The 144,179-nt window shown below is 35.9% G+C and overlaps 2 protein-coding genes and 1 pseudogene across 3 annotated transcripts; 1 reads left to right on the top strand and 2 right to left on the bottom strand.

Annotated features, from left to right (window-relative positions):
- Positions 1–5,870: 5,870 nt before the first annotated feature.
- Positions 5,871–27,965, bottom strand: KBTBD3 (kelch repeat and BTB domain containing 3). Of its 2 annotated transcripts, none has more exons than XM_027849575.1 (3): positions 27,741–27,965; positions 10,910–11,154; positions 5,871–7,627 (listed from the first exon to the last, which is right to left on the bottom strand). In XM_027849575.1, the coding sequence occupies exons 2-3, from the start codon at positions 11,128–11,130 to the stop codon at positions 6,022–6,024; spliced, it is 1,827 nt and encodes a 608-aa protein (XP_027705376.1). In that variant the 5' UTR covers positions 11,131–11,154; positions 27,741–27,965; the 3' UTR covers positions 5,871–6,021. The 2 variants fall into 2 exon arrangements, with proteins under 2 accessions (XP_027705376.1, XP_027705377.1); XM_027849576.1 differs by lacking the exon at positions 27,741–27,965 and adding an exon at positions 11,866–11,894.
- Positions 27,966–28,178: 213 nt separating this feature from the next.
- AASDHPPT (aminoadipate-semialdehyde dehydrogenase-phosphopantetheinyl transferase) lies at positions 28,179–64,739 on the top strand. Its single transcript, XM_027849574.1, has 6 exons — positions 28,179–28,346; positions 31,965–32,190; positions 55,531–55,652; positions 56,148–56,309; positions 62,864–62,941; positions 64,178–64,739. The coding sequence occupies exons 1-6, from the start codon at positions 28,203–28,205 to the stop codon at positions 64,340–64,342; spliced, it is 897 nt and encodes a 298-aa protein (XP_027705375.1). The 5' UTR covers positions 28,179–28,202; the 3' UTR covers positions 64,343–64,739.
- A 68,669-nt stretch (positions 64,740–133,408) lies between these two features.
- Positions 133,409–133,807, bottom strand: LOC114033929 (annotated as a pseudogene).
- Between the last annotated feature and the right edge of the window lie 10,372 nt (positions 133,808–144,179).

A 144,179-nucleotide genomic window follows, 5' to 3' on the forward strand; every position in this document is an offset into this window, starting at 1 on the left:
ATACTTTGAGTTATTTTTCTTATTTGTGTGAAAGTCAGCAGTTTATACATTCTAGCCTAGTCCCTCTAGCAATCAATGACATGCAGACAATAGGTCCCTCAGGGTTAGAGGTTCTGTCTGTATCTGTGAAACAGAACAAAGCTAAGTGACCCATAAACTGAGATTGAATTGCAATCGTGCTTAATTCATAGTCTCCTGCTTCAATTCACTTACATGGTTTATGTATACCTACAAACTTCTCAGTAATAATTTGTAAAAAATAACTCAATTGTTAAAAAATATTGACACACATTTGAAAAATGGAAACATAAAAGTATTATCTTTCTCATTTGACCTAATAATCTAATATTCAAAGAAACTAGACTATGTCAAAATAAGATTTGTTACAAAAATGTCACAAAGAATCTTTGGTATTGAATTTTTTAGGACATTAATCCTTGCTTACTGAGATCCTTAATCTGAATTTAAAATCAGAGATTTCCTTTCCATAAGAACTTCCCGTAGGTTTCAAGTGATAATATAAACCATGGAATTGATTTGCAGGTTTTTAAAACTATTTTTGCCATTAACATTTCTTTTTTCTCCCTCTGACCGCACCCCTCCTCCAGTTGGGGGAAAAAAAAAAGTAAAATCCTTGTAACAACCATGTGTAATCAGACATAATTGATTGGAAGTTAAGGGCTCAGGTACAGGATCTTGACTCTACTACTGTCAACTCCTTATTTCCCACAGATTATTCAGAATGCAGAGCCCTAGGCCCTTTGTTTCTCTTCTTTCTAACTTAGTCTTGCCTATCTTTTCTCCATTTCATTATTCACGAACAATTTTATCTAGGGGAAGAGAAAGAAGGTGAAACTCAAATCATTCAATTCCTCAACTTTGTGGAACAAGGGCTAAAATGAGATGTAAAAATTTTCTGTGCATCTAATTATCTATCCTATTCCAGGTCTTTAATAAATCGAGCATAGGTTGTATGCATTGTCAGTAGAACTATTATAATTATTTGGTCTATCATGCAAGTTCTGATTGTTTCTAACAGAGATAGCCACTCCTGTATTCTTCTAAACTTTGGATGAGGTCAGAAAGCAAAGTACCTCATCTTATATTTGATGGCATAAGGCAATGTCTTGCCACCTCTACTGAATGCAGCTGCAACAAAGCATCAGTAATTATGTCCAGAGGGAAGGTGCATAATTTGTGTTCCATATATTTGCTGTTGACAAGGTAGTTAGTTTCTTATGAAGAAACAAAAAAAATTGCGAATACTGAAGATATATTTGTAAAAATGCATATCCTTTTAAAGGAAGAGCTGGCATGTTGCCTCAGATCACAGCCAAATTAGAATTTACATAACTACATGATTAAAACTCAGAGGACCATGGCAGCACAGGCGCTTTGTAAATGGAAAGGCTGAATTAAAGTAAAACCAAAAGTTTCAATATCCATTCTTTGTAAAACAGATTATATGAAAAAGTTGATATTGTTTAATTGTGGGTACTGCATTCGAACAAAGTCATAGACAAATTGGAGTAGATGAAGAGGAGGACAACCATGGAAGGCAATGGTATGATGAAGAATAACAGAAGGAACTCTACATGTTTAGCCTAGAAAGGAAAGGCTTAGTGGGGATATAATTGTTGTTTATGGATCTGATTTTATTGAAAAAGAGAAATCCCAGTATGGAAACCAATACCAATGTAGATCAGCAATCCCTGTATAAATTAGTGTTAGAGAGGTGCCTGGAACACTGAAAGGTTAAATGACATAGCTGGAATGCGTCAAAAGAAAGACCTGCAGAAAGAATGTGAAGAAAGACTCCAAGGCCAGTCCTCTATCTGATTTGGCTGTTTTGAAATGAAGGGCTTAACTAGATACAGAATGAAGAATTGGGATCAAGGAATGAGAGTTACAGTGAGTTCAACTCCATATAAGGAAAAACTTTAAGGAGTGGCTAGATAACCACCTGTCAGAGATTTTGTAAAGGATATTCTTGTATTAGGAATGAGATTGGACTAGATGACCTCAATGACCCATGTACCTTCCAGATCCTGCTGTTTTATCATTGAGTAGGGTTCTTTGGGAATAAGCATTTCAGATGTATGTCAAATGTTATCATGTGGTTAAAATTAAATTTTAGACTGTATAATAACCTGCATTTGATTTGTAGTAGTTCAATTGACTAATTTTATCTGAAGAAATGTATTTAATTAAATTAGCTTACTCATTCTAGAGTATTTAAATGTGATATTGCTGCTTACTTTACAAATATGCTCAAAGGGAAGCTAGGGAAAAAAATCTATATTCAAATTCAACTCTACAGTTTCTGACTTTTCAAAAAAAAATTCAATCCATAATGTAAGTAGATTGCCATCAACAGTAGTCAAAAGAGTGTGATCCCATCAAATTTCTTAGCCATTGTCATCAGGAGGAAGAAAATGGTTTGGTATTTTTCTCACCTTCGGGAGTAAAAGTTTCTAGGCAACCTTCCTCCAAGCTGTTTTTGCCTCAGGTGAAAAATTTCGAGTTATAGCTGTGGACACTATGCCATAATCTTTTCTTATGTCAGATCATTTAACTACGGTTGGAAGGCATCTGCCAGAGAAATATGCCATCAACTAAGGAATCTAATATAAGCATTACAGCTGATTTGCCTTTAAATGCCATAAAAAAATAGAATACAATAAATCCTATATTCTAACTCAGAAAACTCCAAGTATCAGATTTTTCATTACTAAGAGTTTTGTTTAGATTTGGCACATATAAAAAAGAACACATCACATGGGAATCAAATGCTTTGTGTAAGTTTATGTGGTATAGTAAAAATACCAGTTTTAATCAATAATTCCATTATGAGGCACACTTCTAAAGCATGTATATATACTATAAATACAAAAACAGCCAGTTCTTTTTCTAATTCAGAAAGCAATATTATATAGTTTTGACTAGTGCCAAATTAACATGCTTTGTATTTAGCATAATTACATTCACAAGATCATAAGGAGCATAGTTACACTTCAAGACATGAAACTTCTTACTAAAGTTCAAATTTGGGTATTTATAATTTTAAGGAATGCAAATTCATTAATGTCTTACTTATCCAGAAAGCAGACCTCATTCATATAGGGCATAGCTAGGAAATTTACCTTAAAGGAAAATAACTGTTATAAAACCATGCACTTTTCTCCACAGGAGAGTTTTAGAACTATCCTTAGGTCAGAGGTAGCAGCTTAGAATTGTATGCAAAATTAAACCAACCTTTGATAAGCCAGAGGCAGCAGACTAGAAACTGCAAGGGGATGGTGCTGCTGGAACCTGAAGCATTGAAAAAAGCTGAGCTAAGAGCAAGGAAGGAGCCAGCACCATTACACATGTCACTAACCCATCCAGGTATCACTTCACTACAGCATAATTCAGAATGATGACACTGAGTCAAGAATTTAAAAAAAAAAATTGGATCTATAATTTCATTGCATAGGAAATTTCCCAGGGAGTAAACTTCCTCTGCCAACGCAAATCAACAACTGCTCTACAACTTTCAGTCTATCTTAAGAGAGTTGTCTAGGGTACTCAGAGGTTAAGTGTTTTGCCCAGTGTTACAATAAACTAGCATGTCAGGAGACTGAACCCAGCTCATCTTGACTCCAATGCTGGTCCTTTATGCCCTATGTTGTGCTGTCCCTCGGTGCATCAATAAAAGATTAAATTATATTCAGTATATTCAGAGCATAAGACAACATATATGAAGGCAGGGAAGTATGTAATACACTTCAGGAAGATTTCCATTAAGAAGGCCAACATAAAAATAATCTGGTGCTTAAAGGAATAAACTTCATTTGTCCAGAAAACTTACTTATGAGAGACACCTCAAATGCTATCAGATAAATGAGGTATACAGTATTGTATTTCATTTTAAAAGATATCTCCCCTTGATAAAGGTGGGGGCAGTGAGAGATTTCAGTTATTTTCTAGGCTACATTTGATATTTACTTTCCAGCCAATGTCAAACGTAGGTAAATTTTCAGTTTTCCTCAACTGAGTGATAATTAAGTAAGCTCACCTAAGCTTTTGAGAGAAACTGGGTAAACTAAATATCAAGGGGCAATGTGCCTTAGTGAGTGAGGTACTGGATCTAGAAAAGGATCACACTCAAAAAAGACCTGAGTTTGAAGCCTGTCTCTGACATTACTAGTTGCATGATGATGGACAAGTCATTTACTCTTTCTGAGTCTGTTTCCAAATTTGTCAAAAAATATCTACACTACCTACCTTACACAGTTCCTGTGAGGCTCAGGTGAGATAAAATATGTAAAGCCTTTGCAAACTTTAAAGCACTATGTAAAATCAATTATTATTAGCAAACTAGAGCAACAAGCTAGCATATTCTTGCTATTCAGCTTTGCTCTGGTTCTTATAAGCAAAGGATAAGGGTTTACAGTGTGGGAGAAGGAGCCACATGCATCATATTTGGACACATTTTAACAACCCATTGCAAAATCGTGCATTGTCAAATACTGGGTCCACAAATAGACCTTGCCCAGGAGGCTTTAGCTAATTATGATTAGGAAAGGAGATTATTGCAAAAATAGATAAAACCTCAAAATAACTCAGGGTTCTACAAGGTAGTGAAGTACTTTACACCAAGTAATTTTTTAACTAAAAAATGTGATGGGTTTTTATAGAAGGTTAAATAATGTTAGTCCTGTATTATAAAATGAACTCTTGATCAAAAAAAAAAAGTTCAGTTTCATATATGATCTGCTTTTGTTTTTCTTTGTATACTGAAATGCTCATCCATGTTTAAGCTCATAGTAAAAAAAAAAAAGGTTTCACAAGTCAATGGCAAAATAATTAATGAAATAAATTCCAATTAATCACATATATGTGCCCTTGGGCAAGTACCTTCTATAAAATGAGGGTGCTGGACTAGATGGCCTCTTAAGGTTCTGCCAGCTCTAGATCTCTGATCCTATGTACATATCAAATATGTAACAACCGTAGATTCGTGCGGATGTTAAAAAAAATCTTGCTTCCAAACCGGTATTTGTTAAATATATGTGTGTGTATGTATAAAATCATAATCTCTGCAAATTAAAATGCTTACATAGTAAACATTCTGTTATCTGGTATTCTCACTCACTAACCAGATCTCTTTCTTGACTATCTCTGTTTATGACCAGAGCTGGGGAAAAAGCATGATAGTTCAAATAGTTTCCCCATGGCAATGGCATAGGAGTCAAAAGAAAGAATAAAGAATGGTTTCCTTACAAACATCCAAAATAACTGTTCTTTACTCCCCCCACCTACCTGGGACTTTTCAGAGCCTTCTCGCTTTTTCCTAAGGAAAACATAGGAATTTAAGAAATCCCAACCATTTCTTATTTCTTTTTTTTTACACTTTACATAACAGATTATGATAAATTTTGCCTATTTTAAAAAATATCTAGACAGTCTATTTTTTTCTAATAGCCAAGGTCAATAAGCTTTGGTAGTATTATACTTTGAACAAAGTTCCATGGACTAGGTATTTAAATCATTAAATCATCCAAGCTGAAGACTTTGGTATATATAAAAGACTTTCCAGCAGACTTATGAATCTTCAGAGTAAGATTAAGTTTTCCTCAGCATTGTTTTAGTGTTATTTCAATACCTCAAGGATTTTTAATTTCCCTGAGTTGATCCTTCTTCTACCAATACAGTTTGCAATACCTTTGTAACAAAGTAGATTGTCTGTGGCCACACCTGATGTTTTGGTATTAAATGTTTTTCTTTTTATTTTCCATATTCTTAAAGAACTGGTAACTACATGTGCATATGCATGTATGAATTACACACATATACACATGTATGTATGCATTTGCATATAAATAACACATCTTTACGAATTTATGTGGTAGTTCTCAGTTAACCATAGTTTTTGATTAGCAAGTACAAGCCTTTCCCCAATCATGCCAGATAGCAGAGTTTACTATAAATATCTTTTGGAACTGAAATACTTTTAGAAAGAGATTCTACTACATGCTGTTAATACAAATAGGTAGAAAACCAGGGGTCCCTGTATTTGTTGAATTGAATCACTTGGCAGTAAAATTCAGTTAACGCCTTTGGCATTGGTGACACTTCTTCCCACTCAGATCTGTTGCTGTGGTAGACCTGCACTTCATCTGTAATTTCATCTGGAGCATAATCACCACCTAATATGTAAATTTTATCTTCAATTCCAACTGCACCTGCATTAAATCCTGCACATTCAAAAGATCCTTCTCCTTTCCAAACACAAGTGTCTGGACAAAAACTATAAACCTTATAGGTGGAAAGGTCACATATGTACAGAGTGGAATTTACTGGCACTGCCTTGATTAATGTTGCATGAAAAAACTGGCCAAATTCTGCTACTAGTTCAGACCACTGATCAATTGTGGCATTATATTTAAAAAAACAATCAAGAGATGGATTAAAAGCATCGGTAATCTCTACTTCAGATCCAAGAACATAAATCACATTTTGGCATGCACTTGCTTCTGGATAGTATATGCCTCTAGGCAATTGGCTTACGGATAACCACTCTTTGGAAAGAGGATTGTAAGAGTCAACATCCAACAGACTTTTAATGTCCCGAGCTCCTCTAGTCTTTCCACCTATAACAAACAATTTATTGAGAGCCACAACTGATGTGTGCATGGTTCTTGGTTTTTTCATTACTGATACTAAGAAGAAATCATTCTTGACTGGGCAGTAGCACCAAGTCTGATCAGTTGCATCATGATATGATTCAGCAATGTGGAGTCGAACAGTTCTGCAACATTTCCCTTTGCAACCACCTGTCATGAATATTTTCTCTCCATAACTAGATAGACTAGACCCAGGCAAATCAATCATGTGAGTCTGTGGCAGCACTTTCCATTTATCTGTTTTAATATTATAGCAAAATGTGTGCTGGTTTTCTCCTGCTTCTTCAGTTTTGTGAACAAATATATATTTTTCAGTTGTGGATGGACGTGCATCTGGAAAGAGTCCACTGGAACGCTGCACACATTTAATTGCATCCCTGATTATGTCAAAGCACTTAGTGCTTTTGAGTAAATGATCTTCAGAGAGCAGGCAGTCCTGGAGAGTCTCCTCAGATAACTGATGTAAGCGTACCTTTTTCATCAAATGAGGCAGATGCTTTTGCCTTGATTCCAGGTTATGTTTGGTCCAATTAAGAACTGCTTTCAACACAGATTCTTCTTCAGGAACATTTAATTCATCTGCTTCCAAACATTTTTGCAATACTCCAAAATTAATCTCTAAAAAGTCTGTGGATTTGAGTAGCAGAGAAAAGTGATGCTGTACAAATTTGAGTGCATGGTCAAACAAATGGGAAGCACCGTAGCTATCTGATATTGATAACAATTGTAAACAATTGACAAGATCAATACTTTTTATTAAAAAATCACTGCAAGCTTTGGAAAGGAGTGAGACTTGAAGAAATGATGACAACTGGAAGAACATTTCCACATTGTCATGTGTTATTTCTGTTTTTCCAGTATAGGCATAATCAAGAAAAGCTTTCACTGCTTTGGGGGACAAATTATTAATGGTAACACTCCCATCATCTCGTTCTCTCATGTTTACTTCAAACATAGCCCTGCAAAAACAAAAGCAAATAATATATGAATGGTAAATAATATTTCCTCCTCTTTGCCTTCATACTGATCTAAAATTAAAGAGTTTTAGGATCTTAAGGAATATATTTTTAAACATACTGGTTACACATTACACATACACACATATGTAATATGAATGCACGTAGTGCCTGGCACATAGTAGGTGATTAATACATGTTTACTGGCTGATTAAATTATTTGTCCAATTATATATATATAGTATGTATGCATGTATGTATATGTGTGTACAGATATGTATGGATACATGTGGGGTGTGTGTGTATGTGTGTAAGCCTGGCCATCTGTTGATGAATTTTTCAACTGCATCAACTCAAGACTATTTAGTAGGATGGTATGTTGAGAGGCAGTGTAGTATAGGGGGAAAATTAGATTTGGAATTAGGAGATCTGAATTTGACTTTTTGCTCTAATACTTATTAATCTCCTCAGGTTTTCTCTTCAGTTTTTAGTTTCCCCAAGGAAAATTCACTGAACAATGGGAGTAGGATTTGTCCATAGTACTTGAATATATGTCCTAATGGATTGATGGCACTGATATTTTAGATTTTATACCATTCTATACCCATACCAGATGTAAAATTCTTTCCATTAGGATTTTTCAGGGAGAAGATGGCTTTCTCTAAATACTCTAAGGGCAACAATGGGAAACAGGAATCAGATTTGAAATGGTTACATGTGTTCATGGGATCATAAAGTTAGAGTAGATGGTAACCTTAGATATCATTTAGTCCAACTCCCTCATTTTACAAATGAGAAAATTGAGGCCCAGAGAGATGAAGGGGCTTTTTCAGTGTCACACAGCTTAAAAGTGGAAGGTCCAGGATTTCAATCCAGATCCACCTGATTCTAAACCCAGGGCTCTTTCCACTGTAACATCCTGCTTCCTCGACGGCAGTCCTATTTTTGTTTTTTAAAAATGCTTTCAGATGCACTAAGATTGCTCTAATGCCAACTTCAATTTCTAGTTTTAACTCATATTGTCATGATGTTCATATAACTCATCAATGATGTCAAGCAATAGCATTATCACATAATATAGTATACATTACTTTTTAAATTTACATTTATAAATATCTTCACATTGAATCTGTATATATATTTACTGAAACCCTCTGGATGATTTATTAATAGTGAGAATTGTTTTAATAACTTTCTTTTTGTTTTATGTCAGAATTGATTTGGTTTTGTTTCTAATTATTAATATGTATATCTCTGAAAAAAAAAATCTGTGAATTTTCATTCTCTCTGAAGATCAAATATGGGGCCTGGCATGGCAGCACATGCCAGTAATCCTTTAAATACAGAGTACAAGTATCCTTCATAGTGCATATTTATCATATTTATTTTTCACAGGTCTGATTCCTTTGAAAATTAATGGAACATTTATGAAGAAAACACTATGTAAATTTGTTTTAAGAGCTACCTTTTTGTTTTGCTTAAGGCAAAGTCCTTCTGTGATTAAAAATAGGTGGGCTTCCTTTTTCTCCCCCCAAATTTAATTATTTTAAATATATCTATTTTTATTGATTTCTTCTGTTTTTATATCATATTCATTTCTGAATATGACTCCCTTACTCAGTGATTGTAACAAAAATTTTAAAAAGAAAGAAAAAAAGTAGTTTAGAAAAACTAACCAATACATCGACTGGATTTGCCAGTATACATGTTCATATCCCTCACCCTACCACCATACCCGTCCCCCCAACTTCTGCAATGAACGTAGAAAGGTAAATTTTTCAAGGCTCATTGATTGTTATAATTGCATCACCTTCAGTTTCTTTTTTATGTTATTTTCTCTCCATTTACATCATAATCATTGCTTTGCTCCTTCTGCTAACAGGTCTGTTTTCAAAGGTGGGGAAAAACACAACTGAGCACCTATTACAGAATAACACCTAATACATATGGATATAAGTAATTAATAAGTAACGTCAAGCCCAGGCCAGTAGAATGAATACGATGAGGATGCTCCGGGAATCTCTTCCTGAAATGGGGTCACTAGAGAGAACTCCTGCTGTATGAGGGTCATGTGCATGCTCCATAACTACCGTTTCCAAATTCTTCTAGACTGCCTTTATCAACGTCCTGTCTCATTCTTATAATCCTCTCAACACTGTTACAGAGTAACCTAGTACCCTGCTTACTTAATAAAATAAACATCATCCAATGAGAGATCCCCCAGACCTCTTCTTCCATTACTCATCTAACTCTTTGGCCTTTTGCAGTTAATACCTTTGTACTTGGGAGTGGGGAATGGGAGAGGTGTCTTTTCCCAAGGCTGGGAATGATCAAAGTACTCAATATGTAAAGTGGCTAAACAATAAGGATAAAGACTTTTATAAATTAAAGACTTTTATAAATTAGATGTTTGTTTCAATCTAATTTGGGAGAATCTGTTGGTTCTTTGATTTTCTTTTAAAAAAACATACTTGCATATTATCTGAGAGAATGAGAAGGCAAAGAGAACATCAGTGCACTAAAGAATTTAATAAGTAATAAGTACAGCAGGAAAAAAAACCAGAAACATAGTAGGTGGAGGATATGAATTACCAATTCAGGGGGAAAATTTATTTATTATCGGAGGAAGATTTATTAATAAATCCCTATCTTTACTGGTGGGAAAATATAGAGGAACTACTCTCCAATGGTTAGAGAAGAGTGTGAGTATGAGTGGAGTGTGTGTGTGTGTGTGTGTGTGTGTGTGCGCGCGCGCGCGTGCACACAATGACAGGACATTGAGAGGAAAGGTGGATGAGAAGCAGATTAAATAAGTGAGAATTTAGGGTTACTTCCATATTCTGAGATATGTAAATGACACAATATAATTTCAGTAGAATTCTATTTTGATAAAAAAAAAGGATAAGCAACTGGATTGTATATTAAGTTTTATTCAGTTCATTTACCAATGCCTGAGGAGAGCCTATTTGTTAGATTTACATGCCCTCTAATAGCATCTGTTGGCAGCTGGCAGAATTTCAGATTTAGGAATTAGGAAGACATAATCACCTTTAATGAAGATGGTCCTGCATTTCCAACCTATTAAAGAAGGCAAATGTCACAATATTTAACCTTGATTCTACCTGTGGACATCTTTTTTTTTTCAAGGAACACAAATTATCAAGGAACACATCATCCTATGATGAACAGAGGACATATTTAAAACATTATGAAATGTCAACTTCATAATATGAATTATTTACATTCTCCAGAATTTGAAATTTGAATCAGAAAGAAACTGTTTACCTGAAAAAGTCACTGCATGCTGCTAATACACAACGATGGCATGGGATTATTTCATCTTTTACAATTATCTTAAAATCATAAAAGACATTATTCTCTCTAAAATTCTGCAGTACATTTAAAATTTGTTGCCCATGTTCTTCAGCCACAAGAGAGTTGTTTTTCTTATCAGGTGGAATTCCATTACACATGGCCCATCTAAGAGAATCTTGTGAGCAGTCCATGGTGAATGTAAGCTGTTCTTAGAACTAAAAAGGAAAAAAAAAGCTGATTAATTTTCATGATAAAATACCTCAGTTTTAAAAGTTGCTGCTTTATTTTTAATTGTATGAAAAGTATTCCTGACTACAACTGAAAGCTAATGAGTATATCTAGTTAAAACATTTAATTGTAAAACTCTAGAATTTTTACTTTATTTTTTCTAAAATATTAACACATCAATGAAAATTATTGTTCACATCCAATGTTATGTCAAAGCACTAGTTTGCATTATAATTATAATAGTAATGAAAATTGAATGTGCAGAGATGGCAGAGCTTCCTCTTCTGAAAAGTTAGGGATATATGTATATTCATTTTATTTTTTTTTATTTTTAATTTTTTAATTTTTTTAGGCAATTGGGGTTAAGTGACTTGCCCAGGGTCATACAGCTAGTAAGTGTCAAGTGTTTGGTCTGAGGCTGGATTTGAACTCAGGTCCTCCTGACTTCAGGGCTGGTGCTCTATCCACTGCGCCACTTAGCTGCCCCATATATTCATTTTAAAGAAGTAGTTTCGATATGTATGTACATAGGAAACTAGGTGACACAGTGGATAGAGTGCTGTACATGGAGTCAGGAAGACTATCTGAATTCAAATCTCGTTTGTGATACTTTCTAGCTGTATAATTAATAAGGTTAAGTCATTTAACCTCTATGTCAGTTTCCTCATCTGTAAATTGGGAATAATAATAGCACCTACCTTCCAGGATTATTGTAAAGGTAAAATGAGATGTTTGGAAATCACTTCATATGGGGGCAGCTAGGCGATACCGTGGATAGTGGATCAGCCCTGGAGTCAGGAGGACCTGAGTTCAAATCCGGCCTCAGACACATAATACTTCCTAGCTGTGTGACTCTGGGCAAGTCACTTAACCCCAATTGCCCCACTAAAAATTAAAAACAAACAAACAAACAAAAAAAGAAATCACTTTATAAACACAAAAGCACTATAAACATGGTAACTTTTATTATTTTATTTATTCTATATTTCTTTCCCCCCCCTTAAAACATGCCTTGATAACATCTTCCATTCATTCTCTACTCATTTACTAGTTTCCAATCAAAAGGTGGCCCTCCTTTTCTCAAAGGTCAACCTTTCTACTTGTACCCTTGATTCCATTCCCTCTTGTGGATGGCTCCAACAAGCAATCATCTTTGTTCTCTCTAATTTTCAGTCTCTGTCTGTTGCCTCATTCACTACAGACTACAAACACTCTTAGGTCTTTCCATCCTTAAAAACCCTCACTTCATGTTACCATTTCCAAAGTCTATCATCCTATATCTCTCCTCTCTTTCACAGCCAAACTTCTAGAAGGAGCTGTCTGGATTTGTCCCCATTTCCTCTTCTTCATTTACTCTTTACCCCTTTACAATTGGGTCCTGACTTCATCACTCAACTGAAATATCTCTCTCCAAATTCACCAACGATAACTTAATCGCCAAATCTGATTACTTTTTATTCAATTCTTTTTTTTTAATCTCTGCATTTGACACTGTTGATCATTCTCTCTTCCTGGATGTTCACTGTTTTCTGAGATTTTGTGACCCTGCACATTCTTGGTTAGCCATCTACCTGTCTGACTGCTTCTTACTCATCATTCTATTATTCATTTCCAACTGGATCTCTTGTAACTATCTCAAACTCCAAGTGTCTAAAACAGAACTTTTGATATTTCCCTGATAATTCATATTCCTTATAAATTTCTCTATTTCTAGTGAGGGCGCTACTATTTTTCCAATAACCAAGGAGTCATTTTTGGGTCCTTACTCTTACTCAATCAATATATACAATGTTGTCAAGAACTGTCAATTCTCCCTCTATTATATTTGTTCCTTTCTCTCTATTCATGCATACACTGACCTAGTTCAGGTCCTCAGCACCCCTTGACTGGACAATTGTAATAGCCTCCTAAATAATCTCCCTATCTCATCTTTATCCACTACAACTGGTCTTCTACACAGGCCTCAAAATAGTTTTCCAAAGACATAGGTTTGACCATATCATTCTCTTGCTCAAAAAAAAAAAGTTATAGTGGTTCTTAATTATCTCTAGGCTTAAATACAGACTACTCTGGTTAGCATTTAAAATTCTTCACAAACTGGCTCCAACCAAACCTTCCAATCTGTCCCTTCACACACTCTATGGTCCATCTAAACCAATCTTCTGGTTGTTCCTTATACATGATATTTTATCTACCATATCCATACATTTATACAGACTGTACCTACCTACAAGGATACACTCTCTCCTCTCCAACCCTCAGAATCTTGAAATTCCTTCAAATATCAGCTCAAATGGCATTTCCTATATAAAGTCTTTTCTGAAAGTTAGTGTCTACACACTACTCCCCAACAAACTTTGCATCAAAGTAAAAATACAAAGAATTTACTGATCATCTCCTGAAATAAAACCATTGAGACCAAGATGAAGCCACAGGATAGCTCAAGAGGTAAGGTAGATTTTGTCAGCATGTGTGGAACTGGATGCAGATGAAACATCTCAGTTGGGGTGAGACCAATGGGTTCTGAATCCCAGGGCTTCCCTCTTTTTCCTCTGAGTGACTGAGATAATCTTGGTGAGTTCTGAACCCAAGATCCTTTCCTTTCTCTTCGTCATTCTTCATACCCACCATTGTTGAGGCGGTGTGGGGAGAAAGGAATCAATGAGACAAAGCAAGCTTCCCCACCCCTCAGTTTTGCTAGTAAATTTTTTCCTTGTAATTCCTGCTATGATCCCTGTTATGACCTGTTATCTTATTGCACAGCCATAACACACGTGAACATGAAAAAGAAAATCATCTAAATCTTATGAATGAGGTGGGTTGGTCATGCAGAAATAGCAAATTTCCCAAATACAAGGTGGGGACTCAAAGCTGAAATGAGGTATTTTCTTCCTTTTACTAATTCTAGAATATATTCCAGGTCTAATACTTAGATTTATATGACTACAAGATCACCAACACTAACTTGGGAGTCCTGGAGAGCTCATACCTGGGAGTAGTTATAAGGGAGGGCCTTCTGCTAAGCAGTTGGGATACAGTAGTCTGGAAAAGCAGGCAAATGTAGACTCTACAATCTCTGATAAAGATCACTTGGCTGGTGGCCTGATAGTAGTGCCACTTTGTGGCCAAAAAAATATATACTGCACTTCCTAGCTGGTTACTTAATAAATTAATTGGTAGCCTGCTTCTCTGTAAGTGGCAGAAAGCAGGGATATTAAACCCAGTGTATATGGGTATAGCTTCTGTAATACCATCAAATGTATACCTAGCCCACTTCATCTATCATGGCAAATTAGATTAAATTATATTTTTTTTCTTGAAAAGTCAACTAGATAGTGAATTTGTATATATATTATATAGCTATGCACATATATGTATGTATGTACATATGTATGTACGTATGTATAATCTATATACTTTGGGTTTTTTTGTTTATTCTCTCTGCCTTCAAACTCCAAAGGATAGCACATTTAAATTGGAAGTATGATTGCTCCATACAGTACTTTTTCAGGATCAATTTCAACACTTTAAATTTTGAAGACCAAGAAATACAATTTAAATGAAGTCTAATTATCTTGAAATTTAAAAGTCCTTTACACTTTGCTGCCTTAAGTTTGAACACTGGATTCATGGGTGCTAAAATATCAACCATTATTTTCCGATTTACTTCATTCAGTGAAATAGAAATAGAAATGTGAGCAGCGTAAAATAAACAGCAGTCTAGGGAAAATAAGGTATATAAAGGCAGTTCATAATGGCAAACATTCCAGGTAGCTGGCATCAGAAAGACAAATTAGACAGAAAAGGGTATCTTATAGGCATGTCATAAAAACTGAGCAAGTACCTCAAATGCTTACTCAAAGTAGTAAGTAATACAATGAAAGGCATGTTTTAGAGTGAGAAAATAAGACCTCAGTTTAAGACACAGATAGAAATATCAAGTTTAGTACAACAGATATACCACAAAGGTACTTAACTTAGGGTTTATGATTTGTGTAAAAAATATTTTGATAGCTGTATTTCAATATAATTTGATAGTAATACTCCAAATAATGCAAATCTAGCAAGAAATTATAAATCATCTTTAAAATACTGTATTATTACTTTAACAGTTATTGCTACTGTGAATGGTTTTCTCTAGTGACAGGTAAGCCAGGGGATACTGCAGGTAGGAAAGTGAGAAGCACTGTTTCCTATAAGCTATCAATCATACAGGGCCACTTGTGTTTTAAATATCTCAAACAGTTTTTATTTTTCTACACACAATTCAAAGAAACCTAGGCAGGGACCAGGAACAATTAGGAAGTGAGCAAATAAAGCTTTCAGTACCTCTTTTTCTTTTTCTGTCTTTTCAAGGGGGTACTATGAAACTCAAAGAAGAGAATGGATGTAAAGCATTTTGCAAACCATAAAACTCTATGTAAATTCCAGTTATTATGATTATGATTAATCACAAGACCTACATCTGGTGATGACTTCATTCCCTGAGCTTTCTATTGCACTCCCATGGAACTTAAGCAATGCTTATATAGCGAGATAGAGGTGGGCTGTTAAATTTTTACCAACTTGGCTCCAAGAAAAAAATGCATGCACACATACTTTTAAGTTTAATCTGCATTATTAATATTTTCTTAAGTCTAGACAATGATAAAAATCAAACCCTGATTTGTAATGATTGCTCATTTCTGAGTTATAAATACTAATACTGAAAAGTTAACAATGGGCTTGACTCTCTCAAGTCTGTTACAGCGGCTCCAGCCAAGCCTGGCCTGTATCCCACTGGGGGACATGGCCTTCCTACCAGAATCGAAAGGAAGACAAAAAATATTGAGGCTTCCCCAAATAAAAACACCTCCACATTGGGTAGTGGTGGTATAATGGTGGTGGAGGGGAGATAAATGTAGAAGAGGAGAGAATTTCAGAGAATGATAAAGAGGCTAGAAAAGCAGGAATAATGATAATAGTGATAATAATAATAGCTATTATTATTATTATTATAGAACATCTACTATGTACTTGGAACTGTGCTAAATGATTTACAAATATCTCATTTCAGCCTCACAATAAGGGAGGGAGGTGCTATTGTTATCTTCATTTTGCAGTTGAGGAAATTGAATTAAACAGAATTTAAGTCTTTAAAGTCTTGCTCAAGGTCACACAGCTAGTAAGTATCTTGAGGCCCAATTTGAACTCTGGTCTTCCTGACTCCAGGCACACTATCCACTCTGACACCTAGCTGCCCCAGGAAGTCCTACAAAGAAGCAAGCAGGGTAGGACACAAATATGTATGTAGTTATTTGTATAAGCTGAGACAGAAGACCAAGAACAGGAGAATCAATGTCATAATAGAAAGAATGATGGGTTGATAGTGAGGAAATTTGGGTTCTAGTCCTGGTTCTGTCACTAACTAGTTTAGTGACTGGATAAGAATCTTAACTTCTCTAAAGCATGTCAATCTCTTTGCCTATGGTTCCACTTACTATCTAAAACAAACTTTCCAAATAAAAATACTGCTCCCTGGCTACTCCCCTCCTATGTATTGTCAACTTCTACTAGAATTTAAGATCCCTTCATGGGAAGCAAAATGGATAATTTTGATTACATGACATTAAAAAGTTTTTGCACAAACAAAACCAATATAGCCAAAATTAGAAGCAAATCAGGAGACTGGGGGAAAAAGTTTTTTTACAATAACTTTTTCTGATAAAGGCCTCATTTCTCAAATATATAGAGGAGTGAGTCAAATTTATAGAAATAAGAGCCATTCTCCAATTGATAAGTGGTCAAGGAATATGAACAAGCAATTTGCAGATGAAGAAATTAAAGCTATCAATAGTCACATGACAAGTGCTTTAAATCACTATTGACTAGAGAAATGCAAATTGAAACATCTCTGGGGTACTACCTCACACCTTTCAGATTAGCTAACATGACAGAAATGGAAAATGACAAATGCTAGAGAGAATGTGGAAAAAATAGGTAAACTATTATATGTATTATATTAAGTATAATATTATATTATTATAATATATTATATTATCAAATTATATATTATAATTAATATTAACTAATACATCAATTAATATAATATTATAATTATTATATATTATAATATATAAGTATAGTATTATATTATGTATAATATATATGTATGTATAATATATTATACATATATTATATGTATTGTGAACTGGTTCACATATTCTGGGGAACAATTTGGAACTGTGTCCAAAAGGTTACAAAACTGTGCATATCCTTTGACTCAGTAATACCACTACTATGTATCCCAAAAAAATTTAAAAAAAAAAAGGAAAAGGACTTATGTGTACAAAAATATTTATAGTAGTTCTTTCTGTGGTGGCAAAGAATTGGAAATTGAGGGGATGCCCATCAACTGGGGAATGGCTGAACAAATTGTGGTATGTAATTGTGATAGAATACTATTGTGCTATAAGAAATGATGAGCAGGATGGTTTCAGAAAAGTCTGAGACAACTAATATTAACTAATACAACACGAAGTGAGCAGAACCAGGAAAATATTGTACATAGTATCAGCAATATTGTAACAAGGATTGACCATGAAAGACTTAGCTTCTCTGATTATCCAAAACAATTCTAAAGCACCCATAATGAGAAATGCTATCTACATCCAGAGAAAGAAATGATGAACTCTGAATGCAGACTGAAGCATATTTTTCTTGCTTTGTTTGTTTTTTTTTTTTGGAGTGTGGCTGGTGTGTGGATATGTTTTCCTGACTTCACATGAATAATCCATATCATATTTCTTGCCTTGGTAGGGGAGGGGTGAAAGGGATGTAGAGAATTTGTAACTTAAAATTTTTAAAAATGAATACTGAAAATATAATTAATTGGGGAAAAAAAGAATGCAAATCCTTGAGGGCAGGAAAAAAATTTCCCTTTTTGTATTTGTATTCCCAGTGATTATCACAAAACCTGAAACATAGTAAGCACTTACTAATGTGTTTTTATTCATTCTTTCATTCATTTATTCTTTTTTGGGTTTGTTTGAACCTCTGTGTTCATCAGTATAGGGAATTTCCCTCCACTAAAGCATATCAGTTACTCCTCTGTTAAGTTATAACCTTAGAGAGATGTAAGTTAGTGCCACTATTGCTTCCCACAGTCCAGCCAAACATTCCAGTGCTCTTGTGTTCTTTTTCTCCACAATCTGATCAAAGACCTATATGATATCAATTATTCATATTTTCTTATGAAAAATTGTTAAAGCTGAGAATGGCTAAACTGAAACTTCTGAAAGCCTCTAGTACTAGGAGCTGTAGGGACTGGAAGAATGTGTATGATTAAAATACTACACTGTACAACTGTAATAGGATACTTTTCCTCTATTTTTAGTTGTAAATGCATATGTAAGGTACAAAGGAATTAAATTAGATTTTGTATGCTGGCCTGTGAACCCAGTTACCATTTATAATTTTGTTTTGGGAATATATCTTGTTCATAATTAGGGACTCTGTGTGTGTGTGTGTGTGTGCGTGTGTGTGTATGTGTGCTACTTAATTAAATTTAACTTCATTAATAAATCCCAGAATTTCAGAGCTGAAGAGATTCCATAGACTTTTTTAGGCTTATGCTCATTTGTAAAAATCATATAACATTAGTTGACACTAAAAGAAAAAGAGAGAAGAGCCATTTCATCTTCTGAGCAAAGGAGCAGAGAGGGTAGGATGATATTAAAGTGATTTAAAGAGTGGAATTGTAGAAAAGGGAGTACACAACATAAGGCCTCAATTTATTCAGTGAGTTTTAAAGCAAGGTCTTCTACTGAAGGGGAAAGGCAAAATGGTAGGGGTAGAGACCTGATGAAAGAAAAGAAGGTATGGAATAGCAGTTGTGAAGAAAATGATAGAGGTGAATAGAGAAGAGTCTAGGAACTGGTGTGCAGTAGTGAGGGCCCAGTTGAGATTATATAATTAATATAAATGTGTAGTAGACCTAGTCAGTAGGATTGTATGACTTTCTCCAGTGGTGTTCATCAACATATAAGTAGGAAGGGGACAAGGCAGATGGTGAAAATAATCCAGGGTTGGGATTTGGAAAGGAATTAGTGGTGACAGGACAAGGGGCAAGGAACTAAATGGTAGAAAATAGCATAAAGATGAATTGATTAACTAAAGGGTTGAAAGTTTGAAGAGTGAAAAACAGGGAGTGGTGGAACATCAGGAAGTAAGTGAGCGCAGGTTTAGAAGGCGCTAGGCATAAAGAGAGATGAAGGATAGTTAAGTTATGGTCAGATGAAGTACTGTGTATTTGGGAGATGGAACACTTCTGAACGAGGAGAAATCAAGGGTATGACCTTTATGTTGCTGAGGTACAAAGAGGATGCAAATCACAAGAACTAGGGAGGTTGATAAACTGTAGATATTTGAGGGTACATTAACATATAAAGTGAAGTACCCAAGCATAAGTGGGGATTGAGGTGAAAATGAAGGCTGAGATCTGGAAACTAAACTGTTTGAGAAAGGAGTGAGAATGATTGCCTACCAGCAGAAATTAACCACCAGGATCTGGATAGGGTGATATACTTGGAGATTGATGGGTGATATTTCTGTGATAACCAATATAGGCCAGACAACAATTTCCACCCTTGGGTGGGTTGCTCTGTATTTCCACGAATGAAGTCTGTAATACTAGCTGACATTCACATAGTGTTTTAAGAATTACAAAGTACTTTATATACATTATCTGATTTGGTCCTCACAACTGTGAGGTATATATTGATTTGGCCCTCACAACTGTGAGGTATATTGTGTGGTATATACTACTGTTCTTACCCCAACTGCCCAGTGCCTGGCACATAGTAGGTGCTTAATAAGTATCTATTGAATTGAATTCATTGAATTAACAGAAGATGCTCAGAAAAGTTAAGTGACTAGGCCATGATCTCACAGCTAGTAAATGTCAGAAGCAGGATCTGAACCTAAGTCTCTGGACTTCATAAAGTATTATTCACAACATCATGCTACTGCCTTTTCCTCTAAAGCTTAAACCAAGAACGTGGTCAATCAACCAATCGGGTGTTCATAGAAATTGCTGGAATGAAAGGGACTGCATAGTTTACAGAGTCCAGCATGACCAGGGTCACTCAGCCAGTTAGGAGACACAGAGAAGAGGAGGAGCAAGGCACGGTGTGAGAACACACAGGCTCTGTCCCAGCCAACGGAGTGGTTCTGTTTGACAAGAATACAGAGCAGAAGTCTTAAACTTTTTAGCTCCAACTCCCCATTAACATTCTGATAAAGCTTATAGACCCCTTCTCAGAATGTTTTAAATGCATAAAATACAAAAGTTTACAAAGTACACCAATTATATTGAAGTGTACACGTCAAAAAAAAAAAGTTTATGGACCCCAAGGTTAAGAACCTGTGGTACAGAGTATATCTGGACTCACACATTTACTAGCCCTGTGTCCTTTATCCAGTGGCTAAGCTCTGAGCCACAGCTTCCTCATCTGCAAGAAGTGACACAACCATTTGTACCACCTACCTCACAAGGTCATTATGAGGATCAGTGAAATAATGTATAGGGTTGTGAAACAAGATCAAGTACTTTTAAAAGGATAAACTGTTGCTACTGAGTCTCGATTTCCTACCTTGTCTCTACCCCATTTTTTCCTCACTTTTCTCCTTTCTCTTCTACACTCTCATTTCTCTCCCCCTCACCTCAATTAACTATAATATATAACTAATGTTTAATGTGCTGTCTTTCCCGAATAAAGTGTTGAGGTGAATTAATTATATTTCTTCAACAAATGAAATTGAATAGCTTTTTATACAAGGCTCTAGATTGATGGTTTCTGTGCCTCTGTAGCATTTGATAGAGAAATGGTTCCTGACCTGTCTACCTAAGCAATGAGATCTCAACAGTTTTCAGTTTTAAAAGTGTACCTGCTGTGTTCAAAGCACTAAAGGGACTAGCAGAAAAGTTCAAGATATAATTCTTGATCTGATGGAGCTTATAGGAATTATATTGCTCAAAGTCTGTTTACTCATGGTAATTTTTATATTGAACTATTGCTGCCCAGACAGAACTGGTAGGCCTATTTTTCTCTTTGTTCCCTCTATTCTTCTAGGGGATCAAAGACCAAGATTTAAAAGATTATCTCTACCTAGAATACAGAACAATCCTAAAGACAACAAATAAGGGAATATAAGGCAAAGATAGTTAGTTATATCCTTATTGATTAATTTCTACTTTTATAAATATTAAAAATATTTGATTTATGCCATGTGATTATTTTAAAATTAATTTAGGTTGGTAGAGAATTCTAACTTCTGAGTCATGGTCATTAAAGACAAAATTATTTTTGCCAAGTTTGTGCTTAGTGTAAGAGAGTAAGGGACACTATGCCATGCATTGGGTAGATATGAGTTACTTTCAATAGATACAGAGAAAACATGATACTAGGGGTCCAAGTTTTTTCCTAAGAAAGGTAACCTTTTTTAGGAACGTCATTCAATACAGTAATAATCAATGATTTTATCTATATGGGCACTCCCTCCTCTGATACCCATTTATACCTTAGTAGGTGGCTTCATCAGTTGTTACAGCTATAAAATTTTCATTACCTTGTGGTGTACCTTCTGGTGATAAGATTTTCTGAACTTCATTAGGCTGCTCCTTGAATCGAAAACATTGAGTTCTTTGAAAGAACCGTGATTTAAGCCTTGCCGGCTTGCTAGAATCTGCCAGTTTTTGCTTCCTTACTATAATTTTTGAGAACTCAGTGTCACATGTTTACAAGACATAAGAAATATAAGCTCTACAAAAGCCAAATGGGGTTCATCTAGTTGAATAATCATAATTATCTATAACCATCTTATTTTTCTTTTCTTGCCTTTAGTTCTGGAACATGCAAGTAAAATTTCTGCTTCCATACAGTGGTAATCATTCTTACTTGAAGTACTTTCATTTTAGACAGATCAGGTTTCTATAATCTTTAAGAGACTCACATTAAGTCATCTGTAAAATGACAGAATTAGACTAGCTAATCTCTAATGTCTTTTTTAGCACCAACATTTTATGTTTCTGTAGTATCCAAATTAAATGAAAAATTTTATTTACTGAATACTTAGTATGTGAACAATCCAGTGGGAAATATAACAACAATAGGGAAATAAAAGAAACACAATTGAAAAGATCATTTCCCTTCTCTCAACAAGCTTATGTCATGGCTTGGAGCCCCCATTAAAGAAATGATCAACTTGTCAGGAGATTTGAAATAAAAATTATTCCTTATGAAATAAAATTCAACATACTATTTTAGTAAAGAAACTGGAAAGGAAAAGGAAGAAGGAAGAGTAATAAATTTCTATATTAAAACTTGAATAAGAGAGTAGGGAAAACACTATTATAAAACCATAGATGAATCAGCAAATATTATCTACATTCTTCTAAGGGGGATGAAAAACAATATAAGATGTGGTCCTTGTACTTGAGGAGCTTACAATTTAGATAGAGAAACAAGACATCAATTAACTGATTGTTAAGTATTTTTTAAGCACCTAGTATATGCCAGGCATTGTGTCAGGCATTGGGGATACAATTACAAAGAAGAAAATAATCTTCTAAAGAAAATGTTAGAAGAAGATCACTTTAGGCAAGGGTGATTATAAAGACTTCATGAAGAGGCAGGATGTTCAGAGAAGAGAAGACATGATAGTTTCAGTTTTATCTTGTACAATTTAAATTCTACTTTTCCTTTAAGATCTAAATGAAAATTTTCTGTTACCATGAAGAGTTTCCAGTTGAACTAAATCTCATAGTGAGCTTTTCCTCTGGATTATTTAATAGGTTGGATATCCAGTGTTATATAGTGTAAAGAGCACTGCCTTTGGAATCAGAGGACTGGGGTTTGAATCCCAGCTTTGGTCCTTATAACTTATGTGACTTTAGATAAAATCAAACTTCCCAGGGCTTCATTTTCCTCATTTGTAAAATAAAAGAATTGGGCTAAATTATCTTTAAGGTCAATTACTGATCTAAATCCTATGATTCTGCAGTTATCATAGTTGGGCTTCAATCTAGGTCTGAACTTCCAATCAAGCACTCTTTCCACTATATACCAGTGTCTTTCACCAATAAGGTTATGATCTAGGGCAAGTAATAACCTTTTGGGGCCTTAATTTAATTTGTAAAATAAGAAGGTTGAATTAGATGGTCACTGTGATGCCTTTTAACCACCAATCACCAATGAATTGTTTGTTAAGTTCTGGAGATACAAATCTAAAAGTGGATCCGTCCCTGCCATCAAGGAACAAGGAGCATTCTGAACCTTGGTTTCCTTATCTGTAAAATCAGGGGGTTGGACTTAAGAGCTTTCAGATATCCTTCCAGCTCCAAATGTATGATTTATTATATTAGAAGAGAAGAAGCAACATTTTCATAGATAGCTAAATACAGGATATATATAAATAAATATACAGAGTTAGTAAATATTCTAACAACTAAAGGAATCAGGAAAGACATCTAAAAGAAGGTGGCATGTGAGTTAGGCCTTCAAAAGAGCTAGGAATTACAAACCAATGTGAGGAGCTTGGAGAGCATTTCAGCCATGGAGGTTAGAGATGGAATAACAAGTAGGTCAGCTTTTCTAGAGCCTAGAGTTTGTGAACTGAAATAACGTATGATCAGCCAAAACAGACAGTCTGGGGACATATGGAAAAGGGTTTTTAAAATGCCAAACACAGTAGTTTTTATTTTATCCTAAAGGCAATGGAGAGCCACTGAAGTTTCCTGAGCAGGGAAATGACATGGTCAGACCTGTATTATAGGAATATCACTTTGGCAGCTGCGTGGAGAAAGGAAGAAAGATTGGTGGTAGATTAGAGATGAAAAATTTAGGGGAATGTAGGGGAAAAGTGATGGGGATCTGGATTGGGGTGATTGTATAGATATAGAAAAGGGGATGGATGTGAAAGGTGCTAAGGAGGTGGAATCTATAAAAATTTGGCCACTGATAGGATAAGAGTGGTATGAGAGAGTGAAGACTCAAAGATGACTTCTAGTCAAACTGACTCAAACTTGGGTGACTGGAAGAATGCCATTAATAGAAACAGAGAAGTATGAGGGAGGATAGGTTTTGGGTAAAGATAAGCTCTCTTTTGGAAATCATTAGTGCAGGCAGCTGGAGACATGATTTGAGCTCAGAAGAAAAATGGGGTCTTGATATGCTAGAGATGATAATAGAGATGACAGAAAATTATAGAGATGATAAAGATTTGTGGAAGCTGATGAGATTGCTGAAAGAACATATAGAATGAGAAGACAAGAAGGTACAGGACAAATCCCTGGGGTTTGCTATAGTGTGATATGGATAATGTATCTGAAAAGATGACAAAGAAGAAATTGTCCCACAGATAAGAAGAGAGCTATGATAGAGGAGTGTCATGAAAACCCACGGAGGAAAGTGTCTAGAAAGAAGTATTCAGTGTTGAACTCTGTAGAGGTCTAGAAGACAAATTTTTAAAAAGGAGAGGACTGATAAAAAGCAATTGAATTTAGCAATGAAGAGAACACTGGTGACCTTTAAGAAAGTAATTTTAGTCAGGGAGTGGGGAAATAGGCAAGCCAGATTGCAAAAGGTTGATAAATGAGTGGGAAGGGAGAAAGTGTAGGCAAACAGCTTTCCCCCCACCCTAGGAATTTATTTGTGAAAGGAAGGAGATAGGACAATAGCTTGAGGGGAAGGCAGAATAAAGCTAAAGGTTTCTTAAGGATAGGGAAAATTGGATTTGTTTGTAAGCAAGGGGGAAAGAGCCAATATGTAAGGAGAAGCTGAAAATTGGGGAGAAAGAGAATGAAAGAGGCAAGTCCTTGGAGGAGATGGGAACCAGGATCCCAGGAGAGGGGTTTGAACTGTCAAGAAGAAGGGCAAATTCATCCTCTCAGAATAAAGAAGAGAATGGGGATGATGCTGAAGTGATTCAAAGTATAAAATTGGGAAGGAAAGCCTCTCCAAATGATGACCTGATATTTTCAATGAAGTAGAAGGCAAGGCTCTCTGCTGAGAAGAACGGCAGAATTGGTGCTGTGGGCAGCTTAAGGGGAAAAAAAATGTTTGCAACAGCTACTGTGAAGAGTATGATAAAGAGCTGATTAGAGAAGCATTAAAGAAATGCTATGTGGCTGTGAGGGCCAGTTGAGATTACATAACATAAATATATAGTGGATCTAGTCAGCAGCATATGACTTTCTCCAGTGGTGTTCATCAGCATATGAACACGAAGAGAGAAGGTGGTCTTAGGAGTAAATCCGAGTTAAGGTATAGAAAGTGATAAGTATAAGGGTACAAGGAACTCAAGTATACCAGTGTTGAGGCACACATGTGATCAAGGCAACTAGCACCTTTGGCACTGTAGGGTCCTAATGTACTTTCCTTCTTAAGGTGCTCTCATGATGCTCCTCCAAAGGTGTAGTGACTTGGTTGGGTCAGTCACCCAACTGGGCTCCCTGGTCCTGCACTTCTTGGAAGCTCAAATATTAAATGCCAGCATTAACTGTATTCTTGAATCCTTGACTGGCTCACTTCTCGGCTGGCCCAGGGCAAACTCTTTGTATGCTCCTCCATTGACTTTCTCTACTGGATGTGGTATCTTCTACTTGAAGAGTAACTTCTCTACTGAACTATGCCACTGAGGGGTGAGGTTAGGGGAAAGTAGTAAAAATTCCCTTCTCAACCTAATACCTTTTGGTAGAGGCCTAGGGGGGCATAATCCACAAAGAAACTCTCCGACTAGAATCCTTTTTCATTATTAGACCTTTCTTTCAGGTTAGTTTAGCTTATCAATAGGGAACCTGTGACCTTCTAGGTCCTTGGGTGTGGCCTTTTGACTGGAGTTAAATTTTCACCAAACAAATCCTTTTATTAAGAGGATTTGTTCTGTGAAGTTTGAATTCAGTCAAAGGGCAGCACTTGAGGACCTAGAGGGTCACAAGTGGCCTGGAGGCCTAAGGTTCCGGTCCCAGGCTTAGCCAGTGCTAAGCTCCTCTTCTCATTTAGAGAACCATTTTTTTCTGCTTTTTTGGGGGGGGTGGGGTTTAAGTGACTTGCCCAGGGTCACACGGCTTGTGTTTGAGGCTGGATTTGAATTCAGGTCCTCCTGAATCCAGAGCCTGTGCTTTACCCACCGCCACCTGGCTGCCCCTTCTTATTTCTTAAGGGAAAAACAGGATATGGACTGTCTTTGCACATTAGCATATTATCAAATTAACTTAATATAAGTTGATATTAACACATTAAATTTTTTAACATATTCTTAGCTCTGTTACTTACTGTGATTACAGGAAATCCTCTCTTTTTACTTGAGGATTATATCATATATCTCTATAGCCCTCTTTGTGCCTATAAAAGTGCTTTGTACATAACAAAGGTTTTATCTGATATATGTGTATATGTATATATATATATATGTGCATATACACATATAAGTAATGAATCAGTGGTGATGTAATGAGGTCAAAAGACCTGAGTTTTAGCTCTAATCTGCCATTAACTACCAGAGTGATTGAAAGGAGAGGCAGGAGTAAGAGACAAGCTTCAGAGTTCTTTACATAAAAAAATCTGCATATATATATGACAAAAATATATATGTGTCTACATCATTTGAGCAATCCATTTCAGAGCCTTTTAATTTACAAAAGACAAAACAAAACAAAAAAACCCATCTGCTTTCAAAAGAATTTTAGGAAGTTTAGATCAATTATGTAAATTATGTACAATTAAATAGGAAAACAAAAATTAAGTAGAAAAACAAAATAAAGAACACTTGTAAGGAAATGGATGAACTTGAGATGAACACTGAACTATAGAGACAAAAAGAAAAAAAAGGAAAATGACACATAGCAATCATTGCCTGACAAAAGAAATTACACATAATTCCTAGAAGAGAGAGTTTTTCCTGGAAGTTTATGAACTCAAGGAGGAATTTATCTCACGCAAAGGGATTCTATAAAGAATACTGGAAAAGGACTCATTCTGGGAGACACCGTTACAATGTTCAAAGGGACGATTCTTGCATGGCCCCTTATAAAAAGGTCGCAGGCATAATGTAATTCGAAACTGCTGCCTCTGTTGCAAGCAAGGCCCCCTCAAGTTCCCTTTGACAGCTCCTAGGTCAGGCCGGAAACCTCCGTGAAATTCACGTTGCCCTTAGAGACGGATTTGCCCAGCCAGGCAGGGGATGCTCACGGGGAAACAGTTCCTTCTCTCGAGGAAAAGGGAGCCTTGGAGAGGACTATCAGCAGCTCACAGGGAGGGACCAAGACCACCCCCACCCCAGCATCTTTCCAGAGTTCTCTTGCAGCCCAGGAGTTGCAGGGGAGCCTAAGGGGCCCCGAGTGGGTGGAGGCGTACACAGCCCCCGCAGAATGGAGGCGTAGCCCGAGGCAGTGGCGAGGCCCTTCGGCAGAGGCTGAAAAGCTCCCCTTCCCAAGGAAGCCCCGGGTCAAGGTCCGCCTCCCCTTCCCCTGGGGGCACCGGGGACCACAGGGGACCCTCCAGCCCCCTCTCAGGCACCACCGAGCATCACCCACCTGCATCTGCAGTCTCCGATCTCCAACTCGGCCCGCCCTAACTCCCAGCGGCTCCACTGCTATTGGCGTGGCCGGCTGTCAAGCTTGCCTGTCCTAGCTGAGGAGTGGTGCGATTTACCTGTGACTCGGCTTCGTCCCTCCTCCATAGCTTAATAGCGGTCCCTGAAGTACCACCCTTCTCCGGACCCTAGGAAGTTACTGCAGAGCAGCAACTGTTTCCTCCTGGCTCCGCCCCCTGCTCCCAGCTGTTTCCTCTAGAGGAGGGCAAGCATAGGCGAATGAGTTGACGTCACGCCCCCGCAGGCCACGCTCCTCCGCGGAGGGGCTCAGGCCGGGCATAATAAACAGTCTTTACGCTAACATTCGGAGCGGAGGCTTGGAGTCGCTGTGCGTGCGTGATGGCGTGAGCATGCGTGTCCCGTGAATGGTTTCTGCGCTCAGACTTCGTGGTTGCTTCCCACCATGGAGGGCGTGCGCTGGGCTTTTCCGTGCGCCGCCTGGCGCCCCAGCCGGGCCGAGTGGCTCCTGGCGGCGCGTGCCGTGCAGCCCGAGGAGAAGGATCGCATTGGCCAGTTCGTTTTTGCCCGGGACGCCAAGGCAGCCATGGTACCGACGAATCTTTGTTCTTTAGACACGGAGACGGTGTCGGGCGCGGTGGGCCCCCAAACTAGAGGGTATCCCCCGCCCCTCCCCACCTCCCCATTATCCAAAGCGTAGGGACCAGCCGGAGGACGCCAAACCGCAGGCTGTCCATCCAGTTACTGGAGCAGCTGGCTCAAGAGGCCACCTGGCATCACCCAAAAGCCATTGGTTCAGCACCTACAGCCCTCGGATTTAATGCTGGAAGAGAACTTAAAGAGCACCTAATGCAACCCCATTTCACAGATGAGGAAACTGAGGCCAGGACACTTGCCTAGGGTAGCATTATATCCAGAGCTCTTTCCCTTATGCCCAATGCTTTTCCTGACGTCTTTTTGCTGTTGCCTCTGACTTGATTCCAGTTCGCCCCAGGTTGTTTCAGAGTCCATTGGCTCGGACAGTTCCTCCTCCCTGCGCCCCCTGAAGGCAGCATACATCCTGTTATCGCTGCCGCTCAGTTCTTAAGCTTTTAGCCCTCGTTGGCTAATGTTGTCAAAAGAAAAAAAATCGTCACCCGGTGGCCAGGTCTTCAGGGATAAGCCTCTGAAACTTAGCTAAGCAGGTCATTGGAGAAAACTCATTCTGTCGAGGGCTGTAATTGAAGCCTTTCTACCCTGGTGGAACTGACAGAACTTCAGTTCAATTAGACACATGTTCATTAACCATTGTTGCTACCTAAACCGAAAGGAAATTGTCCTCCTGAAACTTACATTATGGGGGAGGAGGGAGGAGGATACATATAAGGTAGAAAAGTAAATGCAAGATAATTTAAGAAGAAAGGTTACTCAAGAAATTAAAAGAATACAACTTATAAGAATATTTAAAAATGGTATCTTCTCTGCCTTGCATAGCAACTAGTCATACTAAGTCTAGAACTCTGGAAGACTTTCCCTACAGGTAGTAGGAGCTTAGTTATAACCGCTAGCACTAATTCTCACATGGTTGTGTCTTTTTGTGTCTTTGGCAGCGAGGTTGCTAAACACCCCCCTTGTGTGCTTAAAAGACCTGCCCAGCACATGCTGCTGGCGCTGTTTGCAGAGTCCAAAGAGGAGGAGGGAATGATTTAGGAACTTAGGGGTAAAAGTTGAGGTTATTTTTCTTTTAGTTTTTCAAATTAAAATAGAGACCTAGCAAAAATGTGGATGAAACTATTCCTTTCCTATATGGAGTAAGTATCCTGTGCAAAGAACAGCAGGGAGGCCAGTTAGATTGGACTATAGAGTGTGGAAGTTGTGGAGGGAAGGAATGTCTGTTAAGGCTGGAAAGGTTAGGATGGGGCCAGGTTGTAAAGAGCATTAACCGCCAAACAGGAGTTTATTTTTGATCCTGGAGGATATAGGGAGCTACTGGGGTTTATTGAGTAGAGGGAATGTTGTGGTCACATCTGCATTTTAGGAAATTAGTTTGGTGGCTTTGTGGAGGATTGCATGGAAACAATCAATAAACATTTATTAAGTGCCTATTGTGCTCCTGGCACTGAGCTAAGTACTGGACCTATAGTAAGAGGCAAAAGACAGTCCCAGTCCTCCAGGGGTTTATTATCAAATGGGGGAGATTCCAAGGAGTGAGATCAATTTGGAGGCTATTGAAATAGTCCCAGTGAGAAGTGATGGGGTAGTGAAGTAGGATGTTGACTGAGATAAAAGAAGAGAACATGGGGAAGAGATGTAGAAGTTTAAAAAAAAAAAAATACCAAATTTGGCAAGTGATTGGATATGTGTGAGAATGAGGAATTTTAGGCGGTGCATTTTAGTCAAGTAAAAGTAATAATGAACTTTTGAAAGATAGTACTTTTCACACTGTACATGGTGCTGTCCTAAGTGTGCTGTATTTGGACTCAGAGGACTTTGGTTTGAATCTTGGCTCTTTCCCTTAATACCTGTGTGACCTTGAACAAATCACTTAAACTCTCTGGGACTCAGTTCCTCTGTCTGTAAAATGAACATTTGAACCAAAAAACCTCACTTTCATTTTCTAAATCCCTAATCATGTGTAAACATTGGATACATTTTTTTATCCTGTCCTGTTACTATTTCTATTAATTTTCATAAGAAACTCAGTGTTCTTTCATTGTATTGAATCATTATGTGGTTAACACTTATTGCTAGTCAAATGTTGTTTCAGGACTTTTTTCTTCCTTGTATAGCTAACCCTTGAAGTATTAGCCCTGGTTGAATGATTGAAACCCTTTGATTTAAAATCTGTAAAATTTATTTTGCCGTTTGTGTGTCATTTTAAAAATATTCATTGCATTAAAAAGATTCTAACTGGTTTTATGGCACCTATAATATGGTTACCACATTCTGCTTTCATAGATGAATAATTTTCCATTGTTTAATGACTTTTTTGTCCTAGCTCTTGGCAGGAAGTATGTTGTAATAAAATTAATGTGTAAAAGCCACAGAAATTTTTCAATTTAGAAAGAGATCTATCCAGAAAACTTGATTTAGTATTGAAAATGATCAATGAAAATTGTTATTGAGCAGTGCAGTTTATCATAAAGAAAAAATCAGCCTGTTCTGTTGATGCAGTCTAACCAAGTTAATACTGATACGGTAATTGTTATATTTTCCTGACTGGCATATTTCAGTTCTTTAAATATTTTTCTCTCTTTAGCTTTGATAATCTAAAGTGTAATTATAATATCATTTTGCATAATGATATTGAAGGGAGATGACATTTCTAGTGGCATCATTTATTTTTAAATTGAATATTTTAAAATCATAAATAGAACATTTTAATACAAAGTAAAAAATAAGGTATCTTAATACAATAATGTGTCTTCAAAATAATTCTTTGTTACTTTTAATTACCTGGTTACTTATGTTTCAGATATATGAATAAATATTTTTAGTCATTTAAAAACAAGTAAAATGAAAACAAAGGATACTAAGAGCATGTTACTTATTCAGAACAGTTAAGTGATAGCAAGTAGGAAGAATATTATGGAAGTTATCTCACAAAATTCATTATTATGCTTAGCTTTAAATTTATTCTAGCTTTAAGTCTTTAAGCTTTGTCAGTAATGTGAAATGTTTATTAATGATAATAATAGCATTTGTTTGGAGTGTTAAAGTTAGCAACATGCTATACAAATATTATCTCATTTTATCCTCATAACAAACTTGCGAAACAGGTGCTGTTATTAACCTTATTTTACATATAAGGAAACTGAGGCAGGCAGAGGTTAAGTGATTTGCCCAGGATCACAATAAGTGTCTGAAGATGAATTTGAACTCAGATCTTCCTGATTCCAGGCCCAGTGCTCTGTCTACTGTGCCACCTATGCTAGCAGATAGCATTTTATTTATTTTATTTTTTTTTTTAGGCAATTGGAATTAAGTGATTTGCCCAGGGTCACACAACTAAATGTCAAATGTTTGGTCTGAGGCCTGATTTGAACTCAGGTCCTCCTGACTTAAGAGCCGGTGCTGTATCCACTGCGCCACTTAGCTGCCCCCCTTGTCATTTCTTATAACACAATAGCATTCCATCATGATCATATACCACAACAGGGAGGCATTTGATATAATTGTTCAGTAGACATTATTATGTACTTTTTTTACAATATCATTAAATTCACAGGTAGGTCGACTTATGATGAGGAAATTAATTGCAGAAAAATTGAACATCCCTTGGAATAATATACTCTTGCAGAGAACTTCGAAAGGGAAACCAGTCCTTGTGAATGACTCATTCAGTACACATCCAAATTTCAACTTTAATATCTCACATCAAGGAGACTATGCAGTTCTTGCTGCTGAGCCTAAACTACAGGTTGGAATTGATATCATGAAGACAACTTTGCCAGGTAACATTCCATTCTTGTAGTACAAATTTACTTATCCAATGCTTTCAGATTCCTTCATCGTAACAGTTGAGTGATCTTGGAGAAAGAAGTTCAGTATAGTTATTTTAAATTTGTAAAAATGTTTCTTTGCTTCCTAGTCTGTATAAAAATTTTGATAGCGCAGAAAATAAATTCTACAAGAACAGTTTCTCAAAAAGTGATTATTATTCCTCTGGGGAGGAAAAAAAAAGAGTATATTTGTATTTATATACATTTCCTCCTTAGCTGATCAAATATTAGATGACCATTGACTGCAGCATTTATTTTTTGCCCCTTACTCAGTTTAAACAAGAAGTTATTTCAATTCTTTGGTCTGTGATCTTATTGATGTCAGTTACCAGCACCATCTGTGCATGCCTTATTACCTGGTGCCTCTCTTGTGCATGTCCTTCTGTACATCTCCAAAGCAGAAGCGTCTACCCTCTGGATTTTTTGTTGGAGCTTTTCCTCTAATTCTTTTAACATTTTTTGAGTACCAGTGAACATGGCTGAGCGTCTTTAACTTTCAACCTTCACCCAGCTTACCTTCTTTTCCATTCATGTATATGTTTGATAATGTTTGTTATGTTGCTTCTGACTGCAGTTCTTTGTTTGGGTATGGATTGTTTCATTCCTTGAATTTGTATCCTCAGCACCTAGCACAATGTGTGGCATGTAGGTACTTAAGAAATACATGTTGATTCATTGTTTTGTAACATGCATATTTAGGCCCATTATACCTTTTGGTATTGCCCTGTGGGTGACCTGTGTGAATTTTAATGTGTTACTCCATGATTTTCAGCCATTTAACTGGAAGAATGTTATGTTGAAAAAAGGACATTTGTTTCAGGGAGAAACTTAGAGTCACTGAAAGCACTGTACAATTTTCCTAATCAATGCTTGTTGACTAATCAATCTAGCCTACTCTTTTCTTCCATTAAATTCAGGGCCCATTCTAGAATTAAATTCCGTTGTCCATCTTGATGTGTATATCTGAGAAATAGTTACTGATCGTGACTTTTAACTTTCCGAGGTTGCATAACTTCATCTAGAGGTGTATTTTTTGTAAGGCCCTAAAATATCGTCTAGATTCTGGGTAGTGCTTTGATTAGAGATAAAGTAAAAACTTTAGTTGCACTGTTACCCAGCAGTGTACTTGTGAAAATAGATTGGTTTTGCATAGTACCGTAGCCTATCAATTCAATTCAAAAGTTGCATCAAATTAACTTTCTAAAGAACTTCAGATTTTGTAAAGGAACAGTTTTTGTTAACAGCATACTTTGTCAGAGTTAAGAAATAGATACATTAAATTTAATTTACCCTGGCAGTTTGCTATTTTTCTAATTCTTTTTCTGTCACATTTGTTCTGTCTTCGATGAATAATAAATTTCTTAAAAATAAAATATTTAAATTGTAAGAATTTTGTCCCAGTCCTTGTTAATCTTATTAACAATTTGCCAAGATTGCTCTGTAGGTTATACATACCTTTACTAAGAAGATACCCTTTTTGTTAAGCATATAACTGCATGATTTTGGTGTCTTTATATGTATGGGAAGAAGTACCATCTTCCGAAAACAGTTACAGTTGCTTAAATTTCATTCGATCTTCTACGCTTGAGTCCGATACAAACAAACTAACATGTTTTTGACTCTTCACCCAGAATGAAAAGGGCATTGTTGTCAGTCTTCCCAGGTTGGTATATTTGCACATATTTGCCTTCCTCTTTACTTTTAATGTGCCTCTACTTACTTCCTCCTTTTTTATCAGAATAAGAATTTGGTAAGGTGAATGAGAGGATGAATTATGAGGAGGAAATCTAAGAGGATAATGAGAAGAGCAGTTTTATTTTCTAATTTATTTTATGTCTAGCTAAGAATTAAATATAATAGAGGTAGTAGATAAATAGAGATAAATTTAATAGAGATAGTAGTTCATTAGAAAGAAGCCCAGACTTACAGCATCTGAGGATCTGGATTCAAATCCTAGTTGCCAGCATCTGAGGTGGTGATCACTCTCTCAAGGGTATCTTTGGATGAAAAATTCTGGCATAATTATCTTGGGTTCTAGTTTACTTCTTTCCTGGGATTGCAGTCAGCTTTGGATTGGTTAGGATTCAAGGCGAGGTATTTCATAGGATGGTGATTGTTGAGTAAACTGAATAGTTTTATTAGACCATTATAGAACTGAAATTTTTTCAATTATTTTGGAGGTCATGGCAATACCCATTTGGCTCTTCCATGCATATGCTTGTAGATTTAGAGCTGGAAGAGCCCTTAGAATCCAACCCCCTAATTGTACATTTGAGGAAAATGATGCATAAAGAGGTTCAGTGATTTGCTCAGTTTTGCATGGTAAGTATCTGAGACAGGGCTTGGACTAAGATCTTTCTGATTCCAAGTCTATTGCTCTACCCACTTTGCTGACTCTGTTTCCATCGTACCTCACTTGTAGATTTTTTTTTTTCTACAAGGCCATGCCTGTCATTTAACTGAGAAAAAGCCTGGTCTTATGGGGAAACCCTGACCAGTTAATCTGGTTATATATGATGGTGTGGGATGGAGGGGATTCAGTAACAGGAAATATCTGGATTGAATTTCTGCACTGGCCAGACAGAATAGTTGAATGTTTCAAGCTTTATAGCAATGAATATATTGCAAGCCTGTAATTTTACCTACTCATTACATTATTGGAGGACATGTTGTATGACATGTTGACTTTTCAAAGAGCTTGATTTTGTTAAATTTTTGTCACATTCTTATGAAGTAAGTAAGGATGACATTATTATCCTCACTTTAGATAAGCAAACAAAGTTTTCCTAACACAGCTAAGGAACTAGAACTTAGGTCTCACTGAGGAGCTGGTTGTTTTTCCCATTGTACCACAAAGTCTACAGAATGAATGAGATAGATAGTTTTTGAAAGCAAACACCTTCCTGAGTCAGTGCCAGTAGTCAGATTATTGAATCAGGGAGTATGAATAATTTATTCACTTTTCTAGAATTGTTCCTATAATTGTTTTCCAGAAGAATTGGGCAATTTTACAGTTCCAATCTCAGTGTATCAGTGTTTTTATCTTAGCGTATCCCCTCCATCCTTGACTTTTTCTGCCTTTTATGACTTTGGCTAAATTGGTGAGTATGAAATCTCAGTATTGTTTTAATTTGTGTTTCTCTTATGATTAGTGAATTCACAGGATTGTTCAATTGTATTTATTCTTTTGAAAGTTTCTCTTCTGTCTGCTTATCTGTTGGGGAATTGTTCTTGGTCTTATGTAGCAGCCAGATGGCTTTTATTGGATAGAATGATAGACGTGGAGTCAAGAAGACCTGAATTTGAATCCTTCCTCAGAAACTTCCTTGATGTGGGACTTTATGTAATAGTTACTTATTTGCCCAGCCTCAGTTCCCTCATCTGTAAAATGAGGATAATAATAGTATCTCTTTGGTTATTTTGAGGATCAAGTGAAATAATATATGATAATGCTTTGTAGACCATAAAACACAATATAAATGCTAGCCATTATTATCTATCAGTTTTCTATAAAACTTGGCTGGCAAGCCTTTGTCATAATTTTAACACGAGAAAGGCTGAATTTTAAAAAAATCTTACAGGACCAAACTTTGTCAACTGATACAGTGCTTTTTTTTTTAATCCTTAAGGCAAAGAATATAGATAATAGGATGCAATTTTTTACTTTTTAGTTGATTCTCTAGGATTCTCTAAGTATACCACGTCATCTGTAAAGAGTGATAGTTTTGTTTACCTATTGCCTATTCTAATTCCTTCATTTTCTTTTTCTTCTCTCACTGCTAAAACTAGCATTTCCAGTACAATATTGAATAACAGTGGTATAATGGACATCCTTGCTTCACCTCTGATTTTATTGGAAGGGCTTAGATAATGCTTGCTGATGGTTTTAGATGCTACTAATCAATTTAAGGAAAACTCTATTCCTGTGCTCTCTAGTGTTTTTAATAGGAATGGGTGTTGTATTTTGTCAGAGGCTTTTTCTGCATCTATTGAGATAATCCTATTATTTCTGTTGGTTTTGTTATTGATATGGTCAATTTTGTTGATAGTTTTCTTAATATTGAAGCAGCCCAGCATTCCTTGTATAAATCCCACATTATCATAGTATATGATCCTTGTAATATATTGCTGTAATCTCCTTGCTGGTATTTTATTTAGAAATGTTGCATCAATATTGATTAGGGAAATTGGTCTGTAGTTTTCTTTTTCTGTTTTATCTCTTTGTGGTTTAGGTGTCAGCACCATATTTGTGTCGTAGAAGGAAGGAACAATCCTTCTCTTATCCTTTGTCTATTTTTCCAAATAGTTTGTATAGTACTGGGATTAATTGTTATTTAAATGTTTAGTAGAATTCACTTTGTGAATCCATCTGTCCATGATGCTTTTTCTTAGGAAGTTCATTGATGGCTTGTTCAGTTTCTTTTTCTAAGATGGAGTCATTTAAGTATTCTATTTCCTCTTCTGTTAATCTGGGCAATTTATGTTTTTGTAAATATGCATTTTGTTTAGATTGCTAAGTTTATTGGAACATAATTGGGCAAAATAGCTACTAACAATCTTTAAAAAATTCCTTTTTATTGGTAGTGAATTCACTCCTTTCATTTTTGATATTGGTAATTTGGTTTCCTTCTTTTTTAAATCAAATTAACCAATGGTTCATCCATTTTTTTGTTCTTTTTTCCCCCCATAAAACCAGCTTCTAGTTTTATTAGTTCATTGGTTTTCTTTCAGTTTTCTTAATTTCTTCTTTGATTTTCAAGATTTCCAATTTGGTGTTTAATTGGGGATTTTAAAATTTTATTGTTTTTCTAGTTGCATGCCCAGTTCATTGATCTGCTCTTTATCTATTTTATTGATTTAGATGGTTAGAGTTTTAAATTTTTCCCTAAGTACTGCTTTGGTGGCATCCCGTAAATTTTGATATGTTGTCTCCTTTTTGTCATTCTCTTTAATGAAATGATTGTTTCTATGATTTTTTCTTTGACCCACTCATTTTTTAGGATTAATTTTTAAATTTCCAGATTTTGTTAATTTATTTATTTTTAGTTTTCAACATTCCCTTCCACAAAATTTTGAGTTCCAAATTTTCTCCCCATCTAGTCTCTCCCCCCAGCCCAAGATGGCATGCATTCTGAATACCCCTTCCCCTAATCTGCCCTCGCTTCTATCTCCCCCCTTCTCTTATCCCCTTCCCCTTCTATTTTCCTGTAGGGCAGGACAGATTTCTAAATATTTAAATTTCCAATTTTTAATCTATTTTTCCACAGCCCTTTATTGAATGTAATTTTCATTGCATTATTATCTGAAAAGGATGCATTTAATATTTCTGTCTTTCTGCATTTGATTGTGAGGTTTTTATGACCTATTACATTGTCAATTTTTTGCATAGGTGCCATGTACTACTGTGTAAAAAAAAGTATATTCTCTATTCTCATTCCGTTTTCTTCAGAGGTCTGTCATATCTAATTTTTCTAAAATTCTGTTTACCTCCTTAGTTTCTCTCTTCTTTATTTGTTGGTTAGTTTTATCTAGTTCTGAAGGGAAAAGTTGAGGTCCTCCAGTAATATTATTTTACCATCTATTTCCTCCTAGAACTCATTTAACTTCTTTAAAAATTTAGATGCTATACCATTTGGTACATATATGTATTGTATTAATTTTACTTGATTATCTATAGTACCTTTTAGCAAAATGTAGTTTCCTTCCTTGTCTCTTTTAATTAGATCTATTTTTGCTTTTGTTTTGTCTGAGGTCATGATTGCTACCCCTGCCTTTTTTTATTTCAGCTGAAATATAATAGATTCTCCTCTAGCCCCTTACCTTTACTCTCTCTGCTTTAGATATGTTCTTATAAACAACGTATTGTTGGATTCTGGTTTTTAATCCAGTTTATAATCCATTTCTGTTTAATGAGTGAGTTAAATCCATTCACATTTACAGTTATGATTACAAAATCCTATTTTCCCCATCTTTATCCTTCTCCTTCTCTTTCCTTTTACCTTGTCCCTACTTACCTGTGTTTTGCTTATGACTGCCGCCTCCCCCAAACTTCCCTACCTTCTCTCAGTCCCCTCCTCCTCTCCTATTTCCCTCTAGGGACAGATAGATTTCCATACCAAGCTGTGTGTGTATGTTATTCCTTCTTTAAGCCAATTCTGATGAGAGTAAGTAAATGTTGCCCACCACCTCCCCTGCTCCATCTTTCCCTCCCGTGGGCAGTAGCTCTTTCATGCCTCCTCATGTGAGATAATTTACCCCATCCTACCTCTTCCTTCCCTCCTCTCCCAGTTCAGTCCTTTTCTTCATTCCTTAATTTTGTTTTTTTGCATATCATCCCATTGTGGTCAACTTATACCCATGCATTCTCTCTCTATGTATATACTCCTTCGAAGTGACCTGGTAGTGATAAAGTTCTTAAGAGTTACATGTATCATCTTCAGGTGTAAGAATATAAACAGTTTAACCTTATTGAATCTCTTAAGGTTTTTCTTTTCTGTTTACCTTTTTATGCTTCTCTTGAGTCTTGTATTTTCTGTTCAGCTCTGGTCTTTTCATCTGGAATACTTAAAAGTTCTCTATTTCATTCAATATCTTTTTCGCCCCTGAGGGATCATACCCAATTTTGCTGATTTTAATTGTGATTGTCATTATTTACTGGTGATTCTTGGTTATAATCCTAGCTCCTTTGCCTTCCAGAATGTCATATTCCAAGACCGCTCATCCTTTAGTGTAGAAACTGTTAAATCCTGTGTAATCGTGAATGTGGTTCAATGATATTTGAGCTCTTTTTTTTTTTTTCCTGACCACTTGCAGTATTTTCTCTTTGATCTGGGATCTCTGGAATTTGGCTTTATTGTTCCTGGGAATTTTCTTTTTGAGATCTCTTTCATGAGGTGATTAAGGGATTCCTACAATTTCTATTTTACACTTTGGTTCTCAACTATCAGGGCAGTTTTCCTTGATAATTTTTTGCAATATGATGTCCAGGTTCTTTTTTTGATTTCGTCTTTCAGGTGGCCCAATAATTCTTATGTTTTCTCTCCTCAGTCTATTTTCTAGGTCAGTTGTTTTTCGAATGATCTATTTCACATTTTATTCTATTTTTTCATTCTTTTCATTTTGCTTTATTGATTCTCAGTGTCTCATGGAGTTATTGGCTTTCATTTGTCCAATTCTAATTTTTAAGGAATTATTTTCTTCAGTGAGCTTTTGTACCACCTTTTCCATTTGGCCAATTCTACTTTTTAAGGAGTTGCTTTACTCGGTGAATCTTTGTACATCTTTTCTCATTTTTTTGTGCTTCTTTTATCGAGCTGTTGATTCCTTTTTCATGATTCTCTTGACTCTCATTTATTCTCCCTTATTTGATTTTAAAAATCCTTTTTGAGATCTTTTAGGAGTTCTTTTTGGTCCTGAGACCATTTCACATTTTTTTTCTTGAGGTTTCTCATGGAGCCATTTTGACATTGTTGTCCTCTTCTGAGTTTGTGTTTTGATCTTCCCTGTCACCGTAATAACTTGCTAGGTTTTCCCGCTTTCATTTTCCCCACCTATTTCCTGACTTTTAACTTTGTTAAAGTTGGGCTCTGGTCCTGGGGTGGAGGGGGCACCATCCCAAGCTTCTTGTGCTGGGGGCTTGGTGCCTTGTTGCTGGCCTGCTTCAGGGTTCTGGATACTTGAAGCTCACCTGCACAAAGGCCATGGGGTCTTGCTGCTTATCTGCTGTTGATTTGCCTGTATGTAGCTTGTGCTTTACTGTGCTCCCTTTTTGCCCTAGTGAGATAGACCTTTCCTGCTGACTGTCTGAGTAGCCTTGGCCTGGAAAATTGTTTCACCATCTCCCTTTGTTGATTCTGTCACTCCGGAATTCATTTTGAGGCTTTATTTTGTAGTTGTTTGGTGGTGAATTTGTGAGAGTTCAGGCAAATTCCTGCTTTATTCCCCTATCTTATCTCTGTCCCCTCCTTGTAATTATTTAAATGGATATTCTGTTTTCTTCTTGCTGGATTTTTTTTTTTGAGGAATATACAGAATTTTATGATGATATATATAGATTTATTTTGTAGCTTGCTAGGGGAAAGTAAATGAATCAGTGGATAGAATGCTATTAGATGTGTGACCCTGGGCCAGTAACTTAACTCTGTTCGCCTCAGTTTCCTCATCTTTAAAATTAGCTGGAGAAGGAAATGGTAAACCTCTCCAATATCTTTACCAAGAAAACCCCAAATAGGATCACAAATTTCCGGTCATGACTGAAATAACTGAACAACAACAACAGCAGCAACATCTATACTGAATCTATTTTTTGATTCATTATCTAAATTTTAAAAATAAACTATCACATCATCCATAAATAGAGATAGTAGAGACCCTGAGCATCCCTGCTTTAACACAGATATTTCTGGAAAAGCATTTAGTGTTTCTTTGTTAAAAAATAATGGTTGATTATTGATTTTAGAATGATACTGTTTTATCATATTCAGGAAAATATCTTTTTGTTCCTAGTCTTTTTAATATTTTAATATTTAGCTATCTTGTTGAAGTCTTTTTCTATGTTGATAAAATCATGAGACTAATAAATATTTATTATTAATATGATTTATTACCTTTATTCTTTACCAATTTTTAAACTATATTTGCATAATCTTAATGTAACTCCAATCTGAATGATTTTTAACATAATATAGAGTCTTTGGTAGTATTTCTTGAATATTCTTACATTAATATTCCTTAGTGATTTTGACCTATAGTTTTATTTTTCCTGACTTTTTCTCCTTCTTTGGGGATCAAGATCATATTTTCCTCATAGAAAGGAAGCTCAGCTTCTAGAAAGCAATTGTGAGGAAAGCATTAAATACATTCTAGGCTTGAGAAAAAAATGGTGCTGAGCCACAGGGCAAAATGGTGAATTTGGGCAACAGCAGGCAGGCCAGTGTGTTTGGAAGAAAGTTGCATGAGAGAGAAGTCTTTTGTGAAATAAGTCTGGAAAGGTAGGCTGGACCCAAACTGAGAAAGGTTTTAAATGCCAGAGGTTATATTCTAGAGGCCGTAGGAAGCCAGTAGTGCTTTTTGAGAAGAGTCATGGTATGGTCAGATCCATACCTTAGGAAGATTATTTTGGTAGCTATGCGCAGGTTGCATTGGAAATAGCAGGGAATGGAAGCAGTTAGCCTGTTACCTGTTAGCCAACTACTAATAATCTTGGGAAGAGTCAGCAGCAGCAGTATTTTTAAAATGCCGACTGTGTCTCAAAGTACTCTGGAGATACAGAAACACAAGTGCAACAGTTCCTTGCTCGCAAGAAGTTTGTATTCTAACACTTTTTAAAGCTCTAATAGAGTAAAACAGCCCTGAGACTTTTTACTCCAAAAGTCTCTGTATATGTGCATAGAGAGAGAGAAGGGGAGTTGTATTTAGTGAACCATCCTGGAAGTCTGAAAAACCTAGACTCAAATTCTACCTCTTATACATACTGTCTGTGTAATGTTGGGCAAGTCATGTAACATCTGAGTCATGCAGTCTCTTAGGACAAGTTGCTGAGAAGGTGCTGTCTTACATTAATAGAAGTAGTTTTCTTGTTCAGGAAATCGCTGTACTAATGAACTCACAAGTTTAGTTCTTATCCCAGTCCCCTGTTAGAGGGAAATGATGAGAGCCTGAACTATGATTGTGAATCTTCTAACTAGGTTAAAGTGTCCATTATGCAATGGGTGATGTGGGCCTGGAACTCAAGAGAGAAATTAGGAGACTGATGAGATCATTAGAAGAAGAGAAGAGGTGCTAAAAGATTATAAGATAGAAATTTCATCTGTAAATAGATATGGCAGTTTTTTTGTTTGCCTGAATTCTAGGACAATCATTAAGATAGTAGTGAATGGTACAATATTTAAGGAACAAATTGAAAAAGGCAATAAATAGAAATCTAGAGATACAGAATCCCTATATTTTAGGGATTTTTTTTTTGTGAAGGAAAGAAGTGGTAGAATGAAGTAGGAGGAAAGTTGTGTTTGCTGTTCCTCCTGATGTCTTAGTTCCTGTGTTTCAGTGTTAAAATTATACCATTGCTATTGCTCATATAATGTTTTTTTCATCCCCGCAATAAGGATTTTGTTCACTGAATCTTCCACAGTGTGGTGCTGTTGCTCTTTGAGTTTACCTGCAGAGCCGGTCCTTTTTTTGAAAAAAACAAAACAAACAAAAAACTTGTTGGTTTTATTTTTATTCTATTATTGCAAATGGATGCTTAATCTTTTACATTATTGAGTAAATAAGATGCCCTTTATAAAGTATGTGAAGATGCTGTTATAATTTAAGTTGTGTGTAATTATTTGATTGCTTTCCGATGATTCAGATAAATTATGTTGTCAGTTTTTATTAGTAGTGTGCATATATTTTAAAAAATTTTCCTTGACTTCCCCATTGTTTTTAGAACAAATCAAATGGTTTCTTGAAAGTTATGAAATAATAACTTGAAGATTCTAAAAAAGAAAAATGAACCTATAATGACACTATAGCTAACAACATTCTTGACTTTTGTTTGATCCTCTTTATGCCTCTTGTGCAAATCCTAGCTTTGTATTTCTAGCTTATGAAATTCAGCATGCCTGAGACTGAGTTTGTCATTACTAGCTACTGAAATCAGAAGTAAGGTTCTCTTGTCTTTCCATTTGTGCTAATGATATCACTAATTCTTTCAGACATTCAGGCTAAAAACTTTAGCTTCATAGGATTTAGGAAGGGACTTTAGAAGGCTGACTAGTCCAATGTATTCACTTTATAGATGAGACCTGGAGAAGCTAAGTCCAGAGTCACCCAGATAGTGAATGGCAGACCCAGCTTCTCTGATTTTAAATCTTCTACTTAGTGTCAATGTAATTTTTTTCTTTTCCCTTTTTTTGATTTTCAGTTGTTTAAATAATTCAAGATTAAATTGCTTTAATAGCACATTCTATTATTTTCTGATTTTTATTCATTTTTTACTAACCCTAATATTAGTTATGTTAGAGGATTAGTTGATGGTCTGACTATATGTAGACAGACAATTAAGGAGTAACTTGCACGTTAATAACAAGTTAAAACTGAATATATTTCTTTCTATATATTGTTACTCCTCTCCAAGTCCAGAACCTAACAAATCTTTTTTCAAAGAATATATTCATGATATATAGGTGTGAGACGTCAGTGTAATCTACAAATCTTTAAGTCTTTTTTTCTCCCTTCCTCTCTCATTCTCTTTCCCTTCTTCCCTCCTGTATTTATTCTCTCCTCTCTCCTTCTCCCTACCCCCTCCTTTTTTCTCTTCCTTCTATCCTTCCTTCTTTACTACAGTATTAATTATAGGACATAGAATGTAGATAAAAAAGAAATGACATGGTACCTGTTCTTAGAGTTTAAAAGGTATAGTCAATTTTTAAAAAGGAAGTCTTTTTTGATATCTTTTTAAAAAAAATCAGCTTAGTTTTCGCCAGTATCCCTCTGCTTCACTTTCCCAGACATTCATCCCAAAACACAATTTTTATAAAGACAAAAGAAAAGAAAAGAAAAGGAAAAAAATCAGTATTAACTGATCAACACATCAAAAAAATCTGAAAAATAAATACAGGGTACATCACTTGTGGACTTCTCAACTTTGCAAAAGGGTGGGGTGGGAGTGTATTTTCATATCTTCTCTTTTGAATAATGTTTGTTCTATATAGTTTTGCTGTATTGACTTTTGAGTGTGTGTGTGTGTAGTTCTTTCCATTTACATTGTTTTATTCAGTGTATATAACATTATTTTCCTGACTATGTTTACTTCACTCTGCATCAACTCATGTAGCTTCTTTCCATGCTTCTTTTTATTCATCACATTCATTTCTTAGGGCACAATGACATTTCATTATGTTCATGTACCATAGTTTGTTTAGCTATTTTCCTATCATTGCGCATCTACTTTGTTTCAGGTTCTTTGCTGTCACAAAAAAATGCTGCTAAAAATATTTTGGTGTATAAGGATACTTTCTAATTATCATTGGCTTCTCTAGGGTATAAGCCTCATAATGGATTCTCTGCATCAAAGAATATGGACATTTTAGTAATTTTATTTGCATAATTCTAAATTTCTTTTTCAAGCGATTGTTCTGCTTTATCAGGGAATTCTTTCCTAGGTAATTTATGTTTTCTATTTTATTGAACATTGTGTTATTGAGTTTCATTGCTTCTGATTCTTCTTTGTCTAAGCTAGTCCATTGATCTACCTTTCTTGCTCTTTCTTTAACCAGTAACAGATAGTTATGATGACTGGTACTTTATAATATAATTTGAGATTTGGAAATACTGTTCCCCAATTGTCCCTATGTCTTTTCATCATTGCCCTTGGCATTCTAGATCTTTTATTATTCCAAATGAATTTTGTTGTTATTTTATCAGTTTCTCTTGTATAATTTGATTGATAGAGCATTAAAAGCATTAATTAACTTTGATAGCTTTATCATTTTTATTGTATTGGTGTGGCCCAGCAATGAATACTAAATATTTCCCCAGCTATTTAAGTTGCTCTGTGTTTCTTAAGGAGCACTTTGCAATTGAATTTATGCAAGTCTTTTGTGTGCTTTACTAGATTGGTTCCCAGATAGTTTATGCATTATGTAATTATTTGGAATGGGATTTCCCTTTCTGTTATTGGCTCTTAGATTTCGTTATTATTATAATACGAACATTTAGTTGATTTTTGAAGGTTTATTTTTTAAAAGCCTGAAACTTTGCTGAAGCTATTAATTGGTTCAATCAGTATCTTTTCAGATTCCCTAGGATTTTCTTAGTACACCATTATACCATTAGCAGATAGTGATACTTTTATCTTTTCTGTATCTGTCTTTATAGCTTTAATTTCTCTTATTGCTATTAAAAACATTTCCAGTATTAGATCAACTAATATTTGGGAGATCAGACATCCTTGCTTTATTCTCATGTTGTTTTTTTTTTGTTTTTTTTTTAAGTATATGCTCTTGGCATAAAATGCTTGCTTTTGGTTTTAGAAAGATACAATTATATGCGTATATGTTGTAAGTTTTTTTTAGCATAAATGAATTTTGTACTTTGTCAGCTTTTTAAAAATGTATTCATAAAATGTAGTTTTAGATCTTTAAAAATATGATTAATTATACCATTTTCTACCAATATTGAATGATTTTTGCATCTCTGATATAAATCCAACTTAGTTATGTATAGTTTTCTGTGTATGTGTGTATGTGTTTAGATATCTACATGCATGTGTGCATATATAGTATGCATGTGCATATATATTTGTACATATATTATTCATGTATGGATGTGCTGGAGATATACATGTATATAAGGCATATGTCTATGTGTATACATGTATATGTATGCATATACATATAGGCACGAATAGATGTATATGTTTATATTTGTGTGTGCAGATATCTAAATATACATATGTATATATAAATATTTTATAAACTAAATAGCAATATTAAGAAATACAAAGTTATAAGAAACTAATAGTCGCAAAGTGCCAATATTTTACACATTACACATAATATGGATATTGAAAAATAATTTAATTATAGTGTTTTCTTATAGTCTTTCTTTCTGTTCTTCTGGTGTTTTTATATAACTATAATCAGTGAATATGTTACAATGTAGCATCTTGTGTAGCATCCCTTTTCATAAGAATTACCATATTTCTTTGCATTTCTTATTTTTAATACTGCAATATAATTTCATTACATTGATATACCAAGTAAAACAGGGGAAGGAGTCCTGTCTGTGGAAACAGAGGATCTGTGTTCCAATTGTGCCACGGATGCATACTACCTGTGTGACTTTAAATGAGTTGCTTAATGATTTGACCTCAGATTCCTCATCTGTAACATGATGGGATTGGACTGTATGACTTTTAGGTCCCTTCCAGCTTTAGAGCTATGATTATTTGATTTGTTGGGCCATGTTGGAATATAAGTTTTTTCCCACTTTAATTATCATATAGCTACAGATTTTTAGATCTATTGGTCACAAAATCATTAACTAAAAGGGATTTATCATGGAAAGAACATTGGCTTTGGAATTAGAGGACTTGAGTTCAATAATCATTTAACCTCTCTGGACCTCAGTAAAATGAAATGATTTTATTAGATGTCAGGTCTTTTTAAAGGGCTAGATCTATAAAGTTATGATTTAGTATTTAATGCCTTCACCTCCTTTCCTTTTTCATTTCATTTCATTTGTGATTGTATTTTCAAATTTTCATTTTTTAGAATTTCCCAAGGACTTTTAAGCCACAGTAATAGTATGAGATCAATAATGGACCTGAGATGATAATCTTATTCCAACTCTTTAATTTTAGAGATTGGGAGAATATGACCTGGGGAAGTTTTGTGACTTACCCAAGATTGTATAGCTAGTTAGTAACGGAGCTAGGACTAGAATCTACTTTTCTTGAATCCTCCCCATGCTTTTTTTCCCCTTTTACCTTTTACCATTATGGAACTCCAGGGGGTAGTTTTGTTTTATGATTCATGCCCACAAAGTACATTCTTTTGAACTATACTGGACTCACATATGTTCCATTGTAATCTTGCTGTCTTCAGTTATAGTCAGTAAAATTGTGAACATCTTTTTCTATATTATTTCTCTTCCTATCACTCATATGTCTTCTGTCACTATCTCCTCCACTCCTGTCTCACAGGATGGAGTGACTTTGTTTTTTACCAAAGCTTACCCCTCTGCTTGTTCAAGTGATTCCATTCCATCCCATCTCCTCTTAACAGATTGCCTCCTCTGTTATCCCCATTCTTTCATCTCTCCTTATGGCTCATTCTCTGCTGCTTATAAGCTTGACCATCCTTAACCCATCTTTAACCCTTGAAAAAAAAACCTCACTTGATTCTTCCTTCCCTTCTAACTATTGTCCTTTATCTCTTCTGCCCTTAGTAGTTAAACTCCTTAAAGAGGCTGTTTTAATAGGTGTGTCCTTTTTTTCTCCTCTCATTCTCTTTATCCCTTAAAATCTGTTTTTTACCTTACCATTACACCAAAACTGCTTTCTCCAACATTACTAATGATCTTTTATTTGCCACATCTAATAATCTTTTCTCAATCCTCATTCTCTTTGACCTTCTGTAGCTTTTTATGCTGTTAATAGCTCTCTCCTCCTTGATATTCTCTTCTCTGGTATTTTGGGACATTACTCACTCCTGGTTTGCTTCCTACCTATCTGACCATTCCTTCTTGGTTTCCTTTATTTGATCTTCCTCCAGAGGTGTCCCTCAGGGTTCTGGTCTGAGTCTTCTTCTCCCTCTGTATTACTTCACTTGGTGATCTTATCAGCTCTAGTAGATTTAATTACCATCTGTATGCTGATGATTTTCAAATGTACCTTCCCTGCCCTAGACTCTCCTCTTTAGACTTACCTCTAAACTTGCATTTTTAACTGCTTTTCAGATATCTTGAATTGAATTTCCAGTAGACATCTTCAACTCAATATATCCAAAACAGAGCACATTATCTTTATCCCTAAACTCCTTCCCTCCCCATCTGCACTTCCCAACCTTTTCTATTACTATAGAAGAAAACACCATCCTCCCAGTCCCTGATGCTTATGAACTAGAAGTCAAATTGGGTTCCTCACTATCTCTCACTCCATCATATGCAATCTTTTGGCAAAGTCTGTTGATTTCACTTTTACAGCACCTCTTTTTTTAAAAAGAAAAGTATGAGGCATCAGTCACTTGACACTTACTAGCTGTATGACCCTGGGCAAGTCACTTAACCCTGATTACCTCACCACAACACCAAAAAAAAAAGGCAAGTTTTATATAGGTTATATATGTCTAGTCAAAACATATTTCCATATTAGTCATGTCATGAAAGAAAATGCAGACCAAAACGGCAACAACAACAACAAGAGAAACAAAGTTTAAAAAAAAAGTATGCTTCAATCTGCATTGTGATGTCATCAGTTTTTTCTTCAGAGGTGGATAGATTTTATCATTATGAGTTCTTCAGAATTGTCTTAGATTATTGTATTGCTGAGAATAGCTAAGCCTTTCACAGTTGATAACTCATCATACAATATTGCTGTTACTATGTACAGTGGCTTGTATGTTGCTCCCTTTCACCTTTTACTTCCCTTCCCTTCCCATCCCCTTCCCCTTCCCCTTTCCCTTCCCTTCCCCTTATACAACAAACAATAAATTGATTTACTACTGAAGGAACTGAATGAAACACATCCATATTGGCATTCCCTCTATAAGTAAAACCAGAGTATATCATCCAATCAATAAGTATTTAAATGCCTACCATATGTCAGGCACTGTGCTATGTGCTGGGGCACAAGAACAAAAAGAAAATAGTCTTTGCCCTTTAGAAGCTTACATTCTTGTAGTTATTAAAATTTAATCTAAATTGAAGAGTGACATATAAGTTCTTCTTAGAAAGGCAAATAAGAGTACGTGTAGTTGGTTTCATTGGGCTTCCAAGAACAAGCTATAGGACTCTTGAACCTTAGCACTCTATTTTGCAGTTTCTAGCACTCTCCTCTAATATGGACAGTAGGTCTAGTAAACAAGAGACATTTAGGGACTCACCTTAGTGAACTCATCCCATTGTAAACATTTGGAGAATTGCATAATATTATAACAGCTTAGAGCAATTTATGTTTTAAGCTTTTTGGGAAAGAAATATATAGTGGAGATGTTTACAGATTATTTGGGGGTGACTTAGTATATTTGTGATTTGACTAATGCATTTTTTATTGCTCTAGAGAAGAATCTGCATAAGGAAATATATTTAGAACAATAAAGTCACTCTGAAAAGTCCTAAGTTTCTTTTGTTGCTTGGGAAACTCTTAATGTCAGCTATAACAAAGTATAAAAGCTATAACAAAGTTTTCTTTTTTAACAGTTCACAGCCATAATTTTTTTTCTTGAACTGTGTAGTAAAAATAAAAGTACAGAAATTCCTGTACCTGATATTTAATCCTTGCAAATCATGTTTTATTAGAACTTATTTTATGAAGCTGTATAACTACAGTACAGTACTAAAAAGAAAGCATGTCGGCTATGATGTGCCACTAAGGATGCTACTGAAATCCAAAAAAAAAATTAAAAAATACCTTGTTATCAAAAATATAATGGATAGCTCCAAGTAGTGACTTTTTTCCACCACAGAAAACATTTATTGCCAAGGCCTACAAAAAAATTGGTATACCTTCACTGACTATAATTGCCTTGAAGTTATTTTTATTTCTGTGTGTGTCAGAGAGAGAAAGAAAGACAGACAGACACACACACACACACATACACACACACACATTATATAGAGGAAGTATTTTGCAGAAGTCACAATCTGTTCTAAGAATGGTCTTAGACTCTTTCCCTGATTGTTTGGCAGGGTGACTAATTTCACTCTGTTGCAGTTACAGGTTATCTAAAAGCCCTCTGGACAGATTTGGAAGAGCCCTTTTCTGGGTCCCTCTATTCCTCTGTGTTAAAAAATTACCAGAAAACCCATTAGACTTTGGTTTCAAAGAGTCCCCAAAACCTGAACTCTGCCATTCTCTTTTCTTGGTTCTTTTCCATTTTTCCCTGAGCTTTTGAATTTGGAAGCCCTCAGAGGTTTTCTAGTCTGAATGGCCTGTGAAAAAGACCCCTCCTCATCCTCTAGTCATCACTGACACGCTCCTATCCATCTCTGCTTGAAAACTCTGACTGCTAAGGAGCCTATGAGGGAGGCCCCTCACTCTACTTTGGTACCACTCTAACAGTTAGGACATCAACTTCTACGTGTTATTTCAGGTTCTACTTTCTGGGTGCAAAGAAAACTAATATCTTTTCCACACGGCAGACTACCCAAAACTTGAAGATGTCTCTTATTTCCCCACTAAGTTTTATTTTCTCACCACCCCCAGTTTCTTCAACCAATGTTCATATGGTATGACCTATTTTCTGGGTTTCCCTTTGATGAACATGCTTCACTTTGAGTGTAGTGCACATTGTGTTCAGTATGCAGTATAGCGTGGATTATCACCACCTTTATTTTGGAAGCAGTATCTCAATGCAGCCTAAAATCACATTGACTTTTTTGGCTGTCATGGTACATTGTTGACTTATGGTGGGTTTTCAAGTCCATTGAAACCCTCCAATTTTTTTTTAACTTAATTATTAACTTGAATTATTTTAACTTGAATTTGTCTAACCATGCTTTTTCCTATGTTTTTTTTTAATCCATGTACTTTAAATTTGTCTCTATTAAATTTCATCAGTTAGATTCATCCCATGTCCTAGCCTATGGAGATTAAAAAAAAAGTATAGGATCCTTGATTTACAGTTAGAACAGATATTAAAGGTGACCTAGTCAAACCTCTACATTTTACAGTTGAGGAAATAAATCCTCATAAAGATTAAATGTTCAGTGTTATAAAGGCATAAAGGGATAGAGCCAGGATATGAGCATAGGCTCTTTGATTCTAACTAATTCAGTGTTTAGTTACCCCTCTGAGCTTTGTGTCATCTTCAGATTTGATAAACATGCCACCTATTCCTGCATCCATGTAATAGATAAAACTGAGTAGGGCCAAAGAGAGATCTTTTGCTTTAAACTTCTCACTGTCACAGATACTTTAATCATTCATAGAGTTCTTGTCATTAAGTTGGTTTTAAATATATACCCTGTACACTAGAAATTTCTCTCCATTTTGATCATAAGGATAGCATGACAGACTTTGCCACATCCTTTACTAATATCCAATTGTATTATGTCTACAGCGCTTTTCTGGTCTACCTGTCTAATAATGGTATCATAAAAGGACGTGAAGTTCTCCTGACACTATTAAACCAGTGTTGACTCTTAATGATCCCTATTTCCCATTCTAAATGCTATCAAAACATCCTTTTAACATAGAAATTCTTAACCTTTTTTTTTTGATCATGGACCCCGTTGATAAGTCTGTTGAAGTCTATGACTCCTCAGAATAAAGTTTTTAAATGCATAAAATAAAATACATAAGATTCCAAAGGAAAGCATTTTTATTGCTATAAAGTTATCAAAATATATGTTAAAAAAAACCAAAACAGGTTCATGAACCCCAGCTTAAAAACATCTGTTTTAATGGTATGTTCTAGAATTTTCTTTGAATTTAAAGTCAAAATCAATTAATTGCAATTGGCAGTATTGGCAATATTATAGTCTCTCTCATATTTTTCATGATTTTTCAGATTTCACCAATAGCAACTATTACATCCAGAAGGTATATCCATACCCTGGGGTGTATCATAGTTCATCCAGATGGCCTATGAAAGTCAGAGATGTTCACTTCTTCATTGAAATCCTTATTAACTTTTTTTTTTTGGCCTTCAATTTTATGTCTAAAATTAGTTCTTGATAAAGAATACAAAAACAAAATAAGAATTGGGTACTTCAGCCATCTCTTAGTAATTATTTATGCTTATCTCCTTGCCCATGACCAACTGGCCCCTCTAATTTTTCTTTGACTTTCCCCTCCCCCACATAGCTATAAAAACCCTTTTGGTTGTCTGTAGCAGTTATTAAATCAGTAAACATTTATTAATTGCCTGTTATGTGACAGGCATCTTGCTAAGCACGGGAGGTAAAAAGAAAGGTAAAACGAACAAAAAAAACCTACCTGTGAGGCGCTCACAAACCAATGAGGGAAGACAACATGTAGAAAGCTATATACAGGAGAAATTGGAAATAATCCAGTGAGAGGCACTAAAATTAAGGGGGATTGTGAAAAGCTTTTTGTATAAGGTGGGAGTTTAGTTGGGTCTTGAAGGAATCCATGAAGGCCAGGAGGAAAGGATGAGAAAGGAGAGCATTCCAGGCATAGGATACAGTGCACAAAAATTCCTGGAGTCCGGAGATGAAGTTTCTCCTTCTAGGAATAGTAAGGAGGCCAATATCCCTAGATCAAAGGGGAGGGGTGTAAGGTATAAGAAAACTATAAAGGTGTGTGGGAGAGGAGGCAGGTTATGAATGATTTTAAACACCAACCAAATAATTTTATATTTGATTCAGAAGGTAATAAGGAGCCACTGGAGTTGACTATTGAGGGAGGTGTTTTGGTTAAACCTGTGCTTTAAGAAGATCACTTTGGCAGTTGAGTAAAGGTTGGACTGGAGGAGGGAGAGATTTGTGGCAGGCAGACCAACCAGAAAGCCAGTCAATATTCTAGATGTGAGGTGATAAGGGTTTGTACATGGGTGGTAGCAGTGTCAGAGGAAAGAAGGAAGCAAATACAAGCTGTGTTGTAAAAATAAAATTGGCCAGCCTTAATAACAGACAGGATATGGGGTGAGTGAGAGAGAATGAGGAATCAAGCATGATAGATTGTAAGGCTGGGTGACTTGGGGGATAATAATGCCCTGGACAGTAAGAGGGAAGTCTAGAAAGGAAGAAAGTTTTGGGGAAAGATAATGAATTCTGTGGATTTGAACATTAGTTTAAGATGTCTGTAGGACATTTAGTTTGAAATGTCTAATAGAGAGTTGGTGATGTGAGACCAGAGGTCAGCAGAGATGTTAGGGCTAGACAAGTAAATTTGAGAATGCTGACAGGCATAGAGATGATAATTGAATACATGTAAGCTGGTGCTATCACTATGTGACATAGTATAAAGGGAGAAGAGAAGGACTAGGATGGAGTCCTGTGAGATACCTAATGAGATGCTTAGAAGTAAGAACTTGAAGATCCAGCAAAGGAGACTGAGGAGTGGTCTGATAGGCAGGAGGAAAACTAGTTGAATCGGTCAGGAAGGAGGAGCCATGGGAGATTTACAGAAGGATAAAAGGTTTGGTTGAGCCACTGTGATAAGTGCAATAATGACTTAATTAGGGAGGTGGTTATGTGATATAGTCTGGCAGTTACATGATTTTTTTCCACTATCATTCAGCAGCATGTGTAGGAACAAAGACATTATATGATTTGAGTGATCCAAGGCTGAGGCCCAACCAGGCAAGATGGGCAATATGACAAGGGGGTAAGAGACTCAAGAGAAGAGGGCAGTATAGAGTTGAACTGGTTTCCTGAGGGGGCAAGATAATGAAGGGAGGAAGAGAGAGAATTGAGAGACTGAAGGATTGGAGATCTTGATATGAATAAAGAACTGGATTTGGAGTTGTAAGGCAGAGGGAGAGGTCGCACAACTAAAAGACTGTGATAAGATAAAGGGATTTCAGAGTTCACAAACGTGGAAATGGAATATTTGTTGGGGATGGCAAGATTGGAGGTATGACTATCATGTATGGCAGAGTTGGAGTGGAGGAATAGAACATGTGAAATGAGTAATTTGAGAAACTGTGAAGTTATGATGTTTGAGGGAGTATCAGTATGTATGTTGAAATTCTCTAGTGTGAGAGCAGGAGTCAGGAAGTAGAAAGACTGACCCAGGTATTGAAGTCATTGAGGAAAGAAGGGTAGTAGCTACCAGAATGTTGATTGGGTGGTAGATATGGATTGGGTGAACTCCAAAGGAGGAGAGTGTTCTGAGTTCTGGTGGTAGTAGGAGAACCTGAAAGTGGCAGGGGGAAACAAGTACAAGGGAATAAGTGAAAGTTCAGCCATAACTAGAAAGGACAGCCAGGGTGCTGTGTCCTCAAAAGAGAGCTACGTTTGAGTGAGAACCAGAAGACAGTGAAAAAGGAACAGATTTAAGATGAAAGCTAGTTTTGTTGCTCATGGAATAGACATTTCAGAGTCCATAGTTGAAGGTTTGAGTAACTTTGGAGTGGGAAGTTAGGGGTCTTGAGGGCAGGGGGGAAACTTAAGGAGAATAGTAATACAAGATCAGATAGTGTGGGATGAGGAATGTGGTTTGGATGATGATGCATAGGTGTTTAGAATGATGGAAATGGGGACAGTATGACCTGAGGGGAGCTTGTTAATAATTATTAAGGGAAAATTTTAGAGAGATTTTTCAATGTCCTTAGTAGGATTTTGGCTTCAAGTAGCACTTTATTATTCCTGACACTACTCTTATGATATTTCTCCATAGAATGCTAAAGCATTGAATTCATCCTGTTACCTACCGTTCAATCTACCTGTCTCCTCTTTAACCATACGTATTGATGTATTCACAATTCACATTGGTCTCTTTAGACACTCCATATTTTCTTCTTCCTTGGAATCTTTTGTTTTTTAGTAATTCATGACAAGTTTACACCTCTCTTAAGTCTCATTCCTCTACATGACTTTAGACTTTATTAACTGAATCATATTTTCTCTGAATTCTTAGATACCCACTTTCCTCCAAAATTTATGTTCTTACTGTACAACTTTATTTCACCACTATTCTTAAATATGTCTTTTGAATAATGTGTGCTCTTTTGTTACCATGTTTTAGTGCTAAATTATATCATGCCAAATCCGAGTCCATTTAATTCCTTGAATTAAGTTTTTTGATCATTTAATTTAATACTTATGCTTTGTGCATTTACGTCTAGACATAGGTGAAACTGTTTTAATACAATCCTTCTTTCTACATATTGTCTCTTGTAGAATTACTGGGCTTATCCACTAATATCCTTTTTCCTGTGTCTTGTTTGCTGCTCCATATTTTCCACTATCAGCTGTTTACTGCCCAAATCTGCCTTTTTTTCTGAACCCTTTTCCTTCATTTGTTAACAGTGTTTAAAACATCATCTGTTCCTCTGAAGGAACTTTAATTTCTTGCCCAGGAGTTTGAAATATTTGTAAGAAGAGTCACTGGAAGGGGATAGTTGTATTGATATTTGACAAGTTTTGTTGGCTGTCCATTATGTCCAGAAACAGGCCATGGGAAGATAGCATTGTTCCTCATGGTTCATGCCTTTATAACATATAGCCACTCTGCTGCTCTCCAGCCACCAAAACTCTTATTTTCTTCCTCTGAGTAATATTAGAGGCACTTTAGCTGCTGGAATTTGTCTCATCATTTTCAATTCTGGCACTCCATAGTGGGATGTCATTCTAGCAGAGTTGTAAGTTCACACTAACTACCTTTGTGATGGAAATGGTTTCTTAGTCTTTGGTATATTTTGTTGTTTTAAAATGTTTTATTTATATATTAAGTTCCTTTTTGCATTCTTCTTCCATTACTTAATTTTAGTATTTGAGTAATGGAAGAAAAAGCCAAAAAATAACCTTTTTGGAATAAAACATTTAGGCTATTACATCATAAAATTATAGGGAACAACAATGAAGGAGACGCTGGTAACATTTCTAGACGTCACATAGGAAAATGTTTCCCAAATGTTAAAATAGCTAATTGTAATACCATATTTTCTCAATTGACAGGCCGAAGCTCAATTCCAGAATTCTTTCGCATTATGAGTAGACAGTTTACAGAGAGAGAATGGAAGACAATCAAAGTCTTTGAAGATGGATGGAACCAGTTGGATACATTTTATAGGCACTGGGTACGCTTTTATTCTGATTTTGATAATCAAACTTTATGTAATAGAGACCCCATTATTCCAGATAAAATTGGAAACAAAAGTATTTCAGATCATCAGAAGTTCAACTATTACTAGATTTAAGTAGGTTATCAGTTATGATTTTGAAATTAGTATTTTATGGTAATGGAATTTGGTAGCACAACATTTGACCAGTATTTGGTTGAAGAATAGAGATTTTGCATTATGAGAGATATAAAACATGGCATACTACATGTCACCATTTCTAAATTACTTTTTTTTTTGCTTGAGTCATGAATGAAACCCAGGATGTGTTTAGCTCTATGCTGTTTCTATGGGAGCGGGAAAACACTTTGTAGCAATAGTGTGTTTGGGGGAAAGTAATATAGGGTCATAGAACCAAACACGTACATAGGGCCTACAGATTTTATATTGTTTGAAATAACATTTTATCTGCCAGATGCTTTAACTTTAACATCAAATCTTTTGATATTTTAGGCACTAAAAGAAAGCTTCTTAAAAGCCATTGGGGTTGGAATAGGATTTAAACTACAGCGAATCGAGTTTAATATATCCCCACTGCATCTGGAAGTAGGCAAAGTATATAGAGAAACAAATATGCTACTTGATGGAGAAGAGGAAGAAGAATGGGCATTTGAGGTAAAGAAATCAGTTTTTTTCCTCAGGAATTTTCACATTCTTAGTATGTTTTAACTAATTTGAGTTGCATATGTACATTGAATATTATGTTTCACTTTCCAAAAATAAATATGTTGCAACTTCCAGTACTTTGAACTAAGTATTTGCACTGCTGTACTTATCACTCTGTTCTTAACCTCTGCCAGTCTGACTTTTCCCTGCTTCCTCCTTCTGCTTAAATTGCTCTTTTTATAGGTCACCAACAACCTCCTAATCATACTCTCTTGACCCCAAACCTTCAGTGACTCCCAAGACAAATTGTACTATTTTCTTTTCTCTAAACACATCTTATACTTGTTCCTGGGATATGGAAGGTACTTAATAAATGCTCTTTTGACTGTCTGTCTGACTTTTATGCCTGAGATAGTTTATAGTTTTCCATCTACCTAGAGTGCCTTTATCTGTGCCACCCCCAACTCCACAATCTCTGCTCATCAGAATTCTAACCATCCTTCAAGATCCAAATCAAATGCCACGTTTTTCATGAAGGTTTTCCTTATGACCACAATGGTTTGTTATTTCTTTCCCCCTTGACCATGGTAGCATTTTTGAACATTTCATATGACAGATGATTATCTTATAAGGCAATTTTCAATCTCTGTGCTGGTTTTATCTTTCTCCTTAATAAATTGTAATTATCAGTGAGTGTAGAAACCAGAACTTTTGTCATCTCGTATACTTGTCTTTCAAAGTTTGGTTCCTTTTATATATCAGGTGTTAATGAAATGTTTGTTTGATTGAATAATTGTTCATATAGTAATGTTATGATCAAAATCAAGGTAAACTGAAGCCCAAAGTTCCAAGCATGATCAATTTATTGATAAAGTGCAAATTTGCTAATAAACAGGATCTCAGGCCCCTCCGAAAAACTAAGACCCCAAATGAAGGGGACAGCTCTCTTTTATGGACAAAAGGAAGAGCATAAAAGACAGCATCATAGATGGGGTAAACAATATGATTGGTTACGGAGTCTGTAGCATCAGTGGTATGAGGAATAATATGATTGGCTAGAAATTAGGAATGGGGGGCTAGCAACAACTTATCTTTCCATTCTGTTGTCACAAGTGTTCATTGTTTGAGTCCACCTCTAAGGACAGTTTAGTGTAAGTCGACCAGACTACCTTGGATAACAGACCAGACTCCTTTGCATACTCCTGCATTTTTCAAGGATAGCAGATTTCCTTGAGGGAAGAATAGAACAGAACTTAACTCAGAGACAGTGAGTGATTTATAGGAAAGCTGACTTTCCAAACTTAACTCTGAGAAAAATAAAACATGACTTAGGCAGTTACAAAAATGTTGCCAGTGATACAGAATGAAATCAATAACAAAATAGAATCAATTAGATTTTCCTAATTTTCAGGAGCTAAAGACTCTTGTTGAAGATGCATATAAAAATGGGTAATATCATACAAAAAATTGGCATAGTAAAGGCTTTTTATAATGAACAATTTGATGTCAAACCAGTTACATTTTTAACCAATGTAAACAGTAATTATCAGGAGAAAATGTGTTCATTTGAGGTTTACTTTTTTTTCAGAGGAATATGTATTCAGGTTCTGATTGTTAGTAATTCCATTTAGAACATTTTAAATTTGTCTCCCATCATAGAAGAATTAGAATTTTGTTTTCAGAAAAGACCTAACAAAATAATTTTGCATATATTCATACGTGTATTAAAATTTCATCTCTGTATCTAAAAACATAGTACAAGTTGATGAAATAAGACATGTATTTACAGTGACACTAATTTTCAAATGTTTTTATGCCACAGTCTCATGAAGGGGAATGTTTACTCTCCATGGTCCATGTTGTAATGTTTTCCATGGCCTGAGGTTAGGGAAGTCATTTGAAGGAACAGTCTTTTTAAAGTTCACACCTGTCGTCTTGTGATTCTCCAGATACTTATTTTGATATTGTTAGGAATCTGGGATCTATGTAGTATAGTCTCTTCCTCTGCTATTGCAGATTGCAACTCAAATTAGAAGTTCTCATCTGATGTGTTTCTTTTTTTTTGTTTTTTGTTTTTTTTTGTTTTAGGCAACTGGGGTTAAGTGACTTGCCCAGGGTCACACAGCTATTAAGTGTCAAGTGTTTGGTCTGAGGCCGGATTTGAACTCAGGTCCTCCTGACTTCAGGGCCGGTGCTCTATCCACTGCGCCACCTAACTGCCCCCTTCTGATGTGTTTCTTATCCATGTCCTTTTATAAATCCTCTAGAGAGTATGTATACACTATACTGAAGGGTTTACTCTAAGTGTATGTATATGTAAGAAATCAGCTATTACTGCTTTCTCTCATCATATGTCCTTTACTTCTTCTTGATTGCCACTCACTTTGATGATTGTATAACACTTCCTGTATTCAGTTAATCCTCAGAGATTTTCTTCAACTTAAATAATTGTACCATGTGTATTTTCATTGCTGTTTGGATAATTTGCAATTTTAATTCCTCTAATATCCTGGAGTTTCATAATTTATAACCATATTACATTATTGGGAGAATATTAATGATAAAATATGAGTTTGGGGGTCTATAACTTTTCAAATGTGACTTACATTACTCAATTCTTCCTGTTAAATTCTTAGTGCAAGACAGTGTCCATCTGCAGAGCCTGTTGAAGATGAGTGTACTAAATCAGTTGCCCTTTTAACTGCATATTATAATCTGCACAATATGCATTTTTCAACTGCTTGTCTTTTTCTGTGTGGATTGCTAGGCTGATCTCCTTTGAGTATCTGTTCATCTGATATAGAAAAATGAGATACAGTTTTCCAGTGGTCAGTCAGTACAGTTAACACAGCATCCTCTGTAAACAACAGTGTGTGTCACCATCTTTAAGCCAGCTTTCTGTTGGACATTGCATAGGATATCATCCATAACAGTGTTGAACACCTTTAGGAAATACATATTTCTTTGTTTTATGGCTTGTTAATTAGAGAATTATTCAACAAAATTTTCTCCCTATCTTAGCATATCAGTATATACATTCAAGACTCCTTGTTAGAGGAGAATGAGTTAGGCTTTGTTTTGTTTTACTTAGTCAAGTAAAATTTAATTCAACACATTTATTAATCACCTATTATGTACAAAACATTATGTTGTGGAAGAAAGAAAAGAAAGGAAGAGGATAGAAGAATTCCAAGCAGTTTCTGTTCAAGATAATAGCCGGACAACAGCTAAATTCGGCTACTGTTTATGTTAAGCTTTTTGTAGAAATCTGCTAATTGAAGGCCAAATCCACTTGAAAAAGTAATTCTAAATAACTAGAGAAGAAGAAAGGAAGCACACTGTGTAAAAGAGATTTGCTTAGAAGTCCCCTGTGACAGAGTCCCTGATATAATGAAAGGGCTTAACAAATTGCTGACTATGTTAAGTTATCCATGAGAGTTATCAGTAAGACGTACAGAATTGACAGTCATTTCAGCCAAGAGGTCAAGATGAATAATCCATTGTCTTGCAGGATTTTGGCTCTTTTTATGTTTTTGTAAGAAACAGCTACTACATCCACAAAATGTATATTGGTCTCCATATTGTGAGATGATATTTGTAAAGTATATTGCAAACCTGAAAGTGCTATGTGGATGCAATATGTTATAACTGTTGATAGTATTATACTAAATGAGATGGTGGAAAAGCTGGGGGAACATCTTTATCCTGTAGATTAGCAAGAGTGGAATGTTCTTGAAGTAATGGAAGAAATACTTAGAAAATGAAGGAAAAAGAACCCAGAAAGGTATAAGGGACTTAAAATTTGTGTTGTCATATTGGATTGTAGGAATTTGAACCTGTGAAGATGCCTCATTTTTCCAGGGCTAACTGATACAAAAGGAACAGGCAAGAAAACGATATAGGGGATCAGGGTAGGTATTAACAATCAGTAAACATTTATTTATACCTAGTATGTGCCAGACTCTGTTCTAGGCACTAGGAATTAAAATAGAAAAAAACAAAATAATGATTATTCAAAAGAAGTTTACATTGAGTTTGGTTGTTAAATTGGGTATGATATTTACTCCATCAGTGCATTATAGATTGAATGTTGAATTACTCTGTATCAGATGATTGTGTAATAGAGTGCAGGTTCTCTGTATCTAGAGTTACTACTAGGGGGATGAAGGGAAAAAGGGCAGGTGGGGGAAGATGGGATGACAAGAGCTAGTAGTAGAAATTTGTACATCTGTATGTGTGTGTATATGTACATACATACACACAATTTTGTATTTATGCTTTAAACATAAAAATGTGGTAGGACTGGAATTTTCTCACAGGACATTTTTTATAATGTTTATTTCATATGGAACACTGTTCCAGGCCATGGCTAGGATCTGAAATAGCTTTATTTGCAAAAACATTGATTCTTAGTCTTCCATCTCCTGCATATCTTAAAAATGCGTCTTATATTTCTTGATTTTCCAAAATTTTTCCATAACTTACCTGAATATTGAATTCACTGCTGTAGAAATATTACTCTATAAGAAAAATACCATATAAACCTTAAAGCACAATATAAATGAGTTATGAAAAGATGAATATTATACCTTAAGGAACTTTCTACATTCGTCATAGGTTATTGCTTGCAATTTCATTTATAATAAAAACACCTTAAGATTTACCTTTGGATGGGAAGGGAGATCTTAAAAAGAATGCTTAAAATGAATGGCAGCTACATCATCTCTGGGGAAGGGGAGGAAGTATAAAAATGGAATGTTTGCTCTCTTGAAGTTGTTTTTAAAGTTATATACCCATTTATACTGCAGTTTGTTTTGTTCAATAAAGATTGTCCTAACAACTAGTCACTGTTTCATCTTTTTAGTAATACTGAATAATACTAGATGGCTCTATTATTGTATCTGAAATATATTTTAAAGGATTATTTGGATTCAAAACTCAGTCATCATCTGTCTTCAAAAAGTAAAATAATCTTGCTGCCTGCAAGACTAGTTGAGATGTTTGAATAAAATAAATGAGTTCAAACTGGCAAAGTAAATGGGATTATTTTGGGTCAATTTCAGTTTCAGTTTTAATATCCACTACTTTTTATGGACATAAAATCACATGATTGGAAGAAGAGACCTTTGAAAATAAAGGCCTTAATGTTTTTCAGATGACTTTATGCTAACCTTTTGCACAAAAACAGTGGGAATCTACATTAGCAGTTAACGTTGGAAAATCACAACTTCTAACAATACAGTACATGACCTCCTTAGGTTAATAACAGTCATTGAATAATATCCTCTCTGCTTTTGCTTTTTAAAATTTCATCCATGCCTCTGAGAAGGGCTGAGTAGACAAGATGAAATTGACTTTGGACGTCAGAATATAATTGTCTTAACCCTCAATGGAGATAAGAAAAATAGATAAATTGAGCAAGGCATTTTCAGTTGCACATATAGTGAAGAGAAGCCAGATGATTATTTTAAATAATTGCCTTGTATAAAATAAGTAATAGACATGCAGGAATTACTGGTTTGAGTAATTCTACACATGCATTTCTAGCCAAAACACATCTTTCTATCATTATAGATTTTTTTAAAGAACTGTTTTAGTTGAAGATAAAAAAATTGTTTACCTTGCTACTAGTTTTCTAAAACCAAAAACTTTTTTCAGAAATATCTCATGCTCATTCTCAGTTCAAAAGATACTCTCTCGGTTAATAGACAGTTGTTATACATTTGCTCAAAAATTCTTTTTATATAAAAAACCCTCAGACAATTTCCTTAATATTAAGTAATAATCACATGACCACATTTTAAAGCATTTGCCTTTTTTTTTTGTTTGTTTGTTTAGGCCTACTAAAATATTCTTTGTATGTACCAGGCATATGAAAAAGAGGTAACTCAACTTTGTGCATATCTCTCAATTTGAACAATTATTGCTTTCCATTTATATTAATTATTTTTGTTTCTAGTATATTCTGGTATCATCTTGATATTTTAAACAGTAAAACTAAACAGTTAATTTGTAGTCTTTTATGACCTTTTACATTTTTTGTGATATGTATATAATAATTTTCTATATTGTTTTAAAAAAAACTGCCATATAATTTTCCTAATTAAATCTCTTTCCCTTTGTTTCTCACTTCATGGTATTATTATAGAGTAAAAGCGAAGGAAATATTAAATGAAAAGAAGAAAGAAGATGAAATATAGAAAGTCTTTGCTCTTTTTAAAACAATATTTTCATATTTAAAATGAAAATCTTATAGAAGAGTACATTATCAAAGTGTTTTCTAAATCAAAAGTTCTATTTAATTTTTAACAGTCTTTTTTAGTTATTCATATTCTTTTCCCTTAAGTCTCAACATCTGCTGCTTTTAATTTAAACCTTTTGTTTTTCACTATGATGTGTAGGAATTTAAAAAAAATGAATTTCCATTTTGTCTACATGTTGTAGTATGCTTAACCAAACATAGTCAAATTAGTTACTATGATTAATAATAATAATATATATTATTGAAACAAGCACGGACAATTTTAAACCTGCAATAAGTTGTATTTGTTTGCCTTTTCTAGGAAAGCAGATTGGATGAGTACCATCATATTGCAGTTGCTCTTAAGAAACCAGATGGATTAAGACTACACAATCCTCAAGTAAGACATTAAATCCTTTTTATACAACTTTAAACATCATCAGTTAGTATTGATTTCTGTTCTGTTCTGATGGCAACAAATATGTATATGGCAAACAAATATTCATAAATAAATGGTTTATGTCAGGTTGGGTGTAACTGTTTTACAATTATAAAATTATTTTTTTTTCATTGTTTCATTCTTAATGCTTCTGACCAACTTTAATCAAGGATTTTAAATAGAATATTTACCATGTAATTCATGTTTGAATACATATAGTTTATTGCTTTAAAAAATTGCTAATTAACCTATTAGAACATCATATCCTGTGACTACCATTTCAGTACCTATAGCAGTGAATTCTTATCGGTGAACTAGCTGTTTTGATTATAAGTAGTCATTTCAGTGAAATTGAGTGGATAGTAGGCAATCTAATATTGAGTAGAAATAATAAAATATTCATTTGGAGGATAGGAAGGTAAGTCTTAAAATTATTACAAATACTACTATGTTAAATGCAATGGAGACTTAGTTCCTTAATTGTGTTGTATGGCTAGTCATGAGTTCCCAAGCTACTCTGTTCCCTTCCCTTAGTTTTTTTTAGTACTCTTCAGTCTAATTTAGTTAAATAAACATTTAGTTAAACAAAATTTAGTTAAACAATTTAGTTAGTACTTTTGGCATTCATGTGCTATACATACAATGATGAAAAATGATGCAATTGGTACCTTCAAGCAGCTTATAATCTTATTAACAAGGGGGTGGGGGGGCAGGGAGCAGGATAAGGTAGACAAAGTCCAGTAACAAAGTAGCATCATCATCATATGTAAAGGTTATCACATGAAAAATGTTCTACAAGAGATGCCCTAATCTGAGCATCCTGTTTCTCCCAGTTTTTAAACTTTGACTTTGTATTCACTGTACAATAAAGTAAGGCTATCTGGAGTCCCATTTGTTAGGTCTATGTCTCAGAAATTTCTCAGATATGTGTTCTGATTTCAGGAAATTATATAAATAATTTTCTAAAGAAGCACTTCCTCTATGTAATTAAATGAATTTTGTTTCCTTATCGTCATGTTTTATATTTATTATTCTTGATATGAAATAACTCATGAAGTTCTACTATATTCTCAATAGATGAAGTTGAATTTAGTATTCCCCAGCCTCTGATTTTGTCTTATTCCTTCTAAATTATAAAATAGATCTTAAAATAGCATGGATTTAAATAGTGTCACATAAAGATCTTCATATTTTTAGGTTCTTTCTCAAGACCATCCTGAGCCAACTATGTCACAGTTCACTTTTTTGACATTTGAAGATTTGGTAGCATCTGCTGTTCCTTTGACCCCGGAAGATCCTTCTTACTGGGACAACTTTTGCTCCAGACAAGAGGAGCCACTTCGAAATAGTACAAGTTTGTGATAATGCTCAAGAAAAAAAAGTGAAAAATGAAGATTTTAAATAATCCCAGGGTTACCAGAAAATAGGTAATTAAAGGACTCAAATGGTATTTCAACAAAGTTGGACCAAATTCTGGGAGGTAAAAAGGAGCCATGAATGTAACATGTGACCCAGAAACAGACTTCTGGTATTACTAATACCAAGATGGGACAGTAGTATAAGTTCATCGTTTGTATTGCTGCAACTAAATAACTTTGTGTAAATTGTTTAAAATAAGGTACTTTGGTCAATAAGCAAGCAAGTATTCATTAAACACCTATTATGTGCCAGACAAATAGAGTGCTCTCTGCTAAGGATGCAAAGAAGAAAATGCACCAGTTCTGTTTTATACTGGAACAAATAAAAAATTTTAGTATTTTTGTAATGTCATTATTTGTTATTAAGCATCCTCTTACGAGTTACCATGCAAAGCCTATAGAATAGTAAAAATAATTTTCATAGTAAAACAAATGTTGACAGTCTTTACATATATTCCAACCAGAGACATTAAAAATCAGACTATCTTGGCACATCTGCTCCTTTGGTCATGTTATTTTCCTATCTATAGTACCTACCTTACAAGATTGTTATGAAGTTTAAATGAAATAATGTATGTAATATGTTTTGAAAACGTCAAAGTATTATTTTCATGCCAGCTATTATTAATTTATGTTAGTCACCTGTACTTTTTTCAGGTTTTATTACTTTAATTTGTATTTTTCTGATTCTTAGTGATTTTGAAATTTTTTTCAGATGACCATTGATAGTTTGCATTTTTTGTTTTGTAAACTGTTCATATCCTTTACTTATGTAATAGGGTGTCACAGTTGAAATTTAATAAAAAGTTAAACTGAGGTAGTCTCTGAGCAAGATAACATTTATTAGTAGAGACATGCTACCTGTCAATAAATGGGTCTGTGGCTTGCCTCCATTTATGCCAAAGATGCCGAGGAAAAGAACAGTTCCCCTTTAATAGGGTTTTGGGGAGTACAGAACAAAGAACAGAACACGGTAGATGACATCATGGGATTAAGGGGTACATGATTGGTTATGGAGCTGAGGTGCAGGGAACATCATGATTGGTTGGAAGTTTGGCAATGGGGGCTAGCAATGATTCCACTTCTTGTGAAACTTAGAAGTGCTCATTGCTTGAGTCCAGGTACAAGATAGCAGCCCAGACTTTTGGACAGCAAACCAGACATCCTTGAAAGATAACTTGGTGAAGTAAAGATATCAGGCCTGACTCCCTTTCTTTCACACACATTCCCCAAGGTTAGCAAAATTCCTGGAGGCAAGAAGAGCTGGATTTTTAAAACTTAACCCATTCCAGGCCAGCTGAATTCTGCACTAAGTTCAGAGACAAAGAGCCATGACTTAAACAGTTACAGGACAAAATCAACTACCTGTAAATATGATTAATAAGAAAATTATACTGGATCAATATTAATCTTCTCAAGAGAATGACTCTTAATTTTAAAAATTGCTTTTTGTTCTTTGATTTCACACTTTTTGTCAGAGGTCTTTAATGCAAACTTTTTTTTTCTCCCAAACTTTTTTTTTTAATGCCTGCATAAATTCTGTAAAAAGTTTCCACATTCTGTATGATATAGTATGTTTGTGTAATTGTCATCACTCATCTGTGTGAATTCCTTTTCATGATTGTGAGAGATAACTTATTCTGTAGCTTTTTATGGTGTGATTTTTATGATTTTATGGTATTATTTTTATATTAATATCTTTTATTGATTTGGAATTGTATTATGATATTATTGTATTATGCTGGTTCAAAACTTGCCAACTTTCCTAACAGTTTTTGTTGAATAGGACTTCTTTATTCTTAGGGTGTGAGGAGAGATGGGCAGCTTATTAAGTGTGAGACTACTACATGCATATTCTTCTAGATTTGCTTGTACTGTGTAATAAGTTCTGCTAATCCACTTTTTAGTTTTCAATCTAGTACCAGATGGTTTTGATCATTTGAGTGGGTTGTTCAGGACCTGTAATTTCACATAATGACCAAAACTTGACCCAAAGAAGAGAAATGAGAAGGTATCCACCCTCATTTTTTTTGTAGAGGTAGGGGACTGTGGGTATGGAACACTGCATGTAATGTCAGATTTTTTTTTTTAAATGTATCATTTACTTTTTTCTGGACTGTGTTTTTTCCTCTTCTGTTGTAAGTCATGGCTTTGTTATAAGGGATGGCTCTCTGGGATCAGGGAAGGAGAGAGATGTATTGGGAAATGTAGGTGAAGCAAAAGCAAAAGATAACTGTAAAAATTTACCTAAAAAGTAAATGTGAAGATGGCATTGATTGAGTCAGTCAATCATATCATCACACCAATACTTACAGTAATTGATGAGACATTTGTCAGGTGAAAGTTTGTATCAGTTGAATCAGTCTCATTGGTGTGAGCTAGATGGGAACAGTATTTGGACATCTCTGTTCAATTAAGGCATTTCACTTAGGTCTGACAAGAAGTCTGTTCAAATTGGTTTAAAGACTTGGTAATGCCCATTGATGCTTGTACAAAGCAAGAAGGTAGTTGAGATTCATGGATTCAAGTGTCTGAATGCTTAGTGGAAGACATGTCTAGTATAGCCCCAGAGAAGGAGTCCTTTTAGGAAGGAGAATAAATGCCTGGGCCTCAGCTGCATCATCTACCTCCATCTTGCCTCCTCTCCCTCCCTTCTACCTTGGAGCAGCTTATGAACTTCTCAGGACCAGAGAACTTGGACTTAGTCATTGGTTTCCATTAGTGGTTGGTACTGGAGACAGACTGGGTGTTTTGAGGAAAGATGAATTCAAGGCTCTCAAAGGAGCCCAGCAGAAATATCATACCATACCATTCCTAAGGGAATATTTTTGAGGAGTTAAAGTACTGCTTAGACTCTCTAAATTTGAGCCCACATTCTCAAGGACTTCTTATATGTTTGTAGGACAATGTGTCACAGATTGGGGTTGGGAGTGTGCATGTAGATATTTTTATTAACTGCTTTTGTCATTTTAATAAATACCCCTTTCTAAAAGCTAGTGATTTGGCTAATTGATATCAGTTGATAATCAGGGAAATAAGTACATTTTTAGGAGGTCATGAGCCATAGCATTAGAAAGGACATCCCCTCTCCCAGTCCCCATCATCTCTTCATGGTTAACCCAAGAAACCCTGAGGGGAGATACAGCATTGCCCTTGGGACTTGACCCATTAGTGCCAGTGGAGGTTGGAAGGGTAGCTCCAGAGCATGAGCTACATAAATATTGTTAGGTTTTGGTTTTATATACATGCCTTTGATCATTTAGGGGGAAGATCCTTCAGTCATTTTGCTTTTTAGTGTTTTTAACATGAGTACTTAATTTTGTTGAAAGCTTTTCTACCTCTCTTGATAAAGTAGTGTTTTTGTTTACATAATTAGTAATGTTTCTTGTTTTCCTAATGTTAAACTGTATTCTCAGTAGAAATCCAAGTTGGTATCTATCCTCTCTCTCTCTTTCTCTCTCTCTCTCGCTCTCTCTCTCTCTCTCTCTCTCATATGTCTCTCATTTCTTAGCTGACATTCTATTTATAATTTTTGCATCAGTATTCATTAGTGGTATTGATGTGTAGTTTTCCTTTGTCTGCTTTTTATTCCTTCTTGGTTTCGATATCAGGAGCATATTTGTTTCAGGAGTTAGGTAGAGTGCCATCTTGTTTGGTTTTTGAGAGCAATTTATTTATCAAAGAATCATTTGTTCTTTGAATGTTTACTAGAATTCACTTGAAATTTTTCTGGACCAGAAAAGTGTTTTCTCCCCTCCTTTAGAAGTTCATTTATGGCTTGTTCAATTTATGTTTCTGAAATTGGGTTTTCAAGATTGTGTATTTTCTGCTTTGTTAATTTTTGTAATATATTTTATAGAAATTAGCAAAAAATATTGAAATAGAATGTTAAATAGAATTAGCAAAGAAATATACATATGCGTGTGTGTGTGTGTGTGTGTAGTCTAAGATTTCATCAGTAGAAAGTTGATTGGCAGGTTTTTGTAACACATTCCTTTTTTTAAATAAAATTTTTTTCAATGATAAAAACCCATTTTCTCCCCCCCATTGAAAAATTAAAGAAAAACAAAAACTGGTTATAAATATAAACAGTCAAGGAAAACTAACACAGTGGCCATGTTCAAAAATTTTTTTGTTTTCAGTTTGCACCCTGATTCCTTCATTTGTCTGATAGGAGGTAAGTAACATGTTTCATCATGGATCCTCTGGAATCATTGTTGATCTTTGCCTTGATCACTTTCAGAGAAAGTTTTTTTTTTCCTTACATTGTTGTTGTTATTCAGTTCATACAAGTTTTCCTATGTTTTTCCTGAAAACATCTCCTTTATCATTTCTTATAGCATAATAGTATTTTATCACATTCATATTTGATAATTTCTTCATCCATTCCTAGCTGATAGGGATCACTTTAGCTTCCAATCCTTTGTCATCACCACAAAAAAAAAAGCAGCCATAAATATTTTTTGCACATAGTAGTCCTTTTTCCTTTTTTTGGGGGGGGTGGTGGTGCAGTTTTTTGGGAATATAGACCTAGTAATATTATCAGTGTCGATGGGCATGCACAGTTAAATGATTTTTGAGACATAGTTGCAACACATTTCTAAGATAGTCTCACTGGTCACTGTGGTCAGTGTGCCAGAGGCAAGACTTGAATACAGGTTATAATGTTTTCAAGGACTGCCACAAGCCACTGTATCACATTGCCTCCCTTTTTGTAGATGATTATCTATTCATTTACATTTTCATTTTTATGTGACATAGGGTTAGGCATAGTAGCTTCAGACAATTTTCATTATGTTCCATTTTGATCCTTTGAATTTTTACATTTCATTTTGTTTTTAATTTCCTTAATTTGTTACATTTCTAGCTGTTTAAATTGTATTCTCAATCTATTATTTTCCTTTTTATTAATATAATTGTTCAGATAAAAATTTTCCTCTAAAGACTTTTTACTGCCTAACATAAATTTTAAAGATGTCTCATTGTTTTTCTTTTTAATATAATTTTTCTGTGATATTAATTATTTAGGATGTTGCTATTCTCCTTTTAGGTCTGTATCTTTCATTTCCTTATTTTTTTTATCCCCAGTGTTTAGTATATAGTGCCTAGAATATAGTGCCAAGCATATAGTAAGCACTTAATAAATTTGTTGATTGTTCCTTTAAAAATTTAGTTAATATCGATGCCTTTCTGTGTTTATGAATTGTTTATACCACATGTCCTGAGCACAGTACTTATAGCATTAAATATGGCTATTCATTTTGGGAGAAATAGGTCTGTGCTTTGGTTTCAGAGACAAATCACATTGCATTTTCACTGGCTTTTCCACATTCCTGGAATGCTCTCTTTTCTTATCTCTGCCTCTTACCTCTTCCTTCACCATATCTCAGCTAAAATCTCAATTTGTTCACAAGACTTTCCCAGTCCCCTTTAATTCCACTTGCCTTCGCTCTGAGATTACGTCCTATTTATACAGTATTTATCTTATTTGTACATAGTTGTTTTCATGTTTTCATGTTACTCCATTAGACTGTGAGTTCCTTGAGGGCAGGGATTGTTTTTGCCAATCTTTGTCTCTTCATTGCTTACTTATTATTAGCACAATGTCTTGTATCTATTAACCATTTAATAAATATTTGTTGACTTGTTGACTTCACTGAGACATGCATAAACAGTTGGGTTCAAACTTATCTTCATTCTGATGTGGGCTGATATTCTCACAAATCAAGATAGGGCATTAGAAATTAGTGCAGCATGTAGTGTTGTCATCCATCTGGCCCTATCATGTTATTGCCATTGTCTTTGGGATTAGTGGTGGAAGGTGACAATAGCCTCCTTTCAGAGGTTGTGTCCCTCAGGCTCAGCAAAGGAGTGACTTAATGAATCTCTGATAATTGTAATTTTTATATTGGGAAGTAAAGTTCCTACAATATCCCCATAGGATTTTTGTGATAGAAGGCTTTTAGCATGATTAGTGGGGCCCTTGGACTTGAGGTGTTTTGAACACTTTTGGGCTAAAGGTTGGGTGGTTGTGGTTAGATGATGATGCAGGCTATTAGTTTTATTTCTTTACTTGGCAAGAAAGTGGCAGTTGCTCTTACCCAGAGACTTTGAAAATGAAGGAATGATTTAGTTTTACCAAGTCCATTTGGATATTATCATGATATAATATGTGATCTCTTTTTGTACATCCATCATGTGTTGCTGAAAATATGTATCATCCTTAAGATTTTCATTCGGTAATCAGTATAGGATCTATCAATTTTAGTTTTTCCCACCTTCTGTCCAGATGAATAATTTCATCTTAATCTTTTTTTTGTTTTTGTTTGTTTAAAGTCATCTAAAATTATTGCCTTACCATCGAAGTATTTTCTTATTTCAGTCAGTCTTTCCTTTAGATATTCAGGTACTATATGGCATTTGGTGAATATATATGTAATATTTTTTGTCATCTAGCATGAATTTAAGCATAATGTGGTTTTCTTTTTTGTCTTTTCCCTGTATCTGTTTTTGCTGTTGCCTTTTCTGGAACAATCATTTTTATCTACTGCCTTTTTTATTTAGTAGAATCATGATGAATTTCCTCATATGTAAAATGAGGATAACAATAGCACTTCCTAGAGTTGTTACGAGGATCGAATGAACTAATAATTGTAAAGCATTTAGCATAGTGCCTGGCAAACAATAAGTAATTATAAAGCATTTATCATAGTGCTTGGCAAATAATAAGTGCTGTATAAATATAAGCTGTTGTTACTAATGTTTCTAGTCTGGTTTTTATATGCAGCAAATTTTGTTTTCTGGTAAGCTGCTGTTATTATTATTATTAATGTTTCAAGTATTGTTTTTGTATGCAGCAAACATTTGAGTTCTGTTTTCTAATTCATCTTGCAACTCTCTTCCATTTTGTAGGCAAAGTAATGACATTAATGTTCAAGATCATAATAATTTCACCTTGTCTTAAAAGGCTTCTGGCAGCTCTCTTAAATATAGTTGTTATAGTGGTATAAATGACTAACCAGACACTAAGGGTAAAAGGAGGTTTACTTAGTTTTTAATGATATAGTTGTTAAATGCAGGGCAAGAATACATGCCGATATCTGTGTGTCCATCCTTCACAATGGCCTTTTTTCTCCTCATTGGGATGAACCTCAAGTGGTAGCAGGTATAATCCTTATGGAATGTGGATTTTGCCAGGTCCATGGAGGTTCAGAGACACCCTGGGTATATTTTTATTTCTGTCAGACTCTTAGAAACTGCATCACCAGTTCAAAGCTTTCTCTTATGTATGAAAAAAAAATAAACTTTCATGCTCTTCCTGCCTGTGTGGCAAGGGTTACTATTATGCGGTGTCCCCTAATTCTCACATAGGACTGCCTTAAAATTTTATATTCTCTATATGGTATCTTTCTCCTATATGTGTAGTGCTTATAACAACTCTCCCCCCAAAATGCTTTAGTCATCCTAGTTAAGTGGCTTAGCCTCTTAATATTCTAGGCCAGAGGTTTCAAACACACTACCCTTGGGCTGCAGTGTGGCTCATAGGGCTCAGGAGTACATCCTGGACTAAATTCAAATGCAGTTGGGAAATATTTAACAAAATAAGTAAGAATGTAGTAAAACGTAGAAAATATTAACATGTGGTTTTCTAAGTCAATATGTAGCCTGTAGGAGTTATTATGTATGTTTTTTAGATGTTTCTGTTTCTTTTTGCCCCATTTCGATTTGAGTTTGATGGCTCTCTCCAGGCAACTCACTTAAGGTGCAGAGAAGGTGCTGCCCTGTGTTGGTCAAGGGATTTTCCTCATTCCCCACTTTCCAAAAAACAATAAAGTCACAGGTCTAGTCTCTGTCCCCTAAATAACAAATCAGTACTAGGACTCACAACTTCTTTAGCTTGAAAAAATCTGTCAGACTAAACACTTGATACTAGCTGTGTGACCCTGGGCAAGTCACTTAACCCCAATTGCCCCCCCCCCAAAAAAAAGAAAAAGAAAAAAATCTGGATTCCTATCTCCCTCTGTACAGATAGATGATACCTAAGACCCAGGTACTGTCCTTAGGGTACAAAGATAATACATTGATATAGTCCTTGCCCACAAGAATATTACAACACATTAAACTGAACACTTGTATTGTTTTTAATGTTATCCTAGCATTTTTTTCTTATTAAATGAACCATACTGACTTTTTCTATTGCTGCTTATCTTATACAAGGAGACTTAACTTTCACCTTAACTCCAGATGGGTTCTATAATCAATTTCATCTGTTTTCTTGTTTGTTTGTTTTTTTTTTTTGCTTTTTTGGTGAGGCAATCAGGGTTAAATAACTTGCCCAGAGTCACAGAGTTATTAGTAAGTGTTATGTGTCTGAATCCAGATTTGAACTCAGGTCTTCCTGACTCCAAGGCCGAGCTCTATCCACTGCGCCACCTAGCTGCCCCCTTCTTCTTTTAAAGCTGCCTAGTGGGACAGCTGGTGGCGCAGTGGATAGAGTACTGGCCCTGAAGTCAGGAGGACCTGAGTTCAAATTCGGCCTCAGACCAGACACTTGACACTAGCTGTGTGACCCTGGACAAGTCACTTAACCTCAATTGCCTTAAAGAAAAAAAAAGCTGCCTAGCTCCTGCTACTTGGCCTCCTTCTTTCCCCCTCCTTTAAAACAAACAAAACAAAACAGCTTATGATAGAATAAAGTTTATTTTTGTTACCATAGGCTTCTCACTATTTCATGATCCGTTTTGGAAGCTCGTTTTTAGTGTAACTGTATTTTGTATATTTGTATTAGTATAATGTATCATCCATAATGTACCTATGAACTAAGTGCTTTCACTCCCTATAGATCTTATTGGAAAGATTTGGTATTTTTTTTTTCCTTTCAAACATCTTAAAAATTACTGCATTATTTCTTTATCTGATATGATGTTTTGGACTATGACATTCTCTGAGGGATGAAAACCTGCGCTCCCTTTTTTTTTTTCTCCTTCTTGATCCTTTTCAAGTGCGCACTTGTTAAAATAAATGACTTTAGTGAGATTTCAGGAAGCTGTGGTGGGAGATTTTTGAGGGCAGAGACATTTTCTTTAAAATAAAAACATTCAGCATATTTTGCTAGGGAGATAAAAGAAGGAAAAGCATTAATTCTCTTTGCTTCCCCCTTCTATTCAGCTGTAGGGAAAAGATGTGAAGTAACCACAAGTCTGTCTTAGGTTCCTCTGACAGTGGCCAGATGGGTACACTTCAGCGGTCAAGTCTCCCTGCTTCTCCTGATGGGGTGCACACAACAGCCAAGGTATCCCGGGAGTATTCACTTGTCAGCCTGATGTGGGGAGTTGTGGTAAGGCAAACATGGCAGTGCTGAAGTTAGCTTGACTGAAGATGAACTAGCATCCTGCTCTAAGATTAGACCTGGGCAACCCAGGGTCTACAGATGCTTCTTCTGTACCCTGCAGAAAAATATAGCATATGAAAGTTATGCCTTCTGAATACCTGCAGATTATTCCTGCAGTAGTTGTCTATGTAGGTATGATGGAAATAGTCATTTTTATATTGGACATGGTACAAATTGCCCTTTAATTTGACTTTAGTATCTTGCCTAATGTCAAGAGTTCTGCCTTGCAGTGAGAGAAAGGGGTTCTTCTGCAGCAGGAGGAGAAAGAAGTCCTCTCAGCGACAGAGCTGTGAGTGCCCTGGCCACAGTAGAAGAAAAGTCCTGATCACAATCCAGGTTGGGCTGGCCCAACCTAGCACCCAGGCAGCTTGAGAGCATCTGAACTACAATAGAAAACGTGGCTAAACAATTCCTGCAAAAGGTGGGACATTATCTTAGCCTCTACAACTGCTTTTATAACATTTCATATATCCTTCTTTCTCTTCTCTGACACTACCACCACCCTGGTGCGGTGCAGACCTCATCAACTCATTTCTGGACTATTTGCAATTGCCTACTAGTTGATCTCTCCACACTCCAGTCCATCAGCTAGCAAACTGATTTTTCTACAGTTCAGGTCTAACCATTTGCCCCTCCCCCACTTCATTAAATTTTAGTAACTCCCTATTACTCCCAGAGTCAGATATAAAACCCCCTTTTATCTTTTAAAGCCTTTCAAAACCTAGTCACTTCCTACCTTTCTAATTTCTGACATATTCTAATATTCTGTGATCTAGTGACACTTGCTTCCTTGCTATTCCTTGAATATAATGTTCTATCTTCCCACTTGAGGCATTTTCACTGGCTGTCTTCCATTCCATTTCCCTCTTTATCTTTGTCTCCTTCTTTCTCTGGCTTCCTTCAAATCTCAGCCAAAGTCCCACCTTCTGCAAGAGGCCTTTCCTGGTTCTTAATTTTAGTGCCTAGCCTCTGATAACCTCTAAATTGTCATGTATGTATCCTGTATATAGTTATTTGCATGCTGTCTCGCCCTTCGACTATAAGGTCTTTGAAAGCAGGGGCTCCAGACACTTAGCTGTGTGACCTTAGTCAAGTCACTTACCTTTTGTTTGCCTCATTTTCCTCATTTTTAAGACAAGGATAATTATAACATCTACTTTCCAGGGTTGTTGTGAGGCTCATATGAGATGATATTTGTAAAGCACTTAGCACAGTGCTTGACATATATCAAGTGCTATACAAGTGTTAGATATCAGTTATTAATTTTTTCCATTCTCCTTTAATTTATGATGTATCCTTTTATGTCTAAATCATAACCGTTTGGAGCTTGTTTTGGAATCCATTGTGAGATGATGATACCTTGTTTCTGCCAGATTGCTTTCAAATTTTCCAGTAGTTTATGTCAAATAATGAGTTCTTGCCCCTACTACTGGGTTCCTTTGCTTCTGTATATTGTATAATTAATCTATTCCACTGCCCAATCTCTCTATTTCTTACCCAGTACCAAATTGTTTTGATAATTACAGGTTTGTAGTATAGCTTTTTTATAATATAATTTGATATCTGATATGTCTAGGACCCCTTCCTTTTAACATTTTTTCATTTATTCCCTTGATGTTTTGACTTTGTTTCTACACATGAATTTTGTTATTATTTTTTCTAGTTATTTCTTATGATGTTGAACAAGGAAATTAATTTAAGTAGCGATATTGTTGTTTTTGTCATATTGGCTAGACTTGTTGATGAGCAATTAATATTTCTCTAGTTATTTAGGTTTCTATTTGTCTAAAGACTGTTTTATAGTTGTATTCATATAGTAATAGTTTCTGTGTGTGTTGGCAGTTAAACAGTATTTTATATTACACCAGTATTACATACTAGTTATTTTAAGTAGAATTTTCTCTTTCTAGCTCTTCCTGCTGGATGTTGTTGGCAATATACAGAAATGCTGATGATTTGTATGGATTTATTTTATATCCTGCAACTTTGCTGAAGTTAATTATTTCAGTTAGTTTTTTTTAGTTAACTCCTAAGTAAGCCATCTTATGTGATCTGCAAAGAGTGTTTATTTTGTTACTCCTTGCTTATGCTTATTCTTTCAATTTTTTTTTCTTCTCTTCTTGCTATAGCTAGAATTACTAGTAATATATTGAATAGTAATGGTGATAATGGATATCTTTATTTTATCCCTCATTTATCCATATTATTGGAAAGGTTTCTAGATTATCACCATTACAACTAATGTAGGGTCTTGGTTTTAGATAGGTACTACTTAATGTTTTAAGGAAAGTTCCACTTATTCCTATGCTTTCTAGTGTTTTTAATAGGAATACTTGTTAAATCTTGCCAAAAGCTTTTTTTTTCAAATATTGATATAACCAAATGGTTATTATTTTTGTTATTAATATGATTATGTTTATAGTTTTCCTAATATTGAACAAGCCCTGAATTCCAGGTCATAGTGTATAGTTTTTGTGACATGTTGCTGTAGTCTCCTCTTCCTAATATTTTATTTAAAATTTTTGTTTCAATTGATCTATAGTTTTCTTTCTCTGTTTTGACTTTCCCTGATTTAGGTTTCAAGATCATATTTGTGTAATAGAGGAAATTTAGTAAGATTCTTTTTTTTCCTACTTTTTTTTTTCCAGTTTATGTAGGGTTGGAATTATTTGTTTTTTTTAAATGTTTGGTAGAATTATTTGCTTGTAAATTAACCTGCTCATTTTTTTTCCTGTGAGTTTGTCTTATTCAATTTCTTTTTCTAAGATGGAGTTTTTCTAAGATGGAGTTATAAGTAATATATTTCATATTCTTTTAATCTGAGTAATTTATATATTTTAAATATTCATCTATTTCATTTAGATTGTCAGTTTTATTGGCAAATTGTTTGAAAAAATAGTGCCTAATAAATTATTTTTTCATTCATTGTGAAATTGTATTTTTCATTTTTGGTACACATAATTTGGTTTTTCTTTTTTAACCAAGTTAGGTATTTCTTATCTATTTTGCTGTTTTTAGTTTTATTTATTGGATATTTTGTTTTGCTTTTAGTTTTGGTACCAGGATGTTTATTTTAGTGTTTAATTAAAATTTTTATTTGGTTGGTTTTAAAGACTTTTTTTTTACTTGCATGCATGTCAGATTCCTTCATCTGTTCTTTCTCTCATTTATTGAAAGTGTTTAGAGAAGTAAATGTTCTCTAAAGATTGCTCTTGCTTCAAAAACTTGAGTATGTTGTCTCATTGTTAAAATTATTTTAATGAAATTATTAATTCAGTTATTTGTTCTTTCACCCACTGTTCTTTAGGATTGTTACTTAATTTCCTATAATTTTTTAATCTTTGCTTTAAATTGAATGTATTGAATGTAATTTTATTGCATTATGGTCAATAAAAGATGGCTTAGTATTTTAACTTTTTTGCATTTGTTTGTGAGGTTTTTTATACAAATAAATGGTCAGTTTTTGTGAAGGGGCCAATTATAGCTAAAATAGATATATTCTTTTCTGTTCCATTCAATATTCTCCAGAGGTATATTATATCTAACTTTTCTAAAATTATATTAAGTTCCTTTGTTTCTTTTTTTAAATTTATTTTTGATTAAATATATTTAGATCCACTTTATTGTCTGTTCTCTGTAACTCATTGAACTTTTTCTTTAAAAATTCAAATGCTATGCCATTTGGTGTATATATGTTTAGTATTGATGTTAATTAATTTTCATGGTAACTTTTAGCAAAAGATAAATTCCCCTTTTCTTTCTTTTAATTAGGTCTGGTTTTTCAGTTACTTTATCTGAGAGCATGATTGCTACTCCTAGCCTTTTTAAATTTTAGGTGAAGTATAATAGATTTTCCTCCATCTCCTTATTTTAATTCTAGGTGTCTCTTTCTGTTTAAGCTGTGCTTCTTGTAAACAACATATTTTTGGATTCTGGTTTTTAATTGATTCTATTAAACTCTTCTCTTTTATTAATGAAATCATCCTATTCACATTCAGTTATTATTTCTAATTATATATTTCCCTCCATCCTATTCTCTTTGCTTCCCACTTTTTCTTTAAGAGTTTATTTTACTTCTGACTAACGTCTTCCTTGATCTGTCCTCTTTATATACTCGTCCCCATTTCCCTTAACCCCTTTCCTTCCTGTTTCCCTGTTGGATGAAAATGTATATCTTTACCTTACTGTGTGTGTAAGTGTGAATTTTTCCTTCCTTTGACCAGTTCAGATGAGAATGAGGTTGAGTTTTACCTACTTTCCCCTTCTCCTTGTATAAACTTCTACTTGGGTATCTCATTTGTGTAAGATAATTTTTCCCATCTTCTCTCTTTCCTCCCTCTCCCAGAGTATTCTTCTTTCCCACCCTTTCCATCCTTATTTTAAGATCATCAAAACATAACAGAATCTTTCTAATGAAACTCTCTCTAGGATCTCTAATAATGATAAAGTTCTGAAGGGCTAAATGGTATCTTCTTATGTAAGAATGTAAACAGATAAAATTTTGTTTAGTCTCTAATGATTATGTGCTCATCTTTGCCTGTTTATCTTTCTCTTGACTCCTGTGTCTATGTCAAATTTCTTCTCATCACTGTTCTTTTCATCAGAAATGCTTAGAAGCTCTCTATTTGATAAAAAAATCCAACCCTTCCCCCCCAATATATATCGATTTTTTGGGTAACTTAGTCTTTGTTGTAAGCAGATCACCTTCTAGAATATCCTTCCAAGCTCTCCACTCCATTGAAATGGTGGCTGACATCATGGGTAGGCCAAGCTAATATAATAAAAATGACTTCTGTGTAAATTAATTTACTTATTCAGTGCCATACCAATCAAACTACCAAAAATTATTTTATAGAACTAGAAAAAAGAATAACCAAATTCATTTGGAAGAACAAAAAGTTCAGAATATCAAGGGAATTAATGAAAAGAAATGCAAGGGAAGGTGGCCTAGCTATACCAGATCTAAAACGGTATCATAAAGCAGCAATCATCAAAACTACTTGGTGCTGGCTAAGAAATAGACTGGTGGATCGGTGGAATAGTTTAGGTACACAAGATACAGTAGTCAATGACTATAGTAATCTACTGTTTGATAAACCCAAAGACTTCAGCTTCTGGGATAAGAACTCAGTATTTAATGAAAACTGCTGGGAAAACAGGAAAATGGTATGGTAGCAACTAGGCATAGATCAATCTCTTACACAGTATACCAAGATAAGGTCAAAATGTGTACATGGTTTAGACATAAAGGGTGAAGCCATAAGCAAATTAGGAGAGCAAGGAATAGTTTACCCATCAGATCCATGGAGAATGGAAGAATTTATGGCCAAAAGAGATAAAGAACATTATGAAATATAGAATGGATAATTTTGATTACATTAAATGGAAAAGTTTTTGCACAAACAAAGCCAATGCAACCAAGATTAGAAGGGAAGCAGAAAGCTGGGAAAAAATTTTTACAACCAGTGTTTCTGATAAAGGCCTCATTTCTAAAATATATAGAGAACTGAGTCAAATTTATAAGAATCCAAGTCATTCCCCAATAGCTAAATGGTCAAAGGATATGAATAGGCAGTTTTTACAAGAAGAAATTAAAGCCATGTATGGTCATATTAAAAAAATGCTCTAGATCACTATTGATTAGAGAAATGCAAATCAAAACAACTCTGAGGTACCACATCACACCTATAAGATTGCTAACATGACAAAACAGGAAAGTGATAAATGCTGGAGAAGATGTGGGAAAATTGGAACACTAATGCATTGTTGGTGGAGTTGTGAAATGATCCAACCATTCTGGACAGCAGTTTGGAACTATTCCCAAAGGGCTATACAACTGTCCATACCCTTTGACCTAACAATACCACTTCTAGGTCCATATCCCAAAATGTTCATAAAAATGGGAAAAAGACTCACATGTACAAAAATATTTGTAGCAGCTCTTTTTGTGGTGGCCAAGGATTGGAAGTTGAGGGAATGTCTATCAATTGGGGAATGACTGAACACATTGTGGTATATGAATGTAATGGAATGCTATTGTGCTGTAAGAAATGATGAGTAGGCAGACTTCAGAAATACCTAGAAAGACTTACATGGACTGACTGAAATAAGCAGAACCAGGAGAATATTGTGCATAGTAACAGTAACATTATTCAATGACCAGCTTTGATAGATTTAGTTCTTCTTAGCAATGCAAGGACCTAAGAAAATTCCAAAAGACTTATGATAGAAAATGCCATCCACATCCAAAGTACTATGGAGTGTGAGTGCGAAACATAGTATTTGCTCTTTTTTGTTTTGTTTTTTGTTTTTATTTATTTTTCTTGTAGTTCTTCCCTTTGGTTCTAGTTTTTTACAACATGACTAATGTGGAAATGTGTTTAATATGAATGTATATATATAGTCCATATCAGATTGCATGCCATCTTGGGGAGGGAGGAGGAGATGGAGGGGCAGAATTTAGAACTCAAAATCTTATAGAAGTGAATATCGTAAACTGAAAATAAATTAATTAATTAAAAAAAAATAGTGGCTCACAAATCTTACACGATCCTGACTTTGACTCCTTAGAAACTGAACTCTTTCTTTTTGATTGCAGTATTTTTTCTTCAGCTTTGAGCTTTACATTTTGGCTGTACTATTCCTGGGAATTTTCATCTTGAGATTTCTTTCAGTAGGTGACCAGTGGATTCTTTTTAAGTTTCTACTTTGCCCCTACCAGATCTAGACAGTGTTCTTTTATGGCTTTGTGATTCCAATGTCTAGGCTCTTTTTTTGTTTATGCTTTTTAGGTAATCTAATGATTCTAAAGTTATTTCTTTTTTCAGTGTCAGTTGTTTTTACTATGAGGTACCTCATATTCTATTTTTTCAGTCTTTTAAATTTGTTTTAATATTTCTTGATATGTTACGGAGGTATTAGCTTCATTTTGGTCAATTCTAATTCTTATGGAGTTTTTTCTTTCAATAAGATTTTCCTTTACCAAACTGATAATTCTTTTTCATATGTTTCCTCCATAGCTCTCATTTCTTTTCCCATTTTCCCCTCCACTACTCTCACTTGTCTTTAATAATCATTTTAGCTCTAAAAAAAAAACCAGTTTTTTTTTGTTTTTCCAGGAATTCTGGATTGACTTGTGTCCAGGCTGCATTTTCTATAAGACTTGGAGTCATTTTCTTCCTCTGGGTTTGTGTGTTGTGCTTCGCTTTCACCATAATATTTATGTTGGGATTTTTTTTTTTCTTCATTCTTCCAGCCTACTTCTTGACTTTGGACTTTGTTAGTCCTGGGCTCTGTGCACTTCTGAGGGAAACATCTGGCTTGAATTTTTGTCATCTTACATCCTCCAGCTGCTTTCATAGCTCAGTCTGGGGCCTAAAAGCTTTCAGTGTTTCCGAAATCATGTGATCTATGGCAAAGTCCCTTTGCTGCCCTCCTATTCTGAGCTCTGCAAGTTCCTTACTTAGGTTTGGGTCTGTGAGCTTGTCCATGGTTGGGAGTTTCAGTAGGGTGCTGCCGGACTAATCCACTATTAGATCTGGGAAGCTCTATAGATTCAGAGGTACTGAACTCTAGGCACTCCTTTGTTATGGGACTCTTGTCCTGTTTATTCCTCTACTGACTTTTACCCTAGCCTGGAGGCTAGAATCGAGTCCCTACTATGCTCCTGGAATCTGAGCCACCTAGTTACTGTTTGATTCTGAATTTGTTCCTTGCAGTTAGGGGATACTAGCAACTTCTCAGTCTGACCCAGAACTGAGTAGTGGTGGACAGAATTGCCAGGTGGCTTTCATTCCTTCACCTTTCTCTAGTTAAGGAATTCTCTGGCATCTTTTCCTGCTGTGGAGTTTCCTGATGCCCAATCTCAGCACTATTTGAGTGCCTGGGCACTATAAAGTCCACGTATGGCCTGCTCTGGCAAGACCTGACTCCAATGTCTGTAGACTTCTCTCTCTAAGCTGACCTGGACTGGAAAAATGATTTATTAGCTTTTTAAAAATTTCGCATCAGAATTGAAACTGGTACATGTTTTAGATTGTGATAGAAGAGGTTTGGTGGAGGCTCTGAGCTGTACTTCTCTGCTGTTCTTCCATCTTGACATCCCCTTGCCCCACCTTGGTCATTTTCTCCTGTGCTGATGATGAGCCTAAGCAGAAAAAGCAGCAGTCATCTATGTTCTGACCAAGCTTTTGTTGAGTATCTTTTGTTAAGGCATTGTGTTAGGCACTAGGGATACAAAATAAAAATGGAAAGAGACTCAGCCCTCAAGGAGCTTACTAATATGGACTTAGTACAAGGACATCCTTAGGAGACTCCTTCAGGACTGACCAAGTACTGTTACCAGAAGTGGTGCTGCCCTCATGGATACCTTTTTATATAATTAGACTACAAAATGGAATTGTAATATGCAGCCTCACTCCTGATCTTTGCTTCCATAAGGTGCTGAATTTCCTATTTGGTTGGACTAACCTGCTAAGTACCCTTTGATTATACATCTTAGGTCATGGAGGATATATGTATGACTGATGTTGGATTTCCATTCTGTTATTCAATTCTTAGAGTGAAAATGTTGAGTAATGTCTTTCACTAAACCCTGAAATAACTTGACCTCTGGGAACCAATATAGCAATTATTGACTTGTGAATAATCAGGTTCTAAAGTCAGGCGATAAAAATTGATGCCTTTGCCTTTTTCTCTTCTTAACCTGATTTCTGTGAACTTTAAAAAATATTTTATCAACTGTATTTCAATATAATTGGTTTCCTTTGCAATCCTATATATTTTATTTTATGCATTTAAAAACATTCTGAGGTGGTCCATAGAATTTACCAGGCTGCTAAAGGGATGTGTGACACCAAAAAGTTTAAGAACCCCTGCTCTATAGGAAACATTAAACTTGTAAAGAGATTGCACATTTTTGGGCAAGGAGTTAATAGTTCAAATTGAGATTCTGAATAATCAAACTTCCAGGAAGAATGTGAGTCTCTTATCCATTTGTTTTTTTATTATCCTTTATGAATAGTAAAATTTATCCTGCTCATTGCAAAATTATCGTATCTAGTGATATTAAGAAATTATGTTGCCTTATAAAAATTCACCTGAGTCATGAATTTGCAATATCAAAATATTGACTATATTTTTATTTTAAAATTGTAAGAGAAAGGTTATTTAGAAAAATTTATTATAAGAAATATATTCTGGATGAAAGTAGATACTTGGATAAATTTCAAGACAATCTCAATTTGCTGTGACACCCTAAAAATGTATTGAAGGCTCTTATTTATGGTAATGGAATTCTTCTTCTCTGAGAATGCCTACCTATTATTTAAAAGAGAAATTAGTGTGACCTGAATATTAAGTCTTTCCTTTAAAAAATTTAAAAAAAGAACTATGTCAGATGTATTTCAAAATTATGGCTAGGTGGAAGAATTCTTAACCTACCAAGGGATAGAAGTGATTTCAAAAGATAAAAAAAGGTACTTTTGGTGAAATTAAATTGGAAAAATAATTCTTAGCTAACAGAATCAATGCACCTAGTATAAAAATAGAAGATCAGAAATCTCTGCTTAATGTTAGGTATCTAAGATATGTGGGGAACTAAATTCAAATGTTTAAGACTAACAGCCATTCTCCAGTGGTTTGGTAGTTAAAGGTAACCAAAAGGAGCCATATAAAATCAAATCACTGATACTAAGAAAAATACAAATCAAAACAACTCTGAGGTTATTTCTGGATTCACACACAGAAAATTGGCAAAGATAATAAAAGATAGAACTAATCAGTATTGAAGGGTTGTGGTCCTGGTAGAATTGTAAATTAGTCCAATCATTATGAAATAGCAATTTGGAAATTTGCTTTAAAAAAAAAAAATTCAACAGTAAACATCTACACCCTTTGAATCAGAGATTTTACTGCTAAAAGTGTATCCCCAGAATATCAAAGACAGACCCTTAACACACATATGCGCATGCACACGTGCACACACACACATATGTTTATGTGTATGTATATATATTTAGTTATATAGAGTTCTTTAGTTATTATATATGCATATATATATATATATAATTGATCATCATAATTGGAGGGGTTTTTTTTGTAATGGTAAAGAACTGGAAATAAAATGTATCCCAATTTATTGTGGAATAGCCAAACAAATTTTAGAACATGAATTAATGAAATATTACTATAAAAATAATAAATATGAAAAAATCAGAGAAGCATAGGAGACATAGATGAACGCAGAATATAAAGTAAGCATAACCAGGAAAACAACATACATAACTACAGTTATATAAATGGAAAGTTTATAATAAAACTACAGCTAAACACATATTATAAAATCAAATTTGGATACCAATCCAATCCAAATGCACCGCCTTCCCTTCATTGTAGAAATTTGGGACTATACAAGTAAAACATTGCATATACTGTTAGATTAGGTTGGTAACATGTAGATAGTTTGAGAGACATAGTTTCTGGGTAGTCATTTTATTAATTATGCTAGCAATAATTAATAAAAGGATCAGTGACACTCTCAAATGCCAAAGGTTTCTCATGGAACACACTCAACACTTACATACACTTGGAAGAATGGTCTTCCTGAGGTTGGCAATTGATTCTGATTGGTTAAAAATGAGAATGGATATTATAATGAGAAGTGGACCTATTTTAATGAGGGGCTGGGGACATGACCAATCACTCAGTCTTGGACAGAGAGACTTATCTTTTATCCAAACTACCCCATCTAGGGCAATCTAGATAAAAGGGGGTCCACCTCTGCTGAGACGTAGGTAAGTGAAACACAATGGGTTGGAATTCATCTTAGATTAAATTCTTTTTAAGGTTCTCTAACTGGGTGGATCAACAACTCCTACCCAGGATTGAAAGGCATGTACCCCAGGATTTAAACAATGTCATCCATCAACGATGTCCTTCAGAGGCTGGCTTGGCTTAGTAGATAATGAGGATCTAGGAAAGGAAAAATCCTGGGTCTCCCCAATATTAATAATTAGTTATTTAATAATCATTTCTTTCAGGTGGATGTGTGGTTGCTGATTTACTTTTTTTCCCCTTTTCCATTGTTACTAAAAGTCCTCATTGCAATTCTACCTAAATTAGTTTACTTATTCAACTTATTCAACTTATTCAAACTACCAAAAATTATTTTAAAGAACTAAAAAAAAAATAACAAAATTCATCCCAGAACATCAAGGGAATTCATGAAAAGAAATGCAAGGGAAGGTGGCCTAGTCGTACCAGATCTAAAACTATATTGTAAAGCAGCAATCATCAAAACTACTTGGTACTGGCTAAGAAATAGACTAGTGGATCAGTGGAATAGGTTAGGTACACAAGACACAGTAGTCAATAACTATAGTAATCTACCATTTGATAAAACCAAAGACTCCAGCTTCTGGGATAAGAATTCACTATTTAACAAAAACTGCTGGGAAAACTGGAAAATTGTATGGCAGCAACTAGGCATAGGCCAACATCTTACATTGTATACCAAGATAAGGTGAAAATGGGTACATGGTTTAGACATAAAGGGTGAGACTATAAGCAAATTAGAAGAGCAAGGAATAGTTTATCCATCAGATCTATGGAGAATAGAAGAATTTATGGCCAAACGAGAGAATATTATGAAATGCAGAATGGATAATTTTGATTACATTAAATGGAAAAGTTTTTACACAAACAAAGCCAATGCAACCAAGATTAGAAGGGAAGCAGAAAGCTGGAAAACAATTTTTACAACCAGTGTCTCTGATAAAGGCCTCATTTCTAAAATATATAGAGAACTGAATCAAATTTATAAGAATCCAAGTCATTCCCCAATAGCTAAATGGTCAAAGGATATGAATAGGCAGTTTTCAGATGAAGAAATTAAAGCCATCTATAGTCATATAAAAAAATGCTCTAGATCACTATTGATTAGAGAAATGCAAATCAAAAACAACTCTGAGGCCACCTATAAGATTGGCTAACATGACAAAACAGGAAAACGATAAATACTGGAGAAGATGTGGGAAAATTGGAACACTAATGCATTATTGGTGTTGTGAACTGACCCAACCATTCTGGAGAGCAATTTGGAAATATGCTTAAAGGGCTATAAAACCATGCATAACCTTTGATGCAGCAAAACTCCTTCTAGGTCTGTATCCCAAAGAGATCATAAAAATGGGAAAAAGGACCCACATATACAAAAATATTTGTAGCAGCTCTTTTTGTGGTGGCCAAGAATTGGAAGTTGAGGGAATGCCTATCAATTGGGGAATGACTGAACACATTGTGATATATGAATGTAATGGAATGCTATTGTACTGTAAGAAATGATGAGCAGGCAGACTTCAGAAATACCTGGAAAGACTTACATGAATTAATTGCTGAGTGAAGTGAGCAGAACTAGGAGAACATTGTACACAGTAACAACAATGTTGTATGATGACCAACTTTAATAGACTTAGCTCTTCTCAGCAATGCAAGGATCTAAGACAATTCCAAAAGATTTAGGATGGGAAATGCTATCCACGTCCAGAAAAAGAACTATGGAATCTGAATGCAGATTGAGGCATACTATTTACTCTCTTTTTTTGTTTGTTTCTTCTTTCTCGTGGTTCCTCCCATTGGTTCTAACTCTTCTTTACAACATGAGTATGTGAAAATATGTTTAGTATGAATGTATATGTATAGTCTATATCAGACTGCATGCTGTCTTGAGGGAGAGGAGGGAAGAGAGGGAGAGAAAATTAAAAACTCAAAAGTGAATGTTGAAAACTAAAAATTAATAAATTTTTTTAATAAAAGGACTCATTGGGTAGAGAATATATTCAGAAATAAAGGTGATGTAAAGAAAAGACTAAATTTTAAAGAAACAAAATAAAAAATTTTCAACATAGAGCTTTCCTTTTGTGCAGACTTAATGTTTTAAATTCATATTTGCTGTAAAAAAGCAACCCAATTTCAAAAATAATTTGTAAAATAGTTAAATTGATAAAATGGTTTCATAAACATTTATTTTTTTCTTTTTTGTGTCTGTAAGTGCAAGCAAGCTCTGGGAAAAAAATAGTTTTAACATATTGGTATTTTGTAGTTTAGTGACAGTAGTAACACCTTTAGGGCCAGTAGTATTTTTCACTATCTTTTATCCCAGCAGTTAGTATAGTGCCTGGCATTTAGTAAAAACCTTTATAAATGATGTTGAATTGAAGTTTTATGCATGACATGCAAAAGTTAAGGTGGTGCATGGAAATAGTGGTCTTTAAAATTACGGTTTCTTGGGAGCAAAAAAAAAAAGATGATTGAGTTTTGTCTTTGTATTTCTAGTGTCTAATACAGTGCCTCCTGATGGAGAGTATTCATTCAAGAAGCTTTTCTTTTTTTTTAATATTTTATTTTTTCCCAATTACATGTGAAAAGTTTTTAATACTAGTTTTCAAAAATTTTAGTTCCAAATTCTCTCTGTCCCTTCTTCTCCTCTCATGCTCTCCCCCCACCATGAGAAGGCAAGCAATTTGATATAGGTCATGCATGTGCAATCATGCGAAACATATTTCCATATTAGTCAAATTGTGAAAAAAAAACACAGACAAAAAAAACCTCATGAAAAATAAAGTAAAAAAAAAAGTATGCTTCAATTTGCAATCAGTTCTTTCTCTGGAGGTGGATAGCATTTTTCATCATAAGTCCTTCAGAATTATCTTGTATCATTGCATTGCTGAGAATAGCTTAATCATTCATAATTGATCATCATACAATATTGCCATTACTGTGTACACTGTTCTGGTTCTGTTCACTTCATTTTGTATCAGTTCATGTGAGTCTTTCTAGGTTTTTCTGAGAGCTTCCTGCTTGTCATTTCATTTAGCACAATATTATTCTATCACAATTATAAACAACAACTTGTTCAGCCATTTCCCAGTTCACAAGCATCCCCTCAATTTCAAATTCTTTACCGTCACTAAAAGACATGCTATAAATATTTTTGTACCTATGAGTCCTTTTCATTTAAAAAAAAGTTCTTTTTTTAAATTTCTTTGGGATACAGACCTAGTAGTGGTGTTGCTAGGACAAAGGATATGCACAATTTCATTCCCCTTTGGTCATAATTCCAAATTGCCCTCCAGAATTCTTGGATCAGTTCACAACTCTAACTAGTATCTCAATTTTCCTGCATCCCCTTCTACATTTGTCATTTTCCTTTTCTGACATATTAGCCAATCTGATAAAGGTGAGGTGGTACCTCAGAGTTGTTTTAATTTACATTTCTCTAATCAACAGTGATTTGGAACTTTTTTTTATATGACTATAAATAGGTTTGATTACTTTGTGTGAAAACTGCCTGTTCAAATCTTTCAACCATTTATCAAATGTGAGATGGCTCTTATTTTTATAAATTTGACTCGGTTCTCTATATACTTGAGAAATGAGGTCTTTATCAGAGATACTTGTAAATTTTTTTCTTAGTTATGATTACTGTGTAATTTCCCTCCATCTTATTTTCCTTCTGTTTATTCTCTCTCTCTGCCTCTCTGTCTCTCTGTCTCTCTCTCTCTCTGTCTCTCTCTTTCTCTCTTTCTCTCTCTCCTTTTACCCTGTCCTTCCTCAAAAGTGTTTTGCTTCTGATCACTGCCTCCCCCTATCTGCCCTCCCTTCTATCAACCCTTTTCTTTCTTTTATCCCCTGCCATTTCTACTTCCCTGTAGGCTAAGAAAAGTTTCTATACTTGAGTGTGTATTTTATTCCCTCTGTGAGCCAATTCTAATGAGAGTAAAATTCAAATGTTGTCTGTCATTCCCCCCCATTTGTCCCTCCACTGTAAAAGCTCTTTACGTGAGATAATTTATCCCATTATGCTTCTCCCTTCTCTCTTCTCCCAGTATATCCCTCTTTCTCACCCCTTAATTTTATTTTTTTAGATATAATTTCATTTTAGTCATCCTTCTTTCTCATCTCTTAATTTTATTTTTTTAGATATCATCCCATCGTAGTCAATTCATAATTGTGCCCTCTGTTTACATATACTCCTTCTAACTGCCCTAATAATGATGAAGTTCTTAGAAGTTTCAAGTGTCATCTTCCCATGTAGGAATGTAAACAGTTTAACTTTATTGAATCCCTTATGATTTCTCTTTCCTGTTTACCTTTTCATGCTTCTCTTGAGACTTGTATTTGAAAGTCAGATTTTCTATTCAACTTGAATCTTTTCATCAGTAATGCTTGAAAGTCCTTGTTTCATTAAATGTTTATTTTTCCCCTGAAGGATTATACTCAGTTTTGTTCTGTAGGTGATTCTTGGTTGTAATCCTAGTTGCTTTCCCCTCTGAAATATTGTATTCCAAGCTTCCTGATCCTATAATATAGAAGCTTCTAAATCTTGTGTTATCCTGACTGTGGCTCTATGATGTTTGAATTGTTCCTTTCTGTCTGTTTGCAATATTTTCTTCTTGGTCTGGAAGCTCTGGAATTTGACTATAACATTTCTGGGAATTTTCTTTTTGAGATCTCTTTAAGGAGATGATTGGTGGGTTCTTTCAATGTGTATTTTACCCTCTAGTTCTAGAAAGTCAAGGCAGTTTTCCTTTATTATTTCTTGAAAGATGATATCTAGGCTCTTTTTATGAACATAGCTTTTAGGTAGTCCCATAATTTTTAAGTTATCTCTCTTTGATCTATTTTCCAAGGCAGTTGTTTTTCTGATGAGATATTTCACATTTTCTTCTACTTTTTAACTTAAAAAAAAATTGTCACATTGTTTCTTGATGTTTCATGGAGGCATTATTTGCTTCCATTTGCTAAATTCTAATTTTTAAGGAATTGTTTTCCTCATTAAGCTTTTGTACCTCCTTTTTTCCATTTGACTAATTCTGCTTTTTGAGGTGTTCTTCTGCTCAGTGGATTTTTGTAAATCTTTTTTTATTTGGCCAATTCTGATTTTTAAGGTATTATTTTTGTGAGTAATTTTGTACCTCCTTTGCCAAGCTAGTAACTCTTTTTAAGTGATTTTCTTGCATCACTCTCATTTCTTTTCCCAATTTTCCTCTACCTCTCTTGTTTTTTTTAAAAAAAAAAAGTGTCCTCTCCTAGGAATTCTTTTAGGGTCTGAGACCAATTCACATTTTTCTTTGAGGCTTTGAATGTGATTGCTTTGACTTTGCCGTCTTCTTCTGAGTTTATCTTTTGTTCTTCCCTGTCACCATAGTAACTTTCTATGGCCAGATTCTTTTTGTTGATGTTGCTGTTTGCTCATTTCCCCAGTCTATTTCTTGACCTTTAACTTTATGTTAAAGTTGGGCTCTGCTCCTGGAGTGGAGGGGGCACTGTCCCATGCTTCACGTTTTTTGTGCAGCTGTTTTCAGAACTAGTTCTGGGGGTCTGTAAATTTTCACTTCTTCCAAGGTAACATGCTATAAGGATGAGTGCAGTCACTGCTCTCCTGGTTTGTGCTCTCATTTGTGAGTGACCACAAGCATTCTTTTCTACCCTAGAACAGTGACCAGGGTTCCCACTTCCCTTTGGCTGCACACTTTAGTGTGCTTATGCCCCTCCTTACTTTGGGACTGATACTTGGAATTACATATGAGTAACGCAACAGAGTCCTGTACCCAGTGCCAGCAAAGAGCCCCTTGTAATCTCCTTCTGACAAGGTGTTTGACCCCCTTACCATCTGTGGCTGAGGGCTCAGAAAGTTGCAGCTACTAATTCAGTCACCCCCCCCCCCCCCCCCCCACAGCCTTATGCTGACTGGCTATTGCACAGACTGCACTGGACAGTGCTTCACTTTCACCTCAGTGAGACAGACCTTTCCTCACAACCTTCTTAGTTGTCTTGGGCTACAAAATTGTTTTGCCCCATTCTTTTGTTGGTTCTACTCCAGAATTCATGTTGATCCATTATTTTAGAGTTGTTTGGAGAAGAATTTGGGAGAGGTCAGGGGAGTCCTTGACTTTACACTTCCATCTTGGCTCCACCCCTCTATCCACTGCACCACCTAGAAGCCCACAGTGTACTTCTCTTTTATTATGTGGATATTTTGATTGATGAATGGGGCAGAAAAATAGTATTTATGTGTGGAAAGCTGATCAAATCAACTTGAGAAGAAACAAACACAGATTATTCTGAGAGGACTGGAGAGAAAACAGTCTCAGAGGCAAAAGACCCAACTGAAGACAGGGAAGACTGCAAGGCATTGCTGTCCAACAAATTAATTATACATGGTTATTTTCAGGATTTTGAAAGATAAAATTATGAAACTTTAAGTAAGACAACTTACTAAAGGCTTTGGGACAATTATATAAGGACTATTGGGGTCATACCTGACAAGTGAAATGTTTTAGTTAACTCATCTATAGCTTATGTTTGACCAGGCCATGACCATCTCCTCTCCAGACTACCCTGGCAGCTCTGCTCCAGTGGCCTTCTAAAGCTGGCAATGCTTTCACTCCTATGACTCCCCTTCTGATTGGTCAGTTGTTTCCCAACCCTCCATTTGTAGAAGTTCCATGTGGGGATAGAAAGAGGCAGATAGACAGACACACACACACGTATACATGCACACCCGAACAGGATCTGGAGAGTGAGAGGCTGAGCTAGTTTTGAAAGCAAACATGTCTGGCATGGTGCTTCCCCAAATGGAGCTTTGGGGAGCAACTCAGCAATCATAGGGAGAGCCCACAGGGGTGGAGGCATTTCTAGCTTGAGGAGGCCACTGGAGCAGAGCTGTATTTTGGGGAAGGGGTGGTCATGGGCTGAGTCAGATATAAGCTACAGATGAGTTAGTAAACACAAGGAGGCCTTGATTTGAGCCATTAGAAGCTAAAGGAAAAGATAAGAAGACAGAAGACCAACAGTCACCTGAAGACAGAAGCTGGTTATGGAGACTGCTTCCTGCTGTTTGAACTGAGCAAGGAGAGGAGAATTGGATAAGAGCAGCTTGTTTTGTTAGTCAGCAGAGAGAACTGAAGTGAGATACTGAGAAGAGGGGAAAGGAGAGAGGAGGACAGGGAATGGGAGGGGAAAAGAGGGGATACTCCAGATAGAACCCTGGGGAATACCCTGGTAGTAATATGGATGATGAGCCAGCAAAGGATGCTGAGGAAGAAACTTCTTTGAGATATGTAGCAGGAGAATAAAGAGTTTTAGTGTCAAGGAAACCAGAGAGCAGAGGGTAACCTAGAGATGAAGGTGATCAACAGTGCCAAATGCGGCAGAGGATCAAGAAATCTATGGACTCAGAAAAGCCATCTGATTTATTCATTGTGAAAATCATTGCTCATTTTAGACAAAGCAATTCCAGGTTAAGGGATGATGTTGGAAGCTAGATTGCAAGGGATTGAGTAGTGAATGAGAAGAAAGGAAGTAGAGATAGCAAATATGGATAATTTTTCTCCACTTTATATTTACTGCCCTGCCTGGTTTCAGCTCTACCAAACAAGATACCCCTTTGTAGTACAAGCTCATCACTTCTAAACTCACCACCATGTTGCTAACTCAAGCTTTGGTTGACTCCACTTCTCTCAACCTCCCTTCCCCTCTGATTAGAGGGCTAAAGGGTAGAGTACCAAACTTTTCCCAGTGCCTTCCTTTATAGAGGGCAGAAACTGGACCCTCAACCTACTCCACTTTGCATCTACTACTCTGCCTCCTTCCAACTCCATGGAACAAGATGCCCCTTGGTGTCCCATCCTCCATCCCCCTCATTTTATTTCCTCCTTTTGTATGTTGTCTCCCCACCCCAACCCCAGATTGTTGGCTTTTTGAGAGTAGGGAATGTCTTTTTATTAATTGTATCCTCAGCATTTAGCACAGTACCTGGCACCCAGTGGGTACTTAATAAATATTTATTGGATTGGATTATTAGATTAGAAGTTTGATCAAGAAATATAGACATAGCTCAAGGTTGTCTAATGAGGGTTTTTTAAAGCTGGGGATTTAGGCATGATTTTCTGTAAGTACATATGTGACCATGTTATTCCCCTAACTCAAAAAAATCCAATGGCTCTTGTTGCCTCTAAAATAAAATCACTCCTCTGTTTAGCTTTTAAAACACTTCACAACTTGCCCTCACCTATCTTTAAATTCTCATCAACTATTACTCTCCTTTACATACCCTACAGTTCAGCCCAGCCAGCCTTCCCTTTTTTTCTCATACCTATCACTCCATCTCCCATCTCCCCGTCCCTTCATTGGCCATCTACATACCTGGATTGTACTCCCTGCTCACCTAGCTTCATAGAATCCTTTGCTTCCTTTAGGGTGTGGCTCAACCAACACCATCTACATGAAACCTTTCCTGATCCCTTCAAATGCCAGTGCCCTCCTCTGACCATCTCTTATATCATACAAGAAATATGTAAAGCACTTTGCAAGCTTTAAAGTGCCACATAAAATGTTAGTTATTGTTATTATAACTATCTTGTATTTATTGTGTGCTTATTCTATACAGATTTGTATATGATTGTCTTCCCTGATATAATTGATATAATAATTCCCTGATATAAATGATATAATAAGATTCTTGAGAGCACAAATTCTTTCATTTTTTTCTTTTTGTACCTCTAGTACTTGATGCATAACAGATACTTGACAGATGCTTACAGATTGATTGACAACTATGTGCCAGGCAATAGGGGCTAGTTCTAGGCTAGAAAATTCATCTGCTTTTTGGCCATAACTAACCTCATGTTATTTTAAATCTATAAAAATCATTTGCCTAAGATACTTTACTTCGCTTAAATTTTAATTAGTTTTAAAAGATTCTACTCTACATGGTAACATTTCAAATATTTAATATTTGTATTTAGGCTTATAAAATCTTTTACTGATACACTAATGATAAAATTAATATTATTATAATAGCTCAAATTTATTTAACCCATTAAGATTTATAGATTTACAATGCACATTTCTTATAACTCTGTGAAAAGTGGGTAATGTAAGTATTATTCTATTTTAAAGATAGGTAACTAAGGCTGAAGAGGTTAAGTGAGTTGGCCAGGCCCACATAGTTAGTCAAGGTCAGACCTGGGACTTGGGTCAAAGTGATATGACTTCAAGACCAGACTGCTTCCCTTTATGTTATAGTGACATCATTCTTATTGATGAGAATCAAGTCTATAGAACTATGCCCTCGAGCACATTGGTTGCTGCTTTTGCAGACTCTAAAACAGGTTTATGAATACTCAGTATGGCTTAGGTTCTTAATCAGATCAATCAGTAAATCTCAGGACTTTGTCACTTTGAAGTTATTTTCAAAGCCAGCCTCTAGAGGCCTGCCTTGCAATAATAACACTTGAGGGTCACAGATAATTGTGTTAGGTTTGCACTGCAGTAGAAAACTCACAGTTTTAATATCCATCAGGAGAAGGTGGAAAAAACATTGTAGCCATTGGTACCACCTCAGTTGCCTGCCAGTCTCCTTGAGTTGTGGATTGATGGTGAGGCAGCATGATATTGAAAAGCATGGTGTGCCTAGAGTCAAGAAGACCCACATTCTGATATTTGATGTCTGTGATGCTGTGCACATCACTTAACCTCTTTCAACTTCAGGATCCTCTTCTATAATATCTATAGTACTGAGCTCACAGGACACACTCAAATGAGATCAGAAGCACTTTCCAAACTTGAAGGAGCTGTGTGAATATGAGTTATCATCAGTTAATGTACCCCCTTCTTCTTCAGGGTGTCTGAAAGTTTCTAGCTTCTGATCTCACTCTCTTTTCCTTCTCTACTGCTTCACTTAGTGATCTCATCATCTCCCATGGATTTAATTACTATCTTCATGCTGATGATTCTCAAATCTACCTATCCTGCCCTAATTTCTCTGCTGAAATCCCATCTTTCATCTCCAATTGCCTTTCAGACATCTCAAATTGGATGTCCAGTAGACATCTTAAACTTAGTATGTTCAACACAGAACTCATTATCTTTTTCCCTCCCCCCTTGCCTTTTCCCTATTACTGCAGAGGGCAGCATCATCCTCCCAGATACTCAGGCTGATCTAGGAGTTATCACTGACTCCTCACTATCTCTCACTCCCCAGATCTGGTCCATTGACAAGACTTATTGATTTCACCTTTGCAGCATCTCTCAAATACTCCCCCTTCTCTTCTGTGACACTACCACTACTTTAGTGCAGGCCCTCATCACCTCATGCCACAGCTATTATAATAGCCTGCTGGTAGGCTGTCCTGTCTCAAGTCTCTCCCCGCTCCAATCCATTCTCTATTCAGACACTAAAGTGATTTTCCTAAAATGCAGGGCCACATCTGATAGTGTCAAGTTAACCCGGACACTCCCCTCCCCCCACCCCAGTCCCCATCCTTAATAAACTCCAGTGGCTTCCTATTGCCTCCAGGAACAAATACAAAATACTCTATTTGGCATTTAAAGCCCTTCATAACCTAGCCCACCTCCTACCTTTCCAGTTTTCTTACATTTTATTCCCTGACACTTACTATTTTATCCAGTGACATTGGCCTCCTTATTGTGATGTTTAAAAAATTTGAGAGACATAGTTTCTAGGTAATTAATAATTGTATTAATAATGCTAGCATTTTAGTGTTAGGCTGGCAGCCAACTCTGATTATTATTATTAACCAATTAATTAGAGAGAATGAATTATTATTAACCAATTAATGAGAGAAAATGAATATTACTATGAGAAGTAGACCTGTTCTAATAGGGGGCTAGGGGAATGTGACTTTGACCATTTCATTTACTTACAAATCACCCCCAGCCTCAGGGAAATCTAGATAAAGGATCTATATCTCCCACCCAAGCCTGAGCAGACCAAAATGGGCCAGGAGTTTCACCTTAAGTTCCTCTTAAGGTTGGGTAGGGTAGCAATATCTAGATTAAGGAGAATGTTAATCCTATCTGCTATGATCAGTCCTGTCTTTCAGATGCTGAGCCTTGAAATGAGGACTTTGGAAAAAGGGAGAGAACACTGGATCTCCCCAAATCACTGGTTATTAATAATCATTTCTCTCATGACTGTTTCACAAACAAATCACCCTCTCAGTTCCAGGCATTCTCTCTGGTTGTCCCCCATGCCTGAAATGCTCTCCCTCCTCTGCTCCAATTACTGACCTTCCTGATTTCCTTTAAGTCCCAACTAAAATCCCACCTTCTACAGGAAAACTTCCCTAACCCCTCTTAATTCTAGTACTTTCCCTCTTTTATTATTTTCTATTTCTCCTGCATATAGCTAACTTGGTTTATATCTATTTGCATGTTGTCTCCTTTAGATTGTAAGCTCCTTGAGGGCACCAGGAACTGTCTTTTTCCTCTTTTTATATTCCCAGTGCTTAGTGCAGTGCCTGACACACAATAGGCACTAACTAAATGTTTATTGAATTTAATTGAATTCTTCATTATTGTCATTATTCTTAATAGGTTTCATTTATGAGAAGTGGCATGCAAAATTGGTAGCTGGTTTCTGAGTCAGGAAGGTCTGGGTTCAAGTCCCACTTCTGACACCTTTGCAACCATGGACAGGTCACTTAATCTCTCAGTGCTCTGGCACTCCTTTAAGACTCTAAAGTGTAGGAGGTAGAGCCAAGTTGGTGGAGTAAAAGCAATGACTTGCTTGAACTCTCCCCCAAACCCCTCCAAATACTCATAAAAAATAGCTCTAAACAAATTCTAGAGCAGCAGAGCCCACAAAAAGACAGTGAAACAAATTTACAACCCAAGACAACCTGGATGGTTGATTGGAAAGGTCTATCACACCAGGCTGGAAGAGGAACACAGTTCAGTTTGGGCCACACAGGCAAAGACCGGGCCTTAAGTGAACTTGGAGTAGGCCTCAGGGGTCTGAATCACATGCAACTGTGGTGGTTTCCAGACTTCTCAACCCACAAACACCAAAGACAACTTAGAAGGTAAGTAGGAAAGGTCTGTCCCACCGTGAGAGACAAGCTCAGTCCCAGGCCCAGTCCTGGCATGACCCCAGGGTGGCAGCTGCTTTCAGAGCTCTTGGTCCACAGATGAAGGGGGGATTGAGCAACTGATCAGAGAGGGGTTGCAGGGATCTCTTTGCTGGTGCTGAGGCAGGATTCTCTTGCTTTGCCTGTGCTTGGATCTGAGTCACAGTTCTAACTGGCGGTCCTGGGGTGAGGAGTAGCACTAGTGTGGTGGAGGTTGTGGTGGTGGTGGGGAGGGAATCCTTCTCACAGTTCCAAAGAAGAAAAGCGCTTGTGGTCTCTCATAGACCAGAGCACAGGCCAGGAAAGGAGTAAACACCTTGCCCTAGATCATACCACCTTGGAAGAACTGAAAATTTACAGGTCCCTAGAAGTATCTCTGAAAATAGCTGCACAAAATCCCTGAAGCATGGGACAGTACATTCTCCACACTGGAAGCAGATCCCTACCTTAACAAAGAGTTTAAAAATCAAGTAAATGGCTGGGAAAATGAGCAAACAGTGCAAAAAAGTCAGACCATAGAATCTTTCTTTGATGACAAAGATCAAAACATACATCCAGAAGAAGAAAACAAAGTCAAAACTCCTGCATGCCTCCAAGAAAAATATGAATCAGTCCCAGGCCATGGAAGAACTCAAAAAGATTTTGAGAAGCAAGTAAGAGAAGTAGAGGAAAAACTGGGAAGAGAAATGAGAGTGATGCAAGAAAATCATGAAAAAAAAGTCAACAGCTTGTTAAAGGAGACCCAAAAAAATACTGAAGAAAGTAACACCTTAAAAAATAGGCTAACTCAAATGGCAAAAGAGGTTGAAAAAGCCAATGGGGAGAAGAATGCCTTAAAAAGCAGAATTAGCCAAATGGAAAAGGAAGTTCAAAAGCTCATTGAAGAAAATGCCTCCTTAAAAATTAGAGTGGAACAATTGGAAGCTAGTGATTTTATGAGAAATCAAGACACTGCAAAACAAATTCAAAAGAATGAAAAAATAGAAGACAATGTGAAATATCTCATTGGAAAAACAACTGACCTGGAAAATAGATACAGGAGAGAGAATTTAAAAATCAGTGGACTATCGGAAAGCCATGATCAAAAAAAGAACCTAGACATCACCTTTCAAGAAATTATCAAGGAAAACTGCCCTGATATTCTAGAACCAAAGAGTAAAATAGAAATGGAAAGAATCCACCAATCACTTCCTGAAAGAGAACCCCAAAGGAAAACTACTAGGAATATTATACCAAATTCCAGAGTTCCCAGGTCAAGGAGAAAACATTGCAAGTAGCCAGAAAGAAACAATTCAAGTACTGTGGAAACACAATCAGGATAACACAAGATTTAGCAGCTTCTACATTAAGGGACCACAGGGTTTGGAATATAATATTCTGGAGGGCAAAGGAGATAGGATTACAACCAAGAATCACCTATCCAGCAAAACTGAGTATAATCCTTCAGGAGAAAAAATGGATATTCAGTGAAATAGAGGACTTTCAAACACTCTTGATGAAAAGACCAGAGCTGAATAGAAAATATGGCTTTCAAATGCAAGACTCAAGAGAAGCATGAAAAGGTAAATAGAAAAGAGAAATCATAAGGGATTTATTAAAATTGAACTGTTTGCATCCCTACATGGAAAGATGGTATTTATAACTCATGAGACCTTTGTCAGTATTAAGGTAGTTGGAGGGGAAAAAAAAAGATGTGTATATATGTGTATATATATATATATATATATATATATATATATGATGTATAGATAGATAGAGGGCTCAGGGTGAGTTAAAGATGAAGGAGTGATACCTAAAAATAAAATTAAGGGGTGAGAAAGGATTACACTGGGAGAAAGAGAAAGGGAGAGGTGGAATGGGGTAAATTATCTCACATAAAACAGACAAGAAAAAGCTTTTACAGTGGAGGAGAAGTGGGGGAAGATGAGAGAGAATGAGTGAATCTTATTCTCATCGAATTTTACTTAAGGAGAGAATAACATACACACTCAATTGGGTATGGAAATTTATCTTACCCTACAGGAAAATAGGGGGGAAGGGGATAAGAGGGGGATGATAGAAGGAAGGGCAGATTTGGGGAGGGGCTGATCAGAAGCAAATACTTCTGAGGAGGGACAGAGTCAAAAGAGAGAATAGAATAAACAGGAAGGGGGGGCAGGATATGACGAAGGGAAATATAGTTAGTTATTCACAACATGACTCCTATGGAAGTATTTTGCATGACTAAACATGTATAACCTGTATCAAGTTGCTTGCCTTCTCAATGAGGGTGGGTGGGGAGGGAGGAAGGGATAGGATTTGTAACCCAAAGTTTTAAAAACAAATGTTAAAAATTGTTTTTACATGCAACTGGGAAATAAGATATACAGGTAATGGGGTATAGAAATCTATCCTGCCATACAGGCAAATAGAAGGGGAAGAAGATGGGGGGGGTGATAGACGGGAGGGCAGATTAGGGGAAGGGGTATTCAGAATGCATGCTGTCTTGGGGTACGGGGAGGGACTAGAAAGGGAGAAAATTTGGAACTCAAAATCTTGTGGAAGTGAATGTTGAAAACTAAAATGAATAAGACTCTAAAGTTGCAGAAAAGGTACTGTTGTGGTCTAGGGGTCTTGGGAACCCCAAAATTCAAGGGCAAATGGTGCATCTCTGCCTCAAAAGAATTCAACCACTCAATCCTTCTTTCAGTCCAAGTAGTTTATTAAAACACCAGTTGAGGTGGGTGAGATTCCTAATGAGTTTGTGCTATTCATGACGTCAATACAAGCAGGCTAGATTTTAAGAATCTGAGCAATTTAACGGGGGCAAGATTGATATTTTATACAGCAAGACTGTGGGAAGATCTGGATGGGATTAAGGAGTGGTAAGGAGCCTGGGATGAGCCAGGTGCAGACAATTGAGGGAGTTAAGTGGGGAGTGACCAGAGTTAAGTGAGGAGACCCAGTGAAAGGGCAGTTAAAAGGATTATTGACTGGTATGGGCCGGATGCCTCAGGTAAATGCCAGGGACTGAGCAGAGTGGGAAAGTCCAGGACTTTTTAGGGGTCCGTCATTAGTGCCCCATCAGTACCAGTCTGCAGTGATAGAAGAAATACTTAGAATTCTGATTAAATCACAAGTCCAGTTTAAAAAAACAAACAAACCAGTAATATCTGGCATACAGTAAGTACTTAATAAATGCTTATAAACAAATTGATATTTGAATAATATTTTACAGTTTTCCAAGTGTTTTCAAATATTTCATTTGATCCTCACACTCACCATGTAAGACAAACAGAAATCATTAATTTCACTTTACTGTTGAGGAAATTGAAGCTCAAATGAGTTAAATCACTTGCCTAGAGTCTCATAACTAGAATTTGGCAAAACTATGATTAGAATCTTCTGAATCCTAGTCCTAAACTCTTTCCCCATGCTGCCAGGTGAAGTTTCAAATGTTGACAATTAAAGACTAGCATAATAGCAGCTTAGATAAAAAGCAAAGAGCACACCATGTTAAAAGTTAGAACACCTGGGCTCAAATTCTTGACCCTGCTACTTCCTTTCTATGTTCTCTTAGACAAGAGTTTCACTTCTTTGGGCCTAATTTTTCTCATCTCCAAAATCATGATATTCAACTAAATGTTATCTACCAGCTTTCAGTGTATATTGTTCTGAAATAAAGCTTAAAATGAGGTCAGTAGACTAAGGCTTTCATAGTCCACGATGTCTTTAATACCACTTGAAACAGAAATATAAAGTCCTTTTGATCCTTCCTCTGCAATATTTCTCACGTCCATTTCCTCTTATTTCCCATGGCAACCACACTTGTTCAGGTCCTCATCTCTTCTCATCTAAACTATAACCTCTTAAGTGGTCTTTATTTCTCTAACCTATCCATTGATCCATCCTTCATAGTACTGTGTGACGAAGAACCTTACTAAAACATTGCTGGGATTATAATAGTTCTCTATATCTTCGTTGACTTCCCATTGCCATCTCCCCAAAAGGATAAGCTCCTGTTCCTGATCTTGACTCCATTTTATCTCATCAGTCTTATGCTACTCACCTTCATGTACTCTATGTTCTAGCCAAACCGAAAGGCCCTGTCCCTGATTTTCATTTTTTCCCCCTTTGTCTATCTCCTATGCCTAGAATTCTATATATTTCTATAACCCTTAGGCTACTTCCTTTAAAAATTCTTCCCTGACCCTCTGTCCTCAAATTTTTCATGGCATTTTGCCTGGGCCTCTGTTTTATACTTTATCCCTTCCCTTATATCATAATTATGATGTACTGACTCTCTCTGCTAGTAGATTATAACTCTTTTACAAAATATAGTGTCTTTTTTTAATCCCTGGAGTTTAGAACAGTGTCTTACATAGCAATTGCTTAATAAATATAGAGTTTCCCAAAAGTCTTAAATTTTCCCCATAGCTCATAACCTAAGACTTCTGGGACATTCTATATTTGCTGAATTCAACTGTCATATAAAACGTTTGCTTCCTTTCACCCCACATAAAAAAAAAAATCTTATGCCTTTCACATTATTCATTCCTCATTTATACTGTGGATGTGCTTAGCAGCAGAGATTAAACACATTCCCATTATATTAAAGGTGAGCTTGAGTTGGTTGATTGTCACTGGTCTAAGAGTTGTTTCTGAAAATGCCCTTGCCTGGAAACTACATTTTTAAAAAGGAAAGATCTATAATTGACTCCGAGGGTTGAATGGGACCTTATAGACAGACCGTTTAGTGTAATCCTTTTCCTTTACAGATGAGGAGACAGATCCAGAGAGATGAAATGATGCCCAACATCATTAGCTATTGGCAAAGTTAGTGCTCTTTTTTTCTTTCCATTAGACTGTGCTTTATCCCATAATTATGAACTTGTAACATACTATTTATTTTACCTGTAAGGGTAAGTTAAATTGGCAAATAGCTTATTTCTCCAAGAGAATCTCTTGCTTTTGCATATCATGCCATCCAATGCAGGATTCAAAAGAGTTATGCTTACCTTCCAAATAATCACTGTGTTCCTCTGATTCTCTTATTCTCAGTGAAAAGAAAGTTTAGTTTTTTTTAAAGTCAGAGGCAAAGTTGAGAGATTTCTACCTAAACAAAGCTTTGCTGGAATGTCTAGGAAGTTTGAAATGAATTATTACCTCAACTTGTTGTTGGTATTATTTGGTCTGGATCTATAATTTCATTAGTGTGTAGAAGCACTGATGTGGAAATTTCTCCATTAGTACACATTAGCAATTGTTTGTAACTTACAGTCTTGTGCAGTTACCTGGGACACTGAGAGGCTATGAGTCAACAAGCATTTATTAATCATTTACTATGTGCCATACTAAACACTGGGGATACAAAGGCAAAAGCACAGCCCCTGCCCCCAAGGAACTCACATTCTAATTGAGACAAAAAGTAAATAACTATGTATGTGCAAGGTAGATATGGTGCAAACGGAAGGTGATCTTTGAAGGAAGGCACTAGGTGTCTTGTCAAAGGGGAAAGGCCTCTTGCAGGAAGTGGGATTTCAGCTGAATCTTAAAAGAAGCTGGGAAAGCCAGAAAGTTATAAGGCATTCCAGGCATGGAGGACTGCCTGTGAAAAAGCACACGATCAGGAGATGAAGTGTCAGGTATGAGAAATAGCAAGGAGGCCAGTGTCACTGGATTGTAGAGTGATGGAGGGGGATGAAGTCTAAAGCAAATGGAAAGATAGGAAGAGGCTAAGATGTGAAGGGCTTTAAACACCAAATAGAGGAGCCTATCTTCAATCCTAGAAATAATAGGGAGTCATTGGAATTTGAAGGGGGTATGTGTGACATGGCTAGACATGAGTTTCAGGAAAATCACTTTGGCAGCAGAGTGGGACAGAGACTTGGCACAGGGAGACCAACTAGAATTGATTAGAATAAGTTATGAACTAATGAGGGCCTATATCAGAGCGGTAGAGAGAAGGATATATATATATATATATACACATACACACACACATATATATATATGAGTTACTAAGGGTCACACAGCCAGTGTGAATTAGAGGCAGAACATGAACCCAGGTCTTCCTGACTCAAAGCCGTTGCTGTATCTCTTAGGAAGCTAGGTGGTTCAATAGGTAGAACATTCAGGCTTTAGTAAGGAAGACCTACATTCAATTCCAGCCTCAGATACTAACTAGCTGGGTGACCCTGGGAAAGATACTTAATAACCATCTGCCTCAGTTTCCTCATCTGTAAAACAGGGATAAATAAAACCTCTTAGAAAGGGTACTGCTACTGCGGCTGATACTACTACTACTATATCTCTATCTCTGTGTCTCTCTCTATATCTCTTCTATCTATCTATCTACACTACTATACATATACCTTTCCTCTCATATTATCTAAACAGAAAAATAAACTTAGGGGGAACATTAGGGAAAGACCAGTGTAACAATTATACAAATTGTCTTTTCTCATGTTCTCCATCAATCCCACATTAGGTGCAGTAGGAGGCTTAATGGGACTTTGAATATCACTGCAACTGTTCATCCAATAGAATTGTCACCCTAAACCTGTCAAGCTGATCATGGATGACATTCAGGAAGTTGGACAGCCCATCCAGTGATGAGTAGCATGATGTTCAACTCTCTCCTTGACAAGTAACACTGAAGTAAGACAAAGTAACTTGTTTATCATCTACTCTTTGAATCCTGGGATCTGAAAAGCACCTCTGTGATCCATAAGAATTTCTCAAAGTATTAATAAAGCTCGTAAATCCTAATGAGGCCCATTCCAGAAAGCAGGATAATGTAAATAAAATGTGTAGAAACAGGACTGTGCCCCAAAGATTAATTCTGAACCCCAACAATGCATGCTGCTTGGTTTTGTTCTTTCTGTACTTGAAGAAGCAAAGAATAAAAGAAAGAATTATTTGTACTTTCTTTAGTGCTCAAATTTTCTATCTATAAAGTCCTGATAGAGTGGAAAATATTGAGTTAGTATTAAATTAGATATTAGCACTTGCATTATTATTTCATCTGTTTCATATTATAGTGGTCTTTTTTTTCCTTCTTTTTCAGGGGTTAAAAGTGGTAAGAAAGTGATACATTGCTTCTATTTATCTTGTGGGAACCTTAATCTCACCAAAATCACCTTTCAGCTTTCCTGAAATTTTCAGTATAACAATCAAGGAGGAGCAGAGAATGCCAAGGCTTTAAAGGAGCAGATGAATTATTATGGATAGTCAGGTTCAGGACTATTCCAGTATTACTTTAGGATTTTTTTTTCTGTGGAATTGTAAGAATGAAAACCTGGTTAGTGATACAATTGGAAAAAAAAAATAAACTCGCTGTTTATATGGAGAGAATTAGGGTTGGGAGAGAATTAATGCTGTGACATGAATGAAAGCCTGGAGATGGGGTGAAGAGAAGCTAAACCATTCAGCTCTGAACTCTCTGGGACCGAGCATCCTCAGTCTTCAGTTGTTTTCCATTCTGCTACAGCTGGTTTACCCTCTAAAAATGGAACTCCAGAGACTATACTGAGGAAGCACGAAGCCACTGAGCTCTGAACTCCTCCCTAGGACCATATTTCTGCATCCTAGCTACTTTCCACCCTGTCCCTCACATGCCCCTTACTCTCCCCTTTCTGTATCTTGCCCTTAGAACTGTGATAATGTCAATGCTACCTCTGTTTCTGAAAACAGTGTCAACGAACAGTTCCTATTGCTCTACTTACCATCTGTAGCCCACAGAAGGACTGGATTGAATCCTGGTAACACCAGCAAAATGAGAACCACAATGTGGAAGCAAAAATAACTTTTTTGAATGAGGAACTCATGTGTTCAGCAGCAAGGAGAAACTGGTAAAGACCTTGAAAAATGAGATCTTAGAGGGATCTTCCAGCAACATTGATAATTTATATAGAGACTTCAGAAAGCCTAATTTAGGTAACCTCTTAGTCAGACAACTCCTAAGTATGGGGCTTAGAGAGTCACTTTGGTCTTTGGATAGTCACAGATAAAGGAATTCACTTCCCCTAACAGCCAGGTTCATGTCACTCCACTACTCAGATGAGCTAGCATGGCATATAATTCTGCTCCCTGGAGTCAGACAATAGTCTCTCCTATATTTGAAATCAAGAGAGACCCATTGTTTATCTTGTCTATCACAAATTCCCTATCTCCTATACCATCCCTTTCACTTTCCAGAACAAAATACTATTTCTTTACCACGACTCACCATGGTGAGGTGAAGGGTGTTGCTGCCCCCTTCACATTAGAATGTCAATGACTAGAGGGCAGGGACTATCTTATTTTTTCTTTTTATGCCCAGTACTTAGCATAGAGTTTGGTACTGGTAAACCATTAAAAACACTTAATGTTTTTATTTTTCCCCACTTCATTCAAGGACATAGACTAATATATATATTTTGATGATAAAAAGCATCAATGACAACTGATTCATGACTTGTCTATATGGACAATGACCCCCATCCCTTAAAGGATATGTAGGCATTATAGATTGTTTTGTTTTAACTTTTTATGTGGGTACATGACCTTTCTCTAATGATACAGTAAGCAGTTGTACAAGGACTCAATTTCCTGTGTCTTTGTATTCCCTCATTATACCATACTGAGTGCATAGAATTATTTAGAGTGACATTTCTCAAAATAATTTGCCCATGGCCCACTCTTGCATTATGTTGATGGAACCTATAAATGCTGATCTAGGGAGACTGAGGACATGCAGTACCCTTAGGATAAAAGTGGCTGGGGAAATCTTGAAATAGAATTAAATTTATTTTCATACTGAAAAAATATTGCACATAGCATTTTTATATATGCATGATGATTAATCTTTTAAAGTAAAATACTTCAAGCATTGACATTTCTTAATAGAATTCCTATTTGCATTGTGGAAAACAGAGTTTGGAAAACTGGCTTAGGAATCTAGATAAGTTTTCTTATAGATTCCCCTCTTGTAGAGAACCAAACTGAAGTTCACAAACGTTTATGTGACCAGAGTCACAGGGCTAGTAAGTGATATCCAAGACTGCAACTTAGCTTTCTAAACTCCCTAATAGTTTTCCATTATGTCAATCAATAATTATTCATTAAATGCCTACTATATATGAGGCTATACCAAGAACTAATGATGGACAAAAGTGAAATACAGTTATCCCTTCCACATGGAGACTTTCCCCCTCATGGTTTCCGTATATCACAAGTAGGCATAAAAAATTATCAGCGTTTTGTGCTGGAGGTTAGAAAATACCTTGCCAGCAAGGGATCACAGAACCCCATGAATTCCACGCTGAAGACACTGAAGTCATATAAATGCCACCTAACACAATGTCTTTCATTCAGTCTCTTGATTAAGGAGTGATACAGACATTTAAAGTACACTACACACGTTACTCAATGGTTATTTTTTAAAATGTCTTTCGTTATATATATGAAGCATGTTCAGTACTATTCTCCTCAAGTTTGTTTCATTTAGAATTTTTTTCATATTTATTTCATATTTTTATTTCTTTTTCATACATTTCTTTTTTACTTAACATTGACCTATATATAACCTATAATCAAATACTTAACCCAAATTTTAGGTCCAGTAGGACCTGGATGAGATCAGAAAAGGATTTATTCAGAAGGTAGCATTTGAGCTGAGCATTGAAGGAAATTAAGGATATTAAGAGGCAGAGGTGAGGCAGGAGGGCATTCCAGGTGGGGGAAGCAACAAGAGCAAAGGTACAGAGATACAATCTGGAGTGTCAGGCATAAAAAGAAGTTTTTGGATATGAGAATCCAATGTGGGAATTTATTTTTTTGACTGCTTTTTTCTTGCAAAGATTTGTTTTTTTCTTTTTCTTTTTCACCCCCAATGGGAAGTGGGATAGGAAGGAGAGAAAATAAGTGCTTGTTAATTAAAAAAAAAAAGTCCAAATGCTTACTTAAAAAAAAAAGAAGCTATTAATAAGAAGGTCAATGTTACAATACCACAGAGTGTATGAAGGAAGTAATAAGACTAGAAATTAAGGCCAGGTTGTTAAGAGCTTTAAGTGCTACAGAAATTTACATCTGATCCTAAGGAGAATAAAGAGCTACTGGAGTTTATTGAGTAAGGAAATGACATGGTTAGATGTAGACTTTAAGAAAATCACTTTGGCAGCTATGTGGAAGATTCTGCCCTGAGGAGCAGTATTGCCTTCAGTCCGGAGGGATCAGAGCCCTGGAGGAGCAATAGTGCTTGCAGCTATAAGGGATCAGGAGGCCTTCTTAAGTAAAGACCAGGAATACAGTGACCACCTTGGAAGAACTAACAACTTCCAAAACTCCAGAACTAGTTCTGAAAACAGCTGTGCATAAAGCTTGAAGCTTGGGACAGCAACCCCACCCCACCACCACACTGGGAAAAAGCCCAACTTTAATATAAAGTTCAAAGCCAAGAAACGGCAAGAAAAATGAGCCAACGGAAAAGAATCTTACCATAAAAAGTGACTATGGTGACAAGGAAAATGAAGATACAAACTCAGAAGAAAATGTCAAAACAGTAATAAATGACAATAGTAATCTAGTGTTTAATAAACCTCAAAATATAAACTTTTGGGGGAAAGAACTCAGAATTTTACAAAAATTTCTGGGTAAATTGTAAAGCAGTTTAGTAGAAACTAGGTACAGAACAGCATTTCACAACATCTACCAAAATAATGTCAAAATGGGTAAATGATTTATGCATAAAGGTTGACATCCTAAGTAAATTATGGGAGCATCAAAAAAAATTTACCTGTCAGATCTATGAATAAGATAAGAGTTTATTACCAAACAATAGAGGATTATTGGAAGTAAAATGGATTATTCTGATTACTTGAAATTCTAAAGGTTTTGCACAAATGAAACCAATGCAGCCAGAATTAGAAGGAAAACAGGAAATGAGGTGTGTGTGTATGTGTGTGTGAGAGGGTGATTTTATAGCAAGTTTCTCTGATATAGATCTTGTTTCTCAAACGTATAGGGAACCGGGCCAAATTTATAAAAATAAGAGACATTCCCTGATTGATAAATGGTCATAAGATATGAATAGGCAGTTTTCAGAATAAGAAATCAAAGCTATTGATAGTGACATGAAAAAATATTCTAAGTTAACTAGAAATGCAAATTAAAACAACTCTGACATATTACCTCATTTCTATCGTACTGGCTAATTTGCCAAAAAAGGAAAACATTGAATGTTGGAGGGGATGTGGGAAAACTGGGACCCTGATACACTGTTGGTGGAGTTGTGAACTGATCCTATCATTCTGGAGAGCAATTTGGTGCTATGCCCCTTTGGCTATAAAAGTGTGCATAGCCTTTGACCCAGCAATACCACTACAAGGTCTGTATCCCAAAAAAGATTTAAAAAAAAAGGAAAAGAACCTTATGTACAAAAATATTTATATCAGCTTTTTTATGGTGGCAAAGAATTGGACATTGAGGGGCTTATCACTGGGGATGGCTGAACAAGTAGTGATATATGATTATGATGGAATGCTATTGTGCTGTAGGAGATGGCAAGCAAGTAGATTTCAGAAAAACCTGGAAAGACATGAACTGATGCAAAGTGAAATAAGCAGGACCAGGAGAGCATTGTACACAGTAACAGCAATATTATAAGGATGATCAACTGTGAAAGACTTAGCTATTCTGATCAAGACAGTAATCCAAGACAATTCCAGAGGATCTATGATGAAAAATGTTATCCACCTCCAGAGAGAAAATGAACTCTAGATTGAAGCATACTTTTTTCTCTTTATTTTTCTTGTTTTTATTTGTTTTATATTTTTGCAACATGACTAATATGGAAATATGTTTCATGTAACTTCACATATGTAAATAATGTATTTCTTGCTTTCTCAAGGGGTGGGGTAAGGACAGGATAGAGAGAGAGAATTTGGAACTCTAAATTAAAAAAAAAAAAGAATGCCAAATATAAATAAATGGGTGAATAAATGAATGAATGAATGAATAAGAAGCCAGACAATCATACAGTTAATGAATCACAAAATCTCAGAGTTGGAATGGACCTATTTGGCTTTCCATCTGTGAAAAAGAATCCTAGCTATTGCATCTGTAACAGAGGAGCCCTCCAATCTATTTAAAGACCTCCATTGAAGGGGAATTCACTAGAGTATTAGGCCAAGAATCAGGAAGACTTGGGTTCAAAATTGGCCTCAGCCACTTGCTATTTGACCCTGTTTGCCTTAGATTCCTTATATAAAATGTGTATGTGTGTAAAATGCAGATAATAAAAACACCTGCCTTCCCAGGGTTGTTGTGAGGATCAAATCAGATAATAATTGCAAAGTGCTTGGCATAGTGTCTGGTACAGAGACAACACTGTATAAATGCTAATATTTTTAGGAACATCTGAGTTCAAATCCATCCTCAGACACTTAACTAGATGTGTGACCCTTGGCAAATCACTTAACCTTTATCTGCTTTAGTCTCCTCAACCATATGAGGATAACAGTACCTACCTCCCAGAGCTGTTGTGAAAATAAAATAATATATTTGTAAAGTGCCTAATATATAGTAAGTGATTAATAAGTGCTTGTTTCCTTCCTTTTTCTGTCCTCCAGAGACAGTTCATTCCATTTTTCCCCTGTCAGCTGTAAAGAAGTAGTTTTCGATTTTAACACTATTTTTAATAAACATAAATCCCTGAATTTAAGCAAAGAAGTCAAGAAGTCCCAGTCTCTCAAGCTAAATCTGCTCCAATTTCATGCTCTAAACTTTTGTCTTGACATAGAAAGATCACAAAGGTCTTTTATGTCTGCTCACCTTTTATAGTTAGTTTTTATAAGCTATGGGGAGGTGTCAGGCTACAACATCATTACCCAACTTAGTGAGAACATTTCACCTGGAAGACTAAAGTGCCAACTAGCTAAAAGCAACCTTAAGTTCCCATCACAAGACTTTCCTGACTTCTTGTTGTGAAGGAGGTCAGTTGAAGGGTAGCAAATGCAAAAGCAGACAGAGGTAAATCTCAGGAGTTCTGAACTACAAAGCTTCATTGTTATACTTTGTAACTCTCTCAGGAAATATCAGAAAACCTGATTTAGAGAGATTTCTGTAAAAGAAATCGACACTCTGGGAATACACTGGTAAAGGTGGACTCCCTTGAAGAAATGCCTTGAATGTACCAAGTAATTATATTTATTGTTAATTAATTATAAAGTTATTCAATATTCACAAAGAGAATCGAAATTATGTTATATGCATATATGTATTTGTATATATATGTGTATATATAGATATACATATATATCTATATACACACAGATGTATATATGTATATGTGTGTATATTTGTTGAATAGATCTCAATTAACCCATCTTACTAAATGGGCAAAATTGGTTGTTTAAACAACCAACAAGTATCTAGGCATTCAAGGCCTTTCACAGTCTGCCTCCTATCTATGTTTTCAACCTTTTCTTCATATTCCTCACCTTTATGAACTCAATGTTCTAGTCAAACAGGCCTATGAGCTCTCTCCTGAATTCAATATGTTATATTTCACTACCTACCTCCATGCATTTGTAAGAGCTGCTTTGACTCACTTGGAATGTGTTTTTTTCTTTGTCTCTGCCTCTCAGAACCTTTACCTTCACTCCTGGTTTAGTGGTTGCCACCCTCTCTATGCAGCTTTTCCTAAGCTCCCCAGTTGTTAGTGCTCTTTGTCTCTTCTACTTACCTTCTCTTAGCACAGTGCCTGGCACACAGTGGACACTTAAAACAAGATTATTGATTGATTGCAGATTTTACAATTTATGTCTCTCTCTTACTCCCCTCCCCCCACCTAGCAGAACTTAACCAGTTGCCTAGCAGTAACCTGTTTGTCTCTGTCTTTGCAGTCCCTGCACCAAGCACAGTGCCTTGTAGTCAGTGATTAATAAATAAAATTGTTGAATCAAACTGAAGGAAACACCACAGTCACATATAGGGATATAAAATATAAAATATTTATATAAAATATCAGTATCCTGTTATCATTGTTTGATCAAAAGTATCAACAATATCCTGGAAGGAGTAGTACAGTAAAGTTGGGAGGAATCTTAAAGATCATTTCTAATCCAAAATCGTTATCTTGCAAAATGATGGGGTATGAGCCCAAGCCTAGAACTTTGTCCTTTACCCCAAAAAGAATTTAGGTAGCATTTGTCTATGGGCCTCAGAAAACCCTTAAACTTTCTTTGAACTCACTTATCTAGTCAAGGAAGTTTATCAGTCTCCTGATTATTAACTGGCCTTATCTCCTAGGCCTTATCTCCCTTTGATACCTTAATGAAGCCCAGTAAATTTCCCATCTTTGATCTTATCCAGACCCTATTCAACCTCTTCCTTCCCTATCTTCCAATTCTTTGTTACTCTGATGGAACCTAGCCCTCCATTGTCTATTCCTGCAAGACTTGATTCAACCTCCTAGACACTCCCATTCTCCCTAAACTCCTCCCCCAGCCACCCCAGAATCTCCTCCCAGCCCTTCCTCCAAACACCCCAAATTACTTGGCTATATATAAGATCCATCCTGGCCCCCATTTAAATGCTGAGATTTCCTCATGACCGCTTGTCCTTAGGGGTGTCACTAATGTTCAGATTCCTTAAGAGTCTGGCCTGTATGGTTCATCTCGAATAAAACTTTGTCTTTGGATGAAATAAGACTTGGGTCGAATTCATTTGGGAAGGACCCTTGTGTCATGATTTCGGGGTCCCAGCACTCCTATCATCTACACCTCAACAAAAGGAGGAAACTGAGTGCCAGAAAGGTTGAATGGTTGTCCAAGGTCACGCAGTTCTCCAGTTGCTGAAGTGAGCCAAGAGTGTCTCCAGGTTCAGAGCTCCTTTCATACCATCATGCAAATATAGCAGCAATATACACCCTTCTCACTGAGGTGCTTCCAGCTTTGAGGGTCTGTGATTATCCAATACTCAAAAGATTTCTTCAAAACCTTTAGTTGGGTCTCAACTTTCTCTCTTAATTAAAACAAGTGCCTCTTACCAGCAGCTTATGCCTGAAATATTATAAAGAATTTTTATTGATTCCTTGGACCCTGTGGGACAGAAGAAGATAGTCAAAGCAGAGAAGGGACTGAACTTGAGAAGAAGGGAAGAAATTTTCCTCAGAAATAGGCATGGAAAGCAGTCTAGGGCTTGAGCCTTACTATATGCTCATGTTCTTCTACACATCCTCAGTGAAAAAAGGAAATGGTAGGAACAGGAAGAGGGCAATTAAGGAAAATAGTTGGCAGCAGAGCATCCCAGAATTTTCTCATTAAGTGGTAGATTGAAGCCTGGACTTGGACTTGGAATAAAGAAGAGCTGGATACAAATCCTGCCACAGTTAACTTCGGTGAATATCATTTTCTTTATAGATAATTGGGATATTATTAGTGCCTACCTCATAGGTTACATTCAAACTCAAAGTAGATAGTTATATGTAAAGTGCTTTGCAATATTAAATTGCTATATAAATGTTATTGCTTAAAGTTTATTAATAGCTATTTCCCATTTATTAAAGAATGATAAAGAAACTTTTTTTGGGATTCTTGTGAAACTCTTCGAAGTGAATTTTCCTACAACCTAGGGGGCTTTTGTATTGAGTTAAGAACCCATTTTCTGGGTGATCCTTTCCATGTCATTACAGGCCTGTAGTTTATACTAGTTCTAGTGAAACAGAAATAATAAGATCTGGTTCTGAAATTTCTTGGTATTGCGACTCTACAAAATGTAGCACAGCAATTCACCCACAACTTAAAGGTGAAGTGTTACCTGGAGCATTGAAAGGTTGAATAATTCACCCTTGCTAGGTTGTGCAGTGCATAGATTTCTGGGTCTGGGGTCAGGAAGATGTGAGTTCAAACCCAACTTAAGATACTTATTAGCTTTGTGACCCTGGGCAAATCATTTAACCCTGTTTGCCTCAGTCTCCTTATCTGTAAAGTTAGCTGAAGAAGGAAATGGCAGACCTCTGCAGTATCTTTTCCAAGAAAACCCCAAATGGGGTCATGGAGAGTGGGACATGACTGAAAATTACTCAAAAACACTAACAACACATAAAAAGTATCAGAAGTAGTACTTGCTAATCTTCCCTCTATTTATTTATTGTCTCTCCCTTTAGATTGTGAGCTCTTGGAGATCAGAGAGTGTCTTTTGCTTTTCTTTGTATACTCAGCACTTAGCACAATGCCTGGCACATTAGGTCCTTAATAAATGCTTACTGACCGAGTGATCTGAATCCAAGTGTTCCTGACTCTGAGGAAAAGATCCTCTAGGGAAAATGAGAAGACATTTATTTCTTTTCAATTCTCGCATAATATTTTGCTTTTTTTTCCCCCCTTAGAGGTTTAAAAAAAAAAACCTTCATTATAGCATAGCACTATAAGATTATTTCACACAGTGGAATACATGTTTATATTTGTGTGCATTTACGTAATACACTTATATTTCTACATATTATAGTTCAATTTGCATTATAAACATCACCCTAAATGCTATTTTAATGGTGCTTTAAGTTGTTTCCTTCAGTTAATGACTTAAAAAGAAGAATGGAATAAATAACATACATTTACTAGAATGAGTCATTGGAGATCTGAATAAATGACCCAAATGTGTTTGTCTTAACATTCTCGTTCACATAGATTTTCCCAATCAAATAAACTGTGCACATCTCTCTGAATGTGTAATCAAGGAACTGAGCACTAGGGGCACTTATTTCCACATGTAGCATCCCCTATATACACATGCTCACATGTCACTCAATTGTAAAAAACAGACACCAATCCCCTGAATGTGCATTTTATGCAAATTTCAAAAATCATTGCTGTTGTTCCTAAGCTCAATTACTTCTCCAGCATGAGGCACCTGTTTATTAAACACAATGATAACACCAAATTCTAGGTTGTATAGATAACTGCCTGAATCTTCTGTGCATTGGGTAATGTCTGAAAAGTTTCTCAATGTGTGTATTTCATAGACTATGCTTCTCATAGCTCTTGAAGTCAGGAAGGCCTAGGTCAAACTTATTTCTTATAAATACTAGTTGATGAGACCCCAGATCAGTAATTTAGCCACCCTGCACTTCCAGAAACTCCCTAGGTCAGGAGTTCTTTACTTTGTATTTGTGTTATAGACTCTTTTGGCAATCTGGTGAAGTCTATGGACTCAAAAGAATGTTTTAAATATGTAGGATTACAAAATGTAGGATTGCAAAAAAATGATTATATTGAAATAGTTATTAAAATGTTTTTAAAAATCATAGACCACCCCTTGAAATCTCTATAGACATTTTGGCATCTGTGGACCCTAGATATAAACCCCTGCCCTAGGTGTACCTACTAAGGAATAGTCAGGTTGTGACTTGCTTTGGCAGAGGGGGTTCCCAAACTGGGAACATAGATTCTCATCCACATTGATGAATTCTCCCAATATCTTCATCCTCAAAAGTAGAGAAGGGAAAGCATGGGGAATAAACATTTACATAGCACCTATTATGTTACAAATATTATCTCATTTGATACAACAACTTTGTGAGGCAGGTACTATTATTCTCATTTTATATTTGAAGAAACAGAGGCAAACAAGTTGAATAATTTGCTTAGGGTCAAACAGGTAGTAAATGCTTTGCTATGCCTTTCTAATTCTACTTCCAGTTCTTAATCCACTGTACCACTTAGATGCCTCAAGAAATAAATCAATGGGGAAAACTTTAAAACACACACACACACATACACACAGATACACACTGCTAGTGTGCTGGCTTTTTTTTTTTCTTTTTGCAATTGTTTGTCAAGGCAACTAGATTTAAGGCAATACCAGGAGGTATAGAAAATCCCATTTTAAAAAGCTATAGTACCAACACTATAAGAGATTATCATCTATGTCAACTTGGATAGATATAAAGAAAAATATGAAAGTGACACATTGCAAACTTGCATACCCACATGGTTCTGATCGGCTAACTTCAGTAGCAAGACTTCTGGACAGCTCCTTCATTGAAATCCCTTGTCTGTGTCAGCTGTACCGCTATCCTTCCAGTCATATAGGCTCTAAACTTTGAATCTTTTTGCGTTATATTCAGATTTCCAGATGGGATTTAGAGGTGTCAGAATGAGGTTAGCAAATCAGATCTTTTCATTCTGGTCACAGAATTTTCCTTTCCACTTTGTTGTGGTGTGTGTGTGTGTGTGTGTGTGTGTGTGTGTGTGTGTGTGTGTGTGTGAATTGCCTTTAATCCTTAGGTGTTTATCATGATCCAATAGAAAGTCAGAGATCTACAGATACGGACTACTGTGTGAGCTAGAAGACTTCTCAGTGCATAATGCTCTCTTCCTGCTCAAATCAACTCTCCTTCTAAAGCATGCAAAGACTACTAAAGCACGGCTTCCTTACCAACGATGCCTGGAAAATCATTAGACCTTAGGAACACACTCCACATTGCTATGGATACTGACCCATGGTGGGTCCAGTGAGCAGTGCTTAGAACCATCATCAGTGTTTGGTCTAAGAAAGGAGACTTTCAGGGAAAAAAAACCTGAATTGACTTTGATAGGAGCTTTAATCACTGAAAGTAAATTAGGGCCTTAGCTTGGAAGATTACCCCATATGACACCAGTCTGCCAGGTACTTCCTTAAATGACCTTAAATAATGACTTGTTACTGGGGAAAACTTTAAAACACACACACACACACACACACACACACACACACACACACACTGCTAGTGTGCTGGCTTTTTTTTTCTTTTTGCAATTGTTTGTCAAGGCAACTAGCAGAGCATGATAGCTGATCAAGAATACTTTTCTTTCTTTTTTTGTTTTTCTTTTTTAAGAATTCAATGCAGGCATTCATGTTTTCTCCATTCCTGAAGATCAGGGATTGTTTCTTTTTTCTTTTTTGTTTTTGTAACTCCAGGATTTAGTATAGTGCCTGGCATGTGGTAAGTGCCTAATAAATGTTTATTGTTTGATTTGATAAGCATGCTAAAGTGAGGTTCTTAGCTAGGAAATTCACACTACATAAATGTGCTAAAATTAAGAGCAAACTGTTTCATAACTCAATCTCAGAAAGAATTCATTTAAAAAGCATTGTTAGCATTTATTAAACATCTACTGTATGCTAGTCTCTGTGTAGCAGAAATTGATTGGGTTTATTGGTCATGCATATTAGTATATAAGTTAGAAAAGGAAGAGTCATCATATCAAACTAGAAAATAATGAAGCTAGGTTGGTTTTAGGGGGAGAAGGGACATTTTGTTTAGCATGAAGTCATTCCTAATTCCCTTCCATTTCCTACTCCAGCTACTAGTGCCTTCCCCTCAAATTTATCTTAAATAATTTGTGTATATTATGTATCTATATTGGTATAGACACAGATGATATATGTATGTATGTATGTATGTATGTATGTATTTGATGTCTGCCCCAGATAAAATTCAGGAAATGTTTCATTTTTGTCTTTATATCCCAATGGTCTGGCACATAGTAAATGCATGATTAATGTGTTTTGGGGTGATTTATGGATACCCTTAAAATGATTAGAGTACTAGGCTTAGAGACAGGAAAACTTGGGTTCCAGAATTTATCAACTAGATATTTCATGGGCAAGTCAATCAACCTCTCAACCTTTCCTCTGTTATCTCACTTGAAAGTAGGCATAATACCTAACCATAGTACTAACTCATACAGCTGTAAAGAACAAATAAGGTAATATACATAAAGTTCCTTATAAACCTCAAAAGAGCATATAAACATCAGTTTTTGTAATCACCATCATCATCTTCCAGACATTCACTCCCATGCTGTGATGAATTTGTTTCCTATTACTAATGATTCTAGAATTTGGGAGAGTCAAATTGGGAATTGCTTTTTTTTTTAATCTAGAGTCACATTCACCTCATTTTAGATGAAAGGAAGTGTGAAAATGACTAGTATAAATTAGTCCTTATTGCTGAGATATAAAGGCAAAATTCTTTCCTGACTTTGTGGCAGCTTTCCCTGAGAACAACTCTTTAGACCTATTGAAAAAAGGTACAGGGGCTGTTTTCGTTTTCTTTTCACTATCTTCTTTCTAAGTGCACATTTTCTAATTTCCCCTAGAATGATTTTTCAATTTAAAATGTTATGAAACAATTTAATGAGAACCCAGCTTAAATTGTACTTCACTGTGGGCTACAGAGTTTTTACCTAATGGAGCAAAGGGTCAATTTAAAATAAAATGATCAAGCCTTTCAGAAAGCCCACAATAGAAGGTGACCGTAGTCTCCTGCAGAGAAATTTGATTTCCCTATTTGATATCTTTGTGTTTTATTGTAGGGGAGGTGAATATATTTAAAAATAAATCTTTTCTTTCTTTGTTTTTCCTTGCCCCAGGTTGCCTTTCTCCTGAAGCATCATAAGCTCCTTTGAAAGACACTATTATAAACAGTGGCAATTTTATTGATCTCATTATTTAACTGATAGTTTGGATATCGATTTTGAATCGGTGGGCAGGGAGTTACTGTATAACTGCTTAAGTTGTCCTGTAATTTTCTTTTTCAGTTGTCTTTTATGCTCTAGAAAATCCAACTGAAGAAGTAGTAAGGAATGATAGTGGATCCAGAAGCAGGTAAAACCTTTAGTTTCAGAAGAGATAAAGAGGAAGATGGCAGAATAGAAGCAACAACCCAATCCAACTCTTCCAATATTTCCCTCCAAACAACTTTGAAATAATGCCTCAAATCAAATTCTAGAGCAGCAGAGCTAAAGGTCAAGAGGAGGCCTTTTTCCAGTCTAAGACAACTTCTTAGGTTAGACCTTCTTAGGTCTGTGACATTGGGGGAAGGCGAGGCTAGAACATACTCTGTGGCAACACCAGTGGGGGGTCTTGGAGATGGGTGCAAGAGCAATAGGAGCAGCAGAAGCAGCTTTAGGATTCTCATCTCAGAGATGGTAGGTCCTACCCCCCGTAGGACAAATTGTCAGAAAGGCATTAGAGGGGACCTCCCCTGGCCCTGGGTTCAGGGTCTGGTAATGTTTGGCAACTTTATTGCCTATACTCAGTTCTGTGTCACAGTTCCAAGGTAGGACAGAGTGCTTGTAGTCAGTCACAAGGGAGTGAAGGCTGTGATCTTAGTACCAAGGCAGAGAGGAGTGCTAATGCTTGCAGCTGCAAGGGAATAAGGGCTCTTCCTGGGTAAGGATCAGGAGAGTAGTGATCATGCCTCTCCTTGGCTCACACCAACTTGGAAGTACTGAAAACTTACAGAGCTCCAGAAATAGCTCTGAAAACAGTGGCATAAAAAAGCCAGATGCTTGGAAAAGTGCCTTTCTCCCCTCATCAGGTGAGCAGAGCCCAACTTTAACATAAAATTAAAAACTAAGAAATAGGCTGGGAAAAATGAATAAACAACAAAGAAAAAACTTGACTATAAAAACTACTGTGGTGGTAAGGACGACAAAGACACAAACTCAGAAGACAACAGTGTGAAAATAGCTACAAGGAAAAGCCTCAAAGAAAAATGTGAATTGGACATGAGTCCAAATGAGAATTCCTGGAAGAATTAAAAAAGAGATGAGTAGTAGAGGAAAAACTGGGGGAAAAATGAGAGTGATACAAGAAAATTATCAAAAGATAATTAAAAACTTGGCAAAAGAGGCACACACACACACACACATAGAAAGAGGGAGAGAGAGAGAGAGAGAGAGAGAGAGAGAGAGAGAGAGAGAGAGAGAGAGAGAGAGAGAGAGAGAGAATTGGGCAAATGGTAAAAGAAGCACAAAAATTCACTGAAGAAAAGAACTCCTTAAAATTGGCCAAATGGAAAAAAAAGGTACAAAAGTTCAATGAAGAAAATAATTCCTTAAAAATTAGAATTGGCCAAGTGGAAGTTAATGACTCCATAAGACACAAAGAAACAATGTCTACAGAATAAAAAAAATAGAATAAAATGTAAAATATCTCATCAGAAAAATAATTGTCTTGGAAAATAAGTTGAGGAGAGATAATTTAAGGATTATTGGACTACCTGAAAGTCATGATGATGATGATGATGATGATGATGATGATGATAGACTAGACATCATATTTCAAGAAATTATCAAGGAAAACTGTCCTGATATCTTAGATCCAGAGAGTAAAACAGATATGGAATAGGTCCCAAAATGAAAACTCTCAGGAATATTATAGCCAAATTCCAGAGCTTCCAGGTCAAACAGCCAGATAGAAACAATCCAAATAATATGGATCCACAGTAAGAATCATACAATATTTAGCAGCTTCCACATTAAAGGAGCAGAGTGCTTAGAATATATTTCTAGAAGGCAAAGGAAGGTAGAATTACAATCAAGAAACCTAGCAAACTGAATATAATCCTTCAAGGGGGGAAAATGGATATTTAATGAAATAGAGGACTTTTAAGCATTCCTGATGAAAAGACCAGAGCTGAATGGAAAAATTTAATATTCAAACATAAAATTAAATAGAAGCATAAAAAAGCAAATGAGAAAGATAAATCATAAGGGTTTCAATAAGGTTAAACTGTTTACATTCCTACATGGGATGATGATATGTGTAACTCCTAAGAATTTTATCATTATTGGGGCAGTTAGAAGGAGTCTACATAGATAGAGGAAATGTGTGTGAGTCAGTTATGTGGGGATGATCTCAGAAAAAAAGGATGGCCAAGAAAGAAGGATGAACTGGGGAAAAAAGGAAGAGAGAGGAAGAATGGAAAAAAAATGTCTCACATAGAAGAGGCATACAAGAAAGAACTTTTACAATGCAGGGTAAAAGAGGGTTGAGGTGGCAGACAATGCTTGAACCTCACTCTTATTGGAATTGGTTCCAAGAGGGATATGTATGCACATTCAACTGAGTATAAAAATCTATCTTACCTAACAGGGAAGTAGGAGAAGAGGAGGATTAGAAAAAAGGAGAGGGTGATATAATGGGGGGGTGGATTAAGGGAGGCAGTGGTAAGAAGCAAAAGAGACTTTTGAGAAGTAACAGGATAAAAAGAGAAAGGGATAAACAAAAGAAAATAGGATGGAGAGAAATATGCACTAATCATAACTGTGAATGTAAATGGGATGAACTTACCCATAAAATGGAAGCAGATAGCAGAGTGAACTGGAAACCAGAATCCAGCAGTATGTTGTTTACAAGAGATACACTTGAAACAGAAAGACATGCTAAGTTAAAATAAGGGACTGAAGCAGAATCTACTGTGTTTAGCTGAAGTAAAGAAGGCAAAGGTAGTAATTGTGGACTTAGACAAAGCAAAAGCCAAAAAAAAAATAGACCTAATTAAAAGAGATAATCAAGGAAACTACATCTTTCTAAAAGGCACCACAGACAATGAAGTTGTATAAAAATTTTTTTACAACAAGTTTCTCTGATAAAGGCTTCATTTCTCAAATATGTCGGAAACTGAGTCAAAGATTTTAATTGACTTCCTATTCCCTTTAAGATCAGACATAACTTTTGAGTATATTGTGACACAATATTTATGGATATATACAGTGTGCCATATACATATCTATCCATAAATATTGAATCTATATGTATATTTACATATGTATGCATGTGTACCTATATGTATACACACATCAGTAAGAAAAATGTGTGACAAATTAGTGAACCTGAATATTAAAGCAAATACATAAATATGATCTAATGAGGATCATTGAGATTTGGAGATGAGACTCAAGACAAGAACATTTTGGTGAAAGAATAGACTTCATTTAAAAGAAACAGTTGATAGAAGGAACAGGGAGCATTGTACTTCATCAAGTCATACAACAGTGTGGAATTTTTTTGCCCTTGAGCTAGGACATTTGGGTGAAGATAGAGAAACAAAAATAATACCATCTGTATAAGAAGGCCACTTTCTCAAATAAACAAAATGGATAGTGAAAATTGAAATGAGACAAGATGTAGTTACGATGGGAGGTTGTTCTTTGATTACCTGGATGTTTGTGGGAAATCTCACTCAACTGAATGCATAGCATGTGATGAAATTTTGATCTGTCTTCCTTGAAGTACATCTTTACTGAAATAGATGCAATGGGGGAATTATTACCATTTACTTCTAAGCAATAAGAAACTACTAGTTAATGAAAACTGGTGCACATCTGACCATAGAATTCTACTACTTGTTAAATTCCAGTAACTCTCTGTTGCCTCTAGAATGAAATATAAACTCCTTTATTTAGCTTTTAAAGTCCTTCACAAGCTAGCTTTAATCTATTTCTTCAGCTTTACAGGACATCACTCCTACTCTTTATCCAGCCAAACTGGTCAATTTTCATGCACTTAGCACTCCATCTCCTATCTACTTGCCTTTTCACTGGCCTTCTCTAATGCCTACAATGTACTTCTTCCTTAGTTCTGCCTCATAGAATCATCTCTCTTTTCCTTTCAGATGTAGTTCAAGTATCATCTTGTACATGAAGCCATTCCTGATATTCCCCACATTCTAGTGCCCTCTGTCCCAAACTACCTAGTAGTTGACTATTTTGCATTTGTTTATATTTTTCTGTATATATTTATACATGTTTTTGTCTCTACTAGAATGTAAGCTTCTTGCAAGTAGAGATTGTTTCATTCATTATATATGTAGAAGCAAATATAAATTCTATTTGACATTCAAAGCCCTTCATAACCTAGCCTTCTCCTACCTTTCAAATCTTCTTACACTTTACTCTCAGATATGTGCTCTTCAATCCAGTGACATTGACCTCCTGGCTATTTCTTTTTTTTTTCTTTTTTTTCTTTTTGGCTAGACAATGGGGTTAAGTGACTTGCCCAGGGTCACACAGCTAGTAAGTATTATGTGTCTGAGACTGGATTTGAACTCAGGTCCTCCCCAATCCAGGGCCAGTGCTATATCCACTGCACCAACTAGCTGCCCCTCTTCTGACTATTTCATCAACAAGATACTCATCTCTCAGCTCTGGGCATTTTCTCTGGCTCTCCCCTATGCTTGGAACATTCTCCCTCCACTCCCTCCACTGACCTCCTTGGCTTTTATTAAAGTCCCAATTAAAATTACACCTTCTACAGGAAGCCTTCCTCAATCTTTTTTAATAACACTATCTTCCTTCTGTTACTTATTTCCTATTTGTCCTGTGAATAACTTGCTTTGTATATATTTGTTTACATCTTCTCTCTCCATTAGATAGTAAGCTCTTTCAGGGCAGAGACTGTCTTTTGCCTCTTTTTATATCCCCAGTGCTTAGCACAGTGCCTGGTACATGATAGGTATATAATAAATGTTTACTGATTGCTTGGTGCATATTAGATATTTAATAAATGTTGATTGACTGAAATGGAAGTGAAAGGTTTGAAACAAAGAGACCATGTTACCTAAAAAGTTCACAATTCCTAAGAATGGGGCATAGTCCCCTTGGCATAGTCAGATACATTTTCTAGAGTTTAGGGAAACAAATTACAAAAACTTGGGAGATGATGAGTCTGACTTACAAAGGGATGAGAAACTCAGGTCTGCATTGTGTGGTGATGAAGAGTTCTCTAATTGGCTGCTGAGCTAGAAGAGATAATGATTCAGGGGATGTTAAAAAAAGTAAGTTATTGGACTATCCTAGGCTCTTTTCCTTTATGGTTTTGTTCTGAGAGGTGGGAGAAATGACAACTGCCCTAACTTCCACTATGAGGCCATAAGCACATCTCCTGTCTAGGCCAACCTGAGCCTAGAAAGGGCTTTCCCCACTCTTCTTCTGTGTTTTCTTTCTTTGATTAGGTGACCTTGGGAGTTCAAAAGGTCATTATCCATTAGCACTCTGGTGGAAGCAGTAGCCTCATTGTGTTGGCTGGGCAGTAGCATCTTCAGGAGAGGGCAAGCAGCAGAGGAGGATGCCATAGCAACTACTCCAGCACCTTTGGACAGGATCACCACCACCAGGAGAGAGGCTGATTCTGGTTTGTTTTTACCACCAGAGTTGATCTGACTGAGCGGAGAGGAAATGTGAAATGCCCACTTATACATTGCAGGAGCCATAATCAATGTCAGGGTTAAAATTGTCCCTGGGAAATTGGAGTGGATGGTTTAAAGAGCTTAAAGCAGAAAGAAAAACTGAAACCCCCTAGTTAGAAGTAGAGTCCTTTAACAATGAAATTAGTCTAGCCACTCCATGAGCTGGATATGGCAGAAGAAGGTGTATGTACCCTAGCCCCTGGAAGTCCTATCAGCAGTTAGTCTATGCCAGACTTCTGTCTTATTTGTCAAGAAAAAAGATCTTCAGAGTAGAAGTAGAATTGAGAGAATTAAATTCCAAAATAGAGGAAATAATAAGTGAACACCTGTTTGCTATTAAGGGCATTAGGTCTTTGGCGTGGATGAATTACATTAGGGGGCATGGAAAGAATTTCCAGATGTGATCACTGATCTTTAAGGAATTGTAGAGCAGATGAAATACAAGCAGACAGGAAGCACACAATTGTTGCCTCAGTTTTTATGGCCCTTTTACAATTGGCTTATTCACCCTCTTATAGGCTATATTTACGGAGCCTGAGGAATTCAATTTAGCTATCAGACATATACTTATTAAATGCCTAATCTATTTCATGAAATGTACTAGATAAGGATGCTGAGATGTAATCACTTATCCTCAATAAAGTATGAATGAGTTGACAAAGTACCCAGGCAGGGAAATCTCCACGTCTCAATCCCATCAAGATGTTCTCAATCATATCCAAAGAGATGGGTTGTGAGTTAGAAGAAACCCCAGAGATCATCAATTCTTACTTCCACACTTTATATGTAAGAGAGGTGCTTCACTCCTCAACCCCAATTAATATAACTAACAAGATGTTCTACTCCTTACACCTTTATCAGGTGAGAATTTTGATTGAATTACACAATCCATAAATCATCCAAAGGTATGAATAGGGACAAACAAGTCCTTGTTCAATTTGAGACAAGTGAAATGCTGAGGGGCATTGGATGAAATCAGCAGTGACTGATGGCAGGTCAGGGACAGTGTCTGGTAGCTGTATCACATCTGGAACTAGGAAGGGTGCCAAGGACAAATTAGACACACTTAGAACAAGAAGCCTTTGGATTCTATAAGGCTCCTGACCCTGAGTCCTCTCCCTTCCCTCCCACCCAAGCATGTTCCAGGAAAAGGAAACTACCACTAACTCCCCTTGAACCCTGACAGAAACAGCTTAGGACCCTAAAGAGCCTTGGAAATAGCAGTGTTCTTCAAACCACCAGACCTACTTCTACTCCAGTCCCTCCAGTCACCATTGAGAGAAGAAATCGTTGAGGAGAAGGGCCCACCTTCCTCATCACCAACAACTGCAGACCAACAAGCAGATTGGCAAAGGAATTCTGGGTGTGGTTATACCAGTCCTTCCAGCCCAGCCCTCACAGCAAACATCCAAGGAGACAGCTCCGGGGGAGAGATTACCAACTGCCAACCAACTACCACCCACAAGGTAGGTAGGCAAGTTGACTTAAATGAAGCATCAGGGCACCCTTAGGGAGAGGCAAGCGGCAGTATGCCACAAGTCAAACAACCACCTTGACCACCATCATTCATCAGACTGATAAAGACAGCCCAAGACCCTGAGCCCAAAAGCTTTTGGAAAAGCAGTGCTTTCCCAACCATTGTCATGGGAAGTCACCCCTGTGGAGTGGCAGCCCAGCAGCTTCTGCAGATGCTACAGTGAAGGCTACTCAAGACCCAGAAAAGAAAGGTCTTATCACTAAAGCCTTTGGCATTGTCAAATGGTTCAACATCAGCAACTAATCCCATTTTATCAGTGGAAATGTCATTTGCCACTGTACCCTTTTCCATCTGACTTGTGGCTAAAATGTTCCATGTATGTTCTCTGCCCTATTAGAATGTGGACACCTTAAGAGAAGGGGACTGCCTTACTTTTCTATTTGCAGCCCCAGCACTTGGCAGCTGGGTAGCACAGTAGATGAATTTAGGAATTCCTGAGTTCAAATCCAGTTTTGGACACTTATTATCTATGTGACCCTGGGCAAGTCATTTAACTTGTTTATATAAATTTCCTCTACTGTAGAATAGGAATTAATAATGCCTACCTCCCAAGGCTGTTGTGAGGATCAAATGATATAATACTGTGAAATTGCTTAGCAAGTGCCTGGCACATAGAGTTATATAAATGTTAGCTATTATTATTCATACAATGCTTTGCAAATAGTGTTTAATAAATGCTTCATTCATTCATTCATCAACTTTATACCTTTTCAGGCAGAGGACTATATGGGATCTCCCAAAGTCCCATCCAGTTCAGTTATTCTATAGTACTTACTATGGAATTCTTGATCTGATAGAGTATATTCAGCTTAATAAATCATTCTAATAATAGCAGCTTCCAGTGAAGAGCAGAGATTCCATACATATACCAGCAGTAAAGAACCAGTTTTCTCATAATAATGGGCAGTGACTTACAGGGGCAGGGGGAGGGAAAATCTAAGTAGGCGACATACAAGTAAAAAGCCTTTTTTTTTAAAGTGAGACATATAAAATGTTCAATTTGATGCTTTTTAAACTAATAGGAAACATAAAATGCATCTAATAAATACATCAAATGATCAGAAATATACTTTAGTTATGTATTATGGCTAGGTAAATGAAAGGGTCATAATAGAAGGTGGAAAAACTGAAAGTAAAGGAAAACTAAATGTGTGTTTGGGGAGTGCAGAAAGGTTAGTATCAGCATGAGATGAAAAGATCCAGAAGGTGGCGATAGAGAGATACGTATAGACTAGGATAGGAGTTGGCCAGACAGTGGAAGAGAGCTCTAAGGGACTTCATTAATCTCCGAAATGAGCTGTGTTGGTTGAAAATAAACCAAGCCTGTCATACCCTGCTATTCACTTAGGTTGTGGGCAACAGAGGGATGCCTATTGTCACTGCTTTTAGAAACTTTACTTAATTCTACAGCATTTTAATGTAACCTTTGTGTCAGAGGCTCCCCAATGACATGATATGCTTGGGTGTGGTTTCTTTTCACTTATTTGGTGAGTAGTTCCCACTCTAATAATCTGGACATTTCAATATGTGACACCTTTCCAGGGAGTAGTCATCAATCCTCCTCTTCATCATCATCATCATCATCAATCATTCATGTGGTACTTTAAAGTTTGCAAAGCACTTTGAATATTATCAATCAATCAGCAAACTTTTTAAAAAGTACTTACTATGTACTAGGAGCTGTGTTAAACTCTGGGGATACAAAAAGAGTCAGAAGAAAGTTCTTGCCCTTAAGCAGTTCACAATATAACATACACATGTACAAACAAGTTATATATGGGATAAATACTAGATAATTAAAAAAGGAAAAGCACTAGAATTAAGAAGTGTTGGGAAAGGTTTCATGTAGAAGATAGAATTTTGGTTGGGACTTAAAAGTCACTTTAGCTCACCAGGACTCAGTTTTTTCAACTATAAAATGAGGACACCTCAAACTACTAACACCTCTTTGAACTCTAGATCTTATGGTCCTATGACCTAATCCTGGCTGCCACTGATTATGTGATGGATCAAGGCCTTTAACTAGCCTATGTGTGTCTAAGTCTTCTTAGATATGAAACAGTTTTTCTAATGCAGACTAGAAAGGCAGTGTGGTACAATACACAGACCACTGGCTCTAGAACCAGAAGACCTGGGTTCAAATTCTGTCTCTGATATTTACCAATTGTAAGATCTTGGTCAAGTCATTTAATCTCTATAGGTCTCAGTTCCTCATCAATATGGAGAGTTTAGGGTACCTTTCTCTCACAGATGGGGCCTCCAGAATGGCTAGCCAGATTTAAGGTATTCTGTGTGTCCACATACATGCAAAATGATTGCTTACCACCCTCCTCCCTCCATCATTGTGTTTATTTTTTTTCTAGGCATCCAGAGGACATAATTGATTCAAAGCAGAAATATTTCATGACATAACACAGAAACAAGGTTTGCAATAAACCTTTCCTTCTATAAACCTGGGGACCATTCCCACAAATATACACATCATCACTTGGAACAATGAGCATGCATAGGCATAACACATGATAGGCCCAACTATTGGGAATATAAGTAGTGGGACTACTCACACCTTCAGGGTTGTAAGGCAACTGATTTTTTTTTCTGGTTATGTTAAGTAATCAATCAACAAGCATTTATTAAACAGCTTCTATGTGCCAGGCACTGGGATTAAAAATACCATAAATGAAATCATGCCTATTCACAAGGAGCTGACATTCTAATGGCAACAACAAGGAAATAAAAAATATGCAATAAATATGATTAGAATAAATGCAAACTAGTTGGAATATAGTTGGAGAGGGAGGATTCTAGCAGCTAAAGGGATGAGATCAGGCTTCACATAGAAGGTTGTGGCATCTTGGGCATGTTGCTTTGCTGGTACTGTAGTATAAACTGCAAGCTGCTGTGGTAGCTAGTAGGTGAGCAATCTCTGTAGAGTTGCCACAGGCTCCTTTTTGTAGATCATTTAAGCCATCTTAGCTTCATTCTACTAGGGTATGATGGCAAAAATCAGAACCTCTCTCAGCCTCACTCTTCTTTAGTCATAGCTACCCTACCCATCTAAGGCCAGACAGAGTGCCCAGTGCTAAGATTGGATCTTTTCCTCTTCTTTTTAATCAAAGGTTTCAATGACAAACTTAGATTGGTAAACTGATGAGTCAAGGCCATTGATCTTCACCCAAGTGATCTGCACTGTGGTCTTTATTATGTGTATCTGTTCACAGCAAAGCCTCATTGTTTTGTTGGATATTTTGGTAACCAAAAAATGCTTGTCTGCCTACTGTAAAATGGATGGTGGGGGATACTGTTGGACTAGATCACCTCTGAAGTTCCTGTCAGCTTTAAATCTGTGATCACATGGCTTCACTCAGTCAGTTTCCTCCCTGTGGAAGCTGACAGCATTGTTAGATGGTTAAAAATCAATTAAAATAATGGACTACTAGAGTATTTAGAACTGAAAGGGAGAGAAGACACTAGATAATTTTTACATCTGCTGAAATAAGACAGGTGCTTGGTACAATCAATGATTTGCATATTATTATAACCAAGAGAAGTTGTAAAGCCTAGTGGGAACTGTCTAGTGATTAGGGACTATGCAAATTGGAGGTCCTGGAAATTCAGAGGCAAATTATTTTGCAAACTCTGAGTGAGATGTTTATCTGAAGTCTATACGTTTTATAAAGATTTCTCTTAGATAAAACAACAACAACAATTTTAGCCAGAACAGAAGAGAAGCCAGTCACCACTAAACTTGATCACTGTCAAAGTCCTGCAAGTGGATTAATAAGAGCCATGGCGTATAGGTTGACTGGCCCTGTGAAGGATGGAGTATTTCTGGGCAAAAGCAATTTAAAAGTCAGTCAAGTGGTGATGCAGAAAGAAATAAAAGAAGACTTTGTTATGGTATGAAAAATGGAGAGAAGAAAAAAAGAATGAGGGAAACAGGAATTAAAAAAGGAGAATGACTTTGGCTAGATGATTGGATAGGTCTTTTCTATCTCTACTGTCTTTGATTTTATATTTCAAACTAGAATTTTTGAAAAAGTAGAAAATATCAGCATTATTGGTTGAGGGATGAAGTGCCTTGACTTTCATAATTTTTTTTAGCACTATAATTTTCCTGATTAAAGAAAACAAAAAGTAAATGGGTTCCAGAAAATAACAAGTGGAGTGAACTTGCACTTGAACAAAATCCATTTTTTTTCTTTTTGCTGTATGAGACCTCTTCTCTAATCCAGCTACTTTAGAGATGGCGTTGATTTATATTTGTGTTATTACTTTGCTCACAGCTCTCCTCCAGTTAAGTGGAGAAGCACATGGTGAATCTGGCAGAGTTGAAAACCAATAGCATTGTTGGAAAATATCTCCACTTACACTGTTTCAGGAAAAAAATAACACTTCAAATGATACATTTTTATCTGTGTAGGAGGAAGACAGGGTTTGGGTGGATAGAAAAATGGAAGTGGGAGGGAAATGGGCAAAGGTCCAAAGGATATATTTAGAAAAGGTTTGACTCTCAAGAAAAGGTCTGAGAGTTGTATATTTGGATTAGAATGTCAATACTTCTTTAATGAGGCCAACTGAAACAGCAAGTTCAGAACCTGCTGCCTTTCTTTGCTTTTGGAAAATGGCCCTGGAGATGGTATCCATAGGATGTAGGGCTGAGTGTAATAGTTCAAAGATCGGAGAATGGTCCTGCTGGCTCTGCAAATACACAACTATGCTGAGCTGAACAAAAAAAGCTTCCTTTCTCCACTGCCTTTCTGCCCTTGTGGGATTTTTTTTTTTGAGGGGGTGAAGGGACAGATAGCCTTGGAGCTGCTAACATAATTCTTTGTTTGAAAAAGCAATTGTTCAGCTGAACCTCTCAGAATTTGGCAGCCCTGAAGTTACATACATCATTCAAAATCAAAGTGAGCTAAGGAGAAATTAAAATGATAGTTTTAGCAATGATATTTAAAATTCTATGATTGAACTTTAAATTGTTTCCAGCCTTATCTCACACTATTCCCCTCCATGTTGTCTATTCTCTAAACAAAACTGATTAATCACCATGTTCCTCCATGCAACACATCCCATACTCTTGTGTATGTGTGTGTGTGAGTGTGGCTGTACCTTTGCTCATTCTCATCTATTTGAAACTTGGCATGCCCTCTCCTTACTGTATCTGCTAATTGCCATACCACTTATTCTGATGTTCAACTCAACTTTGATGCCCATATCTTCTGTATCACATCACAAGACTTAAAACTGAAGGGGACCTTAGAGATTATCTAATTCTACCCCTTCAGTATGTAAATGTGGGAACAGATCCAGAGAGATGAAGTGACTTGAGGATCAAACACATTTGAAGTTCAGAGACATATTCAATCCAAGTCAACGGACATTAATTAAGTGATTATCAGGTACAAAACAATAGGTTAGATGCTAAGCATATAAGGACAAAAAAATCCAAACCCAACAGTCCTTGACTTCAAGAAGCTTATTATATTTTACTGTTCTTCTGACTCCAAATTCAGTGCTTTCCCTTTTCTCTCTCCCCGACCCCAATCACACTTTGAAACAGATTCACCCTTCATCTAAACACATGGCACTTCATGTTTCCTTATTTACTAGAGGACTTTGATTCAGAAAGACCTAGTTTCAGATTCTGCCTCTGACATATACTAGCTGTGTGACCATGGATAAGTCACTTAACTTGGGAGTAGAGGTGTGTGTGTGGGGGGCAGACTTTTTAAAGAGAGTAAATTAAGGTAAATTACAAGCAAGTTGCCAGTCTGAATCAGTAAAGGGAACGTCTTCACGAAGAGTTCTCTGTGCTACTGAAATCACAAGTCTGACGAAAGAAATCTTTTTCAAAGTAATATTTTAAATTATACTTATCAGCATATTTTACTTCATCATGCTGAATTGAAAACTCCTTAAAGATTAATAAGTCTTATTTTGCTTTGATTCACATCCTCTCACTAAAACAGTGCACTGTGGATAGTAGGTATTTAAAAATAATTACTGAATGAACAAATGTTAGATGAATGAGTGAATGAATGAATTGGATGTCTACTGTTTCAAAACCACTGTCCTAAGTACTGTGGTGGGGAGTGGGTTGAAAGGCATGATGGGGAGGGGATAGAAAATAAATAAGTGTTATCCTCAAGGAGCTGGCAAAGCAGTAGAGCATGAATATTTAGACAGAGAAATTGGGAAACTATTGGGAGATAATTTGTGTTTTCCATGTATTAAATTGTTTTTTGCTGAAACTTCAAGATGTTATTATTTCCTTTTCAATTGGAGGCTTTCCTGAGCTACTAACCCCTGCCTTATATGAACTCTACAATTCAGATATTGATCATTAGTGTCCAAGAACCTACTTCCTCATATCCAAGGTAATGAGAAATACCTCTGAAGGCTTTAAGGTTTTCATATACTATGCAGTGAGGTACCATATTGTTAAATCAAAAGGCTTGAGCTTATTTTATTACTGAGCCATAGCAAGTTGAGCATGAATTTGAGAGGTTATATAGTCCATCCTTTTAAGATGACACCTGAATATAATTTTAAAAATCTTTCTGGTAAGCTGTACTACTGAGAAATAGTTACTACACTTAACATATGTAACATTCTTATGTCTTAAGATTATTTCCTTTTATAGCTTTTTAGCATGATCAGCTAAATAACCTTGCATTTTACTTCGAATTATGGAATCATATAGAACTATAGAGACATAAGGAATATTAGAGATTACAGTTTACCTTATGGAATGCTTTATAGTTTATAACACATTTTCTTAGTAACTTTATGAGGAGGCAGCATAGTGTAGTAGGACAAACTCTGGCTTTACAATGAGAAAACCTGGGTTCAAATCCTAACTTACTAATTAGCAGTGTAACCTTGGGCAAATCACTTTACCAGTCGGGGCCTCCATTTTTCATACCACAAAATGGGAAGTTTGGGACTAGGGACACAAAGTTCCCTTCTAGCTCTAAAATTGAGAACACAAGATAGGTAGTATAAGTACTATTATCTCAATCTTTCTCTTAATTAGATAACACATATGTATAGGGAGGAGGCAGATATATTAATACAACTTCTTCTCTAATGTGGCTAGCACAGTGCCTTATACACAAGAAGCTTGGTACTTATGGTCACCTGACTGATAAATGGTAGAGTTAGGGCTCAAACACAGATCTCAGAGGACTTCAAGTTCAGTACTCAATCTTTTATATCAAGCTGCCTCTCATCCACCATAACTCTTCATTTTACAAATGAGAAAACTGAGGCCCAGGGAGGTGAAGTGAAGTTGAGGATAGAGACAAGTGGGCTAAAGAGATTTGTCTTTGTGAGAAGGTTCATATTATTCTTGGATATTTCTGAGACTTTTATTGTGCCCTACTGTGTCCAAGTATCCCAAGACTCTTCATCATTGGGGTCAATACCAGCGAGGAGGTGATATTGTTCTTCAGCCTAGACTACTAAAATTGCTCTTAGTAGCAGAATGATTATGTGCAAAAAATACATTGGAAGAGTGCCTTTCAAGTCAGAATCCTTAAGGAATTAGGGAGAAGAGATTTATGTACTTGGTTGCCACTTAAGAGTAGAAAGGTCATCCCACTGCTGGGCATATGCCATAAGGAAGTCAGTGCCAAAAAGAAAGGTCCCCAAAACACCATGTATAGCAGCAGTCTTTCTGGTCTCAAAGAACTGGAAGCAAAGTACATGAACACACATTGATTGGGCAATGGTTGACCAAATTGTGGTACGTTCATATATTGAAATGTTACTGTATTGTAAGAAATAATGAATGTGATGAATACGGAGAAGCGCAGATTTACTTGAATTGATGCAAAGTGAAATAAGCAGAACCAAAAAGATGATATGCAAGATGACTACAACACAAATGGAAAGAATAACCACAGAAAGATAATGTTGAACGTTACAAAATTATCCAAAAAAAGCTTGATCCTGACAAAGAGATAAGAGAAGACACTTCCTTTTACTCCTTTGCAGAGATAGGGGGAAGGTGTTTTGATTTTGCTTATTTTTTTCTTTTCCTTCTTTTTCTTTCTTCTTTTTAGTCTTTGTTATAAGGGATGGCTTTCTGGGAGGGGGAAGAGGAGGAATACAGGTGAAAATGTAAACAATTTAAAAACAAAACCTGTCTGTAAAATCTATTTTGAAGAAAAGTAGAAAATCCTTTCCTCAAGCTCTGGATGTTGTGGTGACAGATTCAAGTATTTCAATACTAAGTACAAGGAAATTGTCCTCTAATCTTTATTGAGAAGTATTTGCAGTATCTCAGTGTTTGAAGAGACCTCAAATGCCATGCAGTCCAAACTAAATTTGAACATGCATCCTTTCTATAATATCTCCAATAAGCAAGTAGTAAATATTGTCTCCTAGAAGACCTCCAGTGAAGGAGAAATGAAGACCTCCTGAAGGAGTCTACTCTAATTTGAGAAGGTCCCCAGTTATGATTGTTCTCTGCCTCCTCTAGCTAGTTAATAAATAAAGTAATAATAACAGCTAACATTTATATAGCACTCACTATGTTCCAAGCTCTGGGCTAAGCACTTTACAATTAACCACTTGCTGTCCTAATCCCCTCAATTCCCTCAGAATACTAACATTCCATCACATTCATATATTATAACTTGTTCAGCTATTCCCCAATTGATGGATATCCCCTCAGTTTCCAATTCTTTGCCACAAAAAAAAGAGAGCTACAATAATTAAATAAATAAATAAATAAATAAATCTTTTTCTTTCTTTGATCTCTTTGGGACATAGACCTGGTAGTGATGTCACTGGGTCAAAGGCACACTCTAATAGCTTTTTGGGCATAGTTTCAAATTGCTTTCCAGAATGATCAAACCAATTCACAACTTCACCAACATCAAAGTACTGCATATGGCTTTTTCTCAGTCCAGCCAGTCTGGCCTTTTTGCTGTTACTGAGTCATAGATTTCTGTTTCCAGTGTCTGTGCCTCTACATAACCATAGAATGCACTTTCCCTTCCCCTCAACCTCTTAAAATCAGTTTTCCCCCAACCAATAAGTGATCAAAAACATGAGGAGTAAATTTTCTTTTTCTTTTTTTTTTTTTAAGTTTTTACATAGTTTATTTGTTCTGTGATGAAAATTATCTTCCTGGATAAATGTCTTCCATAGTGCCTTTAATCCTTCTTTTTGCCAGCACCAACATTTGCTTTTGCAGTACCCCTGACTTTCTTCATTCTGTTCCTGCGTTCCTTTTGCTGTTTTCATGATGTCTTTTTCTTCTCATACAGGCCATGCCTTGCAAGTCTGTGCTTTGGTTCATTTTTCTTTGCATAGTCAAGGGAATCATAAATCATGCCAAAGCCTGTTGTTTTGCCGCCACCAAAATGTGTTCTGAATCCAAAGACAAAAATGACATCTGGAGTTGTCTTGTACATCTTGGCCAGTTTTTCTCAAATTTCAGTCTTGGGCACTGTGGCCTTTCCAGGATGAAGGACATCTATAACCATCTGTTTACCCTGAAAAAGTCTGTTTGTCATGAACTTCCTGGTTCTGATGGTTACAGTGTCATTCATGGTGGCAGCCAGCTCCTCGAGCAGCAGGAGAGGGAAAGGAGGAGCAAATTTTCAAAGAAAAAAAATCAAGCTATCAATAAATATATGAAAAAAATTAAAACATTAATAATTAGAGACATGCAAATTAAAACAATTCTGAGGTTCCTCTTTTTACCCATCTGAGTGGCAAAAAAAGACTAAACGCAGAAATTGCTAGGGAGGCTTCCAATAAACAAGTACACTGACAGTGTTTTTTTTTTAAAGATAAGTTTTTATTTATATCTTCTGACTCTTATACGGTCATAGGCTTCCCAAGTACCCCTTACCTGTCCCCACCAAGAGAGCCATCTCATAAAATAAGAAAATTTTTGAGGGGAAAAAGAAAGTCAGCACAATTGATTAATACATTAGAAAAAGTCCAAAAACACGTGCAATGTATAACATTTGTGGACCTCACACTTCCTCAAAGAGGGGGATTAAGGGTATTCTCTCATATCTCTTTAATGGAGTCTTGCTTTTTATTTATAATTTTATTACATTTGCTTCTTATTTTTTGGTGTGTAGTTCTTTCTACTTACATTATTTTCTTGGCTCTACTTACTTTACTCTGGATCAGTTCATATAGACTTTCAAATGCTTCTCTGTATTCATCACACATCATTTCTTGCAGCATAGTAATATTTCATTCTGTTAATGTGTCATAATTTGTTTAGCAATTCCCCAAATGATGGGCATTTGCTTTGTTTCCAATTCTTAGCTATCACAAAAAGTGCATCTATAACTATTTTGGTGTATGTAGGGACTTTCTTCTCATCAATGACTTCCTTGGGATATAAGCCTAGTAATGGAGTCTCTGGTTCAAAGGGTAGGGACAATTTCATCATTTTATTTGCATAATTCCAAATTGCTTTCCAAAATGGTTGTACCATTGACTATTGCCATTTTTACCATTTTTTTTTTTGCTAATCTGCAGGTTGTGAGATGAAATCTCAGGGTTGTTTTGATTTTTCATCTCTCTTATCATCATCATCATCACCACAATCAGTATTATTGTTGTATTATTATTATTGATATAGAGCATTCTTTCATGTAGTTGTGAATATTTTGAAATTTTTCTTTTGAAAAGTATTCATACTCTTTGATGACTTATGTATTGAGGAATGGGTATTAGTCATATTGTGTGTGTGTGTGTGTGTGTTTGTGTATGTGTGTGTGTGTATACTAATCTTTGATATCAAACCATGATTAGAGAAATTTGATGCAAAATTTTCCCCCCATACAGCCACTTCCCTTATCTTAGGTGTGTTAGTTTTGTCTGTGCAAAAGATTTTCAGTTTTAAGTAATCAGTTATTTTATTTTTTGTAATTGCCTCTATCTGTTGTTTGGTTAAGAATACATCTCTTGTCCATAACTGTAAGAGGTATATGATCTGTTTCTCTTCTATCTTTTATAATAGTATGATCTTTAATATTAAGGTTAACTATCCAATTAGAATATACTATATAATATATTCTAAGGTGTTGGTTTAAGCCTAAGTAGTTGTTATGGAATAAAGAGTATTTTTTTCCTAGGTAATTCATGTTTTCCTCTTTATCAGAACAGTGTTACTGAGTTCTGTAGTTTCTGATTCCCCCTTTGTCTAGTCTATTCCATTGATCTCTCTATTTTTTTAACCAAAAACAGATGGTTTTGATGACTGCTGCTTTATAATATAATTTGAGATATAATTTGAGATTCCCCCTTTGTCCTGACTTCTTTTCATCATTTCCCTTGACGTTCTAGATCTTTTGTTTTTCCAAATTTATTTTCTTATTAATTTGTCAAGTTTTATGAAGTATTCTCTTGGTAATTTGATTGGCATGATATTAAGAGTATAAATTAATTTTGGCAATATTGTCATTTTTATTATATTGGCATGACCTAGTCATTAGCACTGATTTAAGTTGTTCTTTATTTCTTTAAGGAGTACTTTGCAACTGAATTTATTCAAGTCTCTTGTGTACTTTGGTAGGTTGATCTCCAGATATTTTGTGTGTTTTGCAGTTACTTGTAATGAGATTTCCCTTTCTAATATTGCTTTTTATTTTGTTATATGTAAATGCTGTTGCTTTTATTGAATGATTTCTTGTATAAGTTGCTACAGTCTGGAATGACAGGAACTTCTTTAAAACTTTTTGAGTCAATGTACATTATATTGGCCTATAGTTTTCATTGTGTGTTTTATCTTTCCATAGTTTAGGCGTGAGAACTATACTTGTCTGAAAAAAGAATTCTAGTAGAGTGCTTTCTTTCTCAATTTCTGAGAATAATTTGTGAAGAATTTGATAGAATTCTCCTGTAAATCCATTAGGACCACGAGTTTTTTTCCCCCCTTTGGTTGTTACTTTGCAACTAGATCTAACGTCTTTTCTGAGATTGAATCATTTAAGATCTCTAACTGATTTTCTTATAGTTTTGATTTTTTTTTTTACATTTTTGAAGGTATTCCTCCACTTCTTTTGTAGTCTCAGTCTTGTTAACATGTAAGTATGTATAATATTTTCTGATTATTCTTTTTTATTTCTTATGGTTTTGCTGTAATTCTACATTTTTTATTTGTTTTATCGATTTGATTTTCTGCTCTATTTTTAATAAGATTAGCTAAGTTTATTAGTTTTATGAGTCTTTTCAAAGAGTGAGCTCTTAGTTTTATTAATCATTTCTAATTTTTTCCATTTCATCCATTTCTCTTCTAATTTTTAATATCTTTTCTTTTGTGCTTATTTTACTAGCTTTCTAATTTTTAAAAAATGTGCATTCAGTTCATTAATCTCCTTTTCTATTTTGTTAACTTATGTTTGGAAAGATAAGATTTCTTCCCTGAGGACTATTTTAGCTGCCTCCCAGAAATTACGGTATGTTTTTTCATCATTAACAGTTTATTTTATATAATTATTAACTGTTCCTAAGATTTGTTCTTTGACTAGCTTATTATTTAGGATTTCATTGTTAAGTCTCCACTTGGACCTTTATCTTTTGTTTGTGGTCCTTGAATCAATTTCTATTTTTATTGCATTATGAGTCTATTAACTATTAATGGATATATTAACTATTTCTACTTTTTACATTTTTTACATTTGCTTATAGTATCTCTGCTCTTATACCTAGTGGATTTTTGTAAAAATTCCATGTGGTGCTGAGAAATATGTATATTCTTTTGCTGCTCCATTTAGAAGATACCATAAACCTTTTTACTCTAGTTTTTTCCAGCAATTTATTCAGTACCATATTTTTGCTTTTGTCTATCTTTATGTTTTACTTATGCAAAACAGAGAGGGATATTGAAGTCTTCTAACACTTTTGTGTTGCTGTCTATGTCTTCTTATAGCTTAGAGAATGTTTCTTATATGAATTTGGATACAAAGGCATTTGAAGTGTTCAAGTTTGTTATTGATATTTTTTTTTGTCTGTTTACTTTCAGCACAAAATAGTTTCTTTATTTATCCCTTTTTATTTTGGGGGTCTTTGATTTTGCTTTGTCATATAGAACGATTACAATTCTTGCCTTTTTGGATTCACACAGAAATTTTTTCCTATCTCCTCCATTTTATTTTATGTATGTCTTTGTTTTTTAAATGTGTTTTTTATAAGCAACAGATTGTAGGATTTTGTATTCCTAGCAAATCTGTCATTCTTTTTGTTTTATTGGGTTGTTTAATCTATTCACGTTTAAAGTAATGAGAGTTAAATTTATATTTTCCTCCATCTGTCCCTAATATTGTTTTTTTTTAAGTTAGGATTTTTTCCTCTCTTCTGCTGTAAAACTGGCACTATGTTTTAATAGTTACTTTCCCTTAGTCTTTTTTTTTAAGGTGGCCCTATTCCCACCTCTGATTCCCTTTTCTTGCTTGTTACCTCTTTTCCGTTGGGATTTTGCTTATTAGTTATTATTTTCTCTCCTGCTTTTATGTGATTATATAATTCTTCTTCTCCTTTTTTCCCCTCTCATTTAGCCAAGTAAATTCCCTCTTCCTCTCATCCCCTGTGGGCACTTTTCTTTCTGAAACCACAAAGGTCATCCTCTCCTCATGACTAGCCCTAGATTTGACCTCAGCACACCACGTATTCCTCTCTATCCCCTGGACTCCTCCCATCCCTCTTTCATGTACCTTCCCATGTTGTAATGTAGCCCCAAACATAACAAAACAAAATACTGATTCACTTGTAGACAGTGTTGCCAGGTTCTGCCCATAATGCCTCAGTCTTGCCTCTTCACTGTTCCACAGAACTTCTACTTTCACCTCTATCTCTTTGTATACATTTAGAAAGATGTTTCTAACTTGCCTCTCTGCTGTCGCTCTGTTGCTTTGTTGTTCTTCCTTCTGCATTTATTCACTCCTCCTAAATTTGTTGTTTGGGGTGTTCAAGAAGCAAATAATGTCTTCAGTTCTGTTTTTCTTTCTAAAAATGCTTCAATTGTCTCTTGATTGTTGAACATCCATCTTTTTTCCACTTATAGTTAGGCTCAGATTTACAGGGTAGGTCACCCTGGGCTACATCCTGAGCTCCACTAATCTTCAGAACATATTATTCCATTACCTCCTAAGTTTTCTAGTAGGAGCAGAATAGTCTTGTGTTATTTGAATTTTCTTTTCTTTGTATTTGATGGCTTTTCTCCTGATGGCTTGTTGATCTTGTTTCTGAATTGAATTATTAAATTTAAATACTATGTGCCTCAGAATTTGTAGCTTAGGGTTTTTTTTTTCTGTAGGTGATCTGTGAATTCTTTCAACTGATATTTCATTTTATGTATTCAGAAGTTCTAGTCAGTTCTCTTCTATTATTTCTTGCATTGTGGTATTAAAATATTTTCCTCCCATTATATTCTTCTGGGAGACATATGACCCTTAACTTGTCTTTAAGACTCGTCCTGTCTTTTAGAGGGGTGTAGCATGTGTTCAGGAAAGACTAGTACCTCTGGCATAAGGGGCTGCTGAGCTCTCTTTAGGGCTACTTTCCACTTTTGGTATCTACCTGATCCACCTAATTCTCACCTGTGGCTCCAACAAGCTGTAGCATATGTAGCAGCCACGCCCCGTAAACCATCTAGGCAGACATGCTAGTCCAGGTTGAGGGTAACTGAGGTGTCTCAAAATCTTCAGTAAGTTAGGGGGATGTCTACCCTTAGAATATGAAGACTCCCCTTGGTGGAATGGGTGTATGAGAACAATTTGTTCCAATAGTCACGAAGGCAGTCTGTTGCTGCCTAAGCAAACTTCCATAGTCAACGTCTCCATGGCACTAGAAAGAGGGAGCATCGGGTTTTATCACAAGCCCCTATGTGTACGTCAGGGTCTTAGGTCTGCTAGTATAGCTGGGAGTGTGGAAAGTTGGAGAGGGGTGCTGAGTGAGCTCAAGAACAGTGAGTGTCAGTTGATTTAAAAAAAAAACAAACTTCTTTTGGATTTTAAGTGTCCTAGTCCGTGGAGACAACTGAAGTTGCTTTGATGAATAATTTCTGTTTTAGAGAGATTTGGGAGGTCATTGAAATGATAGAAAATGTCTAGTCCTCCATTTTGTTGCTCACATGACCCAGCACCACTAATGCATTGTTGATGGAGCTATGAATTAGTTTAGTTTAGTTTAGTTTAGTTTAGTTTAGTTTAGTCATTCTGTAAAACAATTTAGAACTGGGACCAAAAAATTGCCAAAGTTTGCATTCATGTATCTTTTGGCTCAATGATATGACTGCTGGGCCTATATCCCAAAGATATCAAAGAAAGAAGACTAAAACCTAGAAGGTACAAAAACATTTATAACAGCTCTTTGTAGTAGCTAAACATATTATAATATATGAATGTAATGGAATATTATTGTACCACATGAAATGACAAAGCTAACAGTTTCATTGAAACTTGGAAAAACCTATGTGAATCAATTCAGAGCAAAGAAGACCAGGAGAAGAATTTATACAACGACACCAACATGAAAAAGATAAACAACTGTGAAAGACTTAAGAATTAGGATCAAGGCATTAACCATTCACAATTCTGGAAGATGGATAGTGAAGTATGCTGCTGGTATATTAGCAAATGTTTAACAACCAGTTTTCTGAAAATGCAGGCCACACTTTTAAATTTAATCTGCATTATTAACATTTTTCCTTCAGTTTCTTAAGTCTAAATAATCAACAAAGCAATAAATCAAGCCCTGATTGGTAGCATTTGCCAATTCCAGTGTGAATGTTCACACTGAAAATTTAATAATTGATTCTCCTCAGTCAGTAGGAGCTGACTCCAGAATACCACTGATCCTATCCATTCCTTGATAGAGAAGTGATAAACTCAAAATGAAGAATAAGACATATTTTCTGATGCAGATAATGAGATATTTTGTTTTTCTTGAATAAGTCTGGGTTACAAAGATTTTATATCCTACTCATTCCCTTACTGTCTATAGGGAGGATGGGAGGATAAGGGTAGTAAAAAAAAAAGGAGGTGAGAAAAAAATAAAAGAAAAGAGGGTCATTGAGGTACTTTTTATAAAAAAATGTAAATAGAGAACAAAAGGGAGGCCAGGAAGAAGCAGAGACAAGCAGGAAAAGGTTGAAAGATACAGGTTGATTTTATTTCATACTTAAAAGAAAAGCAAGCTATATTTAAGAGTGATTTGTAGTTTCATGTCCAATTGTCTTTTTCTGTTCTACTAATTATATCAAAACATTCATTTTATTTCAAGTTCAGTATAAAATTTTTTTTTCTTCTCCACTTCCACATCATTGAATCACTTCAAGTTTATTAGATGTCCTTCAAGGCTCAGCTCAAGCATTACCATGTTGTTTCCTCCAGTTGCCAGTACCTTCCCACCCAAATCACCTTTTTTTTGTTAACTAATGTTGTATCTATTTTGTACGTGACACACTTTCTCTGCCTTTCTCATTTTTTCTCCTCTCTGTCTCTCTCCTCTCTCATTCCATATATGTCTATATGTCTCTCTCTCTTTCTCTCTCTCCTTATATGTATATATTTGTATATACATATATATGCAATATCATATGTGTGTATAGATAGACAGATGTGTATATGTGCATTTCAGAAAGAGATAGAATCAGAATCACAAAATTTGAGAGCTGGATGGATCCTCAGAAGTCATCTAGTCCAACCTATACATGAAAGAAACTCCATTATAACTCTCTCAGAATAAATACAAAATAGTTTAGGGAGGGAAGGAACTGGCAATTGGGAGGATTAAGTAAGGTTTCATTTAGAAAGTAGTTCTTAAGCTGAGTTTTGAAGGACTTCTATGAGCTTGAAGGGATTCTATGAGGTAGAGATGGGAAGGAGAGCATTAAGCATGAGGGATAACCTGGACAAAGGCATAGAAATAGGACATCAAATCTGTGTGTGAAGAACAGAAACACTCCTGGTTTAGCTAGACTGTAGCATTAAAGAAGGGGAGTAACATATAATGAGGCTAGAAAGGTAAATTGAAACCAGGTTTTAAAATCCACTAAAAACTGAACAGATCTGTTTATATTTTATCCTAGAGGCAACAGGGAGGCAATGGAGTTTATTGTGTAGGGGAGTGACGTGGTCAAACCAGCATTTAAGGAAAATCACTTTGGCAGCTGTGTGGAAGATAGATGGAGTAGAAGAAGGGGAAGAAGGGTGAGAGGACTCAGAAAGACCAATTAAGGCTGTTGAAATAGCCTTAGTGAGAGGTGATGAGGGACTAGTTATGTAACCAGAGAGAAGGAAAAGATTCTAGAGATACTGTAGAGGTGGAAGTACCCAGATTTGGCAACTGATGGGATTTGTGGGGTGAGAGAGAGTGAGGAGTTGAGATAATACCAAAGTTGCAAATCTGGAAGACTGGAAGGATAATGACACTCTTGACAAACAGAGTTTAGAAGGGCGGGTTGGGTGGGGAAAATATAGCTGAAACAACTGATTCTTTTTTAAAGAAATGTATTTTTTAGGTATATCCAGGACAGCCTGTTTGAAAATTTTATGGGTTGTTGATAGTGAGGTACTAGAGCTCAGGAGAGAGGCCAGGGCTAGATCAATAATTTTGAGAGCATTTTGAATACAGGTGATCATTAAATCCATGTGAGCAAATCAGAAGCCAGATTTCAAAATACTGAGAAGTGAGTGAGATGAGGAAATGGGTACAATAAGTATAGATAGCTTTTTTCTAGAAGTTTGACTGAGAAAGAGAAGATGGAGACAGGAATATTGCTTGAATGGAGGATGAGATGTGGGGAAGTTTTTTTTTAAATATGTTTATTTAAGGATAGGGACTAGCATGTCAAGAAATTGGAGTGAAGAAGGAAAATGTAGGGATGATTTCAAGAGATTTTGAGAGGAAGAGAAGAGAAGTAATTCATGTTTTGTGGCCTCTATTTTCTTAGTAAAGTTTGGAACAAGAGCCTCAAGCTGAGAAGGACTTGAAAGGTGTGATAGGAGCAATATCCTAACCCTTTGCTCTCAGGGAATTTACATTCCATGAGGGCATATTATGCAGCATAGTGCTGCAGCAGATACCTCACTCCTCTGTGTCAAGTTCACTTGTGACCCACGACACTCCTGAATCAGATTAAAATGGAACTGGGAAACATTTAACAAAATAAATAAAACTACAATAAAACAGAGATAATATTACATTTTAAAACTAAATCAATATGAAGCCTGCAAGGATCCTTATGTATGGAGTTTGACAGCACTGGTATAGTGGATAGGAAACTGGCCTTAGCATCAGAAAGTCCAGGGCTGAATGTGATGGATTTGATTTTCCAGCCCTGGAGATTATATTTAGAGCCAGAAGGACCTCGGAATTCATCGAGTCCAGCTTCCTCATTTTATAAACGAAGACCTGAGGCCCAAAGAGCAAAGTGATTAAAGTCAAACAGATGAACCCAGGACTCATAAGTCCACATCCTGCACATATTCCCCCATCCCACATTGCCTTTTCATCTCATAACACCTGAGAATTGCATCCCACTTTACATTATACACACTCTCACATGCAGTAATTCACTGAAGCCTCAGAAGAATCCCATGAGGAAGCTAGGGTAGGTATTTCATACTCTATTTTATAGATTTGAAAGTGGAATCTCAGAGAGTTTAAGTAACTTGCCAAGGTCACAAACCCAGGAGGAGAAAAAGTGAGGTACCATCTTTCAGCATATTGGAATCAAATTATCACAAAACCATTGTAATGTAATTATAGTGTATCCTGGTTGAAATCAACATAGCAAAAGTTTACCTCATTAATCTCATAGAAGTGGTGGCTGGTTTTGCCTAACTTTTTTTTTATTTGTTTGTTGTTTGTTGTTTTTTTGTTTTTTTGTTTTGTGAGGCAATTGGGGTTAAGTGACTTGCTCAGGGTCACATAGCTAGTAAGTTTCAAGTGTCTGAGACCAAATTTGAACTCAGGTCCTCCTGACTCCAAGGCTGGAACTCTATCCATTGCACCACCTAGCTGCCCCTTAACTTTTTTTAAAGTTGACATAAATAAGACTTCTAATGGGGAGTGATTAGGCTATATAGGGAACTGTAGTATTAAAAACAAATACTATAAAAGAAAAGTTTTATTTTTTAAAAATTGAAGTAGTTAACCTATTAGGTTTCTCTTTCTATGTCTAAAACTTATACAATGCTATGATGCGATACCTAAGCAAAGGAAATATAACATAAATTTTTTAAATTAAAAAAAATTCTCAGCAGGTCTTCTTCCTTGAAATAATGCTTCACCAATTTTTAAAAAAATTATATTTGAAGTTCTTAATCAGCCCCTCACTCCTGTTCAGTATTCCTTCCTCATTCACAAATTCAGTTTTTGCTTCTTTCCATCTTATTCTTTTTCTAATTGTCACCTTCTGTTCTTTTTTTCTTCCCTAAAGGTAGTATAATCTCTCCCTTACTCACTAAACATTTGCCTTTTCCTACATATAGTCCCCTTGGAAAGTCTGTTGCCTATCCAGTGGTGATACTTTTGCCCTCTCTAGCCACATGTCTGGGCATTTTTTAATATTCACTGGTTTTATGTGGAAGTCAAACAGAGTTGTTCTTTTGTGTCTTTGGGGGGTTTATTGTACATCTTGTGTGTGCTCTAGACATGAAAGAAAAAGATATAATATTCTGCAATAATATGAAAGTCAAGAAACTTTAGTGAACTAAGCAAAGAACAGTGACTCAGGCAGCCTTCCATTCTAATCCTTTCTCTGCTAATGACTCCGTTGTGTAACCTTCGGCAAATCAGTATACCCCTTTCATTCCTTCCCTATAAAGCAGAGACATTAATGACCTACTTGGAAGAGTTATCGAGAAGACAAATTCATGGAAAGGACTGGAAAGCCTTCAGCAAGTTACGTTTTTTATAGAAATGCTTAATAATCATGTAATATAAGTGTCT

Source organism: Vombatus ursinus, unplaced genomic scaffold, assembly GCF_900497805.2.
Source record: "Vombatus ursinus unplaced genomic scaffold, bare-nosed wombat genome assembly UNPS02007612.1, whole genome shotgun sequence".
Taxonomy (NCBI): Eukaryota; Metazoa; Chordata; class Mammalia; order Diprotodontia; family Vombatidae; genus Vombatus; species Vombatus ursinus.

Coding starts and splice junctions, on each gene's coding strand:
- KBTBD3 (XM_027849575.1), bottom strand. CDS start 11,130: ATGGACTGCTCACAAGATTCTCTTAGATGGGCCATGTGTAATGGAATT. Junction 7,628..10,909: donor GCATGCAGTGACTTTTTCAG/GTAAACAGTTTC, acceptor TTGTTTTTGCAG/GGCTATGTTTGAAGTAAACA.
- AASDHPPT (XM_027849574.1), top strand. CDS start 28,203: ATGGAGGGCGTGCGCTGGGCTTTTCCGTGCGCCGCCTGGCGCCCCAGC. Junction 28,347..31,964: donor GGGACGCCAAGGCAGCCATG/GTACCGACGAAT, acceptor TTAAATTCACAG/GTAGGTCGACTTATGATGAG. Junction 32,191..55,530: donor CATGAAGACAACTTTGCCAG/GTAACATTCCAT, acceptor CTCAATTGACAG/GCCGAAGCTCAATTCCAGAA.